The sequence below is a fragment of the Vipera ursinii genome, assembly GCF_947247035.1.
Source record: "Vipera ursinii genome assembly, chromosome: 2".
Taxonomy (NCBI): Eukaryota; Metazoa; Chordata; class Lepidosauria; order Squamata; family Viperidae; genus Vipera; species Vipera ursinii.
Window position 1 is genome coordinate 5,803,022 of NC_139513.1, and position 130,294 is coordinate 5,933,315.

Here is a 130,294-nt window from a genome sequence, read left to right on the forward strand (position 1 = left end):
CCCGCACATGTGTGCTAGTTGTTTCCGACTATCTAGGGGCTGGTGCTCATCTCCGTTTGAAAGCCGAAGAGCCAGCGCTTGTCCGAGGACATCTCCATTGTCATGTGGCTAGACGCCAAAGGCGCATGGAGCGCTGTTACCTTCCCACCATAGTGGTTCCTATTTTTCTACTTGCATTTTTACGTGCTTTCGAACTGCTAGGTTGGCAGAAGCTGGGACGAGTAACAGGCAAAAGCTCGCACAAGCGCAAAGCCGAAGACACCAGCCTGAAGATGACGAGTGTGACCTCGCCAAAACATCGCCAAGACACCTTCAATCCTACACGGGAAAAGACCCAAATACGCCAAGACCTATATACCTGCACCCGTGTCTTTTCCCATGTAGGATTGAGGGTGTCTTGGTGACGTTTCGATGAGGTCCCACTCGTCATCTTCAAGCTGGTGTCTTCGGTTTCGTGCTTGTGCAAGCGAAGCGTGATCAGAGCTGCCGTCTCTCTATAAATTCTGGTGGGGATGTGTGGGGTGCTGGCTTTGTTGCTGTAAGCAGATTGGTTGGCTGTGTTGTTACATCTTGATTGGTTGATGGGGTTATTGTTAGGGGATTAGCCGGCTGATTTATAACATCCAGTGTGGCTGAGGTGCCAGCTGTGTGCTCGTTAGTCTTTTGTGTTGTAACGACCTGGATAATGGGCTATGTGATGACATCCTGAGCTCTATTGTAGGGATTTCCTGAGTTCGGTGTTGAAACATCCTGTGTGGTTTGCTGTGTTGTGATATCCCGAGCTTTAGCATTGTAACCTCCTGAATTTGTGATGTAATGTCCTGAGCAGAAGGCTGTGGTGTAACATCCCAGGCTTTGGTTTGACTTTGAGTTTGTGGTCTGGTCCTGTGTTCATGGTGTGTGTCATTTTGCTTTGTGTGGGGGTCTGGAGGGGGTGCAGCAGCTGGAGATGCTGCTGTGGTTTGGCTTCTGGATGGTGGTTGCATTTCGTCTATGGGGTGGGTGAGGGTGATTGGTGGTGGTGTCCTGTGTTATTGTGGGTCCAGTGTCGCTTTTCGTGGCTGCGACTCGTTTATTGACTAGAGCTAGTTTCCAGATGTCTGGTAGGTGGGAGGTGTCGTTGTCACGTTTATTCATGTTGTGGGAGTGTTTCTCTATTTCGATGACTTCCATAATTATTCTCTTGTTGTAGTGTTCAGTTTTGGAGATTAATTTCGTTCCCTCAAAGTCAATTTCATGTCCTGTTGCTTTAAGGTGCTGGACAGCCATTTGCCTGAAATGGTATAAGGTTTCCTGCCTGAGCAGGGGGTTGGACTAGATGACCTCCAAGGTCCCTTTCAACTTTATTATTATTATTATTATTATTATTATTATTATTATTATTATTATTATTAATTATTATTATTATTATTATTATTATTATTATTATTATTATTATTATTATTATTATAAGGGAGGAAGTTTTTTCTTCTTTTTTGACTGCGTTCTTGTGTTCTGCGATGCGTGCATTTATTCTCCTATTAGTTTGTCGAATGTATGTGATGGCAAATTTTGCATGGTATTTCATAGATTCCTTGGTTTTCTAGCTGGATCTTGTCTTTTGGGTTTCTTAAGATGTTGGCTATTTTTTGGTCAGTGCCGAAGGCTGTCTTGATATTGTGTTTGTGGAGAATTTTGCTGATTTTATGTGTGTTGCCTTTGATGTAGAGGAGGAGGGCTATGCCGTTGTCCTGTTCTGTGTCTCGGTTCTTGGGGGGGGGTGTCTTCCTTTGGATTAGGTTGGTAATTGTATTTCTTTGGAATCCGTTGGAAATTACTACGTTAGTGAGAATGTGTAATTCGGTTTTCAGGTGGTCTTTGTCGGCTAGGCGTTTGGTTCTGGAGATGAGGGTCTTGGCTACGGAGTTGATCTGTGCCGGGTGGTGATGGGATTGTGCGTTTAAGTAGCGGTTGGTGTGTGTTTTTTTCCGGTAGATGGTGTGTCCTAGTGAACCATTGGGTTTTTTGTAGATTAGGACGTCCAGAAAGGGGAGTTGGTTATTAGCTTCTATTTCCATAGTAAATTGTATTTTGGGGTGTAGGCTGTTGAGATGTGTGAGGAAGTTGTCTAGTTTTTCTTTCCCGTGTGGCCATATTGCAAAAGTGTCATCTACATATCTGAGCCAGAGTTTGTGTTTGTGTTCAGATTTGTCTAAGGCGTTGGTTTCGAAGTGTTCCATGTATAGGTTTGCGATGACGGGTGAGAGAGGTGATCCCATAGGTGCTCCTTCTATCTGTTTGTATCTTTGTCCATTGTGCCTGAAGTATGTGTTGGTTAGGCAGTGGTTGGTCAGATCTAGGATGTGCTTAGGGGGGTTGTATTTGTTTTGGATAGCTGTCAAGGCTTCTTTAATAGGCACTTGGGTGAAGAGGGATATGACATTGAAGCTCACGAGTAGGTCGCTGGGTTGCAGGTTTTGTTTCTTTATTGTTTCTATGAAGTGGAGTGAGTTTTATAGTGGAGTGAGTTGATGGATTCTGTGTAGGGCTGAAGTTGTTTGGCAAGGAATTTGGCAAGATTCTGTAGAGGTGAGCCTATGGAGCTGACTATGGGTCTGAGTGGTGTTCCTTCTTTGTGTATCTTTGGGGAGGCTGTAGAGCTTGGGGCATCTGGATGATTTCTCTCTGGGGATGATTCTTTGCTGGATCTCTTCACTGATGGGAGAGGCTTTTATTTTGGATTTGGTGGTTTTTTCCAGGTAGGTGGTAGGGTCCGTGTTTAGAGGTTTGTAAGCAGAGTCTTGGAGTAGGTTGGCTAGTTTGGCTTGGTAGTCAGATGTGTTCATCACCACAGTGGCGCATTACCTTTGTCTGCTGGGAGAATAATTATGTTGTAGTCTTTCCTCAGGTTGGTGAGTGCTTTTTGTTCTTCTTTATGTAAGTTGCTTCCTAGGTGGATTGCTGGAGAGGAGGACGTTGGTGACTTCAAGTCTGATTTTATTGGCTTCATCTGGGTTGATTTTGGTTAGGGTGGCTTCAACCTCGCATATGATGTTTTCAGTGGGGATGCGTTTGGGGGCAACTGCAAAGTGGAATCCTTTGGAAAGGACATTGGTTTCTGCTATGGTGAGGGTCCTGTCTCATATGTTATGTACTGTTCGTTTCATGAGTTGCTGTGAAGAGGGGTTGGGCTTTTGGCGTTTTTCTAGTCTGTGGAGTTTGTTGGTGTGTGTGTGTGTCTGCCTTGAGGGAGGTTTCTGTTTCTGCTCTCCAGAAGGCTAGTTGTTTGGATTTGGGTAGATTTTGAGTGCTGGGTAGATTTTGTTGCTGAGTTTGAGGTGAAGAGTGAGTAGGTCCCTGTTGGTTTGGACTAGTAGGAATCTTTTCCTGTGGAGTTCGTTTCTGATTAGGGCTAATTCAGTTCTTTTTAGGATCCTTTCTTGCGGCTGAGGTTTTAGAATGGAATTTTAGTTGGAAGCATGTGGGGATCACGTTTTTGTCTCGGCAGTTGCATAGGAATGTGAGGTCACATAGGATGGAGGTCACATAGGATATATATATAGGTTGGCAGTTTGGCGGGTGGAATCCCAAGTGCCATGTAACAGAGTGAGCGCCTGTTACTCGTCCCAGCTTCTGCCAACCTAGCAGTTTGAAAGCACATAAAAATGCAAGTAGAAAAATAGGGACCACTCCGATGGGAAGGTAACAGCGTTCCGTGCACCTTTGACGTCTAGTCACCACCGGCCCCTAGAGTTGGAAACGAATAGCACGCATGTAATTTTAAAGTAGAAGATAAAAACAAATACAAACTGAAAGAAAGAAAGAGATATATAAAACAGGCAAGAAAACAGTTGAAGAAAATGTGCAAAGAAAGAAAGAAAGAAAAAATCGTCTCCTGTAGGGAGGGAGGCTTTTGCATGTCCTGAGGACTCCCCAAACTATCCTTCTGTCTGTCTGTCTTTCAGGCCTGCACACTTGGCAGAGGATGGTCAGCTGTAAGCTCCAGGCTGGCAGCAGCAAAGGAGGACTTTGGCAATATGGCTACAATGGGATGACCTTCATCGCCTTTGATAAAAAGACCCTCACCTGGGAGTCTTCTGTCCCCCAGGCCCAGGTGACCCGGAGGAAATGGAATGCTTTTCCAGGACTGGAGCAGTACATTATCTCCTACCTGGAGGGGGAATGCATTGAGTGGCTGAAGAAGTTTTTGTGCTACAGGAAGGAGACGCTGAGGACAGGTGAGCATCTGGATCCAGGCCGGATTTTCCTCCTTTATGGTTGGATATTTTGGACACAGTCAGCTCCTTTGGGTTCCTGGTCTGCTGTCTGACTGCCCAGGAGGGAATCCTCCCCCTCCCCTTCCAGCCCCTCCCCATGACGCGGGAAGCCCTGTTTGCTTCCCCTTGCGGGGCCGCCATTCAACGGACCAGGAAACGCAGCCTCTGCCTGGCGGGTGCCTGGGTGGATCAAGCAGGAGAAGCACACGGGGGTGTCGTGTTCACGGCCCACAATGAGGCAATAGGAACACTTGGGGTTCTTCAGTGAAACCCCCATTAGCCAACCTGTAGCCAAGTGTGAGGGACACCCTTAATGTCTCCCCATTAACTCTCCCCACATCCCACAGGGGGCTCACTCCCTTCCTTGTACCCATGCCCACCACTGGGTGTCTCCACTTCTACCATTAACAAGACATTATCATTTGCCTTCCAGCACCTCTCTGGAATATGGGAAACCCTGTTTAGTTCCTGTTGCCAGGGAACCATTATATAAGTGGACCAGGAAGTACAGCGTTTACCTGCCAGGCAAAATCGATTAAGGGTGTCAGGAATTGTGCAGAGATCTCCTTGAGCTAACAAGAAGTTGCACAGACAAAAAAGGGTAGCAAAGTTCACACAGTAACCACACAGATACACTGAGGTGTGAAAAACAAAATACTTTACTTTGTGGTGTAATACAAAGCACAGTCAAAAATAAACAGTCCAGGTCATACTCGTGTAAAGAACAGATAAACAATAGTAACAGTCCAAGGAGTATTCCAAATACAAAGTCTTCTTACCGGTCCAAAGGTCAAAACATAGTTGTTCAGGTTTAACACAGTGGCAAACCAACAATAGTAGTAAGAGAGTAACTAACAGTGAAAAAACAGCGAGAGCAGAGAGAGAGAAACTACATCCCTAGCTCCCTCTTATGGCCGTTGGAAGGAAAACACACCCTTGGCCAATCATCACATTTAAAGTGATATCATACATCATGGCTTATATATTTCCAACCGAACCAGGTAGGCTTACACATATGCCTAACATTCTCCCCTTTGGGTAGGACAATATGTTGCTTCTTACAATCTGAGGCCATAAGTTTCACAACTGGCTTTGTGCTTAACAGCACCCTGAGCTTTGGTGAAATGGTCTGCGATATTAATATCAGTTGCGCAGTATTCCAACTGTATCAGTTTGTCCTTAATACATTGTCTAACATTTAGGTAATGTAAATCGGTATGTTTAGACCTTGTCCTGATGGCAGCATTGGTTGCCATCTTAATCGCAGCCTGGTTATCCTCATACACAAGAAATGGACTATTAACAGTTAGTCCCATGTCCAGTAATATCTGTTTATAAACCAGTAATTCAGTACACAAAACCGATAAACAAGAAAACTCGGCTTCCATCGTAGACAGGCTAATGTGCTTCTATCTAATGGATTTCCACCCTATGATCGAATCACCTAGCATTACAACGAAACCTGAGGTTGATTTTCGAGTGCTTGCATCAGAAGCAAAACTTGCATCTGCATATGCTGTGAGAACTAAATCACGATTGGGTTCCAGATACAATGAGTAGTGTATGGTCTGTTTTAAGTTTTAAGGGTGTCTTGTCCACAGCCCACGAAGAGAACAACAGGTCTCCCTTTCTGGCATCCGATGATGCACCTCCCACTCCCACCACTAGGGGGCACCTACAATGAAATAGGGCAGTGATGGCAAACCTTTTAGAGACTTGAGTGCCCAAACTGCAACCCAAAACCCACTTATGTATCATTGGGTGCTGGGTGGGCGTGGTCCTTTGGGTGGGTGTGGCCACTTGGGTGGGCATGGCCCATTGGGTGGGCATGGCTGCGGTGGTAACGGCAAACTGGAAGGGACTAAAAAGTTCAATCAATCAATTCCAACTTTATGAGATCTTTTTTTTTCCCCGCGAGAAGTTGAAATTGATTGATTGAATCTTTTCTCTTTTTTTGCACATGGCGGCGGAGGCCTAAAGCGAAAAGGTTTTATAAACGCCAGCTGAAGGCCTAGGACTGGGGCAACGGCGCGCATGCCCACAGAGAGGGCTCTGCGTGCCACCTGTGGCACGGAAATAGGGCATTATCAGCTCTTCCACGTGGGCAGAAATGGCCAAGGTTGAGGAGGGGGGAAAAAACCCCACAGATTCTGTGGGTCTTTCTCTTAAACCTCCAACAGCTTCCTTTTCTTTCACTTTAGTGACTTCCCCAGAAAACAACCCCTTCCTCGCCTTCAGGAACGCTCCGTCGGCCCACAGAATCTCTTTTCCACATTAACCAGGGTGAGATTCCAAAAGGCCTTGCAGCCTCCTGCTTTGATTCTCATTGTCCCTCTCTTGAAAGCGTTGCCATACGCTAAATAAAACAAATAATCCTGCAATTGCGATTGTGTCCCTTGGAAAGAAGAAGCCTAGAACAGTCTCAGATCTGGGGAAGTGAAAGTGGACCACAAAAGTAGGGAGAAACACCTGGGTTATTTTTAAGGAACCCCCTAAATAGCAGCTTCTGTTTCCCTCCCCTGAAGGAAACAATCCAAGATCACTCAGAGTTCAAAGCCGCCAGAGAGAATTTCCTTGGACCCTCAATTTGCTCCCAGAGGTTTTTCAGGCTGAGTCCCTGGGAAGGACTCAGAATCAGGAGTTCTTGTGGTTGAGCATTTTCCAGATCTGGAGCATTTCCTAAAACTCTTGGAGACGCTGCAGGTGTGGACTGGGAAGTAGTGGATGATTTTCCTGCCCCTCCAAGTTTTCCACTGACGTTCAGGCTCTGGAGGCGCTCAGAGTTAATTCCGGGGGTGCCGTTTCTGCAGAGCCCCCAGAGGTGACAGTGAGCATCAGGACAAAGGAGGTGGAGGATGGGATGGAGATGCATGTCTGCCGCCTGGATGGCTTCTACCCCAGGGAGATCGATGCCTCCTGGAGGAGAGACAGGGAGGTCTGGCTGTCGGACACCCTCCATGGCTCCGTGGCCCCCAACGCAGATGGGACCTACCACTACTGGCTCAGCATCCGGATCGATCCCAAAGAGAGGGGCCGCTATCGGTGTCATGTGGAGCACGACGGCCTGCAGAAGCCTCTGGACGTGGCCTTGGAGGGTGAGAGGCTGCAGGGAGGGAAAGGCTGGGCTCTTTGGCAGGCCGGAGCGCTGTGGGAGAGGAATCTCACCCCAGATGTGTCCAGATGTGAACATACTTGAGATTTAATCAGTTGCTTTTTCCAGTGTTGAAGCTTGTGGACCTGCAGTCCACAGAATTGACTTTAGTGGATTAAGCAAGCGACACATCCCATCGCAAGAGTTCTGATTATTAAATTTTATTTATTTATTTATTTATTTATTTATTTATTTATTTATTTATTTATTTATTTATTTATTTATTTATTTATTTATTTATTAATTATTGGGACTTATATGCCGCCCTATCTCCCGAAGGACTCAGGGCGGCTAACAACAATAAAATACAATAATACAGAAATTAAAAGAAAATTAAATTAATGGCCGAGTAGAATAAATTAAAATTAAAATTAAAATAAGTTAAAAATTAAAAACATAATTAAAATCCCTGTCAGTCCAGGTCAGCTTGATGGAAAAGGAGTGTTTTGAGGCCGCGGCAAAAGGACCGGAGATCTGGGGCCATCCGAAGCTCAAGGGGGAATTGGTTCCATAGGGCTGGCGCTCCTACAGAAAAGGCCCTCCCCCTGGGGGTCGCCAGCCGACATTGTCTAGCCGACGGTACCCTGAGGAGGCCCTCTCTGTGTGAGCGCACTGGGCGATGGGAAGTCATTCCTGGCAGCAGATGGTCCTGCAAGTATCCCGGGCCTAAGCCATGTAGGGCTTTAAAGGTAAGTACCAGCACCTTAAATCTCACCCGGAGGACAACTGGTAACCAATGCAGCTCACGCAGGAGGGGTGTAATATGGGAGTATCGGGATGCTCCCATCACTACCCGTGCGGCCGCATTCTGCACCAGTTGAAGCCTCCGGGTGGTCTTCAAGGGCAGCCCCATGTAGACAGCATTGCAGTAATCTATACGGGAGGTAAATGCTCTTAGATCCTCTTATCCTCTCTTCCTCCCCTGTTTCCTGCGTCCAGCAGGGGAGCAGCACCCTAAAAATTTTTTTCCTTTTGTTTAAAAGTCCTAAAGTCCAAAAATCAGGAGGTGTTTTATAGCCCCTTTTCTCAACCCCAAATTTCACTAAAAGTGATAAACTTCAGCCGACTTCAGGAAAATGTAGCATACCGGTCTGAGTTTTTACCAGCAGAGACTAACCACCACTGTCCTGTTGTAAATCACAAAACGTCACTGTGCATCACACATAATTTTATGATCAAGTGTTTATAGGAATTCCTGAGGGCTCAGCATAAAACTAACGCAGAAAAGCCCTCTGGCAAAGAACTCTGCACATGCTCCAGTCTTCTTGTTAAAGGAATCTTAATCACATATTTATGGCTTGTCTGTTTCTTTATCTTCCACCTTTGTTTTTACAAATAACGTAAGGTGGCCCACGTACGTTATACTCCTCCCTTCTCCTAATTTTCCCACAAAAACAACCCCGTGAGGTGGGCTGGACTGAAAGACTGACTAGCCCAGGGCTAGGCAACCTTGGCTCTTTTATGACTCATGGACTTCAACTCCCAGAATTCCTGAGTCAGCTATGCTGACTCAGGAATTCTGGGAATTGAAGTCCATGAGTCATAAAAGAGCCGAGGTTGCCTACCCCTGGACTAGCCCAAGGTCATCCAGTTGGCTTCCGTGGCTAAGGCGGGTCTAGAACACGCACGATCAATTTTGACTGGAAAATCCATTTCCAAAAGAAGGAGGTCTCCGAAAACAAACATCCGTAAATTCAGTCGGCGTTGATCGACTTGGAAGATTTTTCAGTGCCAATCATGCCGTGTTTTTTTTCCCTGCTGAATTGTGACTTTGACAAATAACAGAATCACAGAGTGGAAAGGGAGCTTGGAGGTCTTATACTCCAACCGCCCTGCTCAAGCAGGAGACCCTATACCGTTCTGGACAAGCGGTGGTCTGGTCTCTTCTTAAAAACCTCTAAAAATTAAGGGAGAAAAAAAAGATGACGAAGCAAACTGCCCAATTCTACCCGGAGTCAGGATGCATTGGGGTAGCCCAGGGGTAGGCCACCTTGGCTCTTTTTATGACTCGTGGACTTCAACTCCCAGAATTGATCTGGGCTGTTGTTCTGAGAGGAAAGGAAACTTCGTAAGGAGACGTCGAGGTGTCCTCATGCTACCACTGGGACAGCGACTCCCAGACTTTTCTGCGCCCCGCGTCCCTGGAACGCTTCGGATATATTCTCACACCCATTGCAAAAGTTTGGAATAACAGCAACGAATTATGCACGTGCACTATAATTTTGAAAACCCAAGTTTTCGCACCCCCTGGAAGATCATCTCCCACCCCCAGGGGTTGGGCACCCCTGCATTAAGAGGAACACGAAGTGGAGCCCCATAAACTGTTTAATTTGGGGACTTTCCAGTCCTTTGGCTGCATGTAGAGTCCCGGTGGCAGAGTGGTTGGAAGGCAGCCTTGCAGGCTAACTCTGCCCGCTGCCTGGAGTTCGATCCTGACTGGCTCAAGGTGGACTCAGCCTTCCAACCGTCCTTCGGAAGTCAGTTAAATGAGGACCCAAATTGTGAGGGGAAGTGGCTGTATTCTGAATCAAACTGTTGTACTGTGATTAATCCCTTTGTTAAGAATCCTGTGGTCTATATAAGCAGATGCCATCACTATTAACAGTTCTTTTCAGATAGCAGAACTCATGAAATACCTTGATCATCCAGAAATACCTTTATTTGCATGTAGAGTAGAATACAGCAAATGGGGTGAGTTAGGAGATATTGTATGATATTCCAAGGTCAGAAGATGGTAATAACTCACAGCGTCTGCACGTGAATCTGGAGCATATGTCTGCTGGTTATCACATGTCTGCCGATTATGGAGAAGGAGCATCTCTAGGGACAAAGGAGCAAGTCCGTCCCAGAAAGGGGGAAATACATCACAAGGGGGAGGGATTAACTGTCCCATTAGCATAATGTATAATTTCCCAAAACAGCCACGTGGTGGCAGCACAGGCTGACTGTAAACCAGAGAGAGAGAGAGTGCTGTAAAACATCACGGGGCGGTATATGAGTAAGTGCTATTGCTGTTGCTATTAAGTCTCTCCCCCAACGGGGATGAATGAGGTTCTCCTTCAATTATCTGCTTTTTCTCCCAATTCAGAACCAAAATCCACGGGGATCTCCATAGGGTACATCATCCTCTATGTTGTGGCTGGTCTTGTCCTGCTGGGTATGATTGGTTTTGGGATCTATGTATTCTTCAGTAAGTATCTTCTTTTATGGGTGAGGGAAGAAAGATGGGGAGGTTCCTCCCAAGTCTCCCCCTTTGGGGAGCTTCTTCAGGGCTTCCTCCTCTCCTGTTTTCCCAGCCCTCTTGGCGAGCCTCTGAGATCTCAGCCTCTTGCTGGGACTCCAGTCTCGATTCAGCTGAGGTTGGGACAATCCTGCCTTCTTCTGAGTTGGGAAGAGGCCTCATAGTTCTGTCCTTCTCAAAGTCTTTGGTCAAAGAGCAGCAGAGAAGGATTTCCATGAAAACCTTCCACCCCTCCCAGCTGCTGCTGCTTCCCCCATTTCCCTTCAACCCTCTCGGAGGCAGGAGGTCTCTCTTGGGGCAAATCAGGAGATACATTTGGTTTTTGAAGATCTTTCTGTCTTTATTGACGGGTCAAAGGGACTGTGAAATATCTCCTGGGGCTCTTCCTCCTAGAGAGGGTGAGGTTGGGTGATCTCTGGTGGATTCTTTTGAGCTTTCACTGTTTTTTGTCCTTGCAGAGAGACGTCAAAATGCAGCACAAAGCGAGTAACTCATCCTCTTTACATGTAATCTCCAATTTAGAGCAGGGACCAGAGGCAACATCACGTGTGTGTGTGTGTGTGTGTGTGTGTGTTTAAACACAAAAGCACCTCATGAAGCTGCAGAGTTGTACTATGTCTTCCTCTTTCTCCTAGGATGTAGACCGGGCCAGGAGGGCTTCTTTTCATTAATGGCAGGCTGTTTTAGGCATGGAGACCCCCAAGGAGAAACATCTGGGACAAGGAACCCTCAAGAAGGTGAGAAGACCCAGCTGGGTGGAAGGTCCCTCTGACTGAGACGTGGCTCTGTTTTCCAAGTAGGCGGAAAGGAAGATATTGGCCATTATATAGTCCATAAAAATAATGATCAAAAGGAGGCATTTTGAGAGAAGAGCTTCCGTGGATGCCAGTTGGCTCTCCTCTTGGTCTCCCACTCAAAGGCTCTCTAAGTATGAACTGATTAGAAAAATGATTTTGGAGCTATCACATTGGCTATTCCCTCTGGCTGAACAATTGCTCTATTTGGAGATATACATACACATACACATACACATACATACATACATGTTGTTGTTAGCTGCAAAGTTGTGTCTGACCCATCGCAACCGCATGGACAAAGTTCCTCCAGGCCTTCCTATCCTCTACCATCTTCTGGAGTCCATTTAAGCTCACACCTACTGCTTCAGTGACTCCATCCAGCCACCTCCTTCTCTGTCGTCCCCTTCTTCTCTTGCCCTCAACCTTTCCCAACATGAGGCTCTTCTCCAGTGAGTCCTTCCTTCTCCTTAGGTGCCCAAAGTATTTGAGTTTCAACTTCAGGATCTGGCCTTCTAAAGAGCAGTCAGGGTTGATCTCCTCTAGGACTGACCGGTTTGATCGCCTTGCAGTCCAAGGGACTCACAGGAGTCTTTTCCAGCACCACAGTTCAAAGGCCTCAATTCTTTGGCGCTCAGCCTTTTTTTATGGTCCAGCTTTCACTGCCATACATTGCAACTGGGAAGACCATGGCCTTGACTATATGCAATTTTGTTGACAGGGTGATGTCTCTGCTTTTTAGTGTGCTGTCTAGACATACATACATATATACATACATACATACATACATTTCGAAAATTCTTTCCTATGCCTTTTAGCCAAAGCAGTTTGGTTTAAACTGTTATCCATGTATTTGTCTGTCTTTGATTGTGTGTGTGTGTGAGAGAGAGAGGGGGGGGAGAGAGAGAAGGGTAGGTGGAGTCAGAAAGAGCTGAGTTTTTTTTCCATCTGTAAGCCAAGAGAGCAACTTGCTCACCCACTTTTCTTTCCCTCTTTTCCAGGAAGTGAGGAAGGATCTAATAATTCAGATCAGGGTAAGTCGGAGGGAGCCGATGCCGTGGAAGCAATTCTGCCTCTTTGCAAGACTTTGGGTGGATGGGGGGGGGGTTGGGGGGCAAGAGGAAAAGTGGGAGAGTCCCCCCACTTTTTAAAGGCCCTCCTAATATTGCCTCCCTGCGTTTCCTCTGTGTCTGGATCTGGTGAAATAATTAGAATTGGAGCCAGTCTGGTTTAATGGTGAGGGCACCAAGAGAGACTAATTGGGAGACGGTGAGTTCTAGTCCCATCTTAGGCATGAAAGCCAGGCAGGGGTCACAAAATCCACTTTCCTTGCGCTGATTTGTTCCTGAGGCGGAGAGGGGGAAACTCTCCCTGTGGGATACACGCAGGGGAGGCAGCCCAGAGTCTGCCTGGTGGAGCCTGGCTGCCTTTGGAGGAAAGAGCCATCAATTCCTTGGTGGGAAATAGGGAAACCAACGGCAATGCCACCATCCCCAGTGGTTAGAGTCTCTTCCGGTGGCATAGCTGAGACCTGGCTGACTCTGGAAGATGGGGGATCCGCTCCGGAAAGGGTTTAGGGTTAGGAATCTCTTTTGGTTTTCAAGGGCCTTGCTCCCCAGGTTTTTGGTTGTAACACCCTGTTTCTGAGTCTGGTTTCTATTGGTTGTTTTAAATATTCTACATGGCATTTCATTGTAAGCCACCACCTTGGAGAGATGGGTGACGTAGAAGTTTAATACTAACTAAATAAAAGAGTCCCCCGAGAAGTTCATGAAGCTGCAGAGGTTTAATGGTGAAGAGAGAGAGAGAGATGGGGGGGACCTGGACAAAGCAAAGACTCACTCTGTGTCTTTCTCTCCAATGCAGGAAGCACTGAGATCATGTTGCAGTCCTCTTGCAGGTGAGTGGCCCCACTGGGAGTTGTAATGGGGGGAGAAGGAGGGAGGGACGGAAGAGCTTTGAACTCCAAGGACCAACTGACGGTGAAGATACTTTGGGAAATCACCGGAAGGGAAGGAATTTGGGGGAGAGGCAGTGGGGCTCTGAGGAAGGGTCTGCCCGCCCCCAAACTCTCCTCCTGCAAGGCCAGACTGTGGCCCTCTCAGGCTCTGACTGCCTCGGATCAGGAGGCTCAGAGACCTGCAGAAAGGAGATCTGAGTGTTCTCATTGCAAGGGGCGGGGGGAAAGGGGGCAGACGAGCGACTTCCTGAGGGTCCCGCAGTCATGGATGGAGAAGGGGCTTCTCTCCCCTCCTTGATCCCATCTGGGAATTTATTTATTTATTTATTTTATTCGATTTATATACTTCCCTTTTCCCGAAGGACTCAGGGCGGTTTACAGGGCAAATTAAAAAAGATACAATATACAGATTAAAATACAATTAAATTAATAGCCCCAAGACTTTAAAATTGAATTTAAAACCTTAAAAACCCCTCAGTCCAGGCCGGCCAGCTGAAATAGCCACGTTTTTAGGTCCCGGCGAAACGAACGAAGGTCGGGGGCGATCCAGAGTTCCCCCGGCAGCCGATTCCATAGGGCAGGCGTGCCCACAGAGAATGCTCTCCCCCTGGGAATCACCCACTGGCACTCCTTGACCGGTGGGACCCTGAGGAGGCCTTCCCTGTGAGAGCGCACAGGACCTCCTTCCAGATGCTGAAGGGAGACCTGGGATCTCTGGAGGCCATGAATCCATGTGCACTTGTCTGGGGGAGGGCAACATGGACTAGAATTGAATTTGTGTATTTGAGGGGAGGCATCCATACTTGTGGGGCAGGTTCTCGCCCACCTCAGGAGCCAGGCCCAGCCCTGCCCCTCCCCTCTTGTAAATCCCACCCAGCTGATCCCTCTCTTGAGGCTGCTGCTGCTGCTCCTTCCCATGGCTGATCTTCCCTGGATGGTGTGATTCCTCCTCTTGGCTCCCTCTTAAACTGACCTTGCCTCCTTTTTTGCAGCACGAATGGACACTCCCAGCATAAGGAAAGAGAAGATGAATACAAGCGCCCTCTGAATTAGGGCGGACTCTTTGAAGGGGCCCTTCCGGGCCCTTCTAAAATGCTGGGACCAGGATATATTTTGGGTCTTGCTCTTCAGGTGCCTAATTTCATGCAGTGGCCCAAGAGTGAGAAGACCCTTGACTGATGGGAAAGAAGGCCTCATATTACAACAGATGCTCTCTGAGCAAAGAAGTGAAAGTGAAAAGTGAAAGTGAAAAGGGTGGGGTCTTTCGCCTATTTCTTTTTGGGCTTCCCCGATGGCTTCGAGAGCTGGCCATCTTTGAGAGCCTATAGACTATTTATTTATTTATTTGTTTGTTTGTTTGTTTTATATACCGCCCTTCTCCTGGAGGACTCAGGGCGGTGTACAGAGCAATAAAGTAAGAATACAATAAAACAATAAAGTGAGAAAATTTTAAAACCCAAATCCATCAGGCCAGGCCGGCTTGTTGGAATAGATAAGTTTTTAGATCACGCCGGAAGGAGCGAAGGTCGGGGGCCATCCGGATTTCAGCTGGTAAGTGGTTCCAAAGGATTGGCGCACCCACCGAGAATGCTCTCCCCCTGGGGGTCACCAGCCGACATTCTCTGACCGGTGGCACCCTGAGGAGGCCCTCTGTGGGAGCGCACAGGACGGAGGGATGTTGACGCTGGCAGTAGGTGCTCCCGTAGGTAATCCGGACCCACGCCATGTAGGGCTTTGTATGTCATCACCAGCACCTTGAATTTCACCCGGAAGGCAACTGGAAGCCAGTGCAGCTCACGGAGCAGAGGTGTAATATGGGAGTATCGGGAGACCCCCAAAAGCACTCGTGCAGCTGCACTCTGCACCAGCTGAAGCTTCCGAGTGGTTCTCAAGGGCAGCCCCATGTAAAGAGCGTTGCAGTAGTCAAGACAAGAGGTCACAAGTGCATGGGTGACTGTATGCAAGGCATCCAGGTCCAGATAGGGTCGCAGCTGGCGCACCAGACGAACCTGGGCGAAGGCCCCTCTAGTCACAGCTCCTATATGATCTTCTAAGGAGAGCTGTGAATCTAAGAGGACACCCAGATTGCGCGCCTTATCTACGGGGGGGGGGGGTAATAACTCGCCCCCGATATTTAGAGATGGAATAATTTGAATATCCTGACATGCCGGTATGTACAGCCATTCAGTCTTGTCCGGGTTGAGTTGAAGCCTGTTCCTCCCGATCCATTCCTGGACCGCTTCCAGGCAACGGGACATCACGTCGAGGGCATCGCTGATGTGGTTTTGGGTCGAGATGAAAAGCTGGGTGTCATCAGCATACTGATGATAACCCACTCCAAAACCACGGATGATCCACATCCAGCCCGGGGCCTGTGGGCCACATGCAGCCTTGGACAGCTACTAATGCAGTCCCACAAAACCTTTATTGTTATAATAAAAATGTAAAGTTATTGATATACATTTATTTATTTATTTATTTATTCGGTTTATATACCGCCCTATTCCCAAAGGACTCAGGGCGGTTTACAAGGCAAAATTTAAAAACAATCCAATATAAAATTAAAATAAATTAAATTAAGTCTAGCCACAAAAATTAAATCACAATTTAAAAACATTAAACTCCTCAGTCCATATTATATATTTTATACGCGGCCTGGGACAATTTCTCCTCATTCACTGCAGCCCAGGGAACTTCACCTGGTTGCTAAGGAACCAGCCCTACACCAAGGACTGCTATTGAAACTTTGGGCCTGGGTCACACGTGGCCGTGGGGTGGGGATCTGGAGCAATTTCACCTGGTTGCTAAGCAACAAGCGCTATACTAAGGACTGCCATTGAAACTTTGGGCCTGGATCACTCGTGGCCCTGGGGGGAGCGTGTTTCAGGGCAACTTCACCTGGTTGCTAAGCAACAAACGCTATACCAAGGACTGCCATTGAAACTTTGGGCCTGGATCACTCGTGGCCCTGGGGACGGGTGGGGTGTTTTGGGGCAACTTCACCTGGTTGCTAAGCAACAAGCGCTATACAAAGGACTGCCATTGAAACTTTGGGCCTGCATCACTCGTGGCCCTGGGGGGGGTGTTTCAGGGCAACTTCACCTGGTTGCTAAGTAACAAGTGCTATACCAATAAAGAGGAAATGTATTAAAAGTCAATGTGTCAGCAAACGTAGTCTTGTCCTTAAGGCAGATGTTGATCAAGGTAGCCATAATCCTGTTAGTGTAACTACACGTACTCCCCGGTAATTGTCTTCTGCAATTTTCTTCTGTAAACTGTCTTCGGATAAGAATGTGTAACCACATAAGTAACAATGTATAACAATGTATAACTAGGAATTAGAGGTGTATAAATATGTCTGTCATGAGCCCTTCAGGGTTCAGACCTTTTAGCTCTCTGAACCTGCACAATAAACCTTTCCTTTCCTGAAGAGCTGGCATGAGTCTCTTCTTTCAACAACACCAAGGACTGCCATTGAAACTTTGGGCCTGGATCACTCGTGGCCCTGGGGGTGGGTTTTGGGGCAACTTCACCTGGTTGCTAAGCAGCTAGCCTTACGTGCCACTTCATGGATTACTGCCTTGTCGTAGCGAAGGGGCTTGCGTAATTCAATGAAGCTATGAGCTATGCCGTGCAGGGCCACCCAAGATGGACAGGTCATAGCAGAGAGTTCTGAAAAAACGTGATCCACTGGAGAAGGAAATGGCAACCCACTCCAGTATCTTTGCCATGAAAACCCTATGGACAGTACCAAAAGGCAAAACAATATGATGCTGGAAGATGAGCCCCTCAGGTCGGAAGGCGTCCAATATGCTACTGGGGAAGAGCAGAGGGCTAGTACTAGTAGCGCCGGAAAGAATGAAGCGACTGGGCCAAAGCCGAAAGGACGCTCAGCTGTGGATATGTCTGGTGGTGAAAGGAAAGTCCGATGCTGTAAAGATTTTTTCTCCATAGGAACCTGGAATGTAAGATCCATGAATCAAGGCAAGCTGGACGTGGTCAAACGAGATGACAAGACTGAACATTGACATCTTAGGTATCAGTGAATTAAAATGGACAGGAATGGGTGAATTTAATTCAGATGACCATCAGGTATACTACTGCGGGCAAGAATGCCTCAGAAGAAATGGAGTAGCTTTCATAGTCAATAAAAGAGTAGGAAAAGCAATACTGGGATAAGGTAAAGGTAAAGGTTCCCCCGCACATGCGTCCTAGTCGTTTCCGACTCTAGGGGCCGGTGCTCATCTCCGTTTTAAAGCCGAAGAGCCAGCGCTTGTCCGAGGACGTCTCCGTGGTCATGTGGCCGGCATGACTAGACGCCAAAGGCGCACGGAACGCTGTTACCTTCCCACCGTGGTGGTCCCTATTTTTCTACTTGCATTTTTACATGCTTTCGAACTGCTAGGTTGGCAGAAGCTGGGACGAGTAACAGGTGCTCACTCTTTTACGCGGCACTCGGGATTCGACCCGCCAAACTGCCGACCATCTGATCAACAAGCTCAGCGTCCTAACCCACTGAGCCACCACGTCCCTTCAATACTGGGATACAATCCTCAAAATGACAGAATGATCTCAGTTCGAATCCAAGGCAAACCATTCAATATCACAGTAGTCCAAGTTTATGCCCCAACCACCGGTGCTGAAGAGGATGAAATTGACCGGTTCTATGAAGCCCTACAGCACCTTATAGAACTAACACCAAAAAATGATGTCCTTATCATCATGGGGGATTGGAATGCTAAAGTAGGAAGCCAAAAGATAAGTGGAATAACAGGCAAGTTTGGCCTTGGAGTACAAAATGAAGCAGGGCACAGGCTGATAGAATTTTGTCAAGAGAATACGATGGTGATAGCAAACACTCTTTTCCAACAACCCAAGAGACGGCTCTACACATGGACATCACCAGACGGTCAACACAGAAATCAGATTGACTATATGCTCTGCAGCCAAAGATGGAGAAGCTCTATACAGTCAGTAAAAACAAGACCAGGAGCTGACTGTGGCTCAGACCATGAGCTTCTCGTTGCAAAGTTTAGGCTTAAACTGAAGAAAGTAGGGAAAAGCACTAGGCCAGTCAGGTATGAATTAAATCATATCCCTGTTGAATATACAGTAGAGGTGACAAATAGATTTAAGGAATTAGATTTGATAGACAGGGTGCCTGAAGAACTATGGACAGAGGTTCGCAACATTGTACAAGAGGTAGCAACCAAAACCATCCCAAAGAAAAAGAAATGCAAGAAAGCAAAATGGCTGTCTGAGGAAGCTTTGCAAATAGCTGAGGGAAGGAGGGAAGCGAAAGGCAAGGGAGAAAAAGAAAGATACGCCCAACTGAATGCAGAATTCCAGAGAATAGCTAGAAGAGATAAGAATGCCTTCTTAAATGAACAGTGCAAAGAAATAGAAGAAAACAATAGAATAGGGAGGACCAGAGATCTTTTCAAGAAAATAGGAGAGATGAAGGGAATGTTCAATGCAAAAATGGGCATGATAAAGGACCAAAATGGCAGGGACCTAACAGAGGCAGAAGAGATTAAGAAGAGATGGCAAAATTACACAGAAGAACTATACAAGAATGAGCTTAATATCCCTGATAATCACAATGAGGTGGTCACTGACCTCGAGCCAGACATCCTAGAATGTGAAGTGAAGTGGGCCTTAGAAAAGCTGAGCAACAACAAAGCTAGTGGAGGTGACAGTATTCCAGCTGAGCTATTCAAAATCTTAAAAGACGATGCAGTAAAAGTGCTACACTCAATTTGCCAGCAAATTTGGAAAACTCAACAGTGGCCACAGGATTGGAAAAGATCAGTTTACATTCCAATTCCAAAGAAAGGCAGTGCCAAAGAATGTTCAAACTATCGCACCATTGTACTCATTTCTCATGCTAGTAAAGTTATGCTTAAAATCCTACAAGCTAGACTTCAGCAGTATGTGGATCGAGAACTACCAGAAGTACAGGCAGGATTTCGAAGAGGCAGAGGAACTAGAGATCAAATTGCCAACATATGCTGGATCATGGAGAAAGCTAGAGATTTCCAGAAAAACATCTACTTCTGCTTCATTGACTATGCTAAAGCCTTTGATTGTGTGGATCATAACAAACTGTGGCAAGTCCTTAAAGAGATGGGTGTACCAGACCATCTTATTTGTCTCTTGAGAAACCTATATGCGGGCCAAGAAGCAACAGTGAGAACTGGACATAGAACCACTGATTGGTTCAAAATTGGGAAAGGAGTCCGGCAAGGCTGCATACTGTCGCCTTGCCTATTTAGCTTATATGCAGAGCACATCATGAGAAAGGCAGGGCTAGATGAATCAAAAGTTGGAATTAAGATTGCCGGAAGAAATATCAACAACCTAAGATATGCAGATGATACCACTCTAATGGCAGAAAGTGAAGAGGAACTGAAGAGTCTCTTGCTGCGAGTGAAGAAGGAGAGTGCAAAAGTTGGGTTGAAACTAAACATTAAGAAAACCAAGATCATGGCATCCGGCCCTCTCAATTCCTGGCAAATAGATGGGGAAGAAATGGAGGTAGTGACAGATTTTATTTTCCTGGGCTCCAAGATCACTGCAGATGAGGACTGTAGCCAAGAAATTAAAAGACGCTTGCTCCTGGGGAGGAAAGCCATGGCAAATCTAGACAGCACACTAAAAAGCAGAGACATCACCCTGTCAACAAAAGTGCGTATAGTCAAGGCTATGGTCTTCCCAGTTGCAATGTATGGCAGTGAAAGTTGGACCATAAGAAAGGCTGAGCGCCAAAGAATTGAGGCCTTTGAACTATGGTGCTGGAGAAGACTCCTGCGAGTCCCTTGGACTGCAAGGAAATCAAACCTGTCAGTCCTAGAAGAGATCAACCCTGACTGCTCTTTAGAAGGCCAGATCCTGAAGCTAAAACTCAAATACTTTGGCCACCTAATGAGAAGGAAGGACTCACTGGAGAAGAGCCTAATGCTGGGAAAGATTGAGGGCAATAGAAGAAGGGGACGACAGAGAATGAGGGGGCTGGATGGAGTTACTGAAGCAGTAGGCGTGAGCTTAAATGGACTCCAGAAGATGGTAGAGGACAGGAAAGCCTGGAGGAACGTTGTCCATAGGGTCGCGATGGGTCGGACACGACTTCGCAACTAACAACAGCCTTACGTGGGATTCATTGTCTAGTTGAAATAAACAATCACCAGCCAAAACTTCCAAGAGAAAACAATGGTAATTTATTTGTACTTGTAAAGGGGGTGCTCCTCATGCATGCAAGCACACAGTGGACACACTTTAAATCTTCAATATTCGTTCTTTATATTCCCCATTGCCGTTACAAATTTACCTCCCACCTCTTCTTCATTGTCTTAGTAATCTTGCTGTAATCCTGTCCTCACAACCTATCCAAAACTTCTGAGGTGAATACATTATCTCCGTCCCTCATTACATCTCCCACTCCCCTAATTCTATCGCCCCTGGCCCTTATATACAAATAACCTTTTATGACTGTTAGTTCCTAGGGGTTGTCTCTAAAGTTGCTATCATATCAGTAAATTCTGGTTAGGACCAGTTTTCAGCTAGCAGAGACCTTCCTAGATACAATTCTCAAGCTTCAAGCTAGGGGTAGGCAACCCTGGCTCTTTTATGACTCATGGACTTCAACTCCCAGAATTCCTGAGCCAGCCACGTTGAGGGGAAAGTGAGGTTTCCAAGCTGAGCCATGCTGGCTCAGGAATTCTGGGAGTTGAAGTCGATGAGTCATAAAAGAGCCAAGGTTGCCTACCCCTAGGCCCATTTTGCTTCACAGGCTAGCATGTCTTCATGTTAGTTTATTGTGGGAAAACCAAAGAGCTTGCTAAAGATTCATGGCTTTGCCTGAGAATAAAAGGAAATAGGGAATTTATATACTGTATTTGATACTTCTGACATTTTTCCATGGAAAAACATATCTTCGTGCTTGAAGATGCCACAAAAGCTTTTGAGCATTTTCATCCAGAGTGAAGACCATTTGGGGTTTCTTGGCCTAAAATACAGAATCATAGGCCTAGAAAGAGGTCTCCCTAGTCCAATCCTCAAATCCAGGCAGAAAACTTAACACCATCCCAGTCTAACAGTTCTCCTGTCTTACTTTTGAAAACTTCCAGCAATGGAGCACTCACAATTCCAGGATGAAAATTATTCCACTGATTCATTGTTCTCAGTGTTAGAAAGTTTCTAGGTTAGGGTCTCTCTTTAAAAAGCTTCCACCCAGTATTTCATGTCTGACTGCCTTGTGCTTTGGAGAAGAAGTCAATCCCTTCTTCTCTGTGACAGCCCCTCAAGTGCTGGAAGAGGGTTATCATGAAATCTCTCTCCCCCCCTTCCCCCCCCCCGCCGCTGAATTCTTCTATGAGATAGCCTGGGCATACCTGCTCTCTCAGTGGTTCCTCATACCGTTTAACCTTCCTTTATCGCCTTTGTTGCTCCTCTCTGACTCTTTCTGGGGTCCCAGAATCGAGTCGTGGGGACCAGAAGTGGACCCGGCATTCCAAGGGTGGCATCACTAGTGCAGGATAAACTGACATGATCTTTTCTTGTCTTCTCTTGATGTTGCCCCTCGGTTGATAATGATGATGATAATAATAACAATAACAACAAAACACCACCAAAATCAACAACAACAACAACAACAACAACAACAACAACAACAACAACAATAATAATAATAATAATAATAATAATAATAATAATAATAAATAAAGTTGGAAGGGACCTTAGAGCCTTGGTGGAGCAGTGGGCTAATGCCTCCTTAAGTAACACCAGCTGCCTGCAATTAGTGCAGGTTTGAGTCCCACCAGGCTCAAGGTTGACTCAGCCTTCCATCCTTCCGAGGTAGGATGAGTTGTGCTGGGAGTTTCCCGATACTCCCATGTTACACCTTTGCTCTGCGAGCTGCATTGGCTGCCGGTTGTCCTCCGGGTGAGATTCAAGGTGTTAGTAATGACTTACAAAGCCCTACATGGCATGGGTCCGGATTACCTACGGCAACACCTGTGGCTGGCGTCAACTTCCCTCCGTCCAGTGCGCTCCCACAGAGAGGGCCTCCTCAGGGTGCCTCCGATCAAAGAATGTCAATTGGTGGCCCCCAGGGGGAGAGCGTTCTCTGTGGGCGCGCCAGACCTACCGCTTGCCGGTTGAGCTCCAGATGGCCCCCGACCTTCGCTCCTTCCGGCGCGATCTAAAAACATATCTATTTGAGCAGTCTGACCTGGTCTGATGGGTTAGGGTTTTAATATATCTTAATTATTGTTTTAACTTTGGGCATTTATTTATTTAATTCGCTTTTAACTTTTGTATCCTGTTTTTTGTATTTATTGCCCTGTACACCGCCCTGAGTCCTTCGGGAGAAGGGCGGTATAAAAATGTAATAAATAAATAAATAAAATGAGGACCCAGATTGTTGGGGGCAATAAGCTGACTGTGTAATAATGCCGCTTGGGGGGAGGGGCGAAAGCCCTAATAAGCAGGCATATACATAGAATGAAGGCTATTTGCTAAGCACATTGACTTGTGCTTTAGATTGTAAGCCGCCCTGAGTCTTCGGAGAAGGGCGGGATATAAATGGGATTAAAAAATAAATAACATTTAGTTGATGCTGCCCAAGACTGCACTGGCTTTTTCAGCAGCTGAACCTGATCCCCTCCCCCCACTGCCAGGGGCTGTGCGGGGTCTCCCCTCCCCCTCCCCCTCGCCCCCAGGCCCAGATATCCCTCCTGCTTTTCCCAGCCCCCCATTTCTGCCCCTCCCCCCAAGAGGCGGAATGCCTGGAAGGGGATTTCCTGATGGAACTTTCGCTTTCCTTTCCACGCCTGTCCAGCCGGTTGCGCCTGGACGTCTGCCTAGCAACAGTGACGACACAAGCATACCTTTTTTTTCCTACTGGCTGAGATCGGCCAATCACCAGCTTTTGCTCCGGGTTGTTGCGTTGTTGATCAGCCGGAGCGCGTCTTTCTAAGCCTGCGAGTTCGAGCCATCTGGCTGAGGATCGCGGCCAGGATGGCTCTGCGCTCTCTGTCTCCGTCGCTCCTTCTGTGGGTGGCGGTCGCTTTGCGGGAGAGCTGCCTCGGTGAGTGCCTTGATCTCCCGGTGGGAATCCATCCAGGGAATCTCTCTCTTGTCTCTCGACTCCCCCCAAAGTTTATTCCCAGGAATAGAATCCTGATGCGGTCCTCTCTCTAGTCCGCTCGCCCTCTGGTCCCTCTCAGAAGGGACCCCAAAGCGTGGATGGGACTTTGCTGCCTCTCCCTCTCCCCTCCCCCCCGGGAGACCCCCCTCTGGGAACAGGACAAGGGTGGCTCCTCCAGATGTCAATCAAGTCTACCTGGGCGCCCCCGAGCGCAACCCTTTCCCTCCCTGAAAATGAAAGTTGTGGGAAAGCGGCCTTTGCAGGGACCGGGTCAGTTCACAAACTTCCTGGCTGCCTTCGCACAACCCCCTCCGCCTGGGTCGCCTCTTTCCTGCCTTGGAGGGTGGGGTGGGATGGGGGGGGCTTGGTGGCTCTTTGTGGCTTCTGGTGCTGGGAGGACCCGGCTTGTTTCCCGATTCGCTTCCGTGTATTGGCCGACGCGGAGGCTGCTGCAGGTGAGCCATGTGAATGCAAAACAAGAGAAGAGTCTGGAGAGAAACGCTGCTTTGAATAAGCTTCCTGAAGATCGGTCCTTTTGATTTTCACTCTCTCCTCGATCCCCCACCCCGTCCTAAACCCCAAAATCCCCAGAGCTGTTTTCTAGGACAGGCGGGAATTTTTCCACCCCAAATCCTCCTCCTCCCATTTCAGGAGCCCCCAGCAAGGGAGAGTTTGCAGACTCAAAAATATTTAAAGTTTACTCTTATTCCTTAGTAACCGGATGGGAGGTCTTGGGGAGTCCCTCGTGGTTCCCCAGCGAAACTCTCAAGGCAGCAGCTTTTCCAAAGGCATTTCCAAAACTCTGAAGGATCTAAAGGATCAGATAGTCTGGGCTGGGGGCGGAAGGAGAGAAGCCCCCCTGGATGGACGGAGAGCCTGAACTGAAGGGCTTGCTTGGACACAGACAGGCCCAAACTGAGCAGCCCTTCCTGACCTGAGGAGGATTCGTGATTGTGAGGACGCCCAACCTGCGTTGCATTCACACGTTTCTCCTCTCAGGCAGATTCAGACTCCCTCACTGTTCAGCCTCACAAGGGGAAGAAGCGGGTTCTGGATCACGGAGGGTCCGATCCCCCCCTCCTTCTGTCGGAGAAAAGCTCTGATCCCTTTGAAATCTCCCCAGAGCAGGAAGTGGACCTGGGGATCCCTCTCCCCAAAAGCTCTGAGAAGCCACTGGAATTGTGAGGAGGAGGAGGAGGCCAAGGCCTTTACCTTGGGAGACTGGGAAGGACTGGGAGACCATACTGGAGGCACTGGGCAGTGGGTGTTCAGGTAGTCCTCGAGTTACAGCAATTCATTTAGTGAACGTTCAAAGTTACAACGTCATTGAAAAAAGTGACTTATCACCATTTTAAAAACCTATGACCATTTTAGCATCCTCATGGTCACGTGACCAGGATTTGTACGCTTGGCAACTGATTCATATTTATGACGGCTGCAGTGATCCCATTTTGTGACCTTCTGACAAGCAAAGTCAATGGAGAAGCCAGATTCACCTAAGAACGGGGTTATTAATTTAACATCTCCAACGATCCACTTAACAACTGTGGCAAGAAAATTCGTAAAATGGGGCAAAGCTCACTTAACAAATGTCTCACTTAGCAGCAAAAAATGTGGACTTGATTATGTTCGTAAGTCGAGGACTGCCTGCATTTATTTCCCTGGGGGGCTTTGGAGGTCCTGCTCTTTTCCATGCAGACCCAGTTTCTGCCCAAATAAGATCCGTGAAGTATCCTGAAAATGATCTTTAATCTCTTTGGTGCCCCGGATGAATTTCTGACCTGAAGAGATTTCAGAATGGAGACCAAGAAGGGGCCTTGGAGGATTTTCCAGCTTAATCGATTTCCCAGCAGCATTTTATTCATTTTATTCATTTATTTTTATTCTTTTAATCCACTTACAAGCTGTTGTTTTTCTGTTCATTGGGCAGCCCCAGAGTCTCTTCCGTGTTTCTATTTTGACAATGAAAACTAAATGGTGACTTAATATGATTTTCTTTTGTCATTGTTACTGAAGTTTACCATAGTTTTATGTCTTGTGAATTTAGTCTCTCCTCCAATCCAAGGAAGGGCCGAAAAAAATTAGATGCTCCTTGGTTGGGAGTTTGCACGATAGAAACTGAAATAATGTTGTATGTTTATCTTGGATTCCTCAGTGGGGCTTTAAAGGTGACAGGACCCTCCCCACAGAGGCTGAGTTTGGGGGAGAGGACCCCAGCAGAGCCACCCCCCAACCCCACCCAATATGGGAGTTGGCAGCAGGAACTTCCAATCAGACTCAGTGGGGGGTGGGGCCAAGGGTGGAAAGGTCCAATGGGGTTCTTCCGGGTGAGGGGAATTCTGGGAATTGAAGTCCAAATGGCTGAGTTCTGAGAAACTCCTGGCCTTTTGGAGGCCTGGTGGCCAGAATTGCACACAATATTCCAGATGTGGTAAGGCTTTGTGACATTAGCCTCCATGTTTTCAGTACCATTTTAATGATCTCTGATATCCTGTTCGCCTTTTGAATTTTTTTATATAGTTTTATATAATTTATCTTTTCAACAAAAGATAAAAATGAATAGAAAATAACATAAAGGAGATAAAAGAAAGAAATCAAAGAAAAATCAAAAGCTACAAGAAAAGAAAACAAGTTGAAGAAAGTAAAGAAAAAAGACATATTCTTCATTTCATTTCATTTCATTTATTATATTTGTATACCACCCTTCTCCGAAGGACTCAGGGCGGTGAACAGGGCACATAAAAAATACAGAATACAAAAATTAAAAAAGAATTAAATAAGAGCCCGAGCTAAAATCAGTAAAATAATATAAAAATCCCCAATAAAAACCCCAGCACATCCCCCATCAGGCCAGGCCGGCTTGTTCAAATAGATGGGTCTTCAGACCGCGTCGGAAGGAGCGAAGGTCAGGTGCCATCCGGAGCAAAACCGGCAGCTGATTCCATAAAGCCGGGGCGCCCACAGAGAAGGCCCTCCCCCTGGGGGCCACCAGCCGACATTCTCTGACCGGTGGGACCCTGAGGAGGCCCTCTCTGTGGGAATGCACAGGGCGGAGGGAAGTTGCCGCCGGCAGCAGGTGATCCCCGAGGTACTCCGGACCCATGCCATGTAGGGCCTTAAAAACCATTACCAAAACCTTGAACCTCACCCGGAAGACAACCGGTAGCCAATGCAGCTCGCGGAGCAAAGGTGTAACATGGGAGTACCGGAAAACTCCCAAGACAACTCTCGCGGCTACATTCTGTACCAGCTGGAGCCTCCGAGTGGTCTTCAAGGGAAGCCCCATGTAGAGAGTCTTCACAGCAGTTACAAATATAAATATATTTTAGCCTCTCTAAAACTGTACTTACAGGAGGTTTTCTCTTAGATTTGAGAGTTTCTGGCTGCCTTCCTCATTCTCAAGCCCAACCACATGTAATAACATTTCAACGTTTCCTTTTGGTTTTTTTCAAACATTCAGTTTACTTTTAAATCCAAGAATTTAGTCCCTTGCGGTTGAAACATCTTCTCTAGGGCCTTGCAGAGACGGTAAATATCAAACTCATTTCAAAGGTCAAGAACATTCTGAGTTTGCAGATCAGATTGGGCCACTTGCTGCTCTTGTTAAGGCAAATAGTCCTTTGTGGCCCTTCAAGGCTTCATTCCCATATGGCACAAAGCCATGGTTTGTTTCTGGTTAGCCCAAAAAGTCTTTCCCCACCCCAAGAATCTCCCCAACAGAGGAGCAGCAGAAACCAGCTTCGTCTCCCTCGGGATATTATAGTGGATGCTTTCTGGATGAGGAGGAGTGGAAAGCTTTGGGACTTTCCCCCCAATTCCTTTCGGGCTTCCCAGATGCCTTCAGGAGCTGCCATCTTTAGGAGCCTAAAAAGTGGGCTTCAGGTGTGCCCAACCCCCAGCTCATAGACTACATCCAGCCCTGGCCAGCTAGTAATGTGGCCCCACAACATTTTTGATGTTATAATAAAAATATATTTAAAGGGAAGTATGTACTTGCTTCGAAAGAGCGAAACCTTCTTAATCCCACCATCGTCAAGAGTTTTTCTGCTGCAGGTCTGTAGTTTTGTCAATCTCACAAGGAAGCTGGCAAAGTAAAGATGAGCTTAGACAGTCTGGGAAGTAATTTAATCAGTTCTGTTGCTGGCTTGACATTACACAGTTTGATTACGGTAACTTCTGGCTGATTTTGGGATTGTTTTTCCTGACTGCCTTTGAGAATTGGGAGGAGAAACTGCAAAGCCACGAACCAGCAGGGGGCACCAATCTCCAGTTCATCCGTGTTTACGGAAATGTTTAGGCCCCGCCTGGCTGAGACTCTCTGGATCTGAAAGATTTTATATTCTGTTTGATATTCTGTTATGTTCTATATTTTATATTCCTGAGCTATTAGCTTATCCCCTCCTCTTCCCCACAGACAGGGCCGAATTTCCACTCTGTACATGCTCAGAGGAAAGGTGACTGCAGAAGAAAGCAGATGACTGAAGCCCGGAAAATACTTTGTTCATCACAAGAAATGGGAAATCAACTCAGCCTCTTGCACAGTGTGAGATTTAAAAGCCCCAAATCTGATACTCACAACTCAAAGACAAGTCTGGTTAACAAAGGCAAAGATTTATTGAAAAGAAAATTGAAAATAATAAAGAAAATAATAAAGAAAGAAAGGGTTTGCAAACGCGGCCTCTTAGACCCTTCCCAAATTGGATTGGGTTCAAAGAGCGCCCTGAGCAAGTTTCAAACCAGGCATTTATACTTTCTTTTCTCCATACATGCCCCCCTAAGAAACTTAAGTTAGTCTTTGAAGTCATTTACATTTCTAAAAGTTCTTCTTTGAAGCTTTTTACACTCAAGAGACTTATTGTAACAACTTCCTTACATCCGTCACTATCTTATCTTGTTTACTTGCAACCTTGGGATGTTCCTATCTTCTTTGAAGCTTTTTAACATTTCAAAAGAACTTTGTTGATTACCATTTGTGAGTTCCCTGCCTGAGCAGGAAATAGATAGCCCCACATCTTAGTGTTACATTTGATACAATTTATTGGTGTTACATTTTATACAATTTATAAAAGAATAACCTTTATTTATTTTCCTTTAACAGCCACACTTCTTTGTGCTTAAATGCTTCACCGGTGGAGATGGTTACCAGTATCAAATTCCTGGGTGTGCAGCTAACAAGTAGGCTGGCTTGGTCGCTCAACAGTGAGAAAGTGGCTGCATTTTCTGCGTCGCATGAGAAAAGCACATCTTCCTTCCCCTGTCCTGACCACTTTCTAGAGGGGGACGATCGAGAGCATCCTGTCATACAGCATCACAGTCTGGTTTGGAAGCATCACTGCTTCAGACAGGAAGGCGGTGCAGAGAGTGGTGAGGATGGCCGAAAAGATCATTGGCTGTTCCCTCCTTCCCATCCAGGACACGGCACAGAAGCGTTGCTTGAGCAGGGTCCGTAAGATTATCTAGGATACTACTCATCCTCTTCGCGACCTGTTTTCCTTGTTCCCTTCTGGGAGGAGGAGGCTTCGTGGTATCCGTAGCAGAACATCCAGATTCAGCCACAGTTTCATTCCCTACAGCATCAACCTTGTGAACTCTCAGACTTCCACCTTCCGTTATATATTCAAGATGGACAGTATTTAATATTTATTTGTTATGTATATGTAGGGGTGTGGGTCTATACATATGTGTATATAGTATGGTTAGGTGTGTGTCATGTATGTGTTCCACTTTGAGAGCGGGCAACTAAATTTCATTTTTGATGTGTGCCGTTGTGCCCACAGTAAAAAAAAATGACAATAAAGTTTATCTTATCTTATCTTATCTTATCTTATCTTATCTTATCATCTTATCTTATCTTATCTTATCTTATCTTATCTTATCTTATCTAAGTTGGGTCTCTCTTTACCAAGCCTCCAGTCCTTATTTCTTGTCCTCACCTCTGGGGCTTTGAAGAAGAGGTCAATCTCCTCTTCTCTGTGACAGCCACTCAAGAAAAGACAGTTATTATGACACACAGAGACACACACACACAGAGAGAAAGACAACTCCCCCCCCCCAAAAAAAATTCTTCTGTCCGGTTGGCTGGGCATACCTCCCTCTCTCAGTGTTTCCTCATGCCGTTTAACCTTCCTTTATCACCTTTGATACTCCTCTCTGACTCTTTCTGGGGTCCCAGCATCTCTTTTGAGTCGTGGGGACCAGAAGTGGACCCGGCATTCCAAGGGTGGCCTCACTAGTACAGGATAAACGGACATGATCATATCTTGTCTTCTCTTGATGTTGCCCCTCGGTTGATGCAGCCCAAGATTGCACTGGCATTTTTGGTAGCTCCACCTGATTTCCCCCCCTCCCCCACTGCCAGGGACTCTGGGGGGGTCTCCCCTCCCCCTCGCCTGCGCCCCTCCCCCAGGCTGCCACCCTCCCGCTTTTCCCAGCCCCCCATTTCTGCCCTTCACCCCAAGAGGCGGAATGCCTGGAAGGGGATTTCCTGATGGAACTTTCGCTTTCCTTTCCCCGCCTGTGCAGCCGGTTGCGCGTGAACGTCTGCCTAGCAACAGTGACGACACGGGCATCCCTTTTTTTCTACTGGTTAGGATCGACCAATCACCGGCTTTTGCTTTGGGTTGTTGCGTTGTTGATCTTCCGGAGGACATTTTTCTGTACCTGCGACTTCTTGAAGAGCGGATCGCAGATTGAGGATCGCGGCCAGGATGGCGCTGGGCTCTCTGTCGCTCCTTCTGTGGGTGGCGGTCGCTTTGCCGGAGAGCTGCCTCGGTGAGTCCCTTGATCTCCCGGTGGGAATCCATCCAGGGAATCTCCCTCTTGTCTCTCGACTCCCCCCAAAGATTATTCCCAGGAAGAGAATCCCGATTCGGTCCTCTTTCTAGTCCGCTCCCCCTCTGGCCCCTCTCAGAAGGGACCCCAAAGCGCGGATGGGACTTTGCTGCCCCTCCCCCCCCAGGAGAGCCCCTCTGGGATCAGGACAAGCGAGGCCCCTCCAGAGATCAGTCAAGTCTACCTGGGCGCCCCCGAGCGCAGGTCTTTCCCTCCCCCCAAGTGGAGGTTGTGGGAAAGCGGCCTTTGCAGGGACCGGGTCAGTTTCAGAAACTTCCTGGCTGCCTTCGCACAACCCCTCCGCCTGGGTCGCCTCTTTCCTGCCTCTGGCGGGGCTCGGTGGCTCTTTGTGGCTCCTGGTGCTGGGAGGACCCGGCTCGTTTCTCCACTCGCTTCCGTGTATTGGCAGAGAAGGAGGCTGGAGCCCCGGAGCCCTCGGGTTAAGGCTGTCCTGGGAATGCAGCAGGAGGAGAGTCTGGAGAGAAGCGCTCCTTGAATTGTCTTCCCAAAGATCACCCTGATTGATTGTCACTTTCCCCTGGATCCCCACCCCTCCAACCTGTCCTAAACCCCGATATCCCCAGAGCTTTTCAAGGACAGGCGGGGATTATTCCACCCAAAATCCTCCTCCTTCCATTTCAGGAGCCCCCAGCAGGGGAGAGTTTGCAGAATCAAAAAGATTTAAAGTTTACTCTTATTCCTTAGTAACCGGATAGGAGGTCTTGTGGTGTCCCTAGTTGTTCCCCAGAGAAACTCTCAAGGCAGCAGCTTTGCCAAAGGCATTTCCAAAAGTCTCCGGATCTGAAGGATCGGATAGTCTGGGCTGGAGGCGGAAGGAGAGAAGCCCGCCTGGATGGACGGAGAGCCTGAACTGAAGGGCTTGCTTGGACACAGACAGGCCCAAACTGACCAGCCCTTCCTGACCTGAGGATTCCTGATTGTGAGGACGCCCAACCTGCGTTGCATTCACACGTTTCTCCTCTCAGGCAGATTTCAGACTCCCTCACTGCTCAGCCCCAGGAGGGGAAGAAGCGGGTTCTGGATCAGGGAGGGTCTGATCCCCCCTCCTTCTGTTGGAGAAAAGCTCTGATCTGTTTGAAATCTCCCCAGAGCAGGAAGTGGATCTGGGGATCCCTCTACCCAAAAGCTCTGAGAAGTGGCTGGGATTGTGGGGAGGAGGAGGCAGAAGGAGGCCGAGGCCTTTGCCTTGGGAGACTGGGAAGGACTGGGAGACCATACTGGAGGGACTGGGCAGTGGGACTACAGTTAGTCCTCGACTTACAACTGTTCATTTATTGACCATTCAAACTTACAATGTCATTGAAAAAAGTGACTTATCACCATTTTAAGCACTTATGACCATTTTAGCATCCTCATGGTCACCTGAGCAGGATTTGGATGCTTGGCCACTGGTTCATATTTATGACGGTTGCAGTGATCCCGTTTTGCGACCTTCTGACAAGCAAAGTCAATGGAGAAGCCAGATTCACCTAAGAACGGGGTTATTAATTTAACATCTCCAACGATCCACTTAACAACTGTGGCAAGAAAATTCGTAAAATGGAGCAAAGCTCACTTAACAAATGTCTCACTTAGCAGCAAAAAATGTGGACTTGATTATGTTCGTAAGTCGAGGACTGCCTGTATTTATTTCTCTGGGGGGCTTTGGAGGTCCTGCCCTTTTCCATGCAGACCTGGGTTCTGCCCAAATAAGTCCCGTGAAGGATCCTGAAAATGATCTTTAAACACTTTGGTGCCCCGGTAGAATTTCTGACCTGAAGAGCTTTCAGAATGGAGACCAATTTCCCAGCAGCATTTTATTCATTTTGATTATTATTATTTGTTTAATCCACAGATGTTTTTCTGTTCATTGGGCAGCCTCAGAGTCTCTTCCGTGTTTTGACAGTGAAAACTAAATGGTGACTTAATGTAATTTCCTTTTGTCATTGTTACTGAAGTTTACCATAGTTTTATGTCCTGTGAATTTAGTCTCTTCTCCAATCCAAGGAAGGGCTGAAAAAACTTAGATGCTCCTTGGTTGGGAGTTTGCACGATAGAGCTTCCCAAGATCACCCCCGCTGGGGGAGGGCATTTCTGCCTTTCTTTCTGCTGAGAAAGTGCAGGATCAGAAGCAGAGGAGGAGAAGTTTCTGATCAACTTCTCTGGAAAGCGAAGGGGGAGATTCAGAGTAAATCTGGTGCATTGAAATGGTCTGTGAATGACGGTTTTTGTGCCCTAACTGGGTTGCTGAGAGGAAGAAATGTTTGGATAATCACAGTGGGATTTTCTGTGGAATGAGGGTGAGCCCCCCTCTGAGTCCCAGGCTCCAAGCCGATTCCTGCTCAGATGCCTGGGAAAGGAGGGGGAATTTTCCAACTGGGGGGGCTACCTAGCTTCATTGCTGCTCCCTTCCCTCCCCCCCCCTTCCCTCCTCGTATCTGAGTTCCCCCTTTGGCTTCCACGGCTTCTGGTCTCACCTGGATTCCCCCTTTTCTGTTTCCCTCCCCCGTCGTATAAAAGGACCCCTCAAATCTGCATCTCTTAACAATCCATATTGGCTCTCAGTGAAGTCAGAATTTGTTTTTTCCCCCCTGTGAATGGAAATTTGGGGTGATGGGGGGTTTCCTGCTGCTTTTGAGCTTCTGGGGGTGGAATCCCCCCTTTTCTTCCTGTGGGGAGAGACTGAGCAACCCAGAAAGGGGGTCTGAGGGAAGCCTTGATGGAAGGGGGGAGGGTACAGTTGGGGCAGGTAAAGTTGAAACTTGAAACTCAGCATTAAGAAAACCAAGATCATGGCATCCGGCCCTCTCAATTCCTGGCAAATAGATGGGGGAGAAATGGAGGTAGTGACAGATTTTATTTTCCTGGGCTCCACGATCACTGCAGATGGGGACTGTAGCCAAGAAATTAAAAGACGCTTGCTCCTGGGGAGGAAAGCCATGGCAAATCTAGACAGCACACTAAAAACCAGAGACATCACCCTGCCAACAAAAGTGCTTATAGTCAAGGCTATGGTCTTCCCAGTTGCAATGTATGGCAGTGAAAGCTGGACCATCAAAAAGGCCGAGTGCCAAATAATTGAGGCCTTTGAACTCTGGTGCTGGAGAAGACTCCTGCGAGTCCCTTGGACTGCAAGGCGATCAAACCGGTCAGTCCTAGAGGAGATCAACCCTGACTGCTCTTTAGAAGGCCAGATCCAGAAGCTAAAACTCAAATACTTTGGCCACCTAATGAGAAGGAAGGACTCACTGGAGAAGAGCCTCATGCTGGGAAAGATCGAGGGCAAGAGAAGAAGGGGACGACAGAGAATGAGGTGGCCGGATGGAGTCACTGAAGCAGTAGGCGTGAGCTTAAATGGACTCCAGAAGATGGTAGAAGACAGGAAGGCCTGGAGGAACGTTGTCCATGGGGTCGCGATGGGTCAGACACGACTTCACAACTAACAACAACAACAAAGTCTGGGGGACCTGACCTTCCCCTCCTCTCTCTCACCCCACCCTCCCTGCCCTCCAACCCTTCAGCCCCCCCAAAAGCTGCTTCTTTCCCTCTCAGTCGCTCCCTCCTTCCACCTCCTGCCTCCTCTTCCATCCTCTCCCCATTTCTCTCCCCCCTTCCTCCTCGCCTCCTAGCTATCCTTCTCCTCCTCCTCTCCTCCTCCCTTCCTTCCTTCCTTCTTTCCCCCCAGAGCCTCAGATTGAAGCCTCCATAGGATGAGGGTCCTTGACTGGAGGCCCCTAACTCTGCCCCTCTGGGTCCCTTCCAGGTGCCTCTTCACACTCCCTGAAGTATTTCTACTCCTCCATCTCGGAGCCCAGTCAGGGGCAGCCCCATTTTGTCTCTGTGGGGTCCGTGGACGGTCAGGTCTTTGTTCACTACGACAGCAACAACCGGAGGATGGAGCCTCGAGTCTCCTGGATGGAAAAGGTGGGGAAGGAGGACCCCCAATACTGGGACAGAGAGACCCAGATATCACGTGGCAGTGAGGATTCGTTCAGACAAGGTCTGGAGATTCTGAGGCTTCGCAACAATCAGAACAAAGGTGAGCGATGGGTCGGGTGGCTCCTCCTGCCCCATATTCCCCTTCCCAAGAACAGAAAGGGGAGGGAAGGGAGGGGGGTCCCTCTCTGTGGGGGAAAAAGGGAATCACAGGCCTCCCCCCCAAAAAAAGCAGGCTGATCCTAAGGAGATCCACCTGTGGTTGACTAGATCCATTTCCTTCACCCCCTTTTTGAAGATACGAGGGGGCCCAAAAGCTTAGGAGCTTGTCCTGCTCCTCCGGGTGGAAGGATATGCCAGGAGGCCAAACTGGGGGGGGGGGTGTCTTACTGGGGACACAGGATCACTTCCAGGATCCTCTCAATCTTGATTGGGAAAAGGAGAGAAAAGAAAGAAACCCCCATTTGGGGCCCTTCCTGAGTCGCTCAGAGCCATCATGGCTTCCCATCCTTGATCCCTCAGGCTGGACTCCTGCGCTGCCCTCTTGGTGGGGCTGCCCTGGAGGGGGGAGACCTCCTTCTGCAGCCCCCCCTTCTGCCATCTTTGGGGCACAAGATTCACCTTCAAGGGAGCTGATTTAGGGGAGAGATTGCAAGCAAATATCTGCATCACCAGAGGCTGCTTTGGGCTGAGAGAAACTTTCTCCACAAACATCTGCCATTTTCCCTCCTTTCAGCCCAAGGAGGTGCAGCCCCCCTTCTTCTGCCCTTTCCTTGCCCATCCCCCCATAGACAGACACCCCAGAGATCTGCCTGTTCTGCCCCTGATCCCCGAGGATCTCCTCAGATCCCTCCAGGCCCCCTGCTGGCCTCTCAGGGGAGCAGAGCTGGTCCCAGAGGGCTCCCCCTGGTGGAGGAAGGAGAGCGGCCAGAGTGGAGGGGAAGCTCTTTTCCAGGCCAAACAGCCCAAAATGTCCCAACCTTTCCTCAAAGCGAGGCGGCTTCCACCCTCCCGTCCTCTGGGTCTCCCCCTCTAGACCTTCCCCAGATCCCTCCTGTCCTCTTTTGTAGGTCTGGTGGCCAGAACTGCACACAATATTCCAGATGTGGTAAGGCTTTGTGACATTAGCCTCCATGTTTTCACTACCATTTTAATGATCTCTGATATCCTGTTCGCCTTTTGAATTTTTTTATATAGTTTTATATAATTTATCTTTTCAACAAAAGATAAAAACTAATAGAAAATAACATAAAGGAGATAAAAGAAAGAAATCAAAGAAAAATCAAAAGCTACAAGAAAAGAAAACAAGTTGAAGAAAATAAAGAAAAAAGACATATTCTTCACAGCAGTTACAAATATAAATATGTTTTAGCCTCTCTAAAACTGTACTTACAGGAGGTTTTCTCTTAGATTTGAGAGTTTCTGGCCTCCTTCCTCACTCTCAAGCCCAGCCAGAAGGAGAAACATTTCAACATTTCCTGTTGGTTTTTTCAAAAATTCAGTTTCCTTTTAAATCCCAGAATCTGGTGACTTAAAGCCAAAATATTTTCTGCAGGACCTTGCAAAGACTGTAAACTTCATTCATTTCAAAGGTCAATAACCCTTTTGGGGTGCAGATCAGATTGGGCCACTTGCTGCTGTTGCTAAGGAAAATATTCCTTTGTGGCCCTTCAAGGCTTCATTCCCACATTGCACAAAGCCATGGTTTGTTGCTGGTTAGCGCCAAAAAGTCTTCCCCCCCCCCAAAGAGTCTCCCCAACAGAGGAGCAGCAGAAAGCAGCTTGGTCTCCCTCGGGATCCTCCGCTGGCTTTTCCAGCTTCCCTTCTCCTGGGGAGTTTCGGGGGCTCCATCCTGGGGGGGGGGAATGGAGGGAGGGAGGTCGAGGGAGGGGAGAAGGGCAGGGAGTGATGGGGGCTTTCTTTCCCTTGATTGCTAGGGAGGAAACAGGGGTGTCAGTGCCTGTGTCAAAGTCCCTGGAGGGAACGGGGTCTCTGTCTCTCCCCAAACCATCATCTTTTTTCCTATTCCAGGCCTTCACACATGGCAGCAGATGGTTGGCTGTGAGCTCCAGGCTGATGGGAGAAAAGGAGGCTTTAATCAGTATGGCTACGATGGGAGGACCTTCATCACCTTCGACAAGGAGAGACTCACCTGGGTGGCTCCCGACCCCCAGGCCTGGATCAGCCAGAGGAAATGGGATGCTATTCCAGGATATAATCAGGGTAGGAAGTTCTACCTGGAGGAAACCTGCATTGAGTGGCTGGAGAAGTACCTGTCCTACGGGAATGAGACACTGCTGAGGACAGGTGAGCAACTGGATCCAGGTTGGACTTTCCTCCTTTATGGCCGGATTTCTTGTGCAAATTCGGCCCCTTTGGGTTCCTGGTCTGCCATCTGACTGCCCAGGAGGGAATCCTCCCCCTCCCCTTCCAGCCCCTCCCCAGGATGCGGGAAGCCCTGTTTGGTTCCCCTTGCCAGGCCGCCCTTTAATGGAGCAGGAAATGCAGCCTCTGCCTGGGTGGATCAGGCAGGAGAAGCACTTGGGGGCATCTTCTTCACGGCCCACAATGAGGCAATAGGAAGACTTGGGGTTCTTCAGTGAAACCCCCATTAGCCAAACTGTAGTCAAGTGTTCGAGGCACCCTTAATTTCGCCCCCATTAACTCCTTCCCCCCACATCCCACAGGGGGCTCCTTCCCTGCCGTGCACTTGATGGTGCACCTCCCATGCCCACCACCAGAGGGCTCCACTTCTTTCATTAATAACACATCCTCAGGGCCCCAATTGGGCAAAAAAGGCCAAGGTTGAGGGGTCATTTTCTTCCCAAAGTTTCTGTGGATCTTTCCCTTAAACCCCAAACAGATTCCCTCAATTCTGACTTACTGAATCTTTCCTCAAAACAGCCCCCTCCCCACCTTCAGGAACACCCCCTCACCCCACAAGGGGGACTCACAGTATAATCTTTTCCTGTGAATTGTTATTATGTTCCCATCTAGACAACCTCTCCCCACTGGATCGACCCCTTCCCCTCTGGGCTCCTTGATCCCCCCCAGTATTAGCTGGGTGAGATCGGGGTTCACGGGGAAATCCCCCCCCAATTGCCAGCAGCCCTTCCCTGCCCTGGGAGGTCTCTCTCTCTCTCTCTCTCTCTCTCTCTCTCTCTCTCTCTCTCTCTCTCTCTCTCTCTCTCTCTCTCTCTCTCTCTCTCTCTCTCCCCTCTCTCTTTTCCCTTGGCATTACCTCTCTCTGTCTTTGAGGGATAATATCTCTTCTCCAAATTAATCAGTCAGAAATTGCAAAAGCCCTGAGCTGCTTTGTGCTTTGATTCTGTCTCCCCTCTTCTTGAAACTGTGGTTGTGTCCCTTGGAAAGAGGCCTGGAGCAGCCTCAGATTCAGGGGAGCAGAAGGAAACCACAAAAGTAGGGAGAAAATTCCGTGTTGTTGTTGTTGCCTTGAAAGGGAACTTAAAAGAGCAGCTCCATTTTCTCTCACCTGAAGGGAGCAGCCCGAGATCGCTCAGAGTTCAAAGCAGCCAGAGAGGAATTTCCTTGGACCCTCAATTGGTTGCTGGAGGTTTTTCAGGCTGAGTCCCTGGGAAGGACTCAAAATCCAGGAGTTCTTGTGGTTGAGCATTTTCCAGATCTGGAGCATTTCCAAAAACTCTTGGAGACGCTGCAGGTATGGATTGGGAAGTAGTGGGAGACTTTCCTGTCCCTCCAAGTTTCCCACCCACCTTCCAGGCTCTGGAGGGGCTCAGAGTTAATTCTGGGGGTGCCGTTTCTGCAGAGCCCCCAGAGGTGACCGTGAGCAGAAAGATGGAGGTGGAGGATGGGATGGAGATGCACGTCTGCCGCCTGGATGGCTTCTACCCCAGGGAGATTGATGCCTCCTGGATGAGGGACGGGGAGGAATGGCTGCAGGACACCTTCCGTGGCTCCGTGGCCCCCAACGCGGATGGCACCTTCCACTACTGGCTCAGCATCCAGATCGATCCCAGAGAGAGGGGCCGCTATCGGTGTCACGTGGAGCACGACGGCCTGCAGGAGCCTCTGGACGTGGCCCTGGAGGGTGAGAGGCTGCAGGGAGGGAAAGGCTGGGCTCTTTGGCAGGCTGGAGGGTTGGGGGAGGGAAATCTCACCCCCAGATTTGTCCAGATGTGAGCATACCTGAGCTTTGATCCATTGGTTTTTCCAGTGTTTGGGGTTGGTGAACCTGCAGGGACCAGACCATAGAAGTGTCTTCAGGGGATGTAAAGGAATCTACAGAATCCCATCAGAAGAGTTGGTGGATCCTGATGAAATCCTCTTAGATCCTCTCTTAGCTTCTGTCTCACCTGTTTCTTCCCTCCAGCAGAAAAGCAGCAGTTGATCTGAGCAGCAGAAACAGATTTGCTTTTCTTTAAAATTCCTAAAGTACAAGAATCAGGAGGTGTCTGTTAGCCCCTTTTCTGAAGGCAAATTTTGATTAAAATTGATGAACTGCATCTGACTTCAGGAAATGCAGACAGTGGCTGGACTGATGCACCAGGAGTCAGAAAAGGGGCTACCAAGGCTGAGTTTTTGCCATCAGAGACAAACACGGCTTTCCTGCTTTAAAGGTCAAAATATAGTATGTTGCCGCTTTTTGAAAGAAATTACATATTGTTTTATGATATGATATGGGAATTCCTGAGGCTCAGCATAAAACCCCGGGGGAAAAGCCCTTTCTCAAAGAATTCTGCACATACTCATGTGTCCCTGATGTTTTTTTACACTGGCGTTCCAAAATTGCAGAATTTAAGTTTAAATCTTTTATTAATGATTGTTACCACAGTACAAAGAAAATGTTCACATTTAATGTTTATGCTGATACCCCGGGCAAAATAAAATATTCATTTATTTTTGTTGTTTTTAGCAAGCATTAACTCACAAATGGCACGATAGCTCTTCAGTAGGAGTCCTGAGTATTGTGCAAGAGAAAATTAAATTTAAAGTTCCCCTCCTCAGTCCTGACTCCCAAAGCAATGCCACTTTATAAGACCCTACTTTGATTATCTGCATCCAGTTTTAGTCGCCACGATATACAAAAGATGTTCAGGACTTCCGGGTGGCAAGGCGACGCCGGAGGCAGCCATTTCCAGGCTGTCAGCTCCGCGGCTTCGTAGAACCGCCGAAAACAGTGCCGATCAGCTGTTTTGGCGGTTCGGAAGCCCCCTTCTCGGGAGAAGAGGAGGGGGCAAGTACCCAGGTAGGGGTAGAGCTCTCCGGGGCCGCCAGAATCTAAAGTTCTGGCGGCTGAAGGATTGAGCCCCCCCGAAGCCTGGGTTGCTCCGGGCTGCGCGGCATTTCTGCTCCGTGCTTTTAGGAGCAGAACAGGGCGTTCGCAACCATCCCTGCCAGCAGGAAAGAATTTTGGAGAACGAGGATGCAGGCAGAGCGATACAGGAGATTCAGGTGAAAGTGGACTTTTGATCTTTAGCTCAGTGGACTTTGCAGACTTTGAAAGTGAAAGTGCATAGCAGGCAATAGTGGGTGAAAATGGCGGCTAAATCTTCCAAAGTTCTTAGAAGTGCGGGGGCTTCTCCGGTGCAGCAGTCTTCGTTGCAAACTTTATTGCCCCCTGCACCTGCACCTACGCCAGCCCTGACAGTTAAAGATTTGCAGAATGTGATGCAAGAAGCTTTGGAAAAGCAATCGCAGCAATTAGCTGAGATTATAGATGAAAAGCTGGATGAGAAGTTAACAGAAAAATTAGCTGAGGTTATGGATGAAAAGCTGGATGAGAAGTTAACAGAAATAAGGGCGGACATTTTACTTGCATTTCAAGGCATGGCTATATGTATCGAGCGTTTGGATGAAAGAGTGGAAGATCTCAGCCAAAATAACATCAGATTAGATGCAAAAATGTCAGAGACTGAGAATACGGTGGATAAAATTGACAGTGACTTAACTTTGGTGCAGTATCACGAGATGGAGTTTGCTGTGAGGATCAGAGGCTTAAAAGAGAATCCTAAAGAAAATTTGAAGGAAATAGTCTCTGAGGCTCTGGAAGGGGTGCTGGGGCGGCCAGCAGATGGAATTGTGGAAAACTTAGATAAAATTTTCCGTGTTAATTCGTGGATTGCAAGACAAAGGAAATTACCCAGAGATGTGGTGGTTTATTTTACAAAGAGAGCAATCAGAAATGAGGTTATTCAAGCTTCTTATAACACTAAACTTGTAATTGCTGAGCAAGAAGTCCTGGTTTTAAAAGAGATCCCTCCAAGAATTTTAAGGAGAAGAAAGGAGTTTGCTTTTCTAGCACAAGAACTAAGGCGACGTGATATCAAGTTTAGATGGGAGATACCAGTGGGTATGGTGGTGATGCATGAAGGTACGAGACATCGTCTTACTACAGTGATGCAGGCACGTGATTGTTATAGTAATGTTTTAAAAGCAACCCCCATACCACTTTTGGAATCTACAAAGAAGAATGGCGAGGGAGAGCCTCAAGGTGCTGAAGGGACAACGCAGACAGATGAGAATGCTACAGGAGTGGATCAAATTTCAGTATCATCGGAAGAAGCTAGAGACCAGAGGATGACGCGTGCTGCTCTGAGACGAATGAGACGAGAGCAAGAACAAGATCAGCAGAAAGTTATGGAACCTCCAAAGCGTACCTATAGTGAAGCTGTGGGAGGGGCGCGACCTAAGAATGTAAAGGGGATTCTGGAAGAAGCGCTCCAAAAGCTTTTAATGGCGACTAAGCTTTTAACGTGGAATGTTAATGGCTTAAATTCACCACAGAAGAGAAAGAAAATTTTTCAATATTTAAAACAATTTAACATTGATGTTATTTGTTTACAAGAAACACATATTAGATTTACTGATCAAAAGTACTTATTAAACTCAAGACTGGGAACACAATTTATTGCCTCTGCAATGAACAAGAAGAATGGAGTGGTTGTTTATATTAAGAATACTTTGACAGCAGAGTTAATTGAAGCAGATAAACAAGGAAGATATGTAATAATAGATTTGTTAATAGAAGGCAAAAAAACGCTCCTGGTTGGATTATATGCTCCTAATCAACAACAAGCTGACTTTTATAGTTTATTACACAGCAAGATTACTCAGTTGGATTATAAATCTTTTATTTTTATGGGAGACTGGAATGGTGTCTTGGATGTACAATTGGACAAGAGTGGTTCTTTTAGAAGTACTCCAAGTCATGCTAAATTGCCTAAATCTTTTTTTGAGATGAAGGATGATTTGGAGCTGCGAGATATTTGGAGAGAAAGGAATTTGCAAGAGAAGGATTATACTTTTTTTTCTGATAGACACCAATCTTTTTCTAGGATTGACTTTATATTAATTACCAATGATTGTTTTTCTAGGATTAAGAAGATAAAGATCTGTCCAAGAACTATGTCGGACCATAGTCCAGTCTGGCTAGAGATTGATAAGGATAATAGAGATAGGCGCTCCTGGCGTCTAAATGAGAACCTGTTTAGAAATCAGGAAAATGTGGAAGAATGTAAAAAACAGATGAAGGTTTTTTTTTGAAACCAATATGAATAAGGGTACTTCTATGGAAATGGTTTGGGATGCTAGTAAAGCTTACATGAGAGGTGTGTTAATATATTTGAACAACAAATATAGATGTAATCTGGAATTTAGGAGGAAAGAATTAGAGAATGAAATTAGGGAAAAAGAAAAAGCCTTACTTTTGAATCCATCGGATGTGAAAATTAAAGAGGTTATTAATTTACTAAGGGGACAGTTTGATAAGTTGATGGCTGATCAGGTGGCAACTAATCTACGGTTTGCTAGACATAATACTTTTTGTAATGCCAATAAACCAGGTAGATGGTTAGCCTATTTGTTAAGGAAGAAGCAAAGGGTTTCTAATATAGATAAAATAGAATACAAGGGTAAGGTAGTGTATCAACAGAACCTTATTAAGGAAACTTTTGTTGATTTTTATTCTAAGTTATATGCTAGAGACAAGATTAACGAAGCAGATATTGATGTATATTTGAGGAATGCTAGTATTCCGGTTCTTACACAAGAACAAAAGGAAGAGATGAATCAATTGATAACTGAGGAAGAAATTCTTTTAGCAATTAAACAATTGAAAGTGGGCAAAGTGCCAGGAACGGATGGATTGTCTGCTGTGTATTATAAAAATTTACAGCTTGAGATGATAAAGCCATTAAGGGAATTGTTTCAGACAATTCAAATGCGAGGAGGGGTGCCCCCGTCTTGGAAAACTGCTTTTATTTCTCTGATTCTGAAGGAAGATCAGGATGTCACTCAAGCAAGAAATTATAGACCAATATCACTTTTGAATACGGACTACAAGATATTTTCTAAGGTTTTAGCTAACAGATTAATGAGGGTACTGCAACAGGTAATTCATGGTGATCAAACTGGGTTTATAAGTGGTAGACAAATGAAAAATAATGTGAGGCATATAGTTGATTTGTTGGAATTTCTGGAAAGGAATAATCAGATCCCTGCAGTGATGGATGCTGAAAAAGCCTTTGATCAATTGGATTGGCAATTTTTGATGAAAGTATTAGATAAAATGAATTTTGGGGATAAATTTTTACGACCACTTAGGGCATTATATCAAAAGCAAACAGCCCGTATAATAGTAAATAGTAGTTTGACTGAAGTATGTAATATTGAAAAGGGCACAAGGCAGGGTTGTCCGTTGTCACCTTTATTATTTGTTTTAACATTGGAAATATTGATTAAAATACGGGATTCGGAGAAAATTAAGGGAATTCATATAAGAGATCAGGATTATAGATTGAGGGCGTTTGCAGATGATCTGGTGGTTACGGTGACCCAGCCAGAAAATTCTGTTGTAGAATTGATGGAGATAATAATGCAATATGGGAAGGTTTCTGGATTCAAGGTTAATATACAAAAAACTAAAATGTTGTCTAAGAACATGACAGTATCACAAAAGGCTATTTTAGAAGGTTTAACTGGATTTGAAATTGTCAAAAGGGTTAAATATTTGGGGGTATATTTGTCACCCTCAAATGCAAAGTTATATAAAAATAATTATGAAAAGTTATGGGGAAAAATTCAAAAAGAATTGGATAGCTGGAAAAAATTACAACTGTCTTTATTGGGAAGAATTGCAGCAGTGAAAATGAATGTCTTGCCGAAATTTTTATTTTTATTTCAAATGATACCTATTCTTAAAAAGGATTCAAACTTGGAGGAATGGCAAAAGGGTATTAATAAATTTGTCTGGGCAGGGAAAAGGCCACGAGTTAAATTTAAGATCATGCAGGATACGTGTGAGAGAGGTGGTCTCAAAATGCCTAACTTTAAATTATATTATGAAGCTGCTGCTTTGTCAGCGATAAGTGATTGGATTAATTTAACACAAGGAAGACTACTAAATCTTGAAGGTCATGATTTGTTATTTGGCTGGCATGCATAACCTTCTGTATGATAAGAAGATGGATAATGTGTTTAAAGTGCATATTTTAAGACATGCTCTGTTGCGAGTTTGGAAAAAGTATAGACATAAGTTAAATTATAAGATACCTCTATGGGCAATACCGAAACACGCAATAGAAAATATAAATGTTGGGTTTAAACATGATGTGACTACATATAAAGAAATTTTAAGTTTGGAAAGGAATGTATGGTATTTGAAGCCGTATAATCTCCTACGAGGAGAAAAGATTGTTCAAACATGGTTTCAGTATAGGCAACTACAGGCCAGGTGGAAAGAAGATCAGAAAATTGGTTTTTCAATGATCGATGAGAATCTGGTAAACCAAATTAGAAATCAGGGTCAAGAACATATTAAGATATAAACATATATCTTGCGCTGATAGAAATTGACTCAGAGACAGAACTTGTTAAAGATTGTATGATAAAATGGTCTCAGAATTTTCAAGAGGTTATTACAATGGATACCTGGGAAAAGATTTGGGTGAGAAATGTAAAATTTACGCAAGCTCAAAATTTAAGAGAGAATTTTTATAAAATGTTTTATAGGTGGCATTTAGATCCTAAAAAATTAGCAAGTATGTATTCGAACTGTCAGCCTAAATGTTGGAGGTGTGGTGGTGAAGATGCAACGTACTTTCATATATGGTGGACCTGTAAAAAGTTTAAAGCTTTTTGGATCAAAATTTGGTGGAATATGCAGAAGATATTTAAGAGAAGGATAAAGTTTTGTCCGCAATTGTTTTTACTGGGTATTATTACTGATACTACTGTTGTGGACACTAAGTTGATGTTGAATTTAATTATGGCAGCAAGACTTTTAGTAGGGCAATATTGGAAGAAGGAAGAACTGCCGACTATAGAAGAATGGACTTTAAAAGTTTCTAACCTGGCGGAAATGGCAAAGATATCAGCGTATTTGAAAGACCATTCGCAACAGAGATATATGGTGGAGTGGAAAAAATGGATTGATTATATCCAGAATAAATATGGGACTAAAAAGTTTCATTTAGCATTTGAATAAGTATTGATGTGATACTTATATTGCTTGTAGTCATTTTACATGAGTTAAAGTGCGATAGGCTTAATAATTTATTGTTATTTGCATATGGTAGATTAAGTTTGTTTTTATTTTTATACCTTGTATTTAGCTCTGGGAAGTCGGGGAGGGGGGAAGGGGAGGGAGGGAAGGTTGGGGTGGATTGGGAAGGGGGTGGGTGGGTTGGGAGGGGTTTTGTTTTGTTAAAGATAAAATGTATTGAAAAACTTTTCAATAAAAAAAAGATGTTCAGACTCTAGAACAGGTGTCTTCAAACTTGGCCCTTTTTTGACTTGTGGACTTCAACTCCCAGAATTCCTCAGCCAGGCATGCTGGCTGAGGAATTCTGGGAGTTGAAGTCCACAAGTCACAAAAGGGCCACGTTTGAAGACCCCTGCTCTAGAAAGAATACAAAGAAGAGTGTTGTGATTCAGTGTCAGCCTGTGGTTTCGGCAGTTGGGTCGGACGATTCGGAGGAGGAGGAGGAGGGGTTTGGAGAGCCTGCAGAGGACAGTTCTGAGGCATCGCAGAGCTCTCAGCCAGGCCCCTCCCATCTGGTTACTACTCAGACCCAGCTGTGTGAGCCTGACAGCTTGGAGGAAGATGACCCACAGCTGGCCTTGTTCAAGGATGCCCGAAGCAGGAGGCAGTCAAGCAGGAGTAAACAGAGGAAGGCAATGGGGCACCTCGGAAGGAGGCAAAGAGAAGCCACGCCTTGAAACTGTTTAAAAGGGGGATGTGTGGGAGGGCTGGTTTGCTGAAGGCAACCGTTTGAACAGCTTCTGTTTTAGTGGTTCGTATTTTGTTTTGTTCAGTTTGCTCTGTTTTGGATCTGTTTTGTGTAAATAAATTTGGCGGGCTTGCTTCCAGCCTTTTGCCTTTTGTAAAGGGGTTGTCCCTGCCTTTTCTGCAGGGCCGGTAGTAGGCTGGAACAGAACAAAGAGCAACAAAGATGATCAGGGGACTGGAGGCTAAAATACATAAGGAACAATAGGTGGAATTGGGTATGTCTAGTCTAATGAAGAGAAGGACGAGGGGTGACATGATAGCAGTGTTCCAGTATTTCATGGGCTGCCTCAAAGAAGAGGGAGTCAAGCTATTCCCCAAAGCACCTGAGAGCAGAACAAGAAGCAATGGATGGTAACTAACCAAGGAGAGAAGCAACCTAGAACTAAGGAGAAATTTCTGACAGTGAGAACAATAAACCACTGGAGCACCCACAACAAAGTGCAACTTGGAGGCAGTTTTGGTCACCACGTTACAAAAAAGATGTTGAGATTTTGGGAAAAAGTGCAAAGAAGAGCAACTAAGATGATTAAAGGCCTGGAAGACCAAAACATATGAAGAACAGTTCCAGGATTTGGGTTTGGCCAGTCTAGAGAAAAGAAGGACTTGGGGGGACATGATAGCAGTACTCCAGTATTTGAGAGGCTACCACAAAAAGGAGGGGGGTCAACTTAATTTCCAGAGCACCAGAGGGCAGGACAAGAAACGATGGATGTAAACTAATCAAGGAGAGAAGCAATGTGGAATTAAGGGAGAAAATTCCTAACATTGAGAACAATTAACCAGTGGAACAATTTGCCTTCAGAAGTTGTGGGTGCTCCATCACTGGAGGCATCTAAGAAGAGGCTGGACAGCCACTTGTCTGGAATGCTTGAGGAGGGGGTTGTGCTAGAAGACCTCCAAGGTCCCTTCAAACTCTGTTATTCTGTTTCTGCCATTTGTGGAACAATCCAGAAGTTGCATATCACCGTATTCCACTTTTTATGCTGAGGTTCTGGAAGGACAAAATATAATTTTTTTGCTATTTCTGGACTGACCAAGGAAATAAAAGTGCATATTTTAGGTGATATGAACTCTTTTACTTTAAATAATAAAACGCAAACACTCAAACTGAAGAAAAAACATAACGTACAGAGCTGCCCAAATTACGACAAACTGGGGCAGCCTCTAAACAGAACAAAAACTCTTGTTTAACAAATGTTACTGCATTGTTCACCAGTATTGTGTTGGTGAACTTTTTGTTTTGTAAGCCGCTGAGGGTCACAAGATGGCAAAGGGCTGCTTTTGAGTGGAAAAGCTAAATACGAATCCAGCTGCCTTCATGCTGGGCTGGGGAGAGACGAAGGCAGCATCAGGAGGACATGTCCTCTTAACGGTGGTGAGCAAGGAGCCTTCATGCTGCCCTTAGAGGGACACGAAGAGGAACCCATAGAAGTTTTTAATTTGGGGAACTTCCAGCTTTTGCTATTTTAGGTCTCTCCCCCAATTGGGATGAGTGAGGTTCTCCTTCAATTATCTGCTTTTTCTCCCAATTCAGAACCAAAATCCACATGGAACTCTATGGGGATCATCATCGGCTGCGTTGTGGCTGGTGTTCTCGTCCTGCTGGGTGCGATTGGTTTTGGGATCTATGTGTTCTTCAGTAAGTACCTTCTTTTCTGGGAGATGGAAGGAAGATGGGGAGGTTCCTCCCGAGTCTCTCCCTTTGGGGAGCTTCTTCTGGGCTTCCTCCTCTCCTGTCTTCCCAGCCCTCTTGGGGAGCATCTGAGATCTTGGCCTCTTGCTGGGACTCCAATCTCGATTCGGCTGAGTCTGAGGTTGGGACAATCTTGTCTTCTTCTGAGTTGGGAAGAGGCATCAGACTTCTGTCCCTTTCAAGGTCTTTGGTCAAAGAGCAGCAGAGAAGGATTTCCATGAAAATCTTCCTACCCTCCCAGCTGCTGCTGCTGCTTCCCCCGTTTCTCTCCATCCGTCTCGGAGGCAGCAGGTCTCTCTTGGGGCAAATCAGGAGATGCATTTGTATTTTGAAGATCTTTTTGTCTTTATTAATGAGACAAAGTGACTGCGAAATATCTCCTGGGGTTCTTCCACTTAAGAAGAGTTTGAATGATCTCTGGTGGATTCTTTTGAGCTTTCACTGATTTTTGTCTTTGCAGAGAGATGTCAAGATGACTACAAAAAAGCACCAAGTGAGTGACTTGTCCTCTTTACATATAATCTCCAACTTAGAGTAGTTACCGGAGACACCATTAGTTGAGGAGGGTGTGTGTGTGTGTGTGTGTGTGTGTGTGTGTGTGTATGTTTGCACGTGCATGCTCTCTTCCTCCTAAGAACCAGGCTGGGGAAGATGGGCCCCCTTTTCAACCCAGCCAGGCTGTCCTTGGAAGTGGGGTCCTCAAGGAGAAACATCTGGGATGAGGAACCCTCAAGAAGAGGAGAAGACCCAGCTGGTGGAAGGTCCCTCTGAGTGAGAAGCTGCCCTGTTTCCCAAGTGGGCGGGAAGGAAAGGTTTGGTCAAATGAGAGTCAGAAGCTCCATAAAATTAGGGATCAAAAGGGGGCATTTTGAGAGAAAAGCAGCTTTGGGGGATGCCAACTGAATCTCCTCTTGGTCTCCCATCACAAGGCTCTACAGTCTGGTTAGAAAAAGGGACTTTGGAGCCATGTGGATCTTTTGAGGTCAGCTCTGCCCTCAGGCTGAAGAATTGCTGAACTATTGCTCTCTGTTGATGTGCATATAAATTTTAGGAATTCTTTCCTATGCCTTTGAGCCCAAGCAGTCTGGTTCAAACTCCCTCCAGGTATTTGTGTGCCTGTGATTGTGTGTGTGCGAGAGAGGGAGGGAGCTGGAACTAGGAAGAGCTGAGTTTCTCCCTCTGTAAGCCAAGAAAGCGACAGATTCACCCTTTTTTTTTCTTTCCTTCTTTTCCAGCAAGTGACGGAGGATCCAGCAGTTCCAGCCTGGGTAAGTCGGAGGGCGCTGCTGCCGCCCTGAGCCCTTCGGTCCTTTTGCAAGGCTTTGGGCACCTGGGGAGAGTAAAAGAGGGAGAGGCCCCCAGTTTTTAAAGGCCCCCTCCTCCTCCCCCCATTAATTCACCCTCCCTGTGTTCCTCTGCGTCTGGTTCTGGTGAAATAATTAAAATAGAGTCAGTTTCTTTGAGTGGTGAGGGCACCAAGTGAGACTAATTGGGAGACGGTGAGTTCTAGTCCCACCTGTAAGGTTTTTCAGCTGAGATCCCAAAGAAATCCCAATGAGACTCTTGAACTGGAGGCCTCTGAACACGGCCTTATTTTCTTTGATGAAAGAATATATGCTGGGCACTCCACTCTCCTTTGGACAGCAGAGAAGATGGAGAGCGGAGAGGAGAGCACGTAATCAGTAACTTTTTTGCTTTTTATAAACCAACAAACATCACGAGGTTTCTGGGCTTCTAAAAAGTTCCTTTGAACCTCCTCATCTATCCAGGCCTTACATTTTTGCATCTCTAAGCTTGAACACACAACAGCATAATAGGCTGGCAATTAGCCCATTCACTTTGTTACTTTGCAGGACAGTAGAGAGCTGTTAGAGGGACGGCGGTGGCTCAGTGGGTTGAACGCTGAGCTTGTTGATCAGATGGTTGGCAGTTTGGCGGGTCGAATCCCGAGTGCCGCCTAACAGAGTGAGCGCCTGTTACTCGTCCCAGCTTCTGCCAACCTAGCAGTTCGAAAGCACAAAAAATGCAAGTAGAAAAATAGGGACCACTACGGTGGGAAGGTAACAGTGTTCCGTGCGCCTTTGGCATCTAGTCATGCCGGCCACATGACCACGGAGACGTCCTCGGACAAGCGCTGGCTCATCGGCTTTGAAACGGAGATGAGCACCGGCCCCTAGAGTTGAAAACGACTAGCACATATGTGCGGGGGGACCTTTACCTTTACCTTTAGAGAACTGTTATACTTTAAAGCCACAGCAGAGGATCGAGAAGGGAAAGATTTACCATCCAAGGAGAGACCAGCGAAGTGTTGCAATTTCTTAGCTAGGCTTTCCCTTGGAACAACACAGTTTAAAGTAACAGAAACATTTTCTTTGGTCAGCACAATTTAGAACACAGTGGAGCACATGCAGGAAGCAAGCAAAAATAAACGGACAATAGCTGTTATACATGAGAGATTGATTATACATAAAAGCTGATATTTTGAAAGATTATACTTGGCTTGATCTCTACACACCTTAGGCATGAAAGCCGGCTTGGTGGGGAGGTCACAAAATCCACTTTCCTTGCACTGCTTTGTTCCTGAGGCAGAGAAGGGAAACTCTCCCTGTTGGATTCAGGCAGGGGAGGCAGCCCAGAGTCTGCCTGGTAGAGCCTGCCCCCTTTGGAGGAGAGAGCCCTCAATTCTTTGAGAAAACGGAAACCACCACCGATGCCATGATCCCCAGTGGTTAGAGACTCTCCTGCTGGCATAGCTGAGACCTGGCTGACTCTGGAAGTGGGGGGGGGGTCCCCTCTCAGAGACCTGCCCAGCTGGGTTTAGGCTTTGGCCCCCACCGAGACCCCAGGGCAGGGCAGGTGGACTGGCAGTGTTATTCCTCTGAGAATCCCTCTGGGCACTCGGGGGGCCTTGATCTCCACGTTTTTGGTTGTGACTCTCCATTTCTGAATCTGGGCTCACGGGATCAGTTGGGCCTGTTGCTGCTGTACCAGCCTCCCTGCTGCGTGGCCACCGCGCCCCCCTCCTTCAGCCGCTGGGGGCCATCTTGGTGTTGGCAGGGAGTTCCCCGGGCTTCTGGTCCTGGGAGACGTCCATCTGCCCTCCCCGGGTTTGGCCTCGGAAGGGGCCCAGGAGTTCATGGCTGCCACGGGCCTCACCCAGACCGTCCTGGGCCTGGCTCAGGACAGAGGTCACACTCTGGATATGATCCTCTTGTCGGAGCAACGGCAACGTGATCTGGTGGGGGAATCTGGTCTTTCAATTTACTGTTTTAAACGTTCTATACGGCATTTTATTCAATTTTACCGGAAGCTGCCTAGAGTCACCTTGGGGAGAGAGATGGGTGACACAGAAGTTGAATAATAAATGAATCAAAAGCCTGATCTCCTCTGAGAGCTTCGTAAAGCTGCAAAGGTTGAATGGGGAAGAGAGAGATTTGTCCTCCTCACAGGGCAAGGAATAGTAGATTCATTCTGTGTCTTTCTCTCCAATGCAGTTAGCAACCAGACCGCTTAGCAGCCCCCTTGCAGGTGAGTGGACATGTGGGGGCTCTATGGGGGGGGAGGGAGGGAGGAAGGGAGATGAAGGCCTTCAGGTCCCAGGACCAATTGATGGTGAAGATACTTTGGGAAATCCCTCTTCTCTCTCCTATTCATCTCAAACACTGGAAGGGATGGAATTTGGGGGAGAGGCATTGGGGCTCTGGGGAGGGGTCTGCCTGCCCCCCCAACTTTTATCCTCTGGCACCTCTCTGGCTCTGACTCTCAATATAACTAACCCTTGGATGCTTTTTCCCCTCTTCTTTGCAGCGCGATGGAGACTCCCAGCCTAAGGAGGGAGGAAAGAATTGGGAATCAACCTTCTTCTGAATTAGACAGGAGGGTCCCTTCAGGGCCTTCCGGCATTCTGGAACCAGGATATATTTGGGGGTCTTTCATCATGGTTTTTATCACTGTATCAGTTAATTATTTTTTTATTATGATTGAGGAATGGAGGAGAAAAGAATAGTATGTGTTACTAATTGTGGAATCAAAAGATTTTAAATTGGCTTTTGTAGACAATAGTTTTTAATAAGTAGTTTGTATAACCCTTCATGGGCTTTTGCTGATTAATCCTGATGGATTGAGATTAGAGGTTAGAGATGAGGTTTCAGAGATGGGTTTATAGGGAATGGGGTGAGGGATAGGATGAAGAGTTTCTTGGTTTTACTTTAAGAGAGATTTATAAGTTGTTAATTTTCATTAGACTTGGGGATAAAAATGGGGGGTTTCTTTTTCTTTCTTTTTTCCCTTTGTTTTAGTTTTGTAAATTTAAAAGTTGCCTTTGAGGAAACTCTTAGTAAAAGAAGAAGTGTACATTCTGAGATGTTTGTCGCTAAAATCGTTGATGCATTTTTAATTGATTGCTTTGTTTTAGTTTTGTAAATTTTAAAGTTACCTTTGAAGCAACTCTTAGTAAAAGAAGAAGTGTACATTCTGAGATGTTTGTTGCTAAAATTGTTGATGCATTTTTTAATTGATGATTGCCCAGTTAATTGAGCATACATTTGATCATTCAAAGTTTGACAGATAATCAGTATAACGAGTGAAACATTCAGACACTGATTTTTTATACACTCACACACACACACGTTAAATGTTTGTTAAGCATTCAGAATACACTTGCTTAGTCCCAGACAAATCTTATTTCCTGTTTCAGCCTAGCCCAAGGCCATCTACAGGCAGCAGTGGCAGCTCATATTTGTGTAAATTTCATCAGTCTCCCTTTATTCTTTGTTAGCAAGCCAAAAAAATTTACATACATACATATATATATATGTATGTATGTATGTATGTGTGTAAATTTTTTTGGCTTGCTAACAAAGAATAAAGGGAGACCAATGAAATTTACACAAATATGAGCTGCCACTGCTGCCTGTATGTTTTCTGAGGTTTTCGCGGGTGTTTGTATGTAGATCTTTGGTCATTCGGGTTTTTTCCCATGTAAAATTGGAGGTATCAGGGCAACGTTTCGACAAAATCTCATCCGTCATCCTCAGGCTGGTGACTTCAGCTTCGTTCTTCTGGGAGAAGTGTGTGATAGTGGCTGGTGAAGAAAAAAACAGCCACTATCACACACTTCTCCCAGAAGAACGAAGCTGAAGTCACCAGCCTGAGGATGACGGATGAGATTTCGTCGAAACGTTGCCCTGATACCTCCAATTCTACGTGGGGAAAAACCTGAATGACCAAAGATCGATCGATCTATCTATCTATCTATCTATCTATCTATCTATCTATCTATCTATCTATCTATCTATCTACACACACACACACACACACACACACACACACACACATATTGCCATTTATGGATTTTAGAAAAATGGAGCACTTAGATTGTAAGTTTCTCAAAGTGGTTTGCTGAAAATAAATGGTTTTGTTTTCCTCTTACCTGAGTTGCTGCCTGTTTGGAGACGTTGGAAATAGCAAGGAATTTACGGTCCTTGTTCATCAGAGACCCCAATTTCGCTTTCAGTGGCAGGAAGGGGAGAGGAACCAAGGCAAAACCTGGAAGGAGCAAGAATTGGGGGTGAGGGGGTGGTTCCTGTGTGCTCCTTGGGGAGGAGGCAGCCATTTTGTTCCTGGGTCCGGATCTTTCTCCAACATCTCCAGCTGATCTTCCGCAAAATGGCCGTTTGGTCTGGGCTTGGTGGGGGCAGCAACAGAGGCAGCTTTTCCCTCAGATCCACCTTTGCCTCAGGCTGAGGGCCGAGTGGCTGGTCTCTGGGCCTCATCCAGGGGCCCTTCGGGAGACGGGAGCTCAGTGACCGGCCGGAGCCCTCCGGGTCCCCTGGCAGGAGGGCAGCTTCTCCTGCCTCTGAGAGGTCCTCTCTGGGCTCTCCAGGGGCCCAGTAGGAGGCCCTGGCCCAAGAGTGGGGAGACCCCAGATTGATGGGAAAGACGTTCCCCCATATTATACTGGATGCTTTCTGGGTGAGGAGCAGTGTCAAGGATGGGGTCTGTTATCCCCCTCCCTCTGAACTAGCCCTCTTTGAAAGCTTAAAAAGTCAACTTCAAACCATTTTGCAAGAATTCAGTGGATATTTCAGTCTGTTCTACTGATTCAAAAGTTTTAGAAATTTATTGATTAATTAGAATATATGACCAGCCAGCTCCCATAAGCAGCTCTGGTCCGGCGCCAACACAATAAAAAAAATATCAATACAAGAACAAAAGACAGAAATTCTTAGGCCCCGCCTGGCTGAGACTCTCCGGATCTGAAAGATTTTTATATTCTGTTATCTTCTATATTTTTATATTCCTGAGCTGTCAGCTTATCCCCTCCTCTTCCCCGAAGACAGGGCTGAATTTCCACTCTGTACATGCTCAGAGGAAAGGTGACTGCAGAAGAAAGCAGATGATTGAAGCCCCGAAGAGACCGTTGAATGTTTCTCATACTTTGTTCATCACAGGAAATGGGAAGTCAACTGAATTTGGCAATCCTAATAAGAAACCAGAAGAGGGGTTTATAATTTTAGTCCAAAGATCCCCCAGAAGAAGCACCAAGGGAGAGAGCAGCCATCTTAGTTTACTGTGGGGGAAACCAAAGACTTTGAAGCTTCCTAAAGATTCGCGGCTTCCCCAGAGAAGAAAATATCTCTGACATTTTCCCCTAGAAAGACACAACTTTCCTTTGAAGATGGGAAAAGAGCCTTTGAGCATTTCTCTCCAGAGCGAAGATCACTTGGGATGTCATGAGCTAAACACAGAATCATAGGCCTAGAAAGGACCTCAGAGGTCTTCTAGTCCAACCCTCAGATCCAGGCAGGAAATTTTAACACCATTCCAATCGTAACGGTTCTCCAGTCTATTCTTGAAAACTTCCAGCGAGGGAGCCCTCACAATTCCAGGATGAAAATTATTCCACTGATTAATTGTTCTCACTTTTAGAAAGTTTTTCCTTCTAGGTTGGGTCCCTCTTTAACAAGCCTCCAGCCCTTATTTCTTCTCCTACCCTCTGGGGTTGGAGGCCTTTGAACTCTGGTGCTGGAGAAGACTCCTGTGAGTCTCTTGGACTGCAAGGCGATCAAACCGGTCAGTCCTAAAGGAGATCCACCCTGACTGCTCTTTAGAAGGCCAGGTCCTGAAGCTAAATCTCAAATACTTTGGCCACCTAATGAGAAGGAAGGGCTCACTGGAGAAGAGCCTAATGCTGGGAAAGATTGAGGGCAAGAGAAGAAGGGGACGACAGAGAATGAGGCACCTTAGTATATAAGAGAGGGCTCAATGGCTGTTAGCCAGTTGACCCATGTGCATTCAATAAACGCTCTCTTGTTCAACCTCGCTGTCTACGCTCGTCATTCCGGACTTAACAGTGGCGACGAAGGTGGGATTGACGGCGGAACAGCGAAGGAGCCGCGGAAGCCAGCTGAGCGAAAAGTGGGAAATTTGAACTACTGCCGCGTCTAACTCACAGAATGGCGCAAGTCGGATCCTTGAAGGAGTTCGACCCGAACTACCCCGAAGACTGGGAGGAGTACGTCGGCCAAGTCGAGGGGTTCATGCTGGTCAACAGAATAACGGAGGACCGGAAGAAAGCGGCGGCGCTCCTCACCATTAGCGGCACGCCGGTTTACCGGGTTGCCGTCGACCTGTGCCAGCCCTTGCCGGTCTCCAGCGTGTCGTACGCCGACCTGTTGGCCAAGCTAAAGGTCCACTTTACTCCAAAAAGGTCCGAACTGTTCTGCCGAAGGATATTCGAAAAACGGAACCAACGGCCGGGCGAATCCATCACACAGTTTGTGGCGGCAGTCAGAGAAGCGGCCCTGCGTTGCAAATACAACAACCTCGACATTCGCATCAGGGACCGAGTAGTTTTGGGGCTGCGAGACGAACACTTGCAAAACCGTATAATCGCAAAGCCCACGGGTACACTGCAAGAAGTCTTAGACGAGCTACTCACGTACGAGTCTACAGGCAGACGCGACCCACCCACAACAGCATGGCTGCCTCGGCCGAAATAAACCTCGAGAGCCATGTGGATGGTGGGGAGGTGGACTACCAGTGGGAAGCCGACGTCGCAGAGATTGCCCGAAGGTTCGGGAAGATGGCGGCGAGACCCTCACGCTCCGACGGACCCGACCAAGGAAGAAGACAGCTGACCCCAGCACCACAACAACCCCAGAGGGACAACCAATTCAGGCCACGAGACCCCGAAGCGAGGTGCGGCAGCTGCGGCGGAAACCATCTCCGAGCAACTTGCAGGTTCCGAAACGCGAAATGCCGAGGGTGCGGAAAAATGGGCCACATCCAGGCCATTTGCCGAAGCCGACCGCGTGACAACCGTCTCCATGAGCTCGACGCATGGGCCGCAGGTGAGGTAACCCTCGAAGGGAACGGCGGAGAAACCCCAAGACCTAAGGCACGCACTTCCAACCCTGGGGCGGGGGTGAGGGTCAACCACGTGGGAACCCCTAGGATTAATCACATTCTGAGGCCTAAATTAAAAATTGGAGTCCAACTACAGGGCATTCCCTGCAAGATGGAAGTGGACTCAGGGGCCTCAGTATCTATAATTTCTAGCGACACCCTCAAATACATCGAAAATAAAAGCGGCCGTAGAATTCCCCTAAAACCCACTAAACTACAGTTAGCCGACTTTCAAAAAAAACCCATTGAACTAAAGGGCGAGGCCACTATTAAAGTAAAATACAAGGGGGTTCATAGATATTTAGTCCTTTTAGTCACCGAGGGCCAGAGAACCAGCCTAGTAGGCCTCAATTGGTTCCCGGCCCTGGGGATTTGGGTAGGGGGAATTAACACAATCACTAGTAAAACCCTTAAGACTGTCTGCGATAACTTTGCAGACGTGTTCGATGGGTCGTTAGGGAGATACAAGGGACCCCCCATTACATTTAATTTAGACCCCGCTGTTAGGCGCATCAGGCTTAAGGCCCGGAGGGTGCCTTTCGCCCTTAAACAAAAAATCGAGGCCGAACTAGATAAGCTAGTAGGCTAGGGCGTCCTAGAACCCGTAGAGGGAGGCCTTAAACCGAATGGGGATGTGAGGATTTGTGCCGACTATAAAGCCACCCTAAATTTAGCAATGAAAAAGCATGCTTACCCGGTCCCGACGGTGAAGCAGGTCCTCGCGACGATCCAGGACGGCGCCATTTTCGCCAAGCTCGACTTGGCGCAGGTGTACTTGCAACTCACTGTGTCTAAGGAAGCCCCCGAGGCCCAAACGATAGTTACCCACAAGGGGGCGTTCCGCGTTCACAGACTTCAATTCGGAATAGCAGCAGCTCCAGGCATCTTCCAGGAGGTGATGGAGAGGACCTTAAAGGGCATACCAGGTGTATGCCCTTACTTCGATGATGTCCTAATTGCTGGAAAAACTGAAGACATCCTAGCAGACAGGCTGGAACGGGTACTGGGGAAATTTAGGGATGCAGGGCTTAAATTAAAAAAAGACAAGTGTTGTATAGGGGTAAGATCAACTGAATTCTTAGGATTCAGAATTGATGCCCAGGGCATTCACCCTACTGAGGGAAAAATTAAGGCAATCAAATTGGCACCTGAACCCAAAAATAAGGCGGAACTACAAGCCTTCTTAGGTCTAATCAATTTCTACCACACCTTTTTGCCTCACAAAGCAGCCATTGCTGAACCTTTACACAGGTTGTTAGATAGGAAGACACCATGGCAGTGGCAGGACAAGCACAGAATCAGTTTCCAAACATTAAAGGACATCTTGTCCAGCAACTCCACAGTCACCCATTTCATTGAAAACAAACCAATCTTCCTAGCATGTGACGCCTCTCCTTATGGAGTAGGGGCAGTCATAAGCCACATGGACGACCAGGGTCAACAGAGGCCTATTGCATATTATTCCAGGACTTTGACTAAAGCAGAACGGAATTATGCACAAATTGACAGGGAAGCCTTGGCCATCGTGGCCGGCGTAAAAAAGTTCCATGATTACCTGTATGGTAGGAACTTTACAATTTACACAGACCAGACCTTCGAACTTTCCGTCGGGGCCTGAAGACCCATCTGTTTGAATTAGCTGGTCTGGCCTGATGGGGGATTATGGGCTTTTAATTGTTTTTAATCTGTACTTCTGTTTTTAATTGGGCATGGATTTAATTCTTTTTTAATTTTTGTATAGTGTTTCTTATGTATGCCCTGTGAACCGCCCTGAGTCCCACCAAGGAGAAGGGCGGTATATAAATCAAATAAACTATAACTATAACTATAACTATAACTATAAACCCCTCCTAGGGCTATTCACCACAGATAAACAGACACCCCAAATCATGTCCCCAAGTATGCTGAGATGGTCAATTTTCCTTTCAGCTTACACATTCTCTATTAAACACAGGCCTGGCAAAGAGATGGGGCACGCAGATGCCCTTAGCAGATTGCCACTAGCAGACACTGGCACTGACCCAGCACCTGTGGGCCAAATCCTGTCTCTACAGGAACTCTCAGAATGCCCACTGACAGCCAAAGACATTGCAGCAGCTACCAGAAAAGACCACATCCTTAGGAGAATAGCAGCGAGGGTACAGGGGGGGTGGCCTAACAAGAATCCTGACCCCAAATTCACGCCATACTTTAGAAGGAAGGATGAATTGTCCTCACACCTGGGGTGTATTCTGTGGGGAAATAGGGTTGTCATTCCAGAGAGTCATAGGAATGCAGTGATGGGGGAATTGCATGAGGGACATCGAGGGATTGTCCAAATGAAAGCCCTGGCAAGAAGTCATTTATGGTGGCCAGGGTTAGACACAGCAATCGAGGACAGAGTAGCCGGGTACTATCTGTGTCAACGTTCTAGGCCAGAACAAGCACACACACCTGTACATAAGTGGGAAGTGGCTAGGAACCCTTGGTCTCGCATTCATATTGATTTTGCAGGCCCATTCCAGGGCCTCACATTCCTAGTTGTCGTGGATAGCTACTCCCGGTGGTTGGAGGTCGTGCCTGTCAAGTCCATGACTTCAGCCAAAACCATACAGGTCTTGCGGGGACTCTTTGCCACCCATGGGTTACCTGACAATGGGCCCCAATTCACATCCAATGAATTTCAGGACTTCCTCAAGGCCAACTGGATTAGGCACACGACATCGGCACCCTTCCACCCTTCCTCCAACGGATTGGCTGAATGAAACGTCAGGACAACCAAAGACGCCTTAAGAAGAATCATCCAGGGGAATTGGCATCAGAGACTGGCTCAGTTCCTGTTGGCCCAACACACGACACCTTGTACGGCCACAGGGAAAAGCCCAGCTGAAATGAGGTGGGGCAGACGTCTAACTACCAAATTGGACAGATTACACCCTGACAGGTTACCTGCGGAACCTGAAAGAGACATTCCGCTTCTTCCCTTCAGCAGAAACTGAACCTCGTTCACAGGGCAGCCCAACAGAGTCCCCTGAACAGCCCAGTGAACCCCAACAACCCATAAGTGCGGCCTTGCCACAGTCAGTACCACAAACCACAGGGCCTGAAGCAGAGTCTAACAACAGAACAGTAGACACCCCAGTTGTGGGCACAGCTGGCAGATACCCAGCCAGGAATCATAGGCCACCTAGTTACCTAAAGGACTTTGTTAAGTAATTAACATTCATCTTGGGGGGAAGGGGTGTTGTGTCCATAGTTAATGGGAGTGGTTTCCCAAGGCGGGAAAACCGGGTGCAGTTATTGGGTGTTACATTCTTGGCGGGAGATTCTGGGCCGGGGATTGGTTATGTTTAAAGGCACCTTAGTATATAAGAGAGGGCTCAACGGCTGTTAGCCAGTTGACCCATGTGCATTCAATAAACGCTCTCTTGTTCAACCTCGCTGTCTACGCTCGTCATTCCGGACTTAACACTAGTCATGCCAGCCACATTGAGGCAGGCCATAAGGAAAGATACAAAGAATACATATGAATGCTGTATGTCATAAATGTGAGGTAGGACACAAAAGTGAGGCATAAAGAAAAATGCGTGTATTAGTTAGGAGAAGAACAAGGAAATGGAAAATGTCAAACCACACATTCACCCAGGGACACCTTTAATATAGCTGACACAGAATTCAGTTGCAGCTAACCACATGTGTCTCACTTATAGCTAACCACAGGCATAGCACAGGAAACTTAGACACTAGGAAGACACCTGTGACCATTGTTAGAAGCAAGGTTGCACGATATTTAGCTAGAATTTTTGCACTGCAAAGGGGGGATAGGGATGAGCTAGAAGGGGGCTGAGAATCCATGTAATCAATCAGAATTCATAAGTTACATTTCCGTGTTCTGTGACTTTTGAAGACTATAAATGTACTTGCTCGTTCCCTGGCAAGTTGTTCAGCCGTTGCCGTTGCTTTCTAATCTGAACCTTTTGCGGGCAAAATAAAGCAAACTTCTTTTGATTCCGAGGTCTGAGTCTCTTAATTCTGCAACAACATGACCACGGAGACGTCCTCGGACAAGCACCGGCTCTTCAGCTTTGAAACGGAGATGAGCACTGGCCCCTAGAGTCGGAAACGACTAGCACACAAGTGCGGGGAACTTTTATCTTCTTAACGATTGTTTTAACCATTTAAAAGCCAATCAAGCCACTCCCTTGTCCCCTTGCTTGTCTCCTGCTGTTGCAATTGGGCACGACTGTGTGTGCGTGTGTGTGTGTGTGTGTGTGTGTGTGTGTGTGTCTCTTTTCAAACTTGGACTGGTGGACTTCAACTCCCAGAATTCCTCAGCCTGGGCACGCTTTCCCCTGACCTTGATGTTCTCTCTCTGTCCATGCAGCCCAGGACGGCATTGGCTTTTTTTTGTCAGCTCCACCTGATCCCCGGCTGTGAGGGGCTCTGGAGGGGGGTCTCCCCTCCCCCTCCCCTGCTTCCCTCCCCCCAGGCCCAGATAACCCTCCCTCTTTTCCCAGCCCCCCCCCATTTCTGCCCCTCCCCCCCCAAGAAGCGGAATGCCTGGAAGGGGATTTCCTGATAGAACTTTCGCTTTCGCTTTCCTTTCCACGCCTGTCCAGCCGGTTGCGCCTGGAGGTCTGCCTAGCACCAATGACCGAGATACGGATACCTTTTTTTCCTACTGGTTGAGCTTGGCCAATCGCCAGCTTTCGCTCTGGTTTGTTGCGTGGGTTGATCTCACCCGAAGCGCCTTTTTCTCTGCCTGCGACTTCAGGAGAGGGGAGCGCGGGTTGTGTGGATCGTGGCCGGGATGGCTCTGCGCTCTCTGTCGCTCCTGGTGTGGGTGGGGGTCGCCTTGCCGGAGAGCTGCTTCGGTGAGTCCCTCTTGGGAGGGGGGGGGGCGTGGGGGGTTCCGCCCCCTTTTTCTGCTGGTGGGGATCCATCCAGGGAATCTCTCTCTCTCTCTCTTCTCTTCTCTTCTCTTCTCTTCTCTTCTCTTCTCTTCTCTTCTCTTCTCTTCTCTTCTTCCCCCCCCCAAAGATTATTCCCAGGAAAAAGGATTCTGATTCGGTCCTCTTTCTAATCCGTTGCCCCCTTTCCTCTCTGGCCCCTCTCAGAAGGGACCCCCAAAGGGTGGAAGGGACTCTGCTGCTGCCTCTCACCCCAACCCCCAGGGAGACCCCCTCTGCGGGCAGAACAAGGGTCGTCCCTCCAGATCTCAGTCAAGTCTACCTGGGCGCCCCCCCCCCGAGCGCAGTTCTTTCCTTTCCCCACAAAGTGGAGTTTGTGGGAAAGCGACCTTTGCAGGGACCGGGTCGGTTCACGAACTTCCTGGCTGCCTTCGCACAACCCCTCCGCCTGGGTCGCCTCTGTCCTGCCTTTGGCCGGGGCTCGGGGGCTCTTTGGGGCTTCTGGGTGCTGGGAGGACCCGGCTCGTTTCTCGACTCGCTTCCGTGTATTTGGCCTAGGGCGGAGGCTGGTGCAATGGAGCGAACGGGATAAGGCTGCCGTGTGAACGCAGCAAGGGGCAAGAGTATACAGAGAAGCGCTCCTTGAACGATCTTCCTAAAGGTCCCTCCTCCTTGATTGTCACTTTCTCCTCGATCTTGCCCCCCCCCCATACCATTCCCAACTGCCTTCCTAAGGCCCCAGTATCCCCTGGGCTTTTTTTTTTCTAGGACAGGCAGGGCTTCTCCTTCCATTTTAGAAGCCATCAAGGTGGGAGGCTTTGCACAACTAAAATATTTAAAATTTATTATTCTTTGTAATAGGAAAGGGTTTGTTGGGCTGTTCCTAGTTGTTTGTTCAGAGAAACTATCAGTGAAGTTTCTTAGCATGGGCCAGTTTGCAGAATCAAAATAATAATAATAATAATAATAATAATAATAATAATAATAATAATAATAAGAAGAAGAAGAAGAAGAAGAAGAAGAAGAAGAAGAAGAAGAAGAAGAAGAAAACAACAATAACAATAAATAATAATAATAATAATAATAATAATAATAATAATAATAATAATAATAATAATAATAATAATAAAGTTGGAAGGGACCTTGGAGGTCATCTAGTCCAACCCCCTGCTCAGGCAGGAAACCCTATACCATTTTAGACAAATGGCTGTCCAGTCTCTTCTTAAAAACTTCCAGTGTTGGAGCATTCACCACCTCTGGAGGCAGGTTGTTCCACTGGTTAATTGTTCTAACTGTCAGAAAGTTTCTCCTTAGTTCTAGGTTGCTTCTCTCCTTGACTAGTTTCCATCCGTTGCTTCTTGTTTAAAAGGCTGTCCTGGGAATGCAGCAGGAGAAGAGTCTGGAGAGAAACGCTCCTTGAATTGTCTTCCCAAAGATCCCCCCTGATTGATTGTCACTTTCCCCTGGATCCCCACCCCCACCTCGTCCTAATCTCCAATATCCCCAGAGCTCTTTTCTAGGACAGGCATGGATTATTCCACCCCAAATCCTCCTCTTTCCATTTCAGGAGCTCCCAGCACGGGAGAGTTTGCAGAATCAAAAAGATTTAAAGTTTACTCTTATTCCTTAGTAACCAGATGGGAGGTTTTGGGGTGTCCCTACTTGTTCCTCAGAGAAACTCTCAAGGCAGCAGCCTTTCCAAAGGCATTTCCAAAACTCTCAGGATCTCAGGGATCAGATAGTCTGGGCTGGAGGCAGAAGGAGAGAAGCTCCTCTGGATGGACGGAGAGCCTGAACTGAAGGGCTTGCTTGGACACAGACAGGCCCAAACTGACCAGCCTTTTCTGACCTGAGGAGGATTCGTGATTGTGAGGACGCCCAAGCTGTGTTACATTCACACGTTTCTCCTCTCAGGCAGATTCAGACTCCCTCACTGCTCAGCCCCAGGAGGGGAAGAAGCGGGTTCTGGATCACAGAGGGTCCGATCCCCCCCCTCCTTCTGTCGGAGAAAAGCTCTGATCTGTTTGGATTCTGAAACCTGGGATTGCAGGGAGGAGCAGGAAGGAGGCTGAGGCTTTTGCCTTGGGACTGGGAATCGCTGGGAGACCAGACTGGAGGGACTGGGCAATGGGACTATTTATTTATCTGGGCTTTGGTGGTCCTGCCTTTTTCTGTGCAGACCCAGATTGTGCCCAAATAAGTGCTGGACCCCAAGAATGGACCCCCAAGAAGCAGCCTTTGACATCTTCCAGCTTAAGTGATTTCTCAGGAGTATCTTAGTTTTTTATTCTTTTAACCCACTTACAGCCTGTTGTTCTCCTGTTCATTGGGTAGCCCTGGAGTCTCTTCCATGTTTGTATTTTGACAATTAAAACTAAATAGTGACTTAATGTGATTTTTTTTAAAAAAAATCATTGTTACTAAAATTTGGCATAGTTTATGTCTTGTGACATGGTTTATGTCTTGTGATTTCAGGAGTTTGCATTGTAGTGTATGTTTATTTAAAGTGTTCTCTGGCATAAAAAAAATAAAATCTGAGAGTATGATCCAATCAAGAAACTCAGACAGAGGCTTCCATAAACAGTTCTTTAATGCCGGCATCAGGCTCCCTGCGCCCTGTGCGTTCCCACAGAGAGGGTCTCCTCAGGGTGCCACCGATCAGAGAATGTCGACTGGTGGCCCCCAGGGGGAGATCCTTCTCTGTGGGCGCTCCGGAGCTGTGGAATCAGCTACCGGTAGAGCTCCGGATGGCGCCCGATCTTCGCTCCTTTCGTCGCGATCTCAAGACGTTTTTGTTTGTACAAGCCGGCCTAGCCTGATGGGGATTGGTGGGGTTGTTTTTATTTCTGGTGTTTTAATTTTATTTTGGGGTTTTTAGAATTGTATTCCTATTGTTTTAACTTGGGCAACTATTTAATCTCTTTTTAATGTTTGTATTTGGTATTTTTTTATTCTGCCCTGTGAACCGCCCTGAGTCCTCAGGGAGAAGGGCGGTATATAAATATTATTAAATTAAATTAAATTAAATTAATCAGCCGAGTGAAGCAGCTGAGTGTATTTCCTCCACTTGCAGGCCGCAGCATGAAAAAGGAAAGCCACAGCCCTTGTTTGCACAAAGCTTTCTTTTATAGTGTTATTTTAACCAATCAACTGTCAACACCACTTTCTCCTTATCTCTCTGTACGTGCTGTTCTCGCCTTGGGCTAATGGAGGTTTCTGCGCAAATGGAGGTTTCTGCACAAGCGTAGTATACAAAAGCAAAACAGCTTCGCTTTGATTTCTCTAAATCCCCTTCATTCCTCCCTTTTAATTTGTTACTTGGTAACCAATGAACTATAATCCTTTGGTATTGCAGTGAGAGTCAGGACTTTGGCTGGCTTATGGGGTTAGTCACTCCTTACAGAGGATGCTATGACCGTCATTCCCGAGATGGTAGACATAATTGTTCTTTAGATAACAGGAATCAAACATGGCAAAACCAGAAGACACCCCCCCAAGTTAATACAATCAGAAAAACCTGTTGTTGTTAGTTGCAAAGTTGTGTCCAACCCATCGCGACCCCATGGACAACGTTCTCCAGGCCTCCCTGTCTTCTACCATCTTCTGGAGTACATTTAAGCTCACGCCTACCGCTTCAGTGACTCCATCCAGCCACCTCATTCTCTGTCATCCCCTTCTTCTCTTGCCCTCAATCTTTCCCAGCATTAGGCTCTTCTCCAGTGAGTCCTTCCTTCTCATTAGGTGGCCAAAGTATTTGAGTTTCAACTTCAGGATCTGGCTTTCTAAAAGAACAGTCAGGGTTGATCTCTAGGACTGACCGGTTTGATCGCCTTGCAGTCCAAGGGACTCGCAGGAGTCTTCTCCAGCACCATAGTTCAGAGGCCTCAATTCTTTGGCGCTCAGCCTCTCAGAAAAACTACCCTTCGCCAATCACCAAAGATCTCTCCAAACCAGCTTGTGTCCGTGACACCTGTCCAGGTTGGAACCGGGACATGTGGTATTTTCCTGATATGATCAGTGATCTCAATTGCTTTTCCCTGGTCATCAGTCTGGAGGCAACAGTTTGTCCAACTGAATTCCATAAATGCCTCCTTTTGCTGGTAAATAATCCAAAGCCAGGCAGTGTTGATACACTGCTGTACGTAATTGGGTGTTGGTTTTAGCAAGCAAATTTAAAGCCAAGGCTGTCTCGTTTGTAATTATTTCTAATACAGCTTGCAGTCTAATAATTCTATTAAGCATATAAACAGGAGTTCCATACCCACACATCCCATCTTCTGCCCAGGTTGCAGGTACGTACACCTGTATAATCCTTTCTGGGGACCATTCTTCTTTGTTCCATGTCTTTTGACTTGCTATTTGGAACGTGTTATGATTTGTCAATGGCAGACCTTGCTTTTGTTTATACCTAATCACATAAAACAACTGGTACACATAGTCTTTCCCTTTGATAGGGAATAAAAAGAAACTGGGTTTGGGGCTTTGTCTTACTTAAAAATATCACGTGGGGTTAATTGCTGGAAGGTTGCTCAAGCAGGGAAGCTGGGGCTCCCAGCTTCTCAGACAACCCGTCTCCAGAGCCGCTATTGGTTGCCTCTAGGGTGGCGATAGGTTGCTTTAAAGCTATTGGCCACCATCTAGAAGCCAGGGTATAAATTGCTGCATTCACAGCCCTGGTTCTCAGTTCAGTTCCTGCAAAAAGAAGAAGAAGAAGAAGAAGAAGAAGAAGAAGAAGAAGAAGAAGAAGAAGAAGAAGAAGAAGAAGAAGAAGAAGAAGAAGAAGAAGAAGAAGAGGAAGAGGAAGAGGAAGAAGAAGAAGAAGAAGAAGAAGAAGAAGAAGAAGAAGAAGAAGAAGAAGAAGAAGAAGAAGAAGAAGAAGAAGAGGAGGAAGAAGAAGTTGGAAGGGACCTAGTCCAACCCCCTGCTAAGGCAGGAAACCCTATAACATTTCAGACAAATGGCAGTCCAGTCTCTTCTTAAAAACTTCCAGTGTTGGAGCATTCACCACTTCTGGAGGCAGGTTGTTCCACTGGTTAGTTGTTCTAACTGTCAGGAAGTTTCTCCTTAGTTCTAGGTTGCTTCTCTCCTTGACTAGTTTCCATCCATTGCTTCTTGTCCTGCTTTCAGGTGCTTTGGAGAATAGCTTGGCTCCCTCTTCTTTGTGGCAGCCCCTGAGATATTGGAACCAAATAAAGAATGATTCTTGCTGAACTCAGCTCGCCTCGTCTCATCAATCAAGCAACGAACCCATGATCCCACAGAGCCACGCTTCTTTCTGTGGGGCCAGTGCAGCCTCCTTGGGGCAGAAACTGAGCAATTGCAGAAGTGGGGGTTGATGGAGGCCTTGCTGAAAAGGGGGAGGAGGCACAGTTGGAGGGGAGCACATAAAGTTTGGGGATCCCGCTCTCTCTCTCTGGTCCTGCTTTCCCTTCCCTTCCTCTCTCTCCCCCAACCTCTGTGCCCTCCAACCCTTCAGGTACTCCAGAAGATGCTGTTTGGTCTCTCGGTGGCTCCCTTTTTCTACCTTTTGCTTTTCCCCCCCCTCTTCCATCATTTCCCCCTTCCCCCTCTGCCCTGCCCAGGTCTTCTTTTTTTCTTCCTTCCAAAACTGGAAAAGGGGGCCTGCTGTGGCCCATAGTATCAAGGTCCCCAAGCAGAAGTCCCCTAACTCTGCCTCTTTGGGTCTCTTCCAGGCGCCTCCTCGCACTCCCTGAAGTATTTCTACAACTCCATCTCGGAGTCCAGTCAGGCGAAGCCCCATTTCATCTCTCTGGGGTACGTGGATGATCAACTCTTCAACTACTATGACAGCAACAGCCGGAGGTTCCAGCCTCGAGTCTCCTGGATGGAGGGGAAGGAGGGCCCCCAGTACTGGGAGAGATGCACCCAGTTCAATCGTGGCGAAGAGGAGTTGTTCAGAGATAGCCTGGAGGTTCTGAGGACTCTCTACAATCATAGCGGTGAGTGATGGGTCAGGCGGCTCCTCCTGCCTCCCCAGGAACCAGACGGGGGGGGGGGGGGAGAAAGGGGAAAGGTTGCTTCCACACATTTTAAAAAGGTTTTTTAAAAAAATAATAATAATGTGTTTATTCCTTTTTTAAAATCAGCACAAACTTGTCCTTCTCTCCGTAGCCGATGTTTTCTGCCGATTGCAGTTAGGATGCGGAGATGGATATAAACTGAGAGAAAGAGAGACCAAAATCTCCCCTCACCCCCCCCCCCATGAAAGTTGGGGGTGTGTGTTCCTGGCCTTGGTGGACCTCCTGCTGTGGGGGAGGAAGGGAATCCCAGGTCTCTCCCCTCCCAGGAAAAAAAAACCCAGGTGGATCCTAAGGAGATCCTGGTGAAAGCAGGCCCGCATCCTTCCGTCTATTTCCATTCTAGAGAAATGAGGAATCAAGTGCAGATCCACCTGGGGGGGACTAGCTACCTTTCCTTCACCTCCTTTTAGGAGGGACGAGGGGGGCCCAAACGCCAGGAGCTTCTCTTGCTCCTCCAGGTGGAAGGAGAGGCCAGGAGGCCAAATGGGGGGGGGCTCTTGGAGGGGGGGCACAGGATCACTTCCAGGATCTTCTCAATCTTGTGGAGGGAGGACAAAAAGAAAGAAACCCCCATTTGAGGTTTCTTCCTGAGTCGCTCAGAGCCGTCATGGCTTCCCATCCTTGGTCCCTCAGGCTGGACTCCTGTGCTGCCCTCTTGGTGGGGCTGCCCTGGAAGGGGGAGGCCTTCTTCTGCAGCCCCCCCCCCTGTTCTGCCATCTTTGGGGCACAAGATTCACCTTCAAGGGACCTGATTTAGGGGAGAGATTGCAAGCAAATATCTGTGTCACTTTCTCCGCAAACATCCGCCATTTTCTCTCCTTTCATCCCAAGGAGGTGCAGCCCCCCCTTCTTCTGCCCTTTCCTTGCCCATCCCCCCCCCCAGGCAGACACCCCAGAGATCTGCCTGTTCTGCTCCTGATCCCCAAGGATCTCCTCAGATCCCTCCATGCCCCCTGCTGGCCTCTCAGGGGAGCAGAGCTGGTCCCAGAGGGCTCCCCCTGGTGGAGAAAGGAGGAAGGAGACCGGCAGAGTGGAGGAGAGCCTCTTTTCCAGGCCAAACAGCCCCAAATGTCCCAAACTTTCTGTTAAGTCGTGGGCTCTTGGGTGCAGGAATGACGACACGAGGCCGAGTACAGGATAACTCATACTTTATTCTTGCTGGAACTGTACTGAAACTTGGGCTGCAGCCAGCCACAATATATAGTCTAGCCCCTAGGTGGCAGCCAATGGGTTTGAACCCACTCTTGCCTCCTAGGGCTAGCCAATTGCAGGACCGGAGACAGCTAGTCTGGGTTTCTGGAGAGCCGTTGGCTGCTCCAGCAACGCACGTGGTGTATTACCACAAGCCCAGTACATAACACTTTCCTCAAAGGGAGGCTGCTTCCACCCTCCCGTCCTCTGGGTCTCCCCCTCTGGACCTTCCCCAGATCCCTCCTGGCCTTTTGGAGGTGTGGTGACCAGAACTGCACCCAATATTCCAGATGTGGTGGCATCCTTGATTTACGCAAAGGCTTTATCACATTAGCTTCTGTGTTTTCAACACCATTTTAATCCCACTGGCCATTTTAATTTTTTTACATATAATTTTCACTAACACATTTCAACAAGAAGATAAAAACTAATAGAAAGTAACCTAAAATAAAGGGGACCAAAGAAAGAAATCAAAGAAAACTTTAAAAAAAAGTATAAGAATAGAAAACAAGTTGAAGAAAATTAAATGAAGAAAAAGACATAAAGCCTTCTGATATTCTTCACAGCAGTTATAAATATAAATATAATTTAACTTCTCTAAAGCAGCCATTCTCAACCTTTTGACCCAGGAGGAAATATTTTTCAGGCCTCAGGGAACCCCTGAACATCCAGGCTCAGAAATGCACTAACAGCATTCTTACACTGATCATAAAAAAATGAAACTTGCCTTTTCAGTGTGATCCCTGCACAAATATTCAGTTCTGTGCCAAACGTGAGATGAGGACACACAGATTTCATCTGCAACTGAAACGAGATGAGCTTATTTCTTAGCTTTTGATGCTTGGGAAATAAGACATAACTTGCTCACCCGTGTCAGAAGTTGAAAACTGCAGCCAAATTTTCAGTGCCTTCCTGTGAATGGCAGGAGACTTTTCTTGGGCAGAAATCCAGAACCTTTTTTTTCCCCTGGGCAGATCAGGGAATCTCCTCTGGAGGGCAGGATCAGACTGCAGCTCGTGAGGATCTTCCTGTTCCTCCGAAGGGAAGGCTAGCAGAAGATGCCGAGACGTCATTCCTGGGTGTGGGACTGGTGGGACTAATTCATTTTGTTCTGCAGGATTTCCAGGGTGGTTTTCCCTTAGATTTGAGACTTTCTGGCATTCTTCCTCATTCTCAAGCCCAAGCAGAAGTAGAAACATTTCAACCTTTCTTTTTCATTTCCCCCCCCCCCAAAACATTCAGTTTCCTTTTAAATCCAAGAATTTGGATTTAAATCCAAGAAGTTAAAACTTCTCCAGGGCCTTGCAGAGACTGTAAAGGTCATTTCAAAGGTCAATAACCCTTTGGGGGTGCAGATCAGCCTGGGCCACTTGCTGCTAATGCTGAGGAAAATATTCTGTCAACGCTGCAAACCTCAGATGTTCTTGCTTTGACAATATGTGGAGAGGCAGCTTTGCTTCTTTAAAACTTGTGTGTTACTTTTAGAGCTAGAACTGGTTGATGCTGGGGGGAGTAGGAAGAATGTCTCTCGAGGCTGTTTTGAAATAAGAGAAGATAAGAATTTGGCGGGTTGTTTAACAGGAGGGAAAGCTTACAGTTCAAACTAATTGGAGAATGTGATTTATGACGGTTCATTAGAGGGAGGAGCTGTGCTTTGATACTCTGCGCTTAAGGGAGGGGAATCCAGATTTCGGCTTGACCATGTACATGCCGAAGCTATGCTCTTTTGATTAAAGACTCCTTAAGGTAAACAAGGCCTCGAGGTTCTTTGAAGAATTGCATCTGTCGGAAGCATGACATTAAGCCGAAATTATATTCCTTTGTGGTCCTTCAACGCTTCGTTCCCACATTGCATTAAATCATGGTTTGTTTCTGGATAGCCCAAACAGGGAGCCAGCCCTTGAGACTTGGTGCTATTTGTGAATGCAGACCGTGATTTACGATCACAGGGATCCCTGCAAGCTTCTTTTCAGATGGATCCTCTTTGAGGCCATGAGATTCTTGGTCCCTCCTTGCAGCCAGATACAGGCCCCCTTCCCCCCCCCCCGTTCCTGCTCTGGGATCTCCCCAAGAAAGTAGCAGAAAGAAAGACGGAGGAGGCTCCGTCCATTCCTACGTTTCCTCTGTGCCTCCATCTTTCCTTGGCCCTCCCTGGGATCCTCCACTGCCTTTTCTGATCCTGTGAGATTGAAAGGGGGCTTTGCCAGCTTCCCATTTTCTGGTGAGGTCCAGGGGCTCCATCCTAGGGGAGATGCAAGCCAACCTCCAGGCAGTGGGCAGGTGGGACAATTGGAGGGAAGTGCTGTGGAGGAAATTGGGGTGTCGTTGCTTCCCTTCAGTCTCAAAAGTCCCTGTTAGGGAGGGAGGTCCCTGTGTCTCTGGGGATTCCCCAAACCATCCTCCTGTCCGTCTTTCAGGCCTGCACAGATCCTCTTTGAGGCCAGTCCCTTTTTGCAGCCACAGATTCAGGCGACTGTTCCCTCTCTGGGATCCCTTCCTTTCCCCCCCCCAAGAGTCTCCCCAACAGAGGAACGGCAGACAGAGGAGGCTCCGTCTCTCCATCTCTTCTGCGACTCCTCCTTTTCTCGGGATCCTCCGCTGGCTTCTCCAGCTTCAATTTTCTTGGGGAGGTTCAGGGCCTCCATTCTGGGGGGTGGGGGTGGGTGGGAAATGTAGGGACCCAGGTCGAGGGAAAGGAAAAGGGCAGTTAGTGATGGGGGTGGGGCTTTTTCTTGGGGGAAATGCGGGTGTCAGTGCCTCCTTCCAGTGTCAAAGACTCTGCAGGGACTGGGGTGTGTGTGTATCTCTGTCTATCTTGAGGACTCCCCAAACCGTCCTCTGGTCCCTATTTCAGGCCTTCACACGTTGCAGAGGATGATTGTCTGTGAACTCCGGGGAGACGGGAGCAAAGGAGGGTTTCTGCAGTACGGCTACGAAGGGAGGACCTTCCTCACCTTCGACAAGGAGACCGTCACCTGGGTGGCTTCTGAACCCCAAGCCCAGATCATCCAGAGGAAATGGGACGCCATTCCAGGATATAATCAGAGAAGGAAGGCCTACCTGGAGGACGAATGCATTGAGTGGATAAAGAAGTACCTGTCTTACAGGAAGGAGGCGCTGCTGAGGACAGGTGAGCATCTGGACACAAGCTGAGCAGGCTCCTTTATGGTCGGATTTTTTGGGGGGTCCCTTTGGGTCCTTTGTCTAGAGCCTGGTTGTTCAGCAGGGACTCCTGCTCTTCCCTTCCAGCACCTCCCCAGAATATGGGAAGCCCTGTTTAGTTCCCATTGCGAGGCAGCCATTAAATAAACCTACCACTAGGGGGTCTTCCCAGTTGCAATGTATGGCAGTGAAAGCTGGGCCGTAAAAAAGGCTGAGCGCCAAAGAATTGAGGCCTTTGAATTGTGGTGCCGGAGAAACTCCAAGGCTCTTTATAAAAAATTATAGGAGGCCATATTCTGAAGCTAAAACTTCAGAGCCTTGGTGGAGCAGTGGGCTAATGCCTCCTTAAGTAACACCAGCTGCCTGCAATTAGTGCAGGTTCGCATCCCACCAGGCTCAAGGTTGACTCAGCCTTCCATCCTTCCGAGGTAGGTAAAATGAGGACCCAGATTGTTGGGGGCAATTAAGCTGACTTTGTAATAATGCCGCTTGGGGTGTGTGTGTGAAAGCCCTAATAAGCAGGCTTATACATAGAATGAAGGCTACTGCTAAGTTTGTAAGCCGCCCTGAGTCTTCGGAGAAGGGCGGGATATAAATGGAATTAAAATTTAAAAAATAAATAAATAAATACTTTGGCCACCTAATGAGAAGGAAGGACTCACTGGAGAAGAGCCTAATGCTGGGAAAGGTGGAGGGCAAGAGAAGAAAGGGACGACAGAGAATGAGGTGGCTGGATGGAGTCACTGAAGCCGTAGGCGTGAGCTTAAATGGACTCCAGAAGATGGTTGATGTTCTGTTGTGGGTGGCATACACAAAGGCCTGGAGGAACGTTGTCCATGGGGTCGCGATGGGTCAGACACGACTTCGCAGATAACAACAACAACCACCACCACTAGGGGGCACCTGCCATTAATAGGACATTTATCAGTGCCTCCACTTGGGCAAAAATGGCTGAGGTTGGGGGAGGGGGGGGAAATACCCACAGATTCTGTGGATGTTTCTCTCAGACAGGTTTCTTATTTTTGATTTTAGTGATTTCTCCAGAAAACAGCCCCTTCCCCTCTTTCAGGAACACTCCCCTCACTCCAGAAGGCTTCCTGCTCACAATGTCATATTTCCCCCCGCCCCCTCTTTCTTTCCTCTCAAGACTATCCTTGCCCCACTGGTCCTGCCCCTTCCACTCTGGGCTTATTGATTCCTCCAGGATCAGCTGGATGAGATCAGGGATCATGGGGGAATCCCCCTCCCCACAATTCCCCACAGCCCCTCCCTCCCCTAGGGGGACTGTCTCTTGTCTTCCGTAGGCCTCACCTCTCTCTCTCTGCCCCCTCCCCCCCCTTGAGAGGCGGAATCTCATTTCCAAATTAACCAGGGTGAGATTCAAAAAGTTGCAGAATCAAGAGACTCAGACCCCAGAATCAAAAGAAGTTTGTTTTATTTTGCGCAAAAGGTTCAGAGCGAAAAACAATGTCAATGTCTGAACACGTTTTCAGAGAAAAGCAAGTGCATACATATAGTCTTCAAAAGTAGCAGAACACGGAAATGTGACTTATGAGCATGGATTGGTTACTTGAATTACAGCCCCCAACTCCCCTTGTCGTACAGCCCCCAGACCCCTTGTTGCTATGCTGAACTTAGCTAAATATCTTGCAACCTTTTAACTGATCGAGGTCACAGGTTCCTAGTGCTTAAGTTTCCGGCACCATGTTTGTGGTTAGCTACAAATGAGACGATGGTAGAGAAGATGGTAGAGGACAGGAAGGCCTGGAGGAACATTGTCCATAGGGTCGCGATGGGTCGGACACGACTTCGCAACTAACAACAACAAATGAGACATATGTGGTTATATGTATCACAGCTCTATGCTTGACTAAATAGGTGTGAGAGACAGATGGCATTTGGCATTTTCCATTTCCTTGTTCTTTTCTAACTAATACAAACGTTTTCTTTATGCCTCACTTTTATGTCCTGCCTTCACTTTGTCCTGTCTCATTTGATTCTTATTCTTCCCCCACCCAGGAAAGCATTGCCATATGCTAAATCAAACAAACAACCCTGAAATTGTGGTGGTGTCCCTTGGAAAGAAGCCTAGAACAGCCTCAGATTTGGGGAAGTGGACCCTAAAAGTAGGGAGAAACATCTCTGCTGCTCTTTTTTTTTTGAAAGGGTACCCCTAAATAGCAGCTCCACTTTCCCTCCCCTGAAGGGAGCAGCCCAAGATCACTCAGAGCTCAATTTGCTGCTGGAGGTTTTTCAGGCTGAGTCCCTGGGAAGGACTCAAAATCCTCAAAATCCAGGAGTTCTTGTGGTTGAGCATTTTTCCAGATCTGGAGCATTTCCTAAAACTCTTGGAGACGCTGCAGGTGTGGAGTGGGAAGTAGTGGGAGATTTTCCTGCCCCTTCCAAGTTTCCCACCCACCTTCCAGGCTCTGGAGGGGCTCAGAATTAATTCCGGGGGTGCCGTTTCTGCAGAGCCCCCAGAGGTGACCGTGACCATCAGGACAAAGGAGGTGGAGGATGGGATGGAGACGCATGTCTGCCGGGTCCATGGCTTCTACCCCAGGGAGATCGATGCCTCCTGGAGGAGAGATGGGGAGGAATGGCTTCAGGACACCTTCCGTGGCTCCGTGGCCCCCAACGCGGATGGGACCTTCCACGCCTGGCTCAGCATCCGGATCGATCCCCAAGAGAGGGGCCGCTATCGGTGCCACGTGGAGCACGACGGCCTGCAGGAGCCTCTGGACGTGGCCCTGGAGGGTGAGAGGCTGCAGGGAGGGAAAGGCTGGGCTCTTTGGCAGGCTGGAGGGTTCGGGGAGGGAAATCTCACCCCAGCTGTGTCCAGATGTGACCATACCTGACCTTTAAGCCATTAGTTTTTCCAGTGTTTGGGGTTGGTGAAGCTGCAGGGACCAGACCATAGAAGTGGCTTCAGGGGATGTAAAGGAAACTCCAGAATCTCATCACAAGAGCTGGCAGATCCTGATGAAATCCTCTTAGATCCTCACTTAGCCTCTTTCACTGCCTTCTTTCTTGCCTCCAGAAGAAAAACAGCGGTTATGCTGAGTACCAGAAACAGATTTACTTTAAAATCCTAAAGTTTGAACATCATCTCAAGGCAAATTTTGACTAAAATGGATGAACTACATCTGACTTCAAGAAATGCAGAGTGGTTGTATTGATCCATGAGGAGTCAGAAACCAAGTCTGAGTTTTTGCCATCAGAGCTTAACACGACTTTCCTGCTTTAAAGGTCAAAATGTCACTGTATGTGGCTGCTCTAAGAAAGAAGTTGCACATTATTTTGTGATATGGGAATTCCTGAGGCTCAGCATAAAACCCCAGAGAAAAAGCTCTCTTTCAAAGACCTCTTTGTATGCTCATAAGTGTTCCTGACATTTTTTTACACTGGACTTCCAAAGTTGCAGAATCCAGATTCAAATCTTTCATTGATAATAGCCACCATGATACAAAACATGTTCAACTTTAATTTTAATGCTGATATCTCAGGCAAATTAAAATATTCCCCTTACTTTTGTTGTTGTTTTTAGCAAGCATCAATTTAGAAGTGGCATGACTGGTATTCAGTGGGAATCCTGAATTATGTGGAAGAGAAATTTAAATTTAAAGATCCCTCAGACCTGATTCCCAAAGCAATACCACTTTACAATGCCTTGGTAAGGCCACACTTGGAATACTGCATCCGCTTTTGATCACCATGATGTAAAAAAGATGTTGAGACTCTGTAAAGAGTGCAGAGAAGAGCAACAAAGATGATCAGGGGGTAAAGGTAAAGGTAAAGGTTCCCCCGCACATGCGTGCTAGTTGTTTCCAACTCTAGGGGCTGGTGCTCATCTCCGTTTCAAAGCCGAAGAGCCAGCGCTTGTCCGAGGACGTCTCCATGGTCATGTGGCCGGCATGACTAGACGCCAAAGGCGCACGGAACGCTGTTACCTTCCCACCGTAGTGGTCCCTATTTTTCTACTTGCATTTTTACGTGCTTTCGAACTGCTAGGTTGGCAGAAGCTGGGACGAGTAACGGGCGCTCACTCTGTTACGTGGCACTCGGGATTTGACCAGCCAAACTGCCGACCTTCTGATCGACAAACTCAGCGTCCTAACCCACTGAGCCACTGCGTCCCTTCGATCAGGGGACTGGAGGCTAAAACATACAAAGAACAGTTGCTGGAATTGGGTATGTCTGGTTTAATGAAGAGAAGGATGAGGGGTGAGGTGATAGCAGTCTTCCAATATCCCAGGGGTTGCCACAAAGAAGAGGGAGTCAAGTTATTCTCCAAAGCACCTGAGGGCAGGACAAGAAGCAATGGATGGAAACTAATCAAGGAGAGAAGCAACTTAGAACCAAGAAGAAATTTTGTGACAGTGAGAACAATAAATCAGATGGAAGGGTTTGCCTTCAGAAGTTGTGGGTGCTCCATCACTGGAGGCATTTAAGAAGCGACTGGACAGATTTATTTGAAATGGTATAGGGTCTCTTGCTTGAGTAGGGGGTTGGGACTGGCAGACCTCCCTTCCAACTCTGTTATTCCCTTTCTGCCATTTGTGCGATTGTCCAGAATTTGGATGTCACCATATTCTATTTTTTATGCTGAAGTTCTGGAAGCCATTTCTGGACTGGCCAAAGAAATGAAAGTGATACACTTTAAAAAAAGGCTAGGTGATATGAACTCTTTTTTTTTTACTTTAAATAGTAAAATGCAAACCCTCAAACTGAAGCAAAAGTATAGCGTACGGAGCTGCCCAATTCCACTCAGAGTTATGACACGACATATTGGAGCAGCCTTTAAAAAGAACCAAAATATTTTTCTTTACAGTAGTGGCCAACATTGTGGAAACCTTTTGGGAAAAGTGTATTTTTGAGGTTTGATGGCTAATAACACCACTTTTTTTTTTGGAGTAGTACCATAAAATTGTATATCAGTGGAAAGATAATTTAATCAAGAATGTAATGCAACAAAGTTTGTTCAATTGTCTGTACCGTATTCTGTGAAAAGTTATAGCCAAATAACCAGAAAAAGGAAGCAGAACTTGCTTAGGTTGGTATCAGGTAGCTTTCCTTCATCTGATTGTAGCGAATCAGCACGAGTGTTTAGAGAGCCAATCAGGTGTCACCTGATTGGCAATGAGCCAATCAGATCACAGTAGATTCAGTTATTGATGTCATGTATTGAAGCTGAGGGACGCGGTGGCTCAGTGGGTTAGGACGCTGAGCTTGTCGATCAGATGGTCGGCAGTTTGGCGGGCCAAATCCCGAGTGCCGCGTAGCAGAGTGAGCACCTGTTACTCGTCCCAGCTTCTGCCAACCTAGCAGTTCGAAAGCACGTAAAAATGCAAGTAGAAAAATAGGAACCACTCCGGTGGGAAGGTAACAGTGTTCCATGCGCCTTTGGCATCTAGTCATGCCGGCCACATGACCACGGAGACATCCTTGGACAAGTGCTGGCTCTTTGGCTTTGAAACGGAGATGAGCACCGGCCCCTAGAATCGGAAACGACTAGCACGCATGTGCGGGGGAACCTTTACCTTTACCTTTATTGAAGCTGAGAGGAGGACATTTGTCAGTGATCGCTATGAAGTTGGTTGGGGTTTTTTGTGTTCTTTCATTTAGTGAGCTTGTAAAACGTAATAAAATTAAAGTAATGGTGCAAAGAGTTGACCGGTCGCCCAGAAAGCGATGTAAAATAGAATTATTAAGTGAACAAGGCTGCACTTGTAAAGAAATTAGAAGAAAAATTGGTGGAAACTTAACCAAAGGTGGCATTTCTACTATACACTTTTCCCAAAAGGTTTCAACAATTTTGGACACTACTGTGATGGTGAAGTTTTGTTTTGTAAGCTGCTGAGAGTCACAAGGTTACAAATTGCTGCTTTTTGAGTTGGAAAGCCAAAGATGAATTCAACTGCCTTCATGCTGAGCTGTTGTGAGAAGAAGGCAGCGTCATGAGGACACGTCCTCAATGTTTAGCAAGGCGTCTTCATGTTACAGTTAGAGGGACACAAAAATGACCCCATAGAGTTTTTAATTTTGGGAGTTTCCAGCTTTCACTGCTTTAGGACTCTCCCCTAATTGGGATGATTGTTTGGGGTTCTCCTTCAATTATCTGCTCTTCCTCCCAATTCAGAACCAAAATCCAACCTGGGGCTCATCATCGGCTGCGTTGTGGCTGGTCTTGTCTCGGTGTGTGCGATTGTTGGGATCTTGGCTTGTGTTTACATTCTCAGTAAGTATTCTTTTTGAGGTTCTTATGGGAAGATAGGAACATCTCTCCCAAGTCTCTCCCTTTGGGGAGCGTCTTCCGGGCTTCCTTCTACCCAGTTTTCACAGCCATCTTGGGGAAGCATCTGAGATCTCAGCCTCTTGCTGGGACTCCAGTCTTGACGTGGCTAAGTCTGAGGTTGGGACAATCCCGTCTTCTTCTGTGTTGGGAAGAAGCATCCCAGTTCCGTCCCTTTCAAAGGTTTTGGTCGAAGAGCAGCAGAGAAGGATTCCCATGAAAATCTTCCTCCTCTCCCAGCTGCTGCTGCTCCTTCCCCCATTTCCCTCCATCCCTCTCGGAGGCAGCAGGTCTCTCTTGGGGGAAATCAGGAGATACATTTGTATTTTAAAGATCTTTCTGTCTTTGTTGAGGGGTCAAAGGGACTGTGAAATATCCCCTGGGGTTCTTCCTCCTAGAGAGGAGAGATTGGATGATCTCTGGTGGGTTCTTTTGAGCTTTCACTGATTTTTGCCCTTGCAGAGAGACGTCAAGATGACTACAGAGCAGCACCAAGTGAGTGAATTGTCCTTTTTACAAGTAATCTCCAATTAGAGCAAGGACCAGAGGGACCGTCACTTGAAGGGTGTGTGTTTGTGTGTGTGTGTGTGCTATCTTCCTCTTCCTCTTAAGAACTAAGCTGTGGAAAGAGGGCCCCCTTTTCATCCCAGCCGGGCTGTTCTTGGAAGTGGGGTCCTCAAGGAGAAACATCTGGGACAGGGAATGTTATGTATCCAGGTGCAGGCATCTGCATAGCAGCGGCCACTAGGGGGCGTTGGCCTGGACGGTTTGGCGGGAAACCTAGGGCCAATCCCATTGGCTGGCCACCTACCTGGCCAGGTATTTAAGGAGGCCAGGTAGCCCTTGTTCGACAGTACGGACCCCCACACACAATAAAGTGCTGAACACGTACTCCGGCTGGCGTCTCTTCCTTGCGTCGGACCCACTACGTTACAGGGAACCCTCAAGAAGAGGAGAAGTCCCAGCTGGTGGAAGGTCCCTCTGACTGAGAAGCTGCTCTCTTTCCCAAGTGGGCGGGAAGGAAAGGTTTGGTGAAATGAGAGTCAGAAGCTCCATAAATTTAGGGATCAAAAGGGGGCATTTTGAGAGAAAAGGAGCTTTGGGGGATGCCAGCTGGATCTCCTCTTGGTCTCCCATCACAAGGCTCTCTTGAGTACAAACTGGTTAGAAAAAGAGACGTTGGAGCCATGTGGATCTTTTTAGGTCAGCTGTGCCTTCTAGCTATGTTTGATATACGTACAAATTTGAAGAATTCTTTCCTGTGCCTTGAAGCCAAAGCAGTTTGGTTCAAACTCTCTCCATGTATTTGTGTGTCTTTGATTCTGTGAGAGAAAAAAGGGAGGGAGGGAGGGAGATGGAGTCAGAAAGAGCTGAGTTTTTCCATCTGTAAGCCAAGAGAGTGACTTTCTCACCCACTTTTCTTTCCCTTTTTCCAGAAAGTGAGGAAGGATCCAACAGTTCAGACCAGGGTAAGTCGGAGGGAGCCGATGCTGCTGTTGCATGATCCATTCTGTCCTTTTGCAAGACTTTGGGCAGATGGGGGGGGGACGAAAAGAGGGAGAGCCCCCCCTTTTAAGGTAAAGGTAAAGGTTCCCCCGCACATGCGTGCTAGTCGTTTCCAACTCTAGGGGCCGGTGCTCATCTCTGGTTCAAAGCCGAAGAGCCAGCGCTTGTCCGAGGACGTCTCTGTGGTCATGTGGCCGGCATGACTAGACGCCAAAGGCGCACGGAACGCTGTTACCTACCCACCGCAGTGGTCCCTATTTTTCTACTTGCATTTTTACGTAATTCATCTTCCCTGTATTCCCTCTGTGTCCAGTTCTAGTGAAATAATTAGAATAATTAGATCCGGTTTGTTTAGTGGTGGGGGCACCAAATGAGACTTAACTGGGAGACGGTGAGTTCTAGTCCCGCCTTAAGCATGAAAGCCAGCTGGGTGTCACAAAATTCACTTTCCTTGCCCTGGTTTTTTTTCCTGTAGAGAAGAGAAACTCTCCCTGTTGGATTCAGGTAGGCAGCACAGAGTCTGCATGGTGGAGCCTGGAGGAAATTCTTTGCGGAGGAACAGGGAAACCACCGGCAATGCCGTGATCCCCAGTGGTTAGAGACACTCCTGCTGGCATAGCTGAGACCTGGCTGACTCTAGAAGAGGGGGGGGGTCCCCTCTCAGACACGGCCCCAGCTGGGTTTAGGCTTTGGCCCCCACTGAGACCCCAGGGCAGGACAGGTGGGCTGGCAGCGGTCCTCTGAGAATCCCTCTGGGCACTCGGGGGCCTTGATCCCCATGTTTCTGGTTGTGACTCTCCGTTTCTGAATCTGAGCTGACGGGATCAGTTGGGCCTGTTGCTGCTGTACCAGCCTCCATGCTGCGTGGCCACCCCCCCTCTCCCCCTCAGCTGCTAGGGGCCATCTTGGTGTTGGCAGGGAGTTCCCCAGGCTTCTGGCCCTGGGAGACTTCCATCTGCCCTCCCCGGGTTTGGCCTCGGAAGTGGCCAAGGAGTTCATGGCTGCCACGGGCCTCACCCAGACCGTCCTGGGCCTGGCTCAGGACAGCGGTCACACGCCGGATATGATCTTCTTGTCAGAGCAACGGCAACGTGATCTGGTGGGGGAAATCTGGTTTTTTCTTGTTTTAAATGTTCTACATGGTTTTTTTATTGAATATTACTGTATGCTGCCTGGGCGAGATGGGCGACATAGAAGTTTAATAATCAATGAATCAAAAGCCTGGTCTCCTCTGAGAATTTGGGGAAGCTGCAGAGGTTGAATGATGAAGAGACAGATTTGTTGTCCTCAGAGGATCCAGACTCAATCTGTGTCTTTCTCTCCAATGCAGGGAGCAACCAGGTCATTTAGCAGCCCCCCTGCCCTCGCAGGTGAGTGGCCGCCATGGAGGCCGAGTTGGGGGAGGAGGGAGGGAGGGAGGGAAGGGAGGGCTTTGAGGCCCAAAGACCAACTCGTGAAGAAATTTTGGGAAATCCCTCTTCTCTCTCCTCTTCATCTCAAACACTGCAAGGGAAGGAATTTGGGGGAGAGGCCTTGGGGCTCAGGGGAGGGGTCTGCCTGCCCCCCCAACTCTTATCCTGCAAGCCAAACTGTGGCCAGACCCCTCTCAGGATCTTGGGTCAGGAGGCTCAGAGACCTGCAAAGAGGAGATTTGTCAAGGAATCACGTGTGCCTATAACATTTATAGTTAAAGCAAGATAGTCAAGAATACAGGAGGATCGTGAGGTAAATCACAAACAGCATGCAGAGCCCAGACAAGAAAAAGGCAAGGGGAAAAAGGGAAACTCCACCTTTACCCACACTATCAACCAATCACATTTTGGATTGCCTCATGCAGGAGCCGTCACTCACCAGTGTGTCCTGGCCCAGGGGTAGGCAATCCTGGCTCTGTTATGACTCGTGGACTTCAACTGGGAGTTGAAGTCCACGAGTCATAGAAGAGCCAAGGTTGCCTGCCCCTGTGTCCATTGTGCAATTTTACTGTTCCAGCTACTGAATTTAAGATCCTGATGAGACTGGAGGGTCCCCAGTGCGAGAGGGAAAGAGGGGCAGATTTATTTATTTATTTATTTATTTTATTTAGATTTATATACCGCCCTTTCCCGAAGGACTCAGGGCGGTTTACAGGGCATTTAAAAAACAGTCAATACAAACGTTAAAACAAATTAAAAGAGATTAAATAGAGCCCTGAGAAAATTAAAACCCAGTTAAAATTAAAATTAAAAATATTCTCAGCCTGGGCCAGAGAGCTCAAAGATCCCAGGTCTTCAGGTCCCGGCGGAATGAACGGAAGGGTGGGGGCGGTCCTAAGCTCCGCAGGCAGCTGGTTCCACAGGGCAGGCGCACCCACTGAGAAGGCCCTACCCCTGGGTCTTACCCGCCGGCAGTCTTTAACCGGTGATGAGGGATCTCCTGAAGCTCTTGCAGTCCTGGATGGGGAGGGGGCTTCTCTCCCCTCCTGGATCCCATCTGGGAATCCCTCCCTCCAGATGCTGAAGGAAGACCTGGGATCTCTAGAGGCCATGAACCCATTTGCATTTGTCTAGGGGGGGCGCAACATAAATTAAAGTTGGATTTGCATATTTGAGGGGAGGCATCCATACATGTGGGGTGGGTTCTCAACCACCTCAGGCGCCAGTCCCAGCCCTGCCCCTCCCCTCTTGCAACTCTGAAAATCCCACCCGGCTGATCCCTCCGTTGAGGCTGCTGCTTCTGTTCCTTCCCTGGGCTGATCTTTGCTGATCCCTCAGCCTGGATGGGGTGATTCCTCCTCTTGGCTCCCTCTGAGACTGACCCTGCCTGCTTTTTCCCTCGTCTTTGCAGCCAGACTGGACCTCCCAGCATAAGGAGAGATGCGAGAAGAGGGGATCGGCCTGCTTCTGAATTAGGACCGACTCTTAAGAAGACCCCTTCGGTCCTGCTAGGATGCTGTAACCGGGTTGAATTTGGGGTCTTTCATCATTGCTTTTTTTCGGCGAATCAGTCAACCTTTGTATTTTGATTGATGAGCAGGGGTGAAAAGAAAATCTTACGTGTTTATAATTGTGGAATCAAAAAGGTTCATACTGGGTTTAGTAGATATTATTTTATTTATCTGTATCCTATTGAAGGCATCGAAGATATCCAGCACACCTTTCTCCTCCTATTTTCCCCACAATAACAACCCTGTCAGGTGGGTTGGATTGAAAGAGGATGACTGGCCCAAAGTCACCCAGCTGGCTTTCATGGCTAAGGAAGTACTTGAACCCAGAGTTGCTTTCTAGCCTGGTGCCTTAACCACTAGTCCAAACTGCCTTGTGTAGCTTGTAATAGCTTTGCAATAGAACGAATGGAATGGAATGGAATGGAATGGAATAGAATAGAATAGAATAGAATAGAATAGAATAGAATAGAATAGAATAGAATAGAATAGAATAGAATAGAATAGAATAGAATAGAATAGAATAGGGGAATGGAATGGAATGGAATGGAATAGAATAGGGGAATGGAATGGAATGGAATGGAATGGAATGGAATGGAATAGAATAGAATAGAATAGAATAGAATAGAATAGAATAGAATAGAATAGAATAGAATAGAATAGAATAGAATAGAATAGAAGTGGAATGGCATGGCATGGCATGGCATGGCATAGCATAGCATAGCATAGCATAGCATAGAATAGAATAGAATAGAATAGAATAGAATAGAATCTGGAAGGGACCTTGGAGGTCTTCTAGTCTAGCCCCCTGCTCGAACAGAAGAACCTATACCATTTCAGACAAGTGACTGTCCAGTCTCTTCTTAAAAATCTCCAGAGATGGAGTGCCCACAATTTCTGAAGGCAAGCTGTTCCACTGGTTAATTGTCCTTACCGTTAGGAAGTTTCTCCTTAATTCCAGGTTGCTTCTCTCTTTGGACAGTTTCCAACCATTGTTTCTTGTCCTGCCCTCTGGTGCTTTGGAGAATAGTTTGACCCCCTGTCCTTTGTGGCAGCCCCTCAAATACTGGAATACTGCTATCGTGTCACCCTATTTCTTCTATTCTTTAGACTAGCGGCTAACCCAAGTCCTGCAGCCATTCTTCATATGTTTTAGTCTCCAGGCCTTTTGATCATTTTAGTTTATTTATTTATTTATTCGGTTTATATACCGCCCTATTCCCAAAGGACTCAGGGCGGTTTACAAGGCAAAATTTAAAAACAATCCAATATAAAAATAAAATAAAATTAAATTAAGTCTAGCCGCAAAAACTAAATCACAGTTTAAAAACATTAAACCCCTCAGTCCAGACCAGATAGCTCAAAGAGCCAGGTTTTTAGGTCCCGGCGAAATGAACGAAGGTCGGGGGCAGTCCGGAGTTCCGTTGGCAGTTGATTCCATAGGGCAGGCGCGCCCACAGAGAATGCCCTCCCCCTGTTGTTCTTCTCTGAATTTTTTCCAAGGTCTCAACATCTTTTTTTGTAGTATGGTGACCAAAATTGGTTGCAGGATTCCAGGTGTGGTCTTAGTAGGGTTTTATAAAGCGGTACTAATACTTCACGTGATCCTGATTCTTTGCCTCTGTTTACACAACCCAGGACTGTTGTTAGCTTTTTTTGGCGGCGGCTGCACACAGCTGGCTCGTAGTCAAGTGATCATTCACTAGGACTCCAAGGTCCCTCTCACAGTTACTGTTTTTGAGCCAGGTCTCACCTAATCTGCGCTTTTGATTTTTCCTGCCTAAATGTAAAACTTGGCTTTTTTCCACATTAAAATTAATTTTGTTGGGTAGGGCCCATTGTTCAAGTTTGTCAAGATCTTTTTGGATCCTGAGCTTGTCTTCTGGGGTGTTGGCTATTCCTGCCAGTTTAGTGTCATCTGCAAATTTAATTGTGTTCCTCTTCTATGACTCACACCCTGGACGGTATCCCCTTCTATGACTCACACCCTGGATGGTATGAGAGTACCGGATGGTAGGAGATATAGGAATATAGCCAGCCGTACCAACAGGCTGAAAAATAGCTTTTATCCGTGGGCTGTTAGGCTTTTAAATGGGATATAATCTCTGTGAATTTATGCAGAATTGACTTGGGAGGCCGGTGTGTGGTGTAGTTGGTTCACATGGTGTGGTAGGATGGAGGGTTTGTTGTCACTGTGTGTTGGGGGGAGAGAGCATGGGGGGGAGGCTCAGCTAATCTCAATATACACATGTTGTACTTTGACAATAAAGGTTTATTATTATATTCCCTCATCTAAGTCATTGATGAAGATATTGAAGAGTACTGGGCCTAAGATGGGGCCTTGTGGCACCACTGCTTACTTCTCTCCACGTGGATGTAGTACCACTGAGGACTACTCGCTGAGTACGGTTTGTCAGCCAGCTACATATGTATCTGGTGGTGATGTTGTTTATGCCACCTTTTTTCTAGCTTACTGAGCAGCAGGTTGTGGTCTACTTTGTCGAATGCCTTACTGAAATCCAAGTATACTATGTTCACAGCGTTTCACTGGTCTACTAATTTAGTCACTTTATCAAAGAATGAAATAAGATTGGTTTGGCATGATCTGTTTTTGACAAACCCATGCTGGCTATTAGTTATAACTTTGTTCGCTTCTAGTTGTTCGCAGATGATCTTCCCAGGTACTGATGTTAGACTGATTGGTCTGTAGTTTCCTGGGTCTGTTTCTTTTCCTTTCTTGAAGATGGAAACCACATCAGCCCTTTTCCAATCCTCAAGTATTTCTTCGGTACTCCAGGATTTTTAAAAGATGTGGTGCAATGGTTCTGAGATAACATCTGCCAGCTCCTTCAGAACTCTGGGATTAATCCCTCAGGTCCTGGTGATTTATATTCATCAAGGTCTGATAGGTGTTCTCTTACCATTTTCTTGTTTATTTTAATTTTTGTTTCTAGTTTCTCTTTTGCGGTAGGTTTTTTTGGTATGTTGGGTTATAATTTCTTGTTGTGTGAAGACTGATGCAAAGAATGAGTTAAGCAACTCTGTTTTCTCCCTATGGCCTGTTACTTCAGTGCCATCTTCTCTCTTTAGTGGACTTACACTTTCCTTTACTTTTTTCTTTATTAATACGTTGAAAGAAACTTATGTTCTGGCTGTCTGCTGATAATCAGCCTTAGTTATGTGTCCCTCTTTCCATTTTTTGTACTGGTCCTTTTTGTCATTCAGTTTGTCAAAGAGAATTTTGTGTAGCCATGCTGGTTTATTCTTGAATTTCTTGTTTTTCTTTTTCAGTGGTATTGTGCTGGACTGGGCTTTTATGATCATAGTTTTCAGAGATTCCCACATTTCTTGTGTTGTTTTCCCCTTTAGGATTTTCGTCCATGGAATCTTTCCTAGGTTCTCTCTGAGTTTGTTAAAATCAGCTCTTTTGAAGTTTAAGACTTGGGTTGGATTAATTTCTATTGCTTGTTTTTGCATTATATTGAATTTCAGCATGAAGTAGTCACTTTCACCTAAAGTTCTGGCATCTTCAACTCCCTCTATCACTTCTTTTCGATTAGTAAGAATTAGGTCCAGTATAGCTTTACTTCTTGTTCGTTTCCTCCACTTTTTGGATGATAAAGTTGTCGGCTAGGTTGGTTAAGAATCTGTTTAATCTCCTACTCGCTGCAGAGTTTGTCTCCCAGTTGATAACTGAATAGTTGAAATCTCCCATTACTACCGTGGTATACTTCCTATATACATTAGTTAACTGATTGGCAAAGAGTTCATCTATTTCTTCTGATTGGTTGGCTGGACTGTCATATACACCTATGACAATGTCACCTTTCCCCCCCTTTTATATTGACCCATTTGTAATAGAGGTTTGTAGTAGCTGCATTGTTATTTCTGATGACCTTTAATGGGCTTCTGTTGATTAAGAGAAGAAGAAGAAGTGTTAATAACGAATTGGGGCCGGGGGGGGGGTTATAGGGTGAAGATTTGCTGGTGTTACTTTAAGGGAGAGTGATAAATTGTTAATCTTCAACATACTTGCTTGGATTGAAAATGGAGGTTTCTTCATCTGTCTCGTATTTTTCTTTGTATAAGTTGTATAAGAGATTGTATGTATAATGTGTAAAAGAATCTTCAACAAAATTATTTCTTTTAAAAAAGAAGAGTGCTTTCTGAGATTTATTTCATTAGAGTAGTTAATGTATTTGTATTTTTTTAAAATTAAGAATTGCACTAGGTTGACCAAATATTTGATCATCCAGAGTTTGATAAATAATTCATATATCAAGTATAGCATTCAAACACTTAATTTTTCCAGATTGCCATTGATGGATTTTCATGCTTTAGAAAAATAGAACATGTACAGCTAGGCTGCTATCCCCTTAATAATTGCACATATATTGTAAGTTTATTAAAATTGTTTGCTGAAATAAATGTTTTTTTTCCCTATATCTGCGTTGCTGCCCATTTTGGGAGGTTGAAAATAGGAGGGATTTTACCCTCCTTGCTACTCAGAGAGACCAATTTCACTTTGACTACAGAAGAGAGCAGAATATGGTTCAAGCCCTGAAGAAATCATTGCAGGCTTACTCACACTTTGCTCATCATGGGAAGTGTAAAAGCAGCATCATCAATGCTTTATTGACTAAATTTGGCCATGATTATAACAATGATCATAACTGGAAGAGAGATTTATTATTTTACTACAACGATTCCCAAGAAGAACCGCCAAAGGAGAGAGCAGCCATCTTAGTTTATTTTGGGAAAACTGAAGTGTTTGAAACTTCCCAAAGATTCATGTCTTCCCCTGAGAATAGAAGGATATAGGGAATTTTATACCTCTGACCTTTTTCCTCTAGAAAGACGAGAGACTTTGAAGATGCAACAAAAGCTTTTCACGCAGAGCGAAGATCACTTGGGTTTTATCACCGGGAACATAGATTCATCGGGCTGGGAGAGACCTCAGAGGTCTTCTAGTCCAACCCTCAGCTCAAGGAAGGAAGACCTTATACCAGGGGTGTCGAACTCAATTTCATTGAGGGCTGCATCAGCATTGCAGTTGCCCTCAGGGGGGCGGGCGGGCGTGGCCAGGATGGGCGTGGCCTACTGGGTGGGCGTGGCCAGCTCTACATCATTGGCATCAAGGGTGCCTATGGGGGCCCGGGCAGGAGTGGGACAGATCTGAGGGTCTCTGGCAGAAGGAGGGTCTCTGGGCCAGGGCCAAGGCAGTGGGGGCCGTTCCCTTACTGTTTCCAGGATGGCTTCGCGGGCCACATGAAACCACTTCGTAGGCTGGATCCGGCCCCCGGGCCTTGTGTTTAACATGTCTGCCTTATACCATCATGGTCAAAAGGTTGTCCAATCTATTTCTGAACACGTCAAGTGATGGAACACCACAACTTGGAGAGGCAAACTATTCCATTGAATAAATTGTTCTCATTATTAGAACGCTGCTTCTCCTTACTTTTAGGTTGGATCTCTCCGTAACAAGCTTCCATCCCTTATTTCTTGTCCTGCCTTCATGGCTTTGGAGAAGAATTAGATCCCCTCTTTTCTAGGACAGCTCCTGAAGTAATGACAAGAGAGTTATCACGTCCTTCCTCCCCCCCCCACAAATCCATCCTTCTCTGCCATAGGCTAGAAATACTTCCCTCCCTCAGTCTCTTCATACGATTTAGCCTCCAGTCCCTTTATCATTTTGTCACTCCTCTCCGCACACTTTCCAGGGTTTCAGCATCTCTCTTGTATTGTGGTGACCAGAATTGTACACAGTATTCCAAATGTGGCTTCACTAATGCAATAAAGGTAAAGGTTCCCCAGCACATGCGTGCTAGTCGTTTCCGACTCTAGGGGCCGGTGCTCATCTCCGTTTCAAAGCCGAAGAGCCAGCGCTTGTCCGAGGACGTCTCCGTGGTCATGTGGCCAGCATGACTAGACGCCAAAGGCACACGGAACGCTGTTACCTTCCCACCGTAGTGGTCCCTATTTTTCTACTTGCATTTTTACGTGCTTTCGAACTGCTAGGTTGGCAGAAGCTGGGACGAGTAACGCGCTCAATCTGCTACGCGGCACTCTGGATTCGACCCGCCAAACTGCCGACCTTCTGATTGACAAGCTCAGCGTCCTGGTGATCTTGATGTTATCCCTCTTATGATGTCGTGAGCTGTGATGAACAGGAACGAGAACACGCAGATGAGGACAGACAACCCATACTTTATTTAAGCAGAAACTGTACTGAGGATTCGGAGTCACCCTGCCACAATATATAGCTAGGCACTCTGGAAGCAACCAATCAGATTGTACCCATATTTGCCGCCCAAAGTTGACCAATTGCAGGACCAGAAAACGTCCTGTCTGGGTTGCTGGAGAACTAACGGTTAATAGCCCAGTACATAATACCTCTGTTGGCGCAGTCCAAGACTGCGATGGCTTTTTTGGCAGCTCCACCTGATCTGTGGTTCGGAGGGTCTATGCGGGGGTCTCCCCTCCCCGTCCCGAGTGCCCCTCCCCCCAGGCCTAGATAATCATCCTGCTTTAAAGAGCCCTGCAGTTCTGCCCCTCCCCCCAAGAGGCGTGTTACCTTCCCACCGTAGTGGTCCCTATTTTTCTACTTGCATTTTTACGTGCTTTCGAACGCGGCACTCAGGATTCGACCCGCCAAACTGCCGACCTTCTGATCGACAAGCTCAGCGCCCTAACCCACTGAGCCACCCCGTCCCTAGTATGTTTAGGTGTGTGTTATGTATGTGTTCACTTTGAGAGCGGGCAACTAAATTTCATTTTTGGTGTGTGCCATTGTGCCCACAGTAAAAAAAAAATGACAATAAAGGTTACCTACCTACCCATCGCTTCCTCAGTGTCTTCATCGTAAGTTTCCAGATCCTTCATCATCTCTCACACTCCTCTCTGCACTCTTTCTTGTGGCCTCAGCCTCTTTTTTGGATTGCGGCGACCAGGACTGCACCCTGCATTCCAAGGGTGGCCTCACTTGTGCAATATAAACTGACATACATGTCTTCTGACCTTGATGTTACATCCCTCTGTTGATGCAGCCCAGGAGTGCATTGGCTTTTTTGTTAGCTCTACCTCAGTGGTCTTCAAACTTGGCCCTTTTATGATTTGTGGACTTCAACTCCCAGAATTCCTCAGCAAGCATGCCTGCTGAGGAATTCTGGGAGTTGCAAGTCCACAAGTCATAAAAGGGCTACGTTTGAAGAACCCTGCTCTACCTGATTCCCCACCCCACCCCGCTGCGAGGGGCTGTGGGGTCCCCCTCGGCCCAGGCCCAGAGGGAAACCCTCCCCCCTTCCGCGCTTTTCCAAATCCCGCAGTTCTGCCCCTCCCTCCTCCGCAAGACACGGAATCCATTCCCTGAGACTTTCGCTTTCCTTTTTCCCCCTTCCTCTCGCCGATTCCGCCCGGGCGTCTGCCTAGCAACAGTGACGACAGGGAAACGCTTTTTTCCCCTATTGGTTGAGTTCGCCCAATCGCCAGCTAGATGTAGATCGTTGCGCACGATGATCAAACGGGGGGCGCCTCTTTCTTCCGCCTGCCGAATTCGGGAGAGCGGGGCGCGGGCTGAGGATCGGGGTCTGGATGGCTCTGCGCTCTGCCCCCGTCTTGCTCCTGGTGTGCGTGGCGGTCGCTCTGTGGGAGAGCTGCTTTGGTGAGTCCCTTTGGGGGGGGGGTTTCCGCCCCTTTTATTTGCCAGGGAAACTTTCTCTCTCTCCTACCCCCCCCCAAAAAAAGGTTATTCCCAGAAAGAGAATCCGGATTCGGTCCTCCTTTTGGTCCTCTCCTCCTCCTCCCTCCCCTCTGGCCACTTTGAGATCGGGCACCAAAGCTCCTCTACCCCCCCCCCCGTCCTCCCGGCACACAGGAGATCGCCTCTGGGAACAAGAACAAGAGTGGGCCCTCCAGATCTCAGTCAAGTCTACCTGGGCGCCCCCCCCCCACGAGCACGGTTCTTTCCCTCCCTGAAAGTGGAGGTTGGTTGGTTGGTTGGTTGGTTGGTTGGTTGGTTGGTTGAATGAATGAATGAATGAATGAATGAATGAATGAATGAATGAATGAATTTGTATACCGCCCTATTCCCGTAGCACTCAGGGCGGTTTACAGGGCAGTTAAAACCATGAAATACAAAAATTAAAATCAATTGAAAGAATTAATTAAATTCAAGCCCCAAAAGTAAATCTAAAACCCAATTAAAATTAAAAAAAGCCCTCAGTCTGGGCCAAACAGCTCGAAGAGCCAAGTTTTCAGGTCCCGGCAAAATGAGCGAAGGTCGGGGGGCAGTCCTAAGTTCCGTAGGTAGTTGGTTCCATAGGCAGGCGCACCCACAGAGAACGCCCTTCCCCTGGGAATCACCCGCCGGCATTCATTAACCGGCGGTACCCTGAGAAGGCCCTCCCTGTGGGAGCGCACAGGATGATGGGAAGATGATGCCGGCAGCAGGTGTTCCCTTAGATAGGTTGTCGTTCAGCGGAGTTTGCACGTGACCAGGTCAGTTCACACACTTGCTGGGCTGCCTTCGCACATTCTCCCTCCGCCCGGGTCGCCACTTTCCTGACTTTGGCTGGGATTTGTGGGCTCGCTGTGGCTTCGGGTGCTGGGAGGACTTGGCTTGTTTCTCGACTTGGTTGCCTGCATTGGCCGAGACTTGTGCCCTGTGAATGCGGCAGTAGAAGAGTGTGTTTGTGTGTGGGGGGGGGCTTCCACCCTCTTTTATCTGCCTGGGAAACTTTCTTTTCCCCCCCACCCCCCGAAAAAAGGTTATTCCCAGAAATAACTTTCTCTCTCTCCTACCCCCCCCCAAAAAAAGGTTATTCCCAGAAAGAGAATTCTGATTCGGTCCTCCTTTTGGTCCGCTCCTCCTCCTCCTCCCTCCCCTCTGGCCACTTTGAGATCGGGCACCAAAGCTCCTCTACCCACCCACCCCCTGTCCTCCCGGCACACAGGAGATCGCCTCTGGGAACAAGAACAAGAGTGGGCCCTCCAGATCTCAGTCAAGTCTACCTGGGCACCCCCCCCCCCCGAGCACGGTTCTTTCCCTCCCTGAAAGTGGAGGTTGGTTGGTTGGTTGGTTGAATGAATGAATGAATGAATGAATGAATGAATGAATGAATGAATTTGTATACCGCCCTATTCCCGTAGCACTCAGGGCGGTTTACAGGGCAGTTAAAACCATGAAATACAAAAATTAAAATCAATTAAAACAATTAATTAAATTCAAGCCCCAAAAGTAAATCTAAAACGCAATTAAAATTAAGAAAACCCTCAGTCTGGACCAAACAGCTCGAAGAGCGAAGTTTTCAGGTCCCGGCGAAATGAGTGAAGGTTGGGGTCAATCCTAAGCTCCGTAGGTAGTTGGTTCCATAGGGCAGGCGCACCCTTCCCCTGGGAATAACCCGCCGGCATTCATTAACCGGCGGTACCCTGAGAAGGCCCTCCCTGTGGGAGCTCACAGGACAATGGGAAGATGTTCCCATCCCAGGTGTTCCCTTAGATAGGTTGTCGTTCAGCGGAGTTTGCACATGACCAGGTCAGTTCACACACTTGCTGGGCTGCCTTCGCACATTCCCCCTCCGCCTCTTTCCTGACTTTGGCTGGGATATGTGGGCTTGCTGGGGCTTCGGGTGCTGGGACGACTTGGTTTGTTTCTCGACTCGGTTGCCTGCATTGGCAGAGACTTCTGCCCTGTGAATGCGGCAGTAGAAGAGTGTGTTTGTGTGTGGGGGGGGCTTCCGCCCTCTTTTATCTGCCTGGGAAACTTTCTTTTCCCCCCCCACCCCCCCAAAAAAAAGGTTATTCCCAGAAAGAGTATCCTGATTCGGTCCTCTTTCTAGTCTGCTCCCCCTCCGCCCCCCTCTGGCCACTTTGAGATCAGGCCTGAAAACTGGGAATGGGAATCTGCCTTTCTTTGGGCTGGCAATAGTGCAGGATCCGGGTCGAAAGAGGGCAAGTTTCAGAGAAAGCGAAGGAAGTAATAAATCTGGCGCCTCTCTAGCCCCCTCCCCCCACCGGGAATCCCGGTTTCAGACCCGTAGTGGGGTTGCTGCAATGAGGAAATCCTGGGGTAGTCACGGATTTTCTGTGGAATAAAAATAGCAGTGCAGCTTAGACTTATATACCGCAGGGCTTCAAGGCCATGGTCTTCCCACTTGCAATGTATGGTAGTGAAAGTTGGACCATAAAAAAGGCTGAGTGCCAAAGAATTGAGGCCTTTGAACTGTGGTGCTGGAGAAGACTCCTGCGAGTCCCTTGGACTGCAAGGTGATCAAACTGGTCAGTCCTAGAGGAGATCAACCCTGACTGCTCTTTAGAAGGCCAGATCCTGAAGCTGAAACTCAAATCCTTTGGCCACCTAATGAGAAGGAAGGACTCACTGGAGAAGAGCCTAATGCTGGGAAAGGTTGAGGGCAAGAGAAGAAGGGGACGACAGAGAATGAGGTGGCCGGATGGAGTCACTGAAGCAGTAGGTGTGAGCTTAAATGGACTCCAGAAGATGATAGAGGACAGGAAGGCCTGGAGGAACGTTGTCCATAGGGTCGCGATGGGTCGGACATGACTTCACAGCTAACAACAACAACAACAAGGGCTTCACGGCCCTCTCTGAGCAGTGTGCAGAGTCAGCATTCTGCCCCCAACAATCTGGGTCCTCAGTTTACTGACCTCGGACGGACGGAAGGCTGAGTCAACCTTGAGGCCGGTGGGGATCGAACTCCTGACTGTGAGCAGATTTAGCCTGCAATGCTGCATTGTTAACCTCTGCACAAACCATGCCTCAAGGTATGAGTGGGGAGCCCCACTGAGTCCCGGGTTCAAGGCCAATTCCTGTCCAGATGCCTGAACTCTGGGACGGGAGGGGGAATTTCCAACCGGGGAGGGGGGATGTTGAGTGAAGAGGAAGATGTGGGGAAGGGGCCTACGTGGCTTCATTGCTGCTCCCTTCACTTCCCCCCTCCCTACGTATCTCCTTGGCAGTCGGCTTGGGTTTCCCTTAAGGATCCCGGGGTCTCTGGTCTCTCCCACTCCATCCCCCATTTTATAAAAATCTCCCCTAAAATCTGCAGCTGTTAATCGTCCACGTTGGCTTACGGTGATGTGGGAATGTTTTTTTCTCCTGTGAATGGAAAATGGGGTTTCCTGCTGCTTTTGAGCTTCTGGGGGTGACCAGATGGGGTTTCCTGCTGCGTTTGAGCTTCTGGGGGTGGAATCCCCCCCCCTTTACCTCTCGGCGACTGCGGCATCCTTGGGGCAGACTGAGCAATGCAGAAGAAGGTTTGAGGGAGGCCTTGCTGGAATGTGGCGGCGGGGGGGGGGGAGAAACACAAGCTTGGGGGACCTGCTCTCTCTTTGGTCCTGCTTTCCTTTCTCTTCCTCTCTTACCCCCAAGCTCTCTGCCCCACAAGACTTCAGACCTCCAGAAGCTGCTCCTTTGTATCTCAGTGGTCCCCTTTCCACCCTCTGTCTCCATCATCTCCCCCTTCCTTTCCCCCTTCCTCCTCCGCCCCCAGCTCTCCTCCTCCTCCTCTTCTCCTGCTTCTCCTCCTCCTCCTCCTCCTCCTCTTCCTCCTCCTCCTCCTCCTCCTCCTCCTCCTCCTCCTCCTCTTCTTCTTCTTCTTCTTCTTCTTCTTCTTCTTCTTCTTCTTCTTCTTCTTCTTCTTCTTCTTCTTCTTCTTCTTCTTCTTCTTCTTCTTCTTCTTCTTCTTCCCCTTCCCCTTCTCCTTCTCCTTCACCACCACCTCCTCCTCCTCCTTCACCACCACCACCTCCTCCTCCTCCTCCTCTTCTTCTTCTTCTTCTTCTTCTTCTTCTTCTTCTTCTTCTTCTTCTTCTTCTTCTTCTTCTTCTTCTTCTTCTTCTTCTTTTTCTTCTTCTTCTTCTTCTTCTTCTTCTTCTTCTTCTTCTTCTTCTTCTCCTTCTCCTTCTCCTCCTCCTCCTCCTCCTCCTCCTCCTCCTCCTCCTCCTCCTTCTTCCTTCTTCCTTCTTCCTTCTTTCCCCTCAGAGCCTCAGATTGGAGCCGCCATAGGATCTGGGTCCCTCAGCTGAAGCCCCCTAACTCTGCCCCTCTGGGTCCCTTCCAGGCGCCTCCTCGCACTCCCTGAAGTATTTTGTCACCTCCATCTCGGAGCCCAGTCAGGGGCAGCCTGACTATGTCATTGTGGGGGACGTGGACGGTCAGGTCTTCAGTTCCTATGATAGTAACAGCCGGAGGATGGAGCCTCGAGTCTCCTGGATGGAGAAGGTGGGGAAGGAGGACCCCCAGTACTGGGACAGGAACACCCAGATGGCACGTGAGGAAGAGGAGGTGTTCAGAAGAGATCTGGTGATTGCCAGGACTCGCTACAATCAGAGCAAAGGTGAGCGATGGGTCGGGTGGCTCCTCCTGCCCCATATTCCCCTCACCAGGAACCTGAGGGGTGGGGAAATGGGGTCCCTTCAAAGGGAAAGGCTGCTTCCACACATTTTAAAATGTTTGTAACATGTTTATTCTTTTTTCCCTCCCAAATTAATATAAGATTAATTTTAATCTTCATTAAACTTCAGTCCTCATTTAATCTTCATATTCACTTCGATATGAGCCAGCAGTGTACGGCAGCAGCCAAGAAAGCTAACACAATCCTGGGTTGTATAAATAGAAGCATAGAATCAAAATCACGCGAAGTATTAGTATCACTTTATAAATCCCTAGTATGATCACACCTGGACTACTCGCACCAGTTTTGGTCACCACACTACCAAAAAAAAAAAAAAGATGTTGAGACCTTGGAAAAAGTTCAGAGAAGAGCAACTAAGATGATTAAAAACCTGGAGACTAAAATGTATGAAGAATAGTTGCAGGATTGGGGTGTGGCTGGGTGTGGCTAGTCTGGAGAAAAGAAAGTCTAGGTGGGACATGACAGCAGTATTCCAGTATTTGAGCGGCTGCCACAAAAAGGAGGGGGGTCGACTTATTTTCCAAAGCACCAGAAGGCAAGACAAGAAACAATGGATGGAAAATAATCAAGGAGAGAAGCAACCCGGAATTAAGGAGAAACTTCCTGACAGTTAGAACAACTAACCAGTGAAACAACCTGCCTCCAGAAGTGGTGAATGCTCCAACACTGGAAGTTTTTAAGAAGAGACTGGACAGCCACTAGTCTGAAAGGGTACAGGGTCTCCTGCTTGAGCAGGGGGCTGGACTAGAAGACCTCTAAGGTCCCTTCCAGCTCTATTCTGTTCTAAGATTGTCTTTGCCTCCATAGGTAAAGCTAAAGGTTCCCCCGCCCATGCGTGCTAGTCATTTCCAACTCTAGGGGCCTGTGATCATCTCCGTTTCAAAGCCGAAGAGCCAGCGCTTGTCCGAGGACGTCTCTGTGGTCATGTGGCCGGCATGACTAGACGCCAAAGGCGCACGGAACACTGTTACCTTCCCACCGTAGTGGTCCCTATTTTTATATTTGCATTTTTACGTGCTTTCGAACTGCTAGGTTGGCAGAAGCTGGGACGAGTAACAGGTGCTCACTCTGCTACGCGGCACTCGGGATTTGGCCCGCCAAACTGCCAACCTTCTGATCGACAAGCTCAGCGTCCTAACCTACTGAGTCACCGCGTCCCTTTTCTGCCAATTGCAGTTAATAACAACAGTTAAAGTTATCTATCTGTCTACATTGATATTGATATAAACAGAGGAAAAGGATGATAGATCCTCCCCCTCAAAAAAAAAAGTAAATGGATCCTGAGGAGATCCTGGGGAAAGCAAGTCCTCGTCCTTCTGTCCGTTTCCACCCCAGAGAAATGAGGGATCAATTGCAGATCCTCCTGGGGAAACTAGATCCCTTTCCTTCACCCCCTTTTTGGAGGGACGAGTGGGGCCCCAAACACCAGGAGCTTCTTCTCATCCTCCATTTGGAAGGAGAGGCCAGGAGGCCAAATGGGGTGGGGGCTCTTGGAGCGGGGGGGGGGCCACAGGGCTGTTTCCAGGATCCTCCCAATCTTGAGGGGGCTTCTTTTCCCTGGAGGAAATGGGAGTGTCTGTCAGTGTCTCCCTCCAGCGTCAAAGCACCTGCAGGGAGGGGGTGTCTCTATCTACCTTGAGGACCACCCCCCCATAACCATCATCTTGCTCCTATTTCAGGCCTTCACACATGGCAGAGAATGGTCGGCTGTGAGCTCCGGGGAGACGGGAGCAAAGGAGCGTATCAACAATACGGCTACGACGGGAGGACCTTTCTCACCTTCGACAAGGAGACCCTCACCTGGGTGGCTCCCGACCCCCAGGCCCGGATCACCCAGAGGAAATGGGACGCTATTCCAGGATATAATCAGAGAAGGAAGACCTACCTGGAGGAAGTCTGCATCAAGTGGCTGGAGAAGCACCTGTCCCATGGGAAGAAGACGCTGCTCAGGACAGGTGAGCCTCTGGATCCAGGCTGGACTTTTCTCCTTTTGTGGCTGGATTTCTTGGACATGGTTGTCCTCTTTGGGTGCCTGGTCTAGAGCCTGTTTGCGTTGGTGAGAATCCTCCTCCTCTCCTTCCAGAATCTCTCCAAGCCCTGTTGGGTTCCCCCTTGCCAGGCCGCCATTCAATGGACCAGGAAACGCAGGCTCTGCCTGGTGGCTGTCTGGGTGGATCAGGCAGCAAAAGCACTCAGGGGTGTCCTCTTCACAAGCACAAGGAGGAGACGGGCATTTTGGGTTCTTCAGGGAAACCCCCATTAGTCAAACTGTAGCCAAGTGTGAGGGGCTCCCTTAATTTCCCCCCATTAACTCTCCTTCCCCCCACATCCCACAGGGGGCTCCCTGCCCTGCACCTGATGATGCATCTCTAACACCCTCCACTAGGCGGCTTCACTTCTACCATTAATAAGAGATCATCAGTGCCCCTGTTTGGGCCAAAGAGGCTATGGTGAGGCGTTCTTACCTTCCCAGGGGGGAAAGAAAGCCCCCAAATTTCTATGGATAAACCTCAAACCTATCCCTGCAATTCTGACATAGCGAGCCTTTCCTCAGAACAACCCCCTCCCCACCAACAGGAACACCCCCTCATATTATAATTGTTTCCTGTGATTATTGTTACTGTTATTGTTTTCCCTTCTAGATTACTCCTCCTCCTTCCACCTCCCCCCCCCCCCGATTAACCCCTTCCCCTCTGGGTTCCTTGATCTCTCTAGGATCAGCTGGGTGAGATCAAGATGGATTAGGGCAGGGGTGTCAAACTGCCGGCCCACGGGCTGGATGCGTCATGCCGAAAGTGCGCTCACCCAATTGCCGGCAATGGGAAAAAAGTTGCGATAGGTCACAACACATCATGTCACATTGCGAGTTTGACATCCCTGCATTAGGGAATAACCCCCCCCTACAATAACCAGCATCCCCTTCCTGCTCTGTCTCTCTCTCTCTCCCCAACCCCCCATGGGTTTCACCTCTCTCTCTGCCTCCCTTTGATAGGCAGAATCTCTTTTCCAAATTAACCAGGGTGAGAGTCCAAAACTCCTTTTTGCTATGATTCTGGCTTTCCTCCTCTTGAAATTGGGGTCGTGTCCCTTGCAAAGAGGCCTGGAGCTGCCTCAGATTCAGGGGTGCAGAAGAAAACCACAAAAGTAGGGAGAAACTTCTGTGTTGTTGTTGTCGTTGTCTTGAAAGGGAACTTAAAAGAGCAGCTCCACATTCCCTCTCCTGAAGGGAGCAGCCCGAGATCGCTCAGAGTTCAAAGCAGCCAGAGAAGAATTTCCTTGGACCCTCAATTTGCTGCTGGAGGTTTTTCAGGCTGAGTCCCTGGGAAGGACTCAAAATCCAGGAGTTCTTGTGGTTGAGCATTTTTCCAGATCTGGAACATGTCCTAAAACTCTTGGGGACGCTGCAGGTGTGGAGTGGCAAGTAGTGGGAGATTTTCCTGCCCCCCCCCAAGTTTCCCATCCACCTTCCAGGCTCTGGAGGGGTTCAGAGTTAATTCTGGGGGTGCCGTTTCTGCAGAGCCCCCAGAGGTGATGGTGAGCAGAAAGACGGAGGTGGAGGATGGGATGGAGACGCACGTCTGCCGCCTGGATGGCTTCTACCCCAGGGAGATCGATGCCTCCTGGAGGAGGGACGGGGAAGAATGGCTGCAGGACACCTTCCGTGGCTCTGTGGCCCCCAACGCAGATGGGACCTTCCACGCCTGGCTCAGCATCCAGATCGATCCCAAGGAGAGGGGCCGCTATCGGTGCCACGTGGAGCACGACGGCCTGGAGGAGTCTCTGGACATGGCCCTGGAGGGTGAGAGGCTGCAGGGAGGGAAAGGCTGGGCTCTTTGGCAGGCTGGAGGGTTGTGGGAGGGAAATCTCTGTTTTGTACCAGCCTGCTACCGGCCCTGCAGAAAAGGTAGGAACAACCCCTTTTACAAGAAGGCAAGAGGCTGGAACTAAGCCTGCCAAATTTATGGACACAAAAGCAAACAGAACAAGACACGAACCATGAAACAGGAGCTATTCAAACGGTTGCCTTCAGCAAACCAGCCCTCCCACGCATTCCCCTTTTAAACAGTTCAGCGCGTGGCTTCTCTCTGCCTCCTTCCGAGGTGCCCCATTGCCTTCCTCTGTTTACTACTGATTGACTGCCTCCTGCGTCGGGCGTCCTTGAACAGGGCCAGCTGTGGGTCATCTTCATCCACGCTGTCAGGCTCACACAGCTGGGTCTGCGTCGTAACCAGGTGGGAGGGGCCTGGCTGAGGGCTCTCATCAGCAAGCTCTCCAACACCTTCAGCAACCTCTCCAACACCCCCCTCCTCGTCCTCTGAATCATCCGACCCAACTGCCGAACCCACAGGCTGACCCTGAATCACAACAATCTCACCCCCAGATGTGAGCATACCTGAGCCTTTGGTTTTTCCCCCATGTTTGAGGTTGGTGTACCTGCAGGGAACAATAAATAGAATTGGCTTCAGGCTGCCCAATTCCACTCAGTCATGTCATATAGGGTCCACCTATAAATAGAACAAAATCTGTTAACACATTTTGTTTATATTATTGTGTTTGTGAAGTTTTTATTTTGTAAGTTGCCGAGAGTCACAAGGTTGCAAAAGGCTATTTTTGAGCTGAAGAGCTAAAGCTGAATTCAGTTGCCTTCATGCAGCGACACGAGGACACGTCCTCTAAAAAATGATTATCAAGGCGTCTTCATGCTACAGTTAGAGGGACACAAAAATGACCCCGTGGAGTTTTTAATTTGGGGAATTTCCAGCTTTTGCTGCTGGAGGATTGTTTGAGGTTCTCCTTCAATTATCTGCTCTTCCTCCCAATTCAGAGCCAAAATCCAACCTGGAGCTCATCATCGGCTGCGTTGTGGCTGGCCTTGTCCTGATGATGTGTGCGATTGTTGGGATCTTGGTATTTCTTAGTAAGTATCTTCTTTTCTAGGTGATGGAAGGAAGATGGGGAGGTTCGTCCTGAGTCTCTCCCTTTGGGGAGCTTCTTCTAGGATTCCTCCTGTCCTGTTTTCCCAGCCCTCTTGGGGGAGCATCTGAGATCTCGGCCTCTTGCTGGGACTCCAGTCTCGATTCAGCTGAGTCTGAGGTTGGGACAATCTTGTCTTCTTCTGAGTTGAGAAGAGGCATCAGACTTCCGTCCCTTTCAAGGTCTTTGGTCAAAGAGCAGCAGAGAAGGATTTCCATGAAAATCTTCCTCCCCTCCCAGCTGCTGCTGCTTCCCCCATTTCTCCTCCATCCATCTCAGAGGCAGCAGGTCTCTCTTGGGGCAAATCAGGAGATACATTTGCATTTTGAAGATCTTTGTGTCTTTGTTAGTGGGTCAAATTGACTGTGAAATATCTCCTGGGGTTCTTCCTCTTGCAGAGACAGAGATTGGATGATCTCTGGGGGATTCTTGTGACCTTTCACTGATTTTTGTCTTTGCAGAGAGACGTCAAGATGGCCACAGAGCGGCACCGAGTGAGTGAATTGTCCTCTTTACATGTAATCTCCAACTCAGAGCAGGGACCAGAGGCACCATCATTTGAAGGGTGTGTGTGTGTGTGTGTGTGTATTGGTTTAAACACAAAAGAATCTCATGGAGCTGTAGAGTTGTGCTATCTTCCTCTTCCTCAAGAACTAATCTGGGGAATGAGGGTTCTTTTTTTATAACAGCCAGGCTGTAGTCCTCAAGGAGAAACATCTGGAACAGGGAAGCTTCCAGAAGGTGAGAAGACCCAGCTGGTGGAAGGTCTCTCTGAGTGAGAAGCTGCCCTGTTTCCCAAGTGGGCAGGAAGGAAAGGTTTGGCGAAATGAGAGTCAGAAGCTCCACAAAATTAGGGATCGAAAGGGGGGAAATTTTGAGAGAAAAGGAGCTGTGGGGGACACCGACTGGATTTCCTCTTCTATTTCCTCTACCGGAAGACTCTGTAAGCATGAACTAGTTGAAAAAAGAGACTTTGGATCCATCTGTATGCTCAGGTCAGCTGTGTCTTCTGAATGCAGAATCACTGTTGTGATTCAGGGTCAGCCTGTGGGTTCGGCAGTTGGGTCGGACAATTCAGAGGACGAGGAGGGGGGGTGTTGGAGAGCTTGCTGAGGATAGTATTGAGGCTCCACAGAGCCCTCAGCCAGGCCCCTCCCATCTGGTTACGACGCAGACCCAGCTGTGTGAACCTGACAGCGTGGATGAAGATGACCCACAGCTGGCCCTGTTCAAGGACGCCCGACGCAGGAGGCAGTCAAGCAGGAGTAAACAGAGGAAGGCAATGGGGCACCTCGGAAGGAGGCAGAGAGAAGCCACGCCCTGAACTGTTTAAAAGGGGAATGTGTGGGAGGGCTGGTTTGCTGAAGGCAACCGTTTGAATAGCTCCTGTTTCATGTTTCATGTCTTCTCTTGTTCTGTTTGCTTTTGTGTTCATAAATTTGGCAGGCTTAGTTCCAGCCTCTTGCCTTCTTGTAAAGGGGTTGTCCCTGCCTTATCTGCAGGGCCGGTAGTAGGCTGGTACAGAACAATAGCTGAATATTGCTCCGTGTGGATAGAGATATAAATTTTAAGAACTCAGAAACTTAAATCCAAAAACTTTTCCATATAACAATATTATCTCCATCAGGTCTACAACCGAGTGAGTCGGTTGACTTAATGCAGGGGTGTCAAACTCAATTTCATTGAGGGCCGCATCAGCATTGTGGTTGCCCTCAGGGGGCCGGGTGGGTATGGCCTGGGTGGGCGTGGCCTACTGGGTGGGCGTGGCTAGAGTGCGTATGGCCTACTGGGTGGGCGTGGCCAGCTCTACATCATTCGCATCAAGGGTGCCTATGGGGGCCTGGGCAGGAGTGGGACAGATCTAGGGGTCTCTGGTAGGAGGGTCTCTGGGCCAGGGCCAAGGCAGTGGGGGCTGTTCCATCACTGTTTCCAGGATGGCTTCGCGGACCACATGAAACCGCTTTGCAGGCCGGATCTGGCCCCCGGGCCTTGTGTTTGACATGTCTGGCCTAGCTGACTGGAAGATCCTTCTAACTGAGAAGCTTTCCAACTAATAGATAAAAGAGTTGGAAGGGACCTTGGAGGTCTTCTAGCCCAGGGCTTTTCAACTTTTTCACCCCATTGTACCACTTTTAGGATATGGCAACATCCGAGTACCACCAGTCGCCTAGCAAGGTGTCAGAAACTTGATGACCAAAAAAAAAGGAAAAAATGTAAGTCCTCAACTTACAACAGTTAGTTTAGTGACTGTTCAGAAGTTACAATGGCACTGTAACAAGACACCTGCCTGCCTGCCCAGTGGCGCTCTTCCTCCTGTCCGAGGTTTTCATTGTGGTGAGCATTTCTGTTGAGGATTGGCAGTGGGGGTGGGAGGTGTTTGGTTTTTATTCCTCCCCCCCTCTGCTGGGTGGTTGCAGCAGGTTTTGGTCACTTCACGTGACCCTGGGACACTGTGACCGTCATAAATATGAATCAGTTGCCAAGCATCTGAATGTAAATCACAAGACCCTGGAAATGCTGCAACATTCCAGCTGATCGCGCTTCTTCTGGGCTCAGCAGAAGCTCCAGGATTAGCCCCAAGCTCCATCTGGATCCTGGCGCTGATACTGGCGCTTCCGCTGAGCCCTGAAAACCCTGCAACTCCAGCCGTCTCTCGCTCAGGCTTGTGCGGTGCTGCCACCGGTTCAGCTCATTCTCCTCCCCCGCTACCACTTTTCTAGGATGGTCGGGTACCACCTGCCAGGTGCCAATGTACCACAGGTGGGGGTGTTGAAGACCTTGCTGAGGGGGTTGAAGATCTTGCTGATGAGAGCCCTCAGTCAGGCCCCTCCCACTTGGTCACCACAGAGACCCAGCTGTGTGAGCCTGACAGCATGGATGAAGATGACCCACAGCTGGCCCTGTTCAAGGACGCCTGACGCAGGAGGCAGTCAATTAGGAGTAAACAGAGGAAGGCAATGGGGCTTCTCGGAAGGAGGCAGAGAGAAGCCACGCCCTGAACTCTATATAAGGGGAATGTGTGGGGAGGGCTGGTTTGCTGAAGGCAACCGCTTGGATAGTTCGTGTTTCTTAAAGCTCCTGTTTCTTGGTTCGTGTCTTGTTTGTTTTTGTAGCTATAAATTTGGCAGGCGTAATTCCAGCCTCTTGCCGTTTGTAAAGGGGTTGTCCCTGCCTTTTCTGCAGGGCCGGTAGCAGGCTGGTACAGAACACTTAGACGCTTAGCAAGACACCTGTGACCTGTGCTAGAGACAAGGTTGCAAGATATTTAGCTATAATTTAGCATCGCAAAGGGGGGCTAGGGATGAGCTGGAAGGGGGCCTAGAACCCACGTAACCAATCAGAGCTCATAAGTTACATTTCCGTGTTTTGCTACTTGCGGAGACTATATATGTACTTGCTTTTCCATGAAAAGGTGTTCAGACATTGACATTGCTTTTTGTTCTGAACCTTTTGCACGCAAAATAAAACAAAACTTCTTTTGATTCCGAGGCCTGAGTCTCTTGATTCTGCAACAGACTGATGGCCAAAATCTGGCCTCAGATTCTGCCTTCTCCAATAAGCAAGTGAGTTGGAAGATCGTTTAAAGGCAATTCATTAGAGTACTTTAATAAAGAGGGGTCTCTCTAAGAAACTAGAGAAGAGAGCCCAGTAGCAAAACTTACATTTTATTGTATAGTTCGTACAAGCGGTTAATTTTGTGCAGTGTAAAAGAAGGAACAAGAAGAGAACAAAAGTATTAAAACTGGAAGGGAAATGGAGACTTTAGTCAAGAGAAACAGAAAAGAAATTGTAATTCTACCAATGCCCCCTTTTAACGTGGACCCACTTCTCCAATCCTACACTATTCATATGCTGATGTATAATAAATGTTGTTCTTGCACAACTTGTCCTATCAGTAAACAGTAGAAAAAAACACAATTGTCCCATCCATATTTAAGATATTCATGCATGTAGAGAACTATCATAATAGGGGTGACAATATCAATTAAAACTCCATTCTTAATGGGTTTAAATATAGTCAGTGGTGGGATTCAAATACCTGAATAACCAGTTCTATTATGTGATGCAGGCCTGGGCCGTTCTAGGCCTGGGAGGCCTCCTCCAGGCCTCCGATGCCTAGAACGGACTTCCGGAAGTGGTATCCATGCACTTCTGGTGGGCCGTTCTAGGCCTGGGAGGCCTCCTGAGACCTAGACTGGACTTCCAGAAGCCAGCCGGTTCCCCAAATAAAGGTTAATTTAGTTGCTGGTCCTCCCAAACCAGTGTGAACCGGTTTAATCCCACCCCACTGAATACAGTCCTTGATTCATGACCACAATTGGGACCAAAATATCAGTCAGAGTGAAGCACTCATTAACTGAGACACTCATGTGACCGCTTTGCTTAACAATTGAAATCCTGGCACTCCCAGTTGTAATCGTTAAGCAGTCTTACCGCTGGTTAAATGGACAAAGAGCTGCCTCCCCAGTTCAGCTCCCCTCCGTGCATGGAAGGGAATTCCTCCCACAGGTTGCAGGATTGGAGCTCAGATCGGAAGGAGTTCAACTCTCCTTGGCTTGCAGCTCTTTCATTCGGCTCTCAGAGATGAGAAGGAGTCCTCTTGGCAGGTGGTAGCCGCTTGCAACCTTTCCTGCCAGGTTCCCCAGTGCTTCTGTGGGGAAGGCAGCAGTATGTTTGCAAATGGTGATCATAGGATCGCGGGGCAATTGGCAACTGATCGTAAATACAAGTAGGCTGCAAGCATCCAGATCATGATCATGAGGCCACAGAGTGGTGGCAAATTAGTGCTGGACCCGTATGACCCTTTCTGAGGTCATTGTAATTCCAGACCATCATTCAATAAACAGTCATCAGTTGAGGACTACCTATATTTAATCCTTTCTTCCAGGTCTTTCCAAAGAAACCCTGGTTTCACCAGAATCGGACACCATGAGGTGTATTAGGAGGCCCTTTAAAAAACATTAATTCCTTGTCATTCCTCCATCTCCCAAGCACTCCTGTAAGAGGCAGAATTGTTCATAGAGAAGCAGCTTCCTCCATTGTACCCTGGCCTGAGCTGTGATTTCCTGGAAAAAGAAAAAGAAAGAAAATTGGGAGGTCAGTCTCTTGGGTAAAGGGGAATAGATGGAAAATCTCAGCTCTTTCTGAGTCTAGCCTCCTCCTTCCTTCCCTCACTTTAAAACACAGAAACATATCCAAAGTTATGTTTGAGGGACATAGGAAAGAATTATTATCATTTATATATCTCCGCGTAACAGAGTGAGCGCCTGTTACTCGTCCCAGCTTCTGCCAACCTAGCAGTTCGAAAGCACGTAAAAATGCAAGTAGAACAATAGGGACCACTACGGTGGGAAGGGAACAGCGTTCCGTGCGCCTTTGGCGTCTAGTCATGCCGGCCACATGACCACGGAGACGTCCTCGGACAAGCGCTGGCTCTTCGGCTTTGAAACGGAGATGAGCACCGGCCCCTAGAGTCAGAAACGACTAGCACACGTGTGCGGGGGAACCTTTACCTTTATATATCTCCACAAAGAACAAAACTGCAGCAACTCTTCAGCCAGAGGGCACAGTTGACCTGAGGCAGTGGTGGGATTCAGCCAGTTCGCACCAGTTCGGTAGCTAATTTTTTGTTGCCCAGGCCCAGAACGGACTTCCAGAAGCGGCATCCACACAGAGAACTGGTTGTTCACATATTTGAATCCCACCACTGACCTGGGGGTAAACATGGCTGCAAAGTTTCTTTTGCCAATCAGTTCATACTTAAAGAGCCTTATGGTGGCAGACCAAGAAGAGATCCAGCTGGTATCCACCAAAGCTCCTTTTTTCAAAATGCCTCTTTTTGATCACTACTGTGGTAAGAATGCACTCACCCCCAATCCTTTTTACTATGCCCCCCAAATCACAAGAATAAAGTGCAGGTAAAAAAAATACAGAAACAATGTTTCACTCATAAAACTCCTGGTTCCTGCAAAAAGCGGAAATGTTGAATCGAGCCTGTTTCACAAAAAGAGCTCAATGGAGGCAACAGACAGACTAAAGATAAGGGAGTAAAATTAATTACATTTGTTTGACAGGATTCAAACCCAAGGAAGCCAGTATTTTAGACCCATTGCTAGTCTTTGCTACACAAGCTAAACAAATCTAATAACAAAGACACACAAAGCAAGCCTCCAAATTACAAAAAAGTTAGAAAACTGTGTAAGAATCATTGTGCTCTTCGAATCTATTTGTCAGCTGTCTCAGAACTGCATGCTGTTGTTGGTTCTGCTCACCAATAAACTTTTTTTTTTCTTAAGCGGCCTCCATTTTATTCCCAAGTTGGGACTGGACCTGATTTTTCTTTCAACACTACTTTTATGGAGCTTCCTCACCATGTTATGTCCAAGGCTTTCCTTTATGTATTCTTAGAAAACAGAGCACCTTCTTAGTCAGACAGATCATCCAGTCAGATGTTCCTCCTTGGGGTCTCCATTCCCTATAACAATCTGGCTGCAATGAAAAGGGGGGGTCCTCCTTTCTTAGCTTAGTTTATTTTATTTATTTATTTTAATTCCATTTATATCCCACCCTTCTCCGAAGACTCAGGGCGGCTTACAAGCTTAGCAGTAGCCTTCATTCTATGTATATGCCTGCTTATTAGGGCTTTCATACACCCCCCAAGCGGCATTATTACAAAGTCAGCTTAATTGCCCCCAACAATCTGGGTCCTCATTTTACCTACCTCGGAAGGATGGAAGGCTGAGTCAACCTTGAGCCTGGTGGGACTCGAACCTGCACTAATTGCAGGCAGCTGGTGTTACTTAAGGAGGCATTAGCCCACTGCTCCACCAAGGCTCTAGTTCTTGGGAGAAAGACAGTTTTGGTCACCATGATGTAAAGAAGATGCTAGAGAGATGTCTAGAAAGAGTGCAGGGAAGAGCAACAAAGATGATCAGGGGCCTTGAGGCTAAAACATAAAGGTCCCTTCCAACTCAACTCTTCTCTTCTCTTCTCTTCTCTTCTCTTCTCTTCTCTTCTCTTCTCTTCTCTTCTCTTCTCTTCTCTTCTCTTCTATTCTCTTCTATTCTATTCTATTCTATTCTATTCTATTCTATTCTATTCTATTCTATTCTATTCTATTCTATTCTATTCTATTCTATTCTATTCTATTCTATTCCACAAATCTGCAGCTTCAGGAGCTGCTTTTGTATTTGGGCACACATACACAGAAAACTGATGCGACCTCTGATCCCAGCTCTGAACTGGGGTTAACATTTAAAATCAGAAATCATCCACTTGGCTACCTTGTAGACTTAAAGCTGAGTCAAGGCTGAAGTCCCCACCCCCCAAAAGCCCAGATCTCAGAAGCACCTCAAGAGCGCTGGGAAAACATGGGAGAGTGAAGCCCAGAAGAGGCTCCCCAAACGGAGAGACTCAGGAGGATTTTTTTCCATCTTCTTTCAATCACCCAAAAGAGGATACTTACTGAAGAATATCCAAGTCCCAACAATCCCACACACAAGACCAGCCACAACGCAGCCAAGGATGAGCCCCAGGTTGGATTCTGGAACTGAATTGGGAGAAAGAGCAGATAATTGAAGGAGAACCCCAAACAATAATCTCAATTAGTGGAGAGACTTAATGCACCGAAAGGACTGGGAATTCCTCAAATTAAAAAGTTTGAGGGGCTCCTCTTCATGTCCCTCTAATGGTAACATGAAGACACCTTGCTAACCGTTGTTTCAATAAATCCCTGATCATAAATTAATGTTTGCAATAGTGGTGAATATCTGTGGATATGTATATAAAATCAGGGCTTTTTTTCTCATAGAACGCTCAGAACGGAGTTCCACCACCTTTTTTGGATGGAACCTTGTAGGGTTTCACTTGACTTCTCACCTCCTCTCTCTTCCTTGATTTCTAACCAAGTTACAGAATTCACTTTTCTTCGCGCTGGTTTGTTCCTGCAAAGGAGAAAGGGGAGAAACCTATCTCCCTGTTGGATTTCCACCCTCCTCCATTCAGGCAGAGAATGTAGCCTAAGAGCCTGCAGGGCGCCCCCCTTTGGAGCAAAGAGCCCCTTGGTCCTAGGGCAGGGAAATAGGTAAACCGCTGGCAATGCCAAGATAATAATAATGATGATGATGATGATGATGAAGAAGAAGAAGAAGAAGAAGAAGTTGGAAGGGACCTTGGAGGTCATCTAGTCCAACCCCCTGCTCAGGCAGGAAACCCTATACCATTTCAGGCAAATGGCTGTCCAGTCTCTTCTTAAAAACCTCCAGTGTTGGAGCATTCACCACCTCTGGAGGCAGGTTGTTCCACAGGTTAGTTGTTCTAACTGTCAGGAAGTTTCTCCTTAGTTCTAGGAAATTTTTAAGAAGAGATTGGCCAGCCATTTGTCTGAAATGGTATAGGGTTTCCTGCCTTAGCAGGGGGTTGGACTAGATGACCTCCAAGGTCCCTTCCAACTACTTCTTCTTCTTCTTCTTCTTCTTCTTCTTCTTCTTCTTCTTCTTCTTCTTCTTCTTCTTCTTATGATTATGATTATGATTATGATTATTATTATTACTCTTTCAAAGAGAAAGTCTTAATAATTTCTTCAGTTTTCAGGTTTGTCCCAACTATATCTTTATATTAGTTCCATTTCAATGTATTTCTGGCCCCCATAAAAATTAAAATGCCGCTTCCGTCTATGAAAGGGTGGAGCTGCAATCCCTTTCCTTCTCACTTTTGGAGGTTGGTTGTTTTTTGTTTTTTGTTTGCTTTTTAGGGGTCTTTTCCAGGCAATCCAGTTGTAAAATAGAAAAGATTGATATTCTCACCCAATTCCAAATACGTTCACAATCTGTTCTACTTGGGGCTTTTTTGCTTTGGTTGTCAGTAGCTTGGGCTAGTCACAGATATTCTGACTCCAACTGTTGTTTAATGATGTATTCCCTTGCTGAGACCCCTGTGCCTGACCTGGATAAGTGGATACTATCACTGCTGACAACCTTTGCCAGATAGCAGAACTCATGAAATTACCTTTTTATCATCCACAAGGACCTTTATTTGCATGCAGAGAAGATTACAGCAAACAAGATGTAGTAGAATGATGAAATGGACGGTATTTCAAGGTCAAAGACAGTAATGGTCCTACCATGTACAGGAGGCCGCATGTAATGGTGTCAGGAAGTGATAGAACATTTGAGGTTAAGAAGAAGGAGGAAGTATGTCACAAATGGGAGGGGTTGACTGAACAAAATTAACATAAATGTTGTAATTCCCAAACAACCACATGGTGGCAGCACAATATGCACTGCATAATACTTTATGGCTGATGTAACAGCACAACAGAAGTGCAGCTAGCCTTTCTCCTGCCGGTTTGGAGGGCTTTCCCCAGATCAACTGGATCAACCGTTATATTTCCGTGATTGATGGGGGTCCCCTCCTTCTTCATTGCCCCTCTGGGGCAACTTTAGACCCATTTAGGGTCCCCTGGCAGGACAAAACCAGCCGTGGGGTGCAGAGCCCCACAATCCTTCAGCCGTGTCACTACAACGCAAACCTCCCTCAGCAGCAATTTGTTCTTTACAAGAGGAAAACCATTTCAGTCTCTAATGGCAAAAAAATCAGAGTGGTAGCCCTTTAGTTTATTTTTTTTAATGCATTTCATGAAATCAGCCGCCGATCAAAAATTTGGCATTCAGAAAAAGGTTAGCAGACTCCTCCTGATTTTTGTACTTCAAGAATTCTAACCAAAGAAAATCTCTTTCGGGTGCTCAGCATAACTGCTGCTCCTTTGCGGGAGGCAGGAAACAAAGGAAGGACAGAGGGTAAGAGAGGACCTAAGGGCATTTCATCAGGATTGATCACCTGTTGTGATGGGATTTGTTGCTTCCTTTAAATCACCTGAACCCAATTCTATGGATTGTTCCCTGCAGGTCCACCAACAAACTACATGGGAAAAACCAATCAATTAGAATTCAACTTCACATTTATATAAAGCTGGGCTCCGATTTCTTTCCCACAATCCTCAAGCCTGAAAGAGACCCCAGCCTTTCACTCCCTGCAGCCTCTCACCCTTCATGGCCACGTCCAGAGGCTCCTGCAGGCCATCATGCTCCACATGGCACCGATAGCGGCCCCTCTCTTTGGGATCGATCCGGATGCTGAGCCAATAGTGGAAAGTCCCATCTGCATTGGGGGCCACGGAGCCACGGAGGGTGTCCTGCAGCCAGACCTCTCTGTCCCTCGTCCAGGAGGCATTGATCTCCTGGGGGTAGAAGCCGTGGACCTGACAGACATGCGTCTCCATCCCATCCTCCATCTCCTTTGTCCTCCTGCTCACCGTCACCACTGGAGGCTCTGCAGAAACGACATCATCAGAATTAACTCTGTGCCCCTCCAGAACCTGGAAGGTGGATGAAAATTTGAAGGGGCAGAAAATTCTCCCACTACTTGGTTTTAACTAAGGATTTAACTAATAATAATAATAATAATAATAATAATAATAATAATAATAATAATAATAATAATAACAACAACAACAACAACAACAACAACAACAACCATAACCATAATAGTAAAGTTGGAAGGGACCTTGGAGGTCATCTAGTCCAACCCCTGCTCAGGCAGGAAACCCTATACCATTTCAGACAAATGGCTGGCCAGTCTCTTCTTAAAAACTTCCAGTGTTGGAGCATTCACAGCTTCTGGAGGCAGGTTGTTCCACTGGTTAATTGTTCTCACTGTCAGGAAGTTTCTTCTTAGTTCTAGGTTGCTTCTCTCCTTGATTAGTTTCCATCTGTTGCTTCTTGTCCTGCCTTCGGGCGCTTTGGAGAATAGCTTGACTCCCTCTTCTTTGGGGCAACCCCTGAGATATTGGAAGGCTGCTATCATGTCACCCCTTGTCCTTCTCTTCGTTAGACATACCCAATTCCAGCAACCGTTCCTTATATGTTTTAGCCTCCAGTCCCCTAATCGTCTTTATAACTACAGCATCTCAAAGAGTTTGGGGAAATGCTCCAAATCTGGAAAATGATCAACCACAAGGACTCCTGATTCTGAGTCCTTCTCAGGGACTCAGTCTGAAGAACCTCTGGCAGCAAATTGAGGGTCCAAGGAAATTCCACCGTGACTACTTTGAACTCTGACTGATCTTGGGCTACTCCCTTTAGGGGACAGATATTAGACTTTAGAGTTCCCTTTCAAAAAAGTTTCTCCCTACTTTCGGGTTCTCTTCTGCTCCCTCAAATCTTTGACTGCTCTAGGCCTCTTTACAAGGGACACAACTACAATTTCAAAGAGGAGAGCGGGAATCAAAGCAAGTGGCTCAGAGAGTTTGCAATTCATGGCAGGGCACCAAATTATTTGAGGAACCACTTGTCCCAGATTTATCTACCCAGCCTCCCAGATTCCAGAGAGGCAGCAAGTTATGGCTTCTGTCGCTTCTATTTTTGGTAAGCCGAATGGAGTGTGCCTTTACTCCTATGACAACCCCATTGTGGAATAGCACTTAGACTTCTCAGTGCTTTACAGCTCTCTCTAAGCCCTAAGCCAGGGATGTCAAACTGCCAGCCAGCGGACCGGATGCGTCATCGGGAAGCCACGCCCACCCCCCCATTGCCGGCAATGGCAAAAAAACTCCGATATGTTGCGCGACGTCACGTGACGTCGCGAGTTTGAAATGTCTGCCCTAGACCCTTTTAATAATAAGTTGGAAGGGACCTTGGAGGTCATCTAGTCCAACCCCCTGCTCAGGCAGGAAACCCTATACCATTTCAGGCAAATGGCTGTCCAGTCTCTTCTTAGAAACCTCCAGTGTTGGAGCATTCACCACCTCTGGAGGCAGGTTGTTCCATTGGTTAATTGTTCTAACTGTCAGGACGTTTCTCCTTAGTTCTAGGTTGCTTCTCTCCTTGACTAGTTTCCATCCGTTGCTTCTTGTCCTGCTTTCAGGTGCTTTGGAGAATAGCTTGACTCCCTCTTCTTTGGGGCATCCCCTGAGATATTGGAACACTGCTATCATGTCACCCCTCACTCTTCTCTTCGTTAAACTACACATACCCAATTCCAGCAACCGTTCCCGATATGTTTTAGCCTCCAGTCCCCCAATCATCTTTGTTGCTCTTCTCTGTACCCTTTCTAGAGTCTCGACATCTTTTTTACATCGTGGTGACCAAAACTGGATGCAGTATGCCAGGTGTGGCCTTACCAAGGCATTGTAAAGTGGTATTAGTACTTCACTTGATCTTGATTCTATCCCTCTGTTAATGCAGCCTAGCACTGTGTTGGCTTTTTTGGAAGCTGCAGCACACTGCTGGCTCATATTGAAGTGATTGTCCACTAGGACTCCGAGATCCCTCTCACAGTTACTACTATCGAGCAAGGTACCACCTATACCAGACATGTCGAACACAAGGCCTGGGGGCCAGATCCGGCCCGCTAAGTGGTTTCATGTGGCCCGTGAAGCCATTCTGGAAACAGTGAGGGAATGGCCCCCACTGCCTTGGCCCTGGCCCAGAGACCCTCAGATCTGTCCCACTCCTGCCCGGGTCCCCATAGGCACCCTTGATGCGAATGATGTAGAGCTGGCCACGCCCACCCAGGCCATACCCACCCGGCCCCCTGAGGGCAACCGCAATGCTGATGCGGCCCTCAATGAAATTGAGTTTGACACCCCTGACCTATACTATACCTGTGCATTTGATTTTTCCTGCCTAAATGTAGAACCTTACTTTTTTCACTGAATAGCCCCAAGTAGTCCTGTTGCCTCATTGTGGGCAGTGAACAGGACACTTCCAAGTGCTTTTGCTGTCTGATCCACATAATGGCTGCATTTCCTGGTCCACTGAATCACGGCCTGCATCCAACTCTAGATAAGGGATCCAAAGGGGCCAAATCTATCCAAAATATCTGGTCATAAAGGAGGAAAGTCCAGCCTGGACCCAGATACTCACCTCTCCTCAGTAGCGCCTCCTTCCCATATGACAGGCACTTCTCTAGCAACTTCATGCAGTTCTCTAAGTCGTACCTATGCATGCGGTAGGTGTCTCTGATCTCCCAACCATCCGTTAACTGCAAAAACCCTTCTTTGCTCCCATCTCCTTGGAGATCACAGCTTGCCATGCCTTGTAGGATGTGAAGGCCTGAAAGGGGGACAAGATAATGGTTCAAGGTGCTGGTGATGACCTATAAAGCCCTAAATGGCTTGGGTCCGGGATATCTGAGGGAACACCTGCTGCCGGCATCAAGTTCCCTTCGTCCAGTGCGCTCCCACAGGGAGGGTCTTCTCAGGGTGCCACCGGTAAGAGATTGCCGGCGGGTAACACCCAGGGATAGGGCCTTCTCAGTGGGGGCGCCTGCCCTTTGGAACCAGCTGCCAGTGGAGCTCAGGACTGCCCCCGACCTCCGTTCATTCCGCCGGGGCCTGAAGACCTGGCTCTTCGAGCTCTCTGGCCCAGGCTGAGGATTAATCTTATTTTAACTGGGGTTTTATTTATGCAGGGACAAATATAATTTTTTTTAAAATTTGTTTTTAACTTTTGTATCTTGGTTTTTTAATCACCCTGTAAACCGCCCTGAGTCCTTCGGGAAAGGGCGGTATATAAATGTAATAAAATAAAATAAATAAATAAATAAATCCTCAGGAGAGACAGATATCCCCATTCTTGCAGGGACTTTGACTCAGGAGGGAGCCAGCAAGAAAAGGGACGAATGACAACTGGAAAATGAAAGAAATGCATCTATTCCCATGAAGCTACTGGAGAGAGATTGAGCCTCCCCATTCACCCTGTCCCCAGATCACAGACATTCCCCCCTCCCCATTTTCCTCCATCTTCTCCCTCCTCCAAAGGCTCCTTCTGGGCAAAAGGAGAAGCAGCACCATCGTCGTCTGGGATTCACAGAGCCCCCCAAAATCCGCTTTCTGGAGGCTCAGTGCAAAAGACAAATGGCCAGAAGTGGGGAGAGGGCAGAGGGGCCGCACCACCACCTATTTGCTTGCAACCGTCCCCTAAATAAGATTCTTTGAAAGTGAGTCTTTGATCTCAGAGAGAGCAAAAGGGGGGGTCGGAATTCCCTTCTGAAGGGAGCCCCACCAAGAGATCAGCGCAGGAGTTCAGTCTGATTTGAAGCCGCATCAGGGGGATTAAAAGAGCCTTGGTGGAGCAGTGGGCTAATGCCTCCTTAAGTAACACCAGCTGCCTGCAATTAGTGCAGGTTCGCATCCCACCGGGCTCAAGGTTGACTCAGCCTTCCATCCTTCCAAGGTAGGTAAAATGAGGACCCAGATTGTTGGGGGCAATTAAGCTGACTTTGTAATAATGCCGCTTGGGGGTGTGTGTGAAAGCCCTAACAAGCAGGCATATACATAGAATGAAGGCTACTGCTAAGCTTGTAAGCCGCCCTGAGTCTTCGGAGAAGGGCGGGATATAAATGGAATTAAAATAAATAAATAAAATAAATAAATCAAGGTGAATTTGATCCCTCATTTGTCTGGTGTGGAAACAGGAGCTTCTTAGGAACCACTGGGGTGGGGGTGGGGGAAACCTGTCACTCCCTTCCTCCCTCACTGCAGGAGGTCCTCCAACGGCAAACCGGGCATGGCCAATGGTGGGGCCTAAATGTCCCGTTCCGTCCACCAAGGCCGAGCTCAGTCTGTTTCTTCCTCTTTAGCTCGTTTTCTTATCACTCCTGGGCTAAACTGCTTCTTCTTTTTTTTTAACTTTAACATGTATTTATTTGTTTGTTTGTTTGTTTATTGCATTTTTGGTCACCCATCCACCTTTAATAATGATGGCGTCCACAGAAAACTTTGGGTTTGGGGGCAAGGGTAAAATAACAACAACAACAACGACAATAATTTTTAAAGCAATAAACGTATTTTCAAAATAACCTTTTTTAAAAAAAAAAAGTTAGGAAATCAGCCTTTAACCTGGAAGGGACCCACTTTCTTCCCCTCTCCTGCTATCGGTGGGGAATTATGGGGCAGGAGGAGCCACCCGACCCATCGCTCACCTTCCCTCTGATTGTAGCGAGTCCTCAGATTCTCCAGGTAACTTCTGAAGTACGGTAATTCTCACTGTTATGAGCTAAACCGGTCAGAGCTTGCCAGTATTGAGGAATATTCGTCCTCATCTTCTCCATCCAGGAGACTCGGGGCTGAATCTTTCTGCTGTCGCTGTCGTAGCGAGCAAAGGTCTGACCACCCATATACCCCAGAATAACAAAGTGGGGCAGCTCCTGACTGGGCTCCAAAATGGTGAAGCAGATAATCTTGAAGGAATGTGAGAAGGAGCCTGAAAAAGGACCCAGAGGAGCAGAGTTATAGGGGGCTTCAGCTGGAGGACTCTGAAGCTATGGGGCATCAGATCTGGAAGGAAGAGAGAGACCTGCGGGGGGGAGGGGGAGAGAGAAGAAAGGGGGAAATGAAGGAATAGATGATGGAAGAGGAAGAGGAGGCAGAGGGTGGAAAGAGGGAGGGAGAGGCAGAAAAGGGAAGAGAAAGCGGGATCAAAGCAGGATCAAAGGGAGAACAGGAAACCCCCAAATCTACCCCCCCCTCAATTGTACTCTTCTGTCTTCCAGCAAGGCCTCATACAGACTGCCCTAAGGAGACTGCAGTTACCCACAGGGAAAAGAGGAATTCCACCCTTAGAAGAGCAAACAATAGCAATAGCACAGACTTATAAGGGACACGGTGGCTCAGTGGGTTAGGACGCTGAGCTTGTCGATCAGAAGATCGGCAGTTTGGCGGGTCGAATCCTGAGTGCCGCATAGCAGTGTGAGTGCCTGTTACTCGTCCCAGCTTCTGCTAACCTAGCAGTTCGAAAGCACATAAAAGGGACCACTACGGTGGGAAGGTAACAGCGTTCCGTGCGCCTTTGGCTTCTAGTCATGCCGGCCACATGACCACGGAGACGTCCTCGGACAAGCGCTGGATCTTCGGCTTTGAAACGGAGATGAGCACCGGTGTTGTGATTCAGGGTCAGCCTGTGGGTTTGGCAGTTGGGTCGGACGACTCAGAGGAGGAGGAGGAGCGGGGTGTTGAAGAGCTTGCTGAGGGGATTGGACAGCTTGATGAGAGCCCTCAGCCAGGCCCCTCTCATCTGGTCACGACACAGACCCAGCTGTGTGAGCCTGACAGCGTGGATGAAGATGACCCATAGCTGGCCCTGTTCAAGGACGCGCGACGCAGGAGGCAGTCAATCAGGAGTAAACAGAGGAAGGCAATGGGGCTCCTCGGAAGGAGGCAGAGAGAAGCCACGCCCTGAACTGTATTTAAGGGGGAATGCGTGGGAGGGCTGGTTTGCTGAAGGCAACCACTTGAAAAGCTCCTAAACTCCTGTTTCTTGGTTCGTGTCTTGTTCTATTTGTTTTTGTAGCAATAAATTTGGCAGGCGTAATTCCAGCCTCTTGCCTTCTTGTAAAAGGGGTTGTCCCTGCCTTTTCTGCAGGGCCGGTGGGCAGGCTGGTACAGAACAACCGGCCCCTAGAGTTGGAAACAACTAGCACGCATGTGCGGGGGAAGCTTTACCTTTATATAATGATTCATAGTGTGTAACAGCCCGCTCTAAGCAGGTTACAGCATATACACATTGCCCCCCCAACAATCTGGGTCCTCATTTTACCAACCTCAGAAGGATGGATGGCTGAGTCAACCATGAGCCTGGAGCAATAATAATAATAATGATAATAATAATAATAATGATGATGATGATGATGATGATGATGATGAAGAAGAAGAAGAAGAAGAAGAAGAAGAAGAAGAAGAAGATGGTGATGGTGATGCCAGTCAATTTGAGTGTTCAGTTGACTGAGTTTCATGTTTTATGAATAAAAGTTTTAAATAATAATAATAATAATAATAATAATAATTAATAATAATAATAATAATAATAATAATAATAATAATAATAATGTTGGAGGGGACCTTGGAGGTCATCTAGTCCAACCCCCTTCTCATGCAGGAAACCCTATACCATTTCAGACAAATGGCTGTCCAGTCGCTTCTTAAAAACTTCCAGTGTTGGAGCATTCACAGCTTCTGGAGGCAGGTTGTTCCACCGATTAATTGTTCTAACTGTCAGGAAATTTCTCCTTAGTTCTAGATTGCTTCTCTCTTTGGTTAGTTTCCATCCGTGGCTTCTTGTCCTGCCTTCAGGTGCTTTGGAGAATAGCTTGACTCCCTCTTCTTTGGGACAACCCCTGAGATATTGGAAAGCTGCTATCATGTCCCCCCTCGTCCTTCTCTTCATTAAACTAGACATACCCAATTCCAGCAACCGTTCCTTATATGCTTTAGCCTCCAGTCCCCTGATCATCTTTGCTCCTCTTCTCTATACTCTTTCTCAACATCTTTTTACATCGTCCACTAGGACCCTGAGATCCCTCTCACAGTTATTACTATTGAGCAAGGTATCATCTACTATACCCGTGCATTTGGTTTTTCTTGACTAAATGTAGAACCTTACTTTTTTCACCATTGAATTTCACTTTGATAGATAGAGCCCAATGTTCAAGTCTGTCCAGATCCTCCTGTATCTTAAGCCTGTCTTCCGGAGTGTTGGCTATTCCTGCCAGCTTGGTGTCGTCTGCAAATTTGATGAGTTCCCCATCTATCCCCTTGTCCAAATCGTTGATGAAGATGTTGAAGAGCACTGGGCCCAGAACAGAACCCTGGGGCACCCCACTACACACTTCCCTCCATGTAGATGTGGTTCAATTGAGCACCACATGCTGAGTACGGCCTGTCAGCCAGCTACGAATCCATCTGGTGGTGATGCTGTCTAACCCACATTTTTCTATCTTATCAAGTAGTAGGTTGTGATCTACTTTATCAAATGCCTTACTAAAGTCCAAGTAAATTATATCCACAGCATTCCTCTGGTCCACTAATTTTGTCACCTGTTCAAAGAATGCAATATGATTTCTCTGGTATGATTTGTTTCTGACAAACCCATGTTGGCATTTGGTAATGACTTTTGTTTGCCAAATTGCAGGCAGCTGGCAATCAGCAAAAGGAGCCCGCAGTGCTGCATTCTAACCACTTCACCACCAGAAGATCAAAAGAAGCAAAAAATGCCACCTAGTTCCCCCAGCTTCATGAGGGGGAAAATTAAAACGAAATCCTCACCTCACAGGGGGCCAATGTGGGTTGTTAATAAAGATTTGAGGAGAGATTTTATAAAACAGAGGAGCGAGAGGGGGAAGGAGGCATACGAATGTGAGCAGAGGCCATGGGACCCTTTGGAGAAACTCAAACCCCTTGCTGGGGTGATGTGGGCAGCCAAAGGGAGAGGGAAGGCAGCAGCAATGAAGCCAGGCAGCCCCTCCCCCTCCCATCCCACAGTTCAGGCATCTGATCAGGAATGGGCTTTGAACCCAGGACCCAGTGGGGCTCATCCTCAATCCACAGAAAATCTCTCTGCTGATTACAGGATGGTCTATATGCTGATTATAGTGTCTGCTGCCTGAGCAGAGGGTTGGACTACAAGACCTCCAAGGTCCCTTCCAGCCCTATTTTGATTGATTAGATTGCTTCATATCATGAGCCCAATTAGGACATTCATGCTGTCATTCAGAGGTACTTGCAATGCACCAGATTCACTCTGCGTCCTGAACACTTTCTTCACTTTCCGCGAAATATGCTCGTGAAGTTGTCCTCCTCCAGTGCTGACCCTGCTCTCTTTTCAGCGGCACTTTGCAAATCACACACACACACACACACACACACACACACACACACACACAGAGTCACAGCATCCACAAGATGAAAAGAGCCATGGAGGTACTCTAGTCGACCCTCTACTCAGGGTAGGGACTGAAAACAAAGGCTTTTTCTTCCCCCTTAAGACCGTGGTGGCGAAACTATGGCCCTCTCTGTGGGCAGGCACGCCGTCGCCCCAGTCCTAGGCCTTCAGCTGGATTTTATAAAACCTTTTCGCTTTAGGCCTCTGCCGCTGTGTGCCAAAAAAAAGGTTCAATCAATCAATTTTAACTTCTCATGAGGAAAAAAAAGATCTCACAAAGTTGGAATTGATTGATTGAACTGTTGAGTCCCACCCAGTCTGCCGTTACCACCACAGCCATGCCCACCCAACGGGCCACGGCCACCCAATGGGCCACACACACCCAATGGCCCCCGACGATACCTAAGTGGGTTTTGGGTTGCAGTTGGGGTACTTGGTCTCTAAAAGGTTTTGTCAGGACCCACCCCAAACCACGTCTTAGGAAGACAAAATTCTTGGAGTCAAATCTATTCCAAAAAGAATCTTTACTATGACATGCTTGGTTGTAGGAATACAAGACAGGACTTAATATTATTCCACAAAGTAAACCCTTATAAAGAGTTCCCGGTTTAACCCCCCTTAACCGCATTTAGTCAGTCCCCCATCCTTTATGTCGTATCATCCCTCTCGTGGGAAAAAGGAACTTAGGACCTTTCATGTTTATTGCTCTCTTCCGTGACACAAGCCAGATGCTAGCCCCCCCCTTTTGTTTCCCCAGTTCAAAAGGCTTCTCCTTTCCTTTGAAATGCCTAATAACGGTTCAATACACATCCATTCTCTTCTCTTCGGGAGATGGCAGAATCCATGGAATAATAATAATAATAATAATAATAATAATAATAATAATAATAATAATAATAATAATAATAATAATAATAATAATAATAATAATAATAATAATAATTTAATTTCTATACTGCCCTTCTCCCGAAGGACTCAGGGCGGTGTACAGGTGGAAACATTCCATTTATGAATATGATATAAATGGATTCTGACAGGTTTGCCATCACTGCCCTAAGTAAGATGTGTCTGGCTTCTGCTTGATCCTCTCCAGCAAAAAGGAGAGACTGGCATCTGGAGGTGCCACCTTGTCCTGCTCCTAGAATGGCTCGGGGTGAGGGGCAGTGGGAGAGAAGGCAGCAAAGAGGGAGGGAGGGAGAAAGACAGACCTTCCGTCCATGGATTCCCACCCCCAGCAGAAAAAAGGGGTTGAACCCCTTAACTCACCGAGGCACATCTGCCGTAGAGCGACCACCTCCAACAACAACAACAACAGGAGCCAGCGGGGCGCAGAGCGCAGAGCCATCCTGCCCATCATCCTCAACCTTGCGCTCCGCTCTCCTGCAATCGCGGGCAAAGAGGAAAGAGGCGCTCGGGGCGATCCTATAGCGCGGAGAATCCAGAGCTCAGCCGGCGATTGGCTAAGCTCAGCCAGTAAGAAAAAGCAACGCTCCCGTGACGTCTACGGTTGCTAGGGCAGACAACCGGAGAAAACTTGGCGAGGGAAGTGATGGAAAAGGGAAGCGAAAGTTGCATCTTGAGTCAGGCGTTCAAGAATATCCCGTTCCAGGAATTCCTCGTCGTGGGGGAGGGGCGGATTTGCGGGGGAGGGGGGGTGGTGGTGTCAAAAAGAGTCCGACAGTTATCCCTTTCAGACTGCGCCCAGCCCCACGCAGTCAAGGATCAGGTGAAGGTCAGGAACCCCAAGTGATCTTCGCTTGGGATGAAAAACGCTCAAAGGCTCTTGGGCAGGGGGTAGGCAACCTTGGCTCTTTTATGACTGGTGGACTTCAACTCCCAGAATTCCTGAGCCAGCATGGCTCAGCTTGGAAACCTCTCTTTCCCCCCTCAGCATGGCTGGCTCAGGAATTCTGGGAGTTGAAGTCCACCAGTCATCAAAGAGCCAAGGTTGCCTCCCCTGTTCTTGGGACATCTTCAAGGGAAAGACCCGTCTTCCTATGGAATTGATGATGATGATGATGATGATGATGATGATGATCACTGCTTTTTTTGTATAAGAAAAAGGTGCCGGAACTCACGCATATCCTACAACCCGCCTTGCCTATCCTACAAGGTTCTATCCAAAAAAGGTGCCGGAACTCCGTTCTGAGCGTTCTATGAGGAAAAAAAGCCCTGAATTGATGATGATGATGATGCTTTTACATTTCCTGCGGTGAGTAAAGTGTGAGGAAGAGCCAGTGGGGTTTTTTTTTCCAGAGCTTGAACCATCTTCTACCGTGGTCAGCCTTCCTCTGAGCATGTTCAGAGTGGAAATTAGGCCGTGCCTGTGGGGGGAAAGGAGAGATCTTCTGCCTCCCTTTCGTGGCCCTGTATTTTTACCGATGAAGAAGGCTGAGACCACTAGGGCAGGGGTAGGCAACCTTGGCTCTTTTATGATTCAACGACTTCAATTCCCAGAATTCCTAAGCCAGCATAGCTCAGCTTGGAAACCTCTCTCTTTTCCCTCAGCATGGCTGGCTCAGGAATTCTGGGAGTTGAAGTCCACAAGTCATAAAAGAACCAAGGTTGCCTACCCCTGCACTAGGGGGAACCTTCCAACTGCTGGTGACCTGTGGAAATTAATAATAATAATAATAATAATAATAATAATAATAATAATAATAATAATAATAATAATAATAATAAAGTTGGAAGGGACCTTGGAGGTCATCTAGTCCAACCCCCTGCTCAGACAGGAAACCTTATACCATTTCAGGCAAATGGCTGCCCAGTCTCTTCTTAAAAACCTCCAGTGTTCTCGTCTGTAGGGTGATTAAACGTTAAACGTTAAATTTAAATTAAACGTTAAATTTAAAATATTAATGGAAAATTAAAATTAAGAAAAATGTATTAGGTCACTGACTGTCTAAAAGATGGAATGCTAAATTAATTAAGGTATGCATAAACTGAAGATTGTTGATGAATGCTAGGGTTTGTTTTTTTTGGATTGATTGATAGAGTAAGAGTTGTATTGGTTTGGATATGAGACAGTATATATTCAGGGGGAAAGAGAGGGAATTAGTTGTTGTAGTATTTTGAGATTTGTATTGATGATATTTAAATGTAATGGAATTATTGTACTCAGCCGCCACATTGCTTTTCAAATATGTAAATGTAATATTAGAAAATTAATTTAAAAACTTAAATAAAGGTAAAGGTAAAGGTTCCCCCGCACATGCGTGCTAGTCGTTTCCGACTCTAGGGGCCGGTGCTCATCTCCGTTTCAAAGCCGAAGAGCCAGCGCTTGTCCAAGGACGTCTCCGTGGTCATGTGGCTGGCATGACTAGCTATTTCTTAACAGTAGAAAGGTTTTTCCCAGTCGGAAACATTGCAACAGCTACTGTTCTTGTCAAAATCGCTACGAAGCCTAGAAGTTCCTTTTTTTAAAAAAAAAATCATGCAAAGCATTGCTTCTGCTGTCACTCTGACTTTTTCCAGACTTTCTGCCCTCCAGAAACATCTTTTTCCTAACTTTCCAACCAGAAAACGAGCAAACACAATCTTTCTGAATGATAGTTTTCCCCCCACCCCCACCCCAGGGTTTTTAACCATTCAGGAGAATCACATTCACTAGCGCTGTACTGCAAAAGCGAGCAAATCTAATACCTCTGAAAGGTAGAAAGGCTAGTAGTACACAGAGAGGGGAGGGGACCCGTTGTGTCGGTCAAGACAGGGGTAGGCCACCTTGGCTCTTTTATGACTCGTGGACTTCAACTCCCAGAATTCCTGAGCCAGCATGGCTCCGCTTGGAAACCTCTCCCTTTCCCCTCAGCATGGCTGGCTCAGGAATTCTGGGAGTTGAAGTCCACGAGTTACAAAAGAGCCAAGATGGCCTACTCCTGGTGAAGAGAAATAATAATAATAAAATAATAATAATAATAATAATAATAATAATAATAATAATAATAATAATACGTTGGAAGGGACCTTGGAGGTCATCTAGTCCAACCCCCTGCTCAGGCAGGAAACCCTATACCATTTCATACAAATGGCTGTCCAGTCTCTTCTTAAAAACTTCCAGTGTTGGAGCATTCACACCTTCTGGATGTTTATGTTTTGAGGATCGGAGCTTCCTTTCTTTGGCCCAGTGGACCAGTTCCCTTCTGTGCACAGAGGGGAAGGCCTGTGAATGGGCTGAAAACACCCCTGTGCAGTTTCTTGGTGGCCACAACCAGGCGAGATCGGGATAGCGGTCATTGAGCGAGGCAGCCACAAGAGTGCCCCAGTTAGTGATCACAATGACTTAGGACCCAAATTTAGGGCACCCTAGTGGTCATAAGCTAAGGACTACTTGTAGAAATCCAACCTGTTGAAAAGTCGTCAGATTTGTGTAACGTTTGCACTAGGCAAAAAAAATAATAAAAATCCAGGAAACCGTGGTCAGAGTCCCATTGAATTTCTCTGAAATAATGACTGGGCATTTTCGGCATGGAGGTGGAACTGCCGCAGCTGCCAGTTGCAAAGCCTGAAGCTAATTCGACGGAGTGGCGAGGAATGCAACTTGCTGCAAGAAGCTGACCAAGCACAACCACTTCCTTTTTCGCCAAAAGGGTGGGTGGGTGACAAGCAAACAGAAACATACCAAGAGAGAGTCTGCTCACTTCACTCAAGTAAGTAAACAAATGCAAACGCATAAGCCGGTGATCCTCAATTTACGACCTCAATGGAGCCCAACGTTTATGTGGCCAAGTGAGAAATTGGTTGTATTTTGTCCCGTTTCATGATTTTTCTTGCCACATTTGTTAAGTCAATCACTGCAGTGGTTAAAATTACTAACACAGTTGTTCAGCGAGTCTGGTTCTCCCATTGGCTTTGCTTGTCAGAAGGTTGCAAAAGGGGATCACGTGACCCAGGGGCCACTGCAACCGTCATAAATGTGAATCAATTGTTCAAGCATCCGAATGTCAATCACGTGACCCTGGGGATGCTGCAACAGTCATAAGTGTGAAAAATGGTCCTTTCACTTTTGCCAGTGCCGTTGTAACTTTGAATGGTCATTAAGTGAACCGTTGTAAGTTGAGGACTACCTGTACTTGCAACAGGAGGCCAAGTCCCTCCCAAAAGTTTAGCAAGGTTGTCTTAATGAGTATTGCAGTAGTCATCGCTCGGTGCCAAGTCTGGGTTATCACCCAAGTCTGGGTGATCAAAAACATCCCAACGTAACTGCTTCAAAAGTTCTCGGGTGCGTCTAGCATTGTGTGGGCTAGCATTATCGTGAACCAACACCACGCCGCAAGTGATGCCACAGAAAATCCCGCTGTCATGGTTCTGACAGATGAAACTCTTCAAAGGACTTTGAAACATCCCAATTGTTGGGACTCCGAGAGGTGGCTGGGCTTAGATAGGGGCCCCTGATAAATTTTTTAGCCGGTTATTTTAAAAGGTTAGGGAGGGGGAGGGGTAGGAGGGTGGGGAGGGAATCTTTAACCGGCACTCAGTCTGGGCCTGTTAGGGGTCCTGACGGGACGGGGTTGGGGGAGGTGGCTGCTGGTTTTGTGAATGTTGGGGTGGGGCTTCAAATCCCCACGACGATAGGGAATGGCAGCAGGTGGTTGCACAGAGGGACATATCAACATCTGGGATCGCGCCCCCGCTGTCTTCGAGTGGTGGCGCACTCCGACCCTCCGGTTAGCACCCTCTTACCCGGGGATGAGGGTGATCAGGTCCCTGAGCTCAGGCTGGTTTATTTTAACGCCAGATCCATCGTTAACAAGGCTCCCCTCATTCATGATTTGATCGAGGAGGAATGTGCGGATCTGGTGTGCATTACGGAGACTTGGTTGGGCTCGGAGGGAGGGGTGCCTCTGACCGAGTTATGCCCTCCAGGTTTCCGGGTGCTACACCAGCCACGGGCTCAGGGCAGGGGTGGTGGGGTGGCGGTGGTTGTCCGGGAGACTCTATGCCCGTGGGAGGCCACCATTGTCCAGATGGCCGGGAGTGAATCCCTCCTCTTGAGATGTGGTCCTCGGACTCAGTTGGGCTTGTTGCTCACATACCTGGTGCCCAGCTGTGTGGCAACAGCCCTGCCTGAGCTGCTCGACACTCTCTCAGGGCTGGCGGTAGAGTTCCCCAGGCTTATAGTTCAGGGTGACTTCAACCTGCCTTCACTGGGAGGGTCGTCTGAGTTAGCTCGGGAGTTCATGGCCTCCATGACGGCCATGGGCCTGACCCAAGTTATTGAGGGCCCGACTCATGTGGGGGATCATACTCTCGACCTGGTGTTCCTATCTGGACAATGGTTGGATGATCTGGGAGGGGGTTCACCAACCATCGCCCCCCTGTCATGGTCAGATCATTACCTCCTGCGGCTGGTCTTCCGTTATGCCACCCCCCGCCGCTGGGCTGCGGAACCGACCAGGTGGTTCTGCCCCAGGCGCCTAATGGACCCGGAACGGTTCCAGAGGGCGCTTGGGCCTATACCCATCACCCTTACCCACAGCCCAGTCGATGTTCTGGTGGATGCCTGGGAAAGGGCGGCCGCCGGGGCACTTGACTGCGTTGTACCCTTGCGACCTCTGACCCGGCGCAGATCCCGTTGGGCTCCATGGTTTTCTGCAGAGCTCCGGGAGATGAAGCGTCGGAGACGAGGTCTAGAGAGTGGTTGGAGGTCCAGCCGATCCGAATCTGACCGATTGCAGTTAAGAACCTTTATAAGGTCTTATCTTGTGGCGATAAGGACGGTGAAGTCTAACTACTTTGCTGCCCTTATCGCGTCCGCAGATAATTGCCCGGCCGCCCTGCTTAGGGTAACTCGCTCCCTCCTTAATCAGGAGGTGAGGGAGGATCGCTTACGGGGACGAGCTGAGGAGTTTAGTCATCATCTGGCGGACAAAATCGCTCAGATCCGGACCGGTCTGGACTCTGACTGGGCAGAGTCTGATGTGGAGGAATCGGACGGTCTTGAGCATGTTATCTGGACTGAGTTCGACCCTGTTTCCCCTGATGATGTGGACAGGATCATGGGGAGGCTGAGCACCACCACCTGTTTGTTGGATCCGTGCCCCTCCTGGCTAGCTTATGCGGCCCGGGAGGGGACACGAGGCTGGTTCCACGCAGTAATAACTGCTTCTTTGAAGGAGGGTGTCTTCCCTGCCACCTTGAAGGAGGCGGTGGTGAGATCCCTCCTCAAGAAGCCTTCCTTGGACCCGGCTGTTTTAAATAACTATCGTCCAGTCTCCAACCTTTGCTTTTTGGCGAAGGTTGTTGAGAGTGTGGTGGCACATCAGCTTCCTCTGTTCCTGGAGGAAACTGATTATCTGGACCCGTACCAATCGGGTTTCAGGCCCGGATACAGCACGGAGACGGCATTGGTCGCGCTGGTGAATGATCTCTGGAGGGCTAGGGACAGGGGTTGCTCCTCTGTCCTGGTCCTATTAGATCTCTCAGCGGCTTTTGATACCATCGACCATGGTATCCTACTGCGGCGTCTCAGGGGGTTGGGAGTGGGAGGCACCGTTTTATGGTGGTTCTCCTCCTATCTCCTGGGCCGCTCGCAGTCGGTGTTGACGGGAGGGCAGAGATCCGCCCCAAGGCGTCTCATTTGTGGAGTTCCTCAGGGGTCAGTTCTCTCGCCCCTCCCGTTCAACATCTATATGAAGCCGCTGGGTGAGATCATTCGTGGTTTCGGGGTGGGGTATCATCAGTACGCTGATGATACCCAACTTTTTCTTTCCACCCCGAACCAACCCAGCAATGCCCTCGCCATGATGTCCCGGTGCCTGGAGGCGGTCCAGGTCTGGATGGGGAGAAACAGGCTTCGTCTCAATCCCACCAAGACTGAGTGGCTGTGCATATCGGCATCTCGGGTTAACCAGACTATTCCATCTCTAACGATGGGGGGTGAGGTGTTACCCCCCGTTGATAGGGCTCGCAACTTGGGCGTCCTCCTGGATTCACGACTCAATTTTGAAGATCATATAGGAGCCGTGACCAGGGGGGCTTTTGCCCAGGTTCGCCTGGTGCACCAGTTGCGACCCTATCTGGACCGAGATGCCCTACGCACAGTCACCCATGCGCTCGTGACCTCCCGTTTGGACTACTGCAATGCTCTCTACATGGGGCTGCCCTTGAGGACCACTCGGAGGCTTCAGCTGGTGCAGAATGCGGCCGCGTGAGTTGTGATGGGGGTATCCCGATACTCCCATGTAACACCTCTACTCCGCAAGCTGCATTGGCTTCCGGTTGCCCTCCGGGTGAGATTCAAGGTGCTGGTGATGACCTATAAAGCCCTACATGGCTTGGGTCCGGGATATCTGAGGGAACACCTGCTGCCGGCATCAAGTTCCCTTCGTCCAGTGCACTCCCACAGGGAGGGTCTTCTCAGGGTGCCACCGGTAAGAGATTGCCGGCGGACGACACCCAGGGATAGGGCCTTCTCAGTGGGGGCACCTGCCCTTTGGAACCAGCTGCCAGTGGAGCTGAGGACTGCCCCCGACCTCCGTTCATTCCGCCAGGACCTGAAGACCTGGCTCTTCAAGCTCTCTGGCCCAGGCTGAGGATTAATCTTATTTTAACTGGGGTTTTATTCATACAGGGACAAATTTATTTTTTTTAAACTTGTTTTTAACTTTTGTATTTTGGTTTTTAATTACCCTGTAAACCGCCCTGAGTCCTTCGGGAAAGGGCGGTATATAAATGTAATAAAATAATAAAATAAAATAAAATAATAAAATAAAATAATAAAATAAAATAAAATAAAATAAAATAATAAAATAAAATAAAATAAAATAAAATAAAATAAATAAAATAAAATAAAATAAAATAAAATAAAATAAAATAAAATAATAAAATAATATAAAATAAAATAAAATAAAAAAATAAAATAAATAAACATTGTTTACCTTAAAGAATCTCTATTCGAGGAGTATGGCATCGGCACTTACACAATTGAAGCCAAAATCTGAATTCCCCTCCCCTAAACACATAGTATCAAAGCACAATTCCCCTTCTAATTAACAGTTATAAATCACATTCTCCAATTAGTTTTAAATGCAGACCTTCCCTCCAGTTCTCCAACCTGTCATTTTTAATAATCTCTTATTTCAAACAACCTTGAAAAACACTCTACTACACATTGTTATGTCTAACTAATTCCTATACACATTCTTCCTCCCCCCCCCACTCCCCAGTATCATCTAATTCTAACTCTAAAAGTAACAAACAAGTTAAGGGGAAATTGGCTGCATCTTCATATATTGTCAAAGCAAGAACATTGGATGTTAGCAGTGTTGACACCGGCTAAATGTGAAGATGCCAAAGGAGTGCAGCTAATGAAGTTCATGAAGCGTGGTTCTACCATCAATTGAGAAGTCTACGGTGAAACATCACGGAAACTCAGACGAGCCATCCATAACAAGCGTTAAGGGCATGCTGACTTCCGGTGTGGTGTTGGTTCATGATAATGCTTGCCTGCACATGGCTAGATGCACCTGAGAACTTTTGAAACAGTTCCATTAGGATGTTTTTGATCACACCCTCCCAATAGCCCAGATTTTGAGCGACTTCTACTAAGGAATTTCAAACCTTGTAAGATGTTGTGACAAGTGCCTCAATTTGAATGGCGATTATATCAAAAAGTAATCCAAGGCTGTAGTTTTGTAATGTGCATAATAAAAGTTCTGTATCTGTGAATGTCTGTCACTGATAACCAAATGGAGGTTTATTTCCGAATTGCCTTTGTAGAAGCAGTCTCAATGTTGATCTCCCAGAGCCCCATTGCTCTATTCCAGGGGCGTCAAACTCAATTTCATTGAGGGCCGCATCAGCATTGCGGTTGCCCTCAGGGGGCCGGGTGGGTGTGGCCAGAGTGGGCGTGGCCTAATGGGTGGGCGTGGCTAGAGTGTGTATGGCCTACTGGGTGGGCGTGGCCAGCTCTACATGGTTCGCATCAAGGGTGCCCATGGGGGCCTGGGCAGGAATGGGACAGATCTGAGGGTCTCTGGCAGAAGGAGGGTCTCTGGGCCAGGGCCAAGGCAGTGGGGGCCGTTCCCTCACTGTTTCCAGGATGGCTTCGCGGGCCACATGAAACCACTTTGCGGGCCGGATCTGGCCCCCGGGCCTTGTGTTTGACATGTCTGCTCTATTCCTTTCACCGTGCAACCCTGCGCCACCCAGTCCCAAATCCCATAGCTCAGACATGTCAAACTCACGGCGTCACGTGACGTCGTGCGACGTATCGGGATGGTTTTGCCATTGCCGGTGGTGGGGTGGGCGTGGCTTCCAGATGATATGTCCGGCCCACAGGCTGGCAGTCTGACACCACTGCCATAGCTGGTCCAAAAAGATACCATGGTTGATGGTATCAAAAGCCACTGTAAGACTGCCCCCGTCTCATCCCTTAGGGAGGTAAAACTCCATCTGAAGTGAAAAGGCACTTTTGCTAAGAGATGCTGATTGCTGGAGAGTCAAGTGGAATCTAAAATTCCCACACACCAATACAGAACTAAAATCTCTGTTTTCCCCAAGTCCTTCCCCATTCCTCCCCCCCCCGGTCCGTCTGTGTGTAACTAATCCAGCACCCCCGAGATGTGATGAGAAATTCTGAGGTGTTTGAGCTGGTGAAATTCCATACGCCGGGCAAACAGCCTTGAAGATGCCAGTGCCAGTACGAGCCAGATTCCAGAATGCTGTGTTCTTCCTCAGCCATCAATTTCCCCCTCCCAATTTCCCCTTCGCCCATTTGTTCCCCCCCTTCCCACCCCAATTGACGACAGAATGCTGGCAAGGTGCCAAGCCGAAGCTGGTGGAACTGACAGCCACCAAGAGGGCAAGGAGAACAAGGATGGAGGCATTCCAGGTAGTCCTCAACTTGCAACAGTTCATTTAGTAACCATCTGAAGTTACAGCAGCATTGGGAAAAGTGATTGATGACCATTTTTCACACAACTGTGGCATCATGCCCAGGGTCACATGATCAAAATTCAGATGCTTGGCAGCTGACCCCTATTTATGAGTGTCCCGGGATCATGTGAATACCTTTTGTGACCTTCTGACAAGGACACTCAATGGGAAACCAGACTTACTTAACAACCGTGTCACTAATTTAGTAACTGCAGTGATTCACTTAACAACTGTGACAAGAAAGATCATCAAATGGGGCACAATTCACTCAACAACTGTCTCGCTTTTTTGTTGTCTTCGGCTCGGGACGCGGCAGCACGACGGGCAAGTGTCATGGACTTTGTGCAACCCGGAAGCTGCGCAGTCATCACCGAGAACAGAAGTGGAATGACAAACAATATAAGAAGGCCCACCTGGGTACTGCTCTCCATCCTGGTCTCACCAGAGATTATTAACAAGTGCAACCAACGTCATTTCTGCCTGAAACGTGACTGAAGGTGGTCTAGTTAATCCGTATCATCCAGGACCTTCTGGAGCTGCAATGCAACCACTTTTTCCACCACCTTTCCTAAAAAATGGGAAGGTGGGAAACTAGATGAAAATTGTCCAGTACGGTGGAGGGTCTAATGAGGCCTTCTTAAGGGGGCAGACAAAGCCTCCTTAAAAGGTATCAGGAGCACCCCTCCTCACTGCTTGCACCCACCCAGAAGTCACCTTCCTGGAAGTTTTCATTAAGGACTCTGTCCACTTCCTTGGGTCCAACAGGATCAAATTGTTCCCAGATAACAGGATACATTCTTTTCCTGAGCATCTCTAATGGAATTGCATCACACTTGGACTCCAACCAAGAGCGAATTTCAGAAAAATAGTAATAGAATAGAATAGAATAGAATAGAATAGAATAGAATAGAATAGAATAGAATAGAATAGAATAGAATAGAATAGAATAGAATAGAATAGAATAGAATATAGAATATAGAATATAAAATAGAATATAAAATAGAATATAAAATAGAATATAAAATATAGAGTAGAGTAGAATATAGAATGGAGTGGAGTGGAGCGGAACGGAACGGAACAGAACAGAATAGGAGTAGAGTAGAGTAAACGAGAGGAGAGGAGAATAGAATATAGAATAGAATATAGAGTAGAGTAGAGTAGGAGTGGAGTGGAGTGGAATGGCATAGGATAGGATAGGATAGGATAGGATAGGATAGGATAGGATAGGATAGGATAGGATAGGATAGGACAGGATAGGATAGGATAGGACAGGATAGGATAACAGAGTTGGTAGGGATCTTGGAGGTCTTCTAGTCCAACCCCCTCTCAGGCAGGAAACCCTATACCGTTTCAGACAAATGGTTGTCCAATCTTTTCTTAAAAGCTTCCAGCGTTGGAGCATTCACAACTTCTGGAGGCAAGTTGTTCCACTGATTAATTGTTCTGTCAGTTAACTGTCAGTTAATCATAATTTTATCTGCCAGGTGTCTCTCACACACTTTTCTGCACAACCCCAAAGATGCTCGTCTGAGCCCTTCCTGAGGAAGGACCGGGTGACCCTGAGTAGGACCATTGAGCAACACCCTACAGATGCAATAAGTGCA

The 130,294-nt window shown here is 47.4% G+C and overlaps 5 protein-coding genes across 14 annotated transcripts in view; 4 read left to right on the top strand and 1 right to left on the bottom strand.

Annotated features, from left to right (window-relative positions):
- The window catches only part of LOC310635928 (major histocompatibility complex class I-related gene protein-like), a 22,215-nt gene extending 7,703 nt beyond the window's left edge, over positions 1 to 14,512 (top strand). The window contains exons 3-9 of one of the 3 annotated variants that reach the window (XM_083355320.1): positions 3,945 to 4,217; positions 7,067 to 7,351; positions 10,496 to 10,597; positions 11,107 to 11,385; positions 12,444 to 12,476; positions 13,309 to 13,342; positions 14,395 to 14,512. In XM_083355320.1, coding sequence (XP_083211446.1) covers positions 3,945 to 4,217; positions 7,067 to 7,351; positions 10,496 to 10,597; positions 11,107 to 11,138 — 692 coding nt within the window. In that variant the 3' untranslated portion in view covers positions 11,139 to 11,385; positions 12,444 to 12,476; positions 13,309 to 13,342; positions 14,395 to 14,512. Of the gene's footprint in view, positions 1 to 3,944; positions 4,218 to 7,066; positions 7,352 to 7,823; positions 8,097 to 10,495; positions 10,598 to 11,106; positions 11,386 to 12,443; positions 12,477 to 13,308; positions 13,343 to 14,394 lie in introns of those variants that run through there. The other 2 variants (XM_083355321.1, XM_083355322.1) reach the window with 2 other exon arrangements.
- An 8,874-nt stretch (positions 14,513 to 23,386) lies between these two features.
- On the top strand, positions 23,387 to 52,708 carry LOC310635909 (major histocompatibility complex class I-related gene protein-like). 6 transcript variants are annotated; one of them, XM_083355285.1, is made up of 10 exons: positions 23,398 to 23,489; positions 28,648 to 28,991; positions 34,144 to 34,419; positions 36,348 to 36,623; positions 38,104 to 38,385; positions 47,120 to 47,224; positions 47,739 to 47,771; positions 48,514 to 48,546; positions 50,773 to 50,806; positions 51,086 to 52,708. In XM_083355285.1, the coding sequence occupies exons 2-9, from the start codon at positions 28,685 to 28,687 to the stop codon at positions 50,790 to 50,792; spliced, it is 1,332 nt and encodes a 443-aa protein (XP_083211411.1). In that variant the 5' UTR covers positions 23,398 to 23,489; positions 28,648 to 28,684; the 3' UTR covers positions 50,793 to 50,806; positions 51,086 to 52,708. The 6 variants fall into 6 exon arrangements, with proteins under 6 accessions (XP_083211412.1, XP_083211411.1, XP_083211408.1 ...); XM_083355282.1 differs by lacking the exons at positions 47,739 to 47,771; positions 48,514 to 48,546; positions 50,773 to 50,806; positions 51,086 to 52,708 and having other exon boundaries at positions 38,104 to 38,401; positions 47,118 to 47,657; XM_083355284.1 differs by lacking the exons at positions 47,739 to 47,771; positions 48,514 to 48,546; positions 50,773 to 50,806; positions 51,086 to 52,708 and having other exon boundaries at positions 47,120 to 47,657.
- A 7,604-nt stretch (positions 52,709 to 60,312) lies between these two features.
- Positions 60,313 to 82,355, top strand: LOC310635923 (major histocompatibility complex class I-related gene protein-like). The gene is made up of 8 exons (XM_083355310.1): positions 60,313 to 60,540; positions 66,270 to 66,536; positions 70,663 to 70,938; positions 73,443 to 73,727; positions 77,110 to 77,208; positions 77,725 to 77,757; positions 78,699 to 78,731; positions 81,592 to 82,355. The coding sequence occupies exons 1-8, from the start codon at positions 60,477 to 60,479 to the stop codon at positions 81,612 to 81,614; spliced, it is 1,080 nt and encodes a 359-aa protein (XP_083211436.1). The 5' UTR covers positions 60,313 to 60,476; the 3' UTR covers positions 81,615 to 82,355.
- Positions 82,356 to 89,278: 6,923 nt separating this feature from the next.
- LOC310634724 (major histocompatibility complex class I-related gene protein-like) lies at positions 89,279 to 99,875 on the top strand (the record flags this gene model as incomplete). Its single annotated transcript, XM_083353257.1, has 7 exons — positions 89,279 to 89,348; positions 93,769 to 94,044; positions 95,802 to 96,077; positions 97,640 to 97,921; positions 98,948 to 99,030; positions 99,558 to 99,590; positions 99,786 to 99,875. The coding sequence occupies 7 exons, from the start codon at positions 89,279 to 89,281 to the stop codon at positions 99,873 to 99,875; spliced, it is 1,110 nt and encodes a 369-aa protein (XP_083209383.1).
- Positions 99,876 to 102,786: 2,911 nt separating this feature from the next.
- On the bottom strand, positions 102,787 to 119,113 carry LOC310635936 (major histocompatibility complex class I-related gene protein-like). 3 transcript variants are annotated; one of them, XM_083355330.1, is made up of 6 exons: positions 119,021 to 119,113; positions 114,079 to 114,359; positions 112,020 to 112,208; positions 109,141 to 109,425; positions 106,562 to 106,645; positions 102,787 to 104,162 (listed from the first exon to the last, which is right to left on the bottom strand). In XM_083355330.1, the coding sequence occupies exons 3-6, from the start codon at positions 112,186 to 112,188 to the stop codon at positions 104,113 to 104,115; spliced, it is 588 nt and encodes a 195-aa protein (XP_083211456.1). In that variant the 5' UTR covers positions 112,189 to 112,208; positions 114,079 to 114,359; positions 119,021 to 119,113; the 3' UTR covers positions 102,787 to 104,112. The 3 variants fall into 3 exon arrangements, with proteins under 3 accessions (XP_083211456.1, XP_083211458.1, XP_083211457.1); XM_083355332.1 differs by lacking the exons at positions 106,562 to 106,645; positions 119,021 to 119,113 and having other exon boundaries at positions 114,079 to 114,387; XM_083355331.1 differs by lacking the exons at positions 102,787 to 104,162; positions 106,562 to 106,645; positions 119,021 to 119,113 and adding an exon at positions 108,858 to 109,014 and having other exon boundaries at positions 114,079 to 114,387.
- Between the last annotated feature and the right edge of the window lie 11,181 nt (positions 119,114 to 130,294).

Excerpts from the sequence above, each read along its gene's own strand:
- LOC310635936 (XM_083355330.1), bottom strand. The coding sequence starts at position 112,188 with ATGGCAAGCTGTGATCTCCAAGGAGATGGGAGCAAAGAAGGGTTTTTG. Across the intron at positions 106,646-109,140 it reads TCTGGACGTGGCCATGAAGG|TTCCAGAATCCAACCTGGGG; the intron begins GTGAGAGGCTGC and ends CTCCCAATTCAG. Across the intron at positions 104,163-106,561 it reads TGGGACTTGGATATTCTTCA|GAAATCACAGCTCAGGCCAG; the intron begins GTAAGTATCCTC and ends TTCTTTTTCCAG.
- LOC310635923 (XM_083355310.1), top strand. The coding sequence starts at position 60,477 with ATGGCTCTGCGCTCTCTGTCGCTCCTGGTGTGGGTGGGGGTCGCCTTG. Across the intron at positions 70,939-73,442 it reads GGAGGCGCTGCTGAGGACAG|AGCCCCCAGAGGTGACCGTG; the intron begins GTGAGCATCTGG and ends CCGTTTCTGCAG. Across the intron at positions 73,728-77,109 it reads TCTGGACGTGGCCCTGGAGG|AACCAAAATCCAACCTGGGG; the intron begins GTGAGAGGCTGC and ends CTCCCAATTCAG.
- LOC310635909 (XM_083355282.1), top strand. The coding sequence starts at position 28,685 with ATGGTTACCAGTATCAAATTCCTGGGTGTGCAGCTAACAAGTAGGCTG. Across the intron at positions 28,992-34,143 it reads AGAAGCGTTGCTTGAGCAGG|GTGCCTCTTCACACTCCCTG; the intron begins GTCCGTAAGATT and ends GGTCCCTTCCAG. Across the intron at positions 36,624-38,103 it reads TGAGACACTGCTGAGGACAG|AGCCCCCAGAGGTGACCGTG; the intron begins GTGAGCAACTGG and ends CCGTTTCTGCAG.